The 143,779-nt window shown below is 41.7% G+C and overlaps 5 protein-coding genes and 1 long non-coding RNA gene across 20 annotated transcripts in view; 3 read left to right on the top strand and 3 right to left on the bottom strand.

The window, feature by feature from the left end:
- The window catches only part of FGA (fibrinogen alpha chain), a 7,436-nt gene extending 6,778 nt beyond the window's left edge, over window positions 1-658 (bottom strand). The window contains exon 1 of the mRNA XM_083457301.1: window positions 504-658. Within this exon, the coding sequence (XP_083313427.1) occupies window positions 504-554 (51 nt within the window). The 5' untranslated portion in view covers window positions 555-658. The remainder of the gene's footprint in view (window positions 1-503) is intronic.
- Window positions 659-4,606: 3,948 nt separating this feature from the next.
- On the bottom strand, window positions 4,607-12,492 carry FGG (fibrinogen gamma chain). Its single transcript, XM_083457465.1, has 10 exons — window positions 12,306-12,492; window positions 12,145-12,195; window positions 11,659-11,842; window positions 11,458-11,551; window positions 10,656-10,786; window positions 9,170-9,303; window positions 8,868-9,052; window positions 7,308-7,585; window positions 6,045-6,211; window positions 4,607-5,034 (listed from the first exon to the last, which is right to left on the bottom strand). The coding sequence occupies exons 1-10, from the start codon at window positions 12,366-12,368 to the stop codon at window positions 5,020-5,022; spliced, it is 1,302 nt and encodes a 433-aa protein (XP_083313591.1). The 5' UTR covers window positions 12,369-12,492; the 3' UTR covers window positions 4,607-5,019.
- Window positions 12,493-21,031: 8,539 nt separating this feature from the next.
- Window positions 21,032-69,397, top strand: LOC310685281 (uncharacterized protein). Its single transcript, XM_083457338.1, has 22 exons — window positions 21,032-21,397; window positions 23,396-23,496; window positions 23,579-23,648; window positions 24,039-24,169; window positions 26,847-26,932; window positions 28,570-28,669; window positions 30,223-30,266; window positions 32,010-32,087; window positions 33,985-34,181; window positions 40,465-40,529; window positions 41,636-41,742; window positions 43,657-43,768; window positions 45,440-45,539; window positions 48,198-48,237; window positions 48,792-48,843; window positions 51,343-51,454; window positions 52,630-52,713; window positions 54,358-54,481; window positions 60,447-60,537; window positions 61,419-62,332; window positions 62,563-63,913; window positions 69,124-69,397. Exons 1-20 carry the CDS (start codon window positions 21,229-21,231, stop codon window positions 61,491-61,493), a joined length of 1,938 nt encoding a protein of 645 aa, XP_083313464.1. The 5' UTR covers window positions 21,032-21,228; the 3' UTR covers window positions 61,494-62,332; window positions 62,563-63,913; window positions 69,124-69,397.
- A 1,616-nt stretch (window positions 69,398-71,013) lies between these two features.
- LRAT (lecithin retinol acyltransferase) lies at window positions 71,014-81,846 on the top strand. 3 transcript variants are annotated; one of them, XM_083457603.1, is made up of 4 exons: window positions 71,014-71,035; window positions 71,416-73,055; window positions 76,970-77,659; window positions 81,177-81,846. In XM_083457603.1, the coding sequence occupies exons 3-4, from the start codon at window positions 77,063-77,065 to the stop codon at window positions 81,327-81,329; spliced, it is 750 nt and encodes a 249-aa protein (XP_083313729.1). In that variant the 5' UTR covers window positions 71,014-71,035; window positions 71,416-73,055; window positions 76,970-77,062; the 3' UTR covers window positions 81,330-81,846. The 3 variants fall into 3 exon arrangements, with proteins under 3 accessions (XP_083313729.1, XP_083313728.1, XP_083313730.1); XM_083457602.1 differs by lacking the exons at window positions 71,014-71,035; window positions 71,416-73,055 and adding an exon at window positions 74,846-75,177; XM_083457604.1 differs by lacking the exons at window positions 71,014-71,035; window positions 71,416-73,055 and adding an exon at window positions 75,310-75,558.
- Window positions 81,847-85,885: 4,039 nt separating this feature from the next.
- LOC310685414 lies at window positions 85,886-90,121 on the bottom strand. 3 transcript variants are annotated; one of them, XR_014515214.1, is made up of 3 exons: window positions 89,989-90,121; window positions 86,641-86,789; window positions 85,886-86,012 (listed from the first exon to the last, which is right to left on the bottom strand). It is a non-coding gene; the product is annotated as an uncharacterized lncRNA (long non-coding RNA). The 3 variants fall into 3 exon arrangements; XR_014515215.1 differs by having other exon boundaries at window positions 89,877-90,005; XR_014515213.1 differs by lacking the exon at window positions 86,641-86,789.
- Window positions 87,789-105,375, top strand: RBM46 (RNA binding motif protein 46). Of its 11 annotated transcripts, none has more exons than XM_083457383.1 (6): window positions 87,789-88,115; window positions 92,852-93,023; window positions 93,529-93,996; window positions 94,614-95,396; window positions 100,049-100,108; window positions 104,417-105,375. In XM_083457383.1, the coding sequence occupies exons 1-5, from the start codon at window positions 88,074-88,076 to the stop codon at window positions 100,102-100,104; spliced, it is 1,521 nt and encodes a 506-aa protein (XP_083313509.1). In that variant the 5' UTR covers window positions 87,789-88,073; the 3' UTR covers window positions 100,105-100,108; window positions 104,417-105,375. The 11 variants fall into 11 exon arrangements, with proteins under 11 accessions (XP_083313509.1, XP_083313508.1, XP_083313512.1 ...); XM_083457384.1 differs by lacking the exon at window positions 87,789-88,115 and adding an exon at window positions 90,158-90,309; XM_083457382.1 differs by lacking the exon at window positions 100,049-100,108 and having other exon boundaries at window positions 87,800-88,115.
- Window positions 105,376-143,779: the final 38,404 nt, after the last annotated feature.

Genomic DNA, 143,779 nt, shown 5'->3' on the forward strand with positions numbered 1-143,779 from the left:
AAAAGGCTCGTATTATGAACACATGCCTATAAAGCACTCATTTGCCCCAGTCCAGCAAGGAAGATGCATGCACAGAGATAGGCTAACACATACAGATGACAATGCAGAGACATAGCTGGATGTGCATCCACATCAAAACCCTCATCAGGGTCCCACTGAGATGCAATCTCTGGAGCTGGTTGAGAAAGCATAGTCCCTTATCTGGGGCCACTTTTATATGCAACCAGTTATGCATTACCTTTTTTCTTGTATAGAAACATATAGAAACAAGTACAGATTGTATAGATGGAGATGCAGCCAGATGCCCCAAGAATTGCCCCTCCCGAATTCAAGCATTTGAAAGGAGAAACCCCCAGATTTCACTTCCATTTCACTGTTCATCTGGTAGTAAGAGGTTTATTTGGGCTGAAATATATTACTTCCTAAGCAAGCAGGTGACCAATAGAACAAAAAGCAACATAGCTGGTAAGCTAACAGGAGAATCAGATAAAATGAACTCATACCCAAGTGATGCTGAAGCACAGCAGGGCACAGAAGACTCTCAACTGCAACATCTTCAGAAAGCTGTGGATGTGACAGGAAGGGATGTGTTCCACTTAGGTAGTTTTGGGTTGGATTTAAACCTTGAATTTAAACTATCCATCTCCCCCCACAATTAATGATTAGTTTCCCTTTTGTTTGCAGAGTCACAGTGCAACATCTGAGTTTGCTGACCCAGGGGCCTGTTGCACAAATTCCTTGGTTTGTTTGCTAGAAGTCCGTTTGCACAATTCCAGCAAACACGGAACACAGACGTGGGTGGATAATCCAACCCTATTCCAGGAAAGGAGGACCTAAAGTTTGAAATGAATCATTGATAGATAGAACACATAGGGGAGAACACAGCGCTGACAAATGTCAACAATCTAGAGCTGGCATTTCTAACATTGATGGAGTGTCACTGCTTAGTACATTACAGGAAATACATGGTTACAATGGCCATTTTGTGCTGTACTATTATTGTTTGGATCCAGAAGAAAGAGCCAGCAATGGGGTAAATGAATCATTTCCAACACTAGGAATGAAGACATGGATGGATTTAAATAAAGGGCTACAACTTCCTTTAAACAATTGGCTCCTCCAGATTACCTGTTCATTGAGCATTCATCCTCATTTGCTTGTACAAATCTTACACACACAAAAATAGATTATATCTGGTCTTTACTGAGTGTTTGTTTTGATTTGTTTGTGGGGCAGTTATATGATAAGTATAATTTGTGCTGATTTCATCCTGATTTGCTTGTGAGGCTTTTATATGTCTTCCTTTATTCACCCCACACTTTTCTATGAATTTCCCCATCACTTTCCAAACTGCAAAAAGTCTGATTATTTTTTAAAGTTGCTTTTTTGTATTATGGTGACAGAAACTATAACTTGCTTTAATTGTGCAAAACTAAATTTAGAGAATGCACTTAAATTCCTCCCACAAAACAGTGGCTGATGAAACAGTTAATGGAATAACCTAATCTCCCACTTTCCAAAGAGGATGGGGTGGCGTACTTGCCTCTGAGGCTAGAATGAGGATTCCTCATTCTGCTATCTACCTCCATCAGGTGACCTCACCCTAGGTCAGAGCATTAGCTATCTTTATGGCTGGTGCTGAGGAGGTTGCTGTTTTATCATTAGTCCCAAACCATCAGATTTTAGGATCAGCGAATCTTCAGTTGCCCAAGGTTGGCTCCTCTCCCTGTTTCTTTCAAGTTGGGAAGCTTTGCGGAACTGTCTTGGGTAAACGTCCCTTCACCAGGATGATGCCTCAGAGTGCTCACCACTGGGAACATGCGCTGTCTTTACCTTCATTCCCCCACGCACGTTGTGCCTGCTGCAAGACAGAGCCAGCCTAACTTGTCATTTCTCAGCTTACCTATGACTCCCAAATGTGGATTGCAGGCCTTGCAGTAGATCCCCCCAAGGACAGATCATGTCCCTTCTAAGAGAGGTGTACCCCACCAATTACACAGTAAGAATTTGCATCAAACTGCTGCCCATTAGTTGTGACTAACATTTGCTCCATTATGCCCAATCTGTGTAGGACCGAGGCTGCATGCTTTTGATATGGGACACATTTTGAAAACGCTATCAGTAAATGAATGCTAGGCTCAGTCCAAAGATAAAGCATGATAATGGGAGAGTTGCAGAGTTACAAGACTATGGACAGATGGCTATTTGAAGGAGCCACACATTCAGCTATCATGGTGGTCATAACATCAGTGGGACTTCAGTCTTTCCTGATGATATTTTTGTCAATATGCTTGGTGCAAAAAAGAAAAAAGAAAAGGTTACTATGAATCAGGAAGATTATTTTTCAAGGGCTTTGGTATTTTTTGTACAAGATTCCAATTTCTAACTTTTTATTGATAGAAGTAACACGCTTCTGGAAAGTGGCTTGCTTTAAAAGAGTGGCTATGGTGTGTTTCTTTTATTTAATAAAACAATTTTACCATGCACTGCCAATCATTGCAGTCATTTCCACCTGAAAATTGCTGAGGGCCCTCTTATTGTAGCAATTGTAAATCTGTAGAATTCAAATTGTAATAGAATAAAATACAGAAGCAATAAACATATAATTAAATGTCATAATGAATATTAAGTGTGATGGATATGCCATCTCCCACGGTCAACCACAAATCCACTGAGACCCTACAGGTCTCTGGAATGAAACTGATGGTCATAGAGCAGTTTGGGAAACTCTGCTCTATTGGTTCAATCTTCTAGTTTCAAATTCTCATGTTAGGAAGGCAATGCATATTTAAATATACATAGTAGACAGGCTGTTCAAAATGTTTTAACAGGTTTTGCATGTCCTTGGAAGGTTTGACTGTGATCTTAGGAGCATGATAGAACAGACCAAAAATCCATGTAAAGTAGCATCCTATTTCCCACAATGGAGTCACCTGATTGCTCCGAAAAGCCTACAAGCAGAAAGAACATGATGGCAATAACCAGGTGTGCTGTAAAGAGTCAGTATCAAAGTAAAGGTTTATCAGTCAAATCCTGTCTTTTTGTTCATATATAAGTTCAATAAGGCAGCTTCCGGGATCTTGTAATGTGTTGGTGGGTAAAATCTTGCATTTTTCACCAACCACCGGTTCCCGAAATGATTATACTTTTCAGGCACATCCACCACGTTTGGCAGTAGTTGCCTCTGTCACCCCATCTACTCCAACAGAATTCTTATGAATATAAGAAAGTTTTATTGCAGTATTTTCAGCATCATTTCTTTAATACCGGCTGAAGTACATTTAGAACGGAATTTCTCCCAGATCTTAAACCAATATTCATCTTCAATTTCTACTTCCCAGTTCATTTCCTACATGTGTTTTAAACTTCCTGCTGTGCCCCGTATCCTGTAGCATTCACAGTTTGTGTGTTTGGGAGACACCTTTTTCCATGCTTTCTGTTTCTGCAATCATAGCTTCAAACCAGGTAGGCCCCCTAGTAGCCTGCTGTTTAATATGTAGTGATATTATGATAACAGGATCCAGTATTTTTGTATTTCACTTGTGTTTGCTACAAATTCTTCTGCAGGGGTTGGTCAAGAAAGTATATAAGAAAAGTCCTGCTGGGTCAGACGAAAGGCCTACCAGTTCTGTGTATCTGTCAGATCTAGGGAAGTTTTAAATATTTAATGCTGTATTGTTTTTAACACTTGATTGGGAGCTGCCCAGAGTGGCTGGGAAACTCAGCCAGATGGGTGGGGTATAAATAATAACTTCTTCTTGTTGTTGTTATACTAGTGGTTAATTTCAGCCACAAAGTGTTTGGTGCAAGTGCATTTTATTCCTAATTAAAACAGTGTGGTTCATAAAGCACTGTTCCTATTCCCTTAAAATAAACTGAAGTAATTTCTGGAATATGAATAAATAACAAGGGATGAATAATTTGTTTTAAATGTGAATGGATGGGGTATCATTTACTACAAAAACACCTTTACCTAACAATAAGGGATTCAATGAAACGAGTTTGCTTATGAAATTGCCAAATCTGGTAATTTGGTGCTTTTATTCGCAAAATCAATTTGCATCAGTGGTCCATCTCAAATAAAACATAGGTGACATTAAATAAAGGGCAGTCAACTATATGTAATAGATTGCGCTTTGTATGGTATTGTTAAACCACAGAGCCTAGGGCTTGCCGATCAGGTCGGCGGTTCAAATCCCCGTGACGGGGTGAGCTCCCGTTGCTCGGTCCCTGCTCCTGCCAACCTAGCAGTTTGAAAGCATGTTAAAGTGCAAGTAGATAAATAGGTACTGCTCCGGCGGGAAGGTAAACGACGTTTCCATGTGCTGCTCTGGTTCACCAGAAGTGGCTTAGTCATGCTGGCCACATGACCCGGAAGCTGTACGCTGGCTCCCTCGGCCAATAAAGCGAGATAAGTGCTGCAACCCCAGAGTTGGTCACAACTGGACCTAATGGTCAGGGGTCCCTTTACCTTTACCTTTAGGGTGCTGATGAATAAAGCTAGGAACGCATTTACAGATTTATAAACAATCTTTTGAAGATGATTCTGAACATTTGCTGAATTCCTTTCAATTATTGTGGCAGTTAAGAAGCAATTAATAGTACATTTTCATTTATTAATATTTATTCAAATATATACGGAGAAGAAATGTTGAACAATAACTACAAATAGTGGTTCTAATCTAGAACAGTTTTTGCCTATGTTGAAGGATATTTTCTTGCATGTGGATTTTGCTATACCATCGTTGGATACAGACACAATCTGGAGAACTTCAGGATTCATGCTTTTAAACTTGTGAGCTATTCAGTTTTCCACAACCTTGTGCAAAATTGTGCAACTGTGAATATGCAGCGGAAAATATGAGCAATGAATGTCTTTTATTGGAGGGCGGAAATGAACATTTAATGATTTGCTTCTCGTTCCAGAGGCTACATTTTGGATGCTTTGTGAACTTCAGAGTAGCATTTTTATAAAAGTTTGTGAATTTGACCAGTTAAATCTTTGTTAAAAATGTTCTTTTAAACATCTCCAACCTACAAGAAAGAAAGAAAAAGGAACAACTGTCATTTTCCTCCTGAGAAAAGACTGAATAACATACATCTATAAAGAGGATTTTGTGAACACAGAAACAAAAGAGCCCTGCAATTTCCAACCAAAGACATTACTAATTAAGAATCTTTGGAAGACCATAACGGACAACTATCTCCGCTCCAGTTTGGGATTCAAAGATACACTTATTTTGAACATGGAGGTTCTGTTTAGTTATCATGGCTAAATGATAGTTTCAACAGAATGGTCCACTAGGAAATTTGTCTAGTCCTATTTTAAAGCCATTCTCTGCTAGAGTTCCAACCCCACATCACATGGCATCAGGTAACATGTGTCCGTTATACACATGTATATGCCATTTTGATTTTAATGTGATAACACAGTATTCAGAATGAAATAGCTCTGAGAATATTTTCCATAAGATGCCAGTAAAATGCTCTTAACATTATTCAGGTGCAATGCTTCCATTAATTCAATTTTCAATTGAATTTGTTGTCTTCCTAAATGTCTCCTCGGCCTCCTAATCCAGCCTCTCCCCTTATGAACCTCTCCCCAAAGTGTCTCTCCCCATATAAACTTAGCTGGACCCTGCAATCATCATCTGAGGCCCTTCTTCATGTGCCTCCTCCACGAGATGTCTAGAGGGTGGCAACATGAGAATGGGCCTTTTCTGTGGTGGCTCCCCACTTTTGGAATGCTCTCCCCAGGGAGGCTCCTCTGGCACCTTCACTGCATATTACCTTTAGGTGCTGGGCCATTTTTCTCTATACACAGACCTTTGGCCTTTAACAATGTATGGCTTTTATAAGTGGGTGGGATGTTTGTAAAGTACAACCACACCACCCCCACTACCCCAATTTGAATGTATTTATGTTTTGTTTTGTTTGTTTGTTTGTTTGTTTGTTTGGTGTTTGGTTGAAAGTTACTTTCGGTTTCTTTGGCAAGGCAAAGCAACTAAATAATAATTATTAATAATAATAATAATAATAATAACCTCTTTTACTCCTCCTGCTTGCCCTCCTGTTACTACTGAAAGCCTGGAGAATGGAATGATCTTCATAGTTGTTTTCTTCATGGAATACCACCGACTTCGCCAGGTTGCCCAAATGATGCCATTGTCATAACCACTTGGCCCGGCATCTTTCTCTGTGTAAGAACCACCTAAAATACAAGCAGCAACGTAATATTATGTAAGTGGATGGTAAGATTATTTTTACAGAATGAGAAGATAAGCTGCACTTAACTTTACCCTTCTCTGTGCCCCCAGCAATTCTGCAGCAAGTTTCTAAACTTGTTTATTCAGAAGTCAGTTCCACTGAGTTGAATGGGACATTTCATAATAAGAACACTTAGTCAGTGCTTTTTTTCTGGAGGGACGCAGGGGTATGCATACCCCTAAACATTTTGTGAATCTAAGTTTAGCCTCATTGAGGAGCAGTATTTCAGTATGAGTAGGAAAATGAGAGTAGCCCTAAACATTTTTGTAGAAAAAAAGCACCGCTCTCAGTTATACACACAATAAATATGTGATATGTAAAATGTCAATTGACAAGTAAATGGTTCCTCTTCAGGCTTATTCAGAGTAAGTATCTGAAGTGAGATGAAGGGGGCATACTTTGTAATTACAATTCTTAATTGCTCATGTGTGATATGTAAGGAGTCAATTGACCAGCTAATGGCACCATTTCAGTATTAAAGTTTCCTATTTCAAGATATCTCAGAATCATAAACCACAGGAAAATGCATATACCTGGCCATCCAGATCCACAGCACAGCGGATACTTGATCCTGGAAAATCTGAAGCATCTGCAGACTTGCTGTAGCCAAAGGCTTTATATCATATTATATATTTATATCATATTATATAACTTTATATCAAAGTTGAATTGATTTCTCTCTCATTGAAATCAATGGGACAGAAAAGTGCTTAAAGGAGCAACCTATGCATGTTAACTCACAAGTAAGTTGCCCTATATTCAGTGAGCCTAGGATTCACTTTTGTTGGATCCTACCCTGAATGAATAGGACTGGAGGGAGAAGAGATCAGTCCTATCAAACACCCCTTGATTGTGTCCATTTTAACTTGGATTGGCTCAGAATAAGTGGAACTGTTTCCAGATTATGTGAGGAGGTGTCTATGTTTGCCCATCTCTTTCTGAAACCTGAGATCAGATGAGTCAGGCCCCTGTTACCTGTCAAAAGTTTGGAGGGGGAGGGGAGAGAGGACTTGGAGCATGCAGAAAGCTCATAGCGTTACCTTGATAATATTTGCCATTGAGGTGAGCAGCATGACATCTGTTCATCCACCACCCAGATTTGTCCTGTTCAGCACAGTTGCCATCAAATTTATCATTGTCGTTGTCAGCTGTGCTGAACTGCATTCCATTGTGGGATGTGAAGAATTTGTCACTTGGGTCATCTCCAAAATCAAAGCCTTCAAAGGCATCACCAGCCTCACCGCCAGAAAAGAAGGCATAAGTCAGGCGATACTTGTCTGCTTCAGTTCCCACTTTGAAGTGGGCGTAATCGGCATAGCTGTAGAAAGGAGAAAGTTAAACGTTCCAAATTTTACTAGCGTTAAGTGTCTTTTACTTTTGATTCCTCAGACATGTCCGTTAATCATATTACGTGGTGCAGGCATTGCAAGGGTACAAAATGGGGGCATGTGCGCAGAAACTGTCTAAAACAGCTGCCTGCCGAATACTTCATCCTGGTAGGTCTATAAACGTAGAGGACTTGATCGCACTCCTCTGTTCTGGGCACCATAGTAAAGCAGTTTTCTGCTATTACAGTTACTGCGGGAGTAAACTAGAGCTTGTTTGAGAGATGAGGTGCAAACCATCCCTGGGTCATAACATGGTACACTAACTTTACCTGCTTCTAAAATTAAAAATTTGCATTTTAAACAAATATAATTGTGCTTTTTGTGCTCTTCAGTGGAATATTGTCAGGTAAAATAACACTGGGGACAGCCCAGTGGTCTTTCATTAGTGCTGTGAACTATTGGCCAGAACACATATCAATGTCAGATTGGCTGCTGGGAAGGAGCCTGGATCACATCTTGCAGGAAGCAGTAGAACCCAGAGAAGCCAACAATAGCCTTAAGACTTGTATTGGCTGGTAGCAAATGGGCAGAAAGATGATGGCACAGCATAACAGGCTTGCCAGGTGCTGACAAAGCAAGAGCCCTCTTTGCAGACTTTGGCCCACAGACCTGGAGTGGGGGCACGGATGGGTGAAGAGGACAGCAGAATGATCTAGTTTATGCTTAAGAATTTGGCAGCTGTACAGTGCAAACTTTGGATAGCCAGAGTTCCAAAGTCTAAGAGCAATGACGTCCTGCGACAAAGAACCAGGTGGAACATAGTCCTTTCTGCTGCACTTACCAGGCCCCAACAAGTCACAAGACCCCAAGCCTTTGCTGTTACAGTTCCTCTACCCCAGCAATGCTCATACACAGATCCTGTATCTACCTCTTCGTCCTTCCCCTACAAAGCCCTCCTTCCCTGCTTCCATTGGCACCATTGTACCTCTCTCTAGACAACCGTTGCTTCACTTTCCCCTCCTGGCCTCTGGCCAGACCCCACTCATCCATCTTTTACTCCCTGGGAAGCCCCTTTGCGGGGAGGCCTCATGCGTGTTCCTGCTTTTCTTGCACTATTTCCTCTTAACCTTCTGAGCCAAATGCAGTGTTACCAGCAGGTACAAAGTTCTTATGGCAAGAAAATGTGAAGTTTGGGAAGGGGAAATCCCCATTGTTCCTCCTGGAAGGACCATGTGTTTGACCACCACTGAAGAAATCCTCCTGGAGGAATACCTTTTTTGGCCACTCCAGTCCTCCAGCTCTATTCGCAAGGCATATGGAATAGCAGACTGAGTGGTTATCAGGTGAATCTTCTCATTTCCAAGCCAGAATTCTGTCTGGTCATTTGGTGACAGGTGCCCAAAGCCTTCTTTGTACTGAATCCAGTTTTTATTAAAATCTTCACTCCCATCAAGCCTCTGATAAGGAATTGGAGAGGTAGGAAAGGGAAATGAATAGGATTAGTATTCATTTTATACGACTGATCCTCTCTTATATGTTATGCATGCCATGCATTCGCTATGCAGATCACATACCCTCTGGAAAACCGTCCACCCGTTTCCTAGTGTATCCATTTCACAATAGACCAGGAACTGCTCCTTGGCTTTGAGAGGTTTGATGAAGTAGAGACCGCTCTGCCTGGCACCTTTATTTGCAATGTCTTGACAATCTATAATGAAGAAACAGGATCAACATATGTTAGTGAAACTGCTGTCTATGGTATTCACATTTTAACTAAACAAGACTAAATACACCACATACCTCAATCGTTATAATTTGCATTCTTCTCCAGTGCTTTACCCAAAGAACTCAGGGCAATATACACAGTTTAATCACTCAAGAATCACATGAAGTAGCTTAGGCTGAACAGAGATTTGAACCCAAGTCTCCCTGGCCTAAGACTAACCCCACACCCCTCAAACCCCACGTTCTGCTCTACGTGGAAACTGTTCTGGAGTACATAATTTAAAGACTGTTAACAAAACGCTTTGGACACTGAGATGTACCTACATTATTCATCGCAAGTCTGCAGAAGTTAACGAGATACATTCCTATTTGTCTGCACCGAAATGTGGTTTTCTTGGAACTGTATTAACCTACAACTGAGCTATGGCCCTCCACCTCTTTACTTATATAGATAGAGATTTTGATAATTTTATAGGTCAAACAAAGCTTTTGAAACTTCAAAAAATACCACAAGTTGTCTCCACTCATTGGTCCAGCCGGGACTTCCACTAATGGGAAGGAGATGAGGCCTCTTGCAACTGCTCCAAATGCTATGTTGGGGTGAGGGGGGGGGGAATTTTGGAACAGTTTGGTAGGTGATGTGGGGAACTTCAGGTGAAAGGGAAGTTTTGCAAAAACTACCTTAAGCTGATGGAAGTCTGTGCTGCATTGGGATTCCATCAGTGGAAGGACACAAGTAGATATAATGCAGTAAACATGTCGACCTCAAGGCTCCACTTTTAAATATACTTATTTGTGAACATATGTCGCAGACATCAATGGAAACTGTGAATAATTGTGCTTAGACTTGAGGTGAGAACAGAATGACAGCCCATAGATGTTAGCCTGGACTTAAGCCCATCTGGATCTTTAGAACTAAGTCACTAGAAGTAAGTTGTTTGTTTCCATGCTTTAGTGATGAAACCATTTTATAGTGACAACTGTCAAATGAAGAGTTATTTCTATTGATCTCAATCCACAGTCTTTGTACCCACATCCAGTTCTTTCAGATTTAAAAAGATGCTTTCAAATGGCTGGGCTTCATGCTCAAGAATGAAATAAGACTATAAAATGGTCAATTAGCCAAATACAGTGCCTTTCCATAAAATGTTAGTACACAATAAACTGGCATTATCCTGTCACTGCGACTTCCCATTAATTTCTGTATATATTTGAATAGAGTGGACTTCATGATCAGAAACAGATTAAATTTCTTAAAAGAGCTGTTAGCCACCTCAATAAGATGGGAGTGATGGCACACAATTCATCAAACAGGTACTAGGCTCTCACTCTTACCTCTTCCAGTTAATTCTTGGATCTGGACAGTGTCTTTGCACGGCTGTTGGCATTGTGCCTCAAGCTGAGCAGTCTTCTGCTTCAAATGTTGAATATTGTTATTGTTCGAAATCAGCAAGTCTGTCAGTTGCCTAGCAATTGAAAAACCCAATACAGGACAGCTTTATTGGAACAATAGTGGAAGCTGAATTCATTTAGACTGTGGGGAGGTTGGGGGGGGGGCAGAGAATCATATCTTATCTCAAGTTACCTCACTCTCTGCATGTCCAGCAAACTGTCCACTGAAGGCATAGAGCTTGGTGCAGGTCCAGTGAGGGACCCCACTCTCCCCTCAATGCAGTCAGTCTACTAGGAGCAAGTGCTTGTTTTTCTGCACTAATATGACCTAAAAGAATAATTGTACTGCATGCCTCCATGTCTGCTGCCTTGAGCTCATTGGAGGAATAATAGATGGCTGTATCTGAGTTCCTTAGATGTGTAAGAAGCATCTGCTGTAGTCTGATTCAACGGGTTTATTCAGAGGTTAGCCCCAATGTATTAAGTGAGGCTTGCTTCCAAGAAACAGGTATAGGAGCTGCAGTTACACAGATAGCTTAATTCTCTTGGTTGGATTATAACTTTAAACAAGTAAATAGCTTGATTAGGTGATAAACCTTAACTAAGAAAACAACCTGTCTGTTTACACAGATTAAGTTATAAGAACACATACATTTTCTTCAACACATCAGCAGAACTTCATTGAGGAAGCGAAGCAGTGAGATTAAGTAAAGTCCTCAAAGCTGCAGTAACAGAAGATACATACTGTATTGTATTTTCATGGGCCACAACGATGTTTTCATATCTGATGATTTCGTCAATGATTTCTCTGGACTTTTGAGTATAACCTGGAATCACATCTGCAGAACAGGAACAAAAGCATGCAAAATGTTAGTGATGTGCTGCTATATGAACTGCGAAATAAAGGAATGTTTCCACTGTACTGTAGTGGCCTTTGCGTTCTCACTTGGCTGAGTTTGAGGGGATCCCATGTGCTCCCGACGAATCTGAGAGATCAGTTGGTCCGTTAAACCTGAAGAGTTAGAGATCTGTTCCAGGATTTGTTCAAGTATCCGGAGATCTCGATCCACTGTAGGCTGATATGTATTCAAGAAATCTGCAATGCCACATGTGGTGGGGCAAAAGCTACCCTAAAGGAAAAGAGAACCTTTAAATCACGCTGCAGAAGAAGAAATGTTTAACAGCCCGACTCTGTAATTTTTCATCCCCTACACATGCAGAACCTGATGAATATTAATCACCCCCTTGTAGGCTAGACAAGAGGAGAGTTTAAAACACAACGATAAATGAGCTTATTTTAAAATATCGCATGCAGTCTGTAACCAACGTTAAAAGCAGCCACACATTTTAACAACTGCTTCACAAAGGAATACACATACCAACATGCCAGTGGTAACCATATTAGTAAGAAGTGCAAGAGATATTGACTTACAAATCGGTCATCCAAGATGCAGCAGTTATCACGGGTCACAGGAACATCATACTATGTGAAATAATACATAAAATAAAATGAGACTTTCAGTGATTTTGCTACTATGGCAGCTATTTCAGCCGTTTCTTTAAGAGGTTGCTACCCTGCCCTGCTCCACTTACTGTGCTGCAAGTTGAAAAAAGGAAGGACAGGAGAGGCAGCCAAATGTTGAACCTTGGTTTCATTGTGCCTGTGGCTCTGTGACTTCCCAAGCACTGAAGAGGCAGTGCTTAATCAGTGCGGCTTTGCAAGTGTCAGGGACCTGATATTGCTCTCCGGACTGCACAGCAGCAGCTTAAGGGATCAGGTGGGACACAGTGGGTGGACACAGTATTGTAAATAGGCGGGGACAGAGTGGGGAGGGAGGGCAGCCTCTTCCTGACCTTGCGGGGGTGTTTCCGGGATCCGTTGCCTGTTCTTCCCATTTTTAGCACCAGTCCACTTAGCACACACATCCGCAAGTCCTCCTTTGCGGGGAACAACAGCAACAAATAGAAAAAAGGTTGTAGAAGATGGACAAGTTGCCCTATGGAGCAATCGCTTCCAGGAACCACTTGCACTAAGCCTGACCTGTCTCTCTGAAGGGTCTGATGATCAGAGATAGGAAAGATCGCAAGAAGAGTCTATGTCCGCCCCCACAAAGTTCAAACAGCTCCAAGTGAATGTGTTCTTTTGTAAAATGGCTTATGCTGTGCTCTTGGACCCCCGTGTGGCCTTTAAAAATTACAGTGGTACCTCGGGTTACAGACGCTTCAGGTTACAGAAGCTTCAGGTTATAGACTCCATTAACCCAGAAATAGTACCTCGGGTTAAGAACTTTGCTTCAGGATGAGTACAGAAATCGTGTGATGGCAGCGGGAGACCCCATTAGCTAAAGTGGTACCTCAGGTTAGGAACAGTTTCAGGTTAAGAATGAACCTCCAGAACGAATTAAGTTCTTAACCTGAGGTACCACTATATTGGTATAAACTTTAAAGGTTTGGGAAAATTTGGAAAGTATGAGTGTTGGGGATGTAGCAGCATGGAAAGTGTTTCTGTGCGGCCAAGGCTCAAAAAAAGAAATAGCTTGTGTGTGGTTCCCCTGAGCTGGAGCTCCTGTGCATGAACCCCTCTAGGTTATTTGCTGTGGGTGGAAAGCTCCCATTAACATCCATGTGATCTGATTCTCCCTCTCCCTACGCCACAGACCCGATATTACTTGGGCTCCCCTGCGCTGAATATTTGTTTCTTTAAAAGTCCACCACACAAGGCCAAACCACCTGATAAATGTCATCTGGGCCTGTGGAGGCTCCAGGCAGGGTTTGCAGAGTGCCACATTCTTTCTGAGTGGTATCCCTTCAAGAAGATCCCACACCTGGGAAGAATGAGCTACTCTACAAAGCTGGAGACATCTGAGGTGGGGAACCTGAGGCTTTGGGGCCTCTCTCTCTCTTTGCACCAAGGCTACACATCCTCATCTAGCAACATCCCTCACTTGCCCTGCTCTGTACCCTTCTCAAGTGCTTTTGCCTGTGCTTGGACTGAAAGAATGCATCTTGATGTACGTGGATGCAGAAACCTCTGGCATTTGCACGGTTAGCATGTAGCCTAGTGTACAAAGGGAAGAGTCCCATCTTTGCTTCACACACTTTTGCCCGTGGACCCGCCAGCCACTGCCATGCAGCGCCATAGAAAGTTGCCTATGAGGGAATGAAGTCCTTTGGCTGAAAAAAGCTCAAGTTAGTTATCCTGCAAAAAGATTTCTAAATTTTGTAAACAGCTTAGAAGGTTGTTTTCTTTTCTTTTCTTAACAATCAAGTAAGTAAGTAAGTAAGTAAGTAAGTAAATAAATACAGTGTTGTTGCTATGGGCAACAAACCTGTGAAATAACACTGATCCTTAAAATCTCTTGATAAAATTTTGGCACAAACCAAGATGCTCCTTACGCTTTTTCATAGAATTGTTGTGTTGATCCAAAAGAAACACGAGTGAGAAGAGAGGTAATTTGCTACATTTAATCAAGACCCTGGCAGCATTTACTTTGCCATTCTAAGTGCTTTTGGTTTTGCTAAGGTGTCCTTATAGAGACAAATCTTTAGAAAATGAATAGAAGAATGGGCAATTCATTTTTAGAGGCCAAAGTAAATCCCTTTGTGGACTGAATTGAGCAATTTTGAGCCTTTTGTGGTTTATTGACGGATTTCTCAAGCAGCTCCTGAATGATTAATGCAGATGGAGATGGAAGGCAGATTTCTTAAGCCTAGATACTCATGTACCTTTCTCAAACTGATAAGAAAGGTAAAAATGGTATTTGGTTAGTTTTTAGGTCAAACTTTATAAATCCCATTGGTTGTGTACATAGAGGTTTGAGCCGGTCTTTGTTAGCCTTTTCTTTCAAAGGGACATTGGAAAGTTATCCCGAACATTCCTGTTAAGATTAACTTTTGGGTTGTTGTTTTTTTAAAAAAAGTGAAATAGGAAGTCCATGGAATGGAAATATCTGTTTATAAGGCAGTTCAGAAACTTGGGCAATAAATAGGTTAGGACACAGCAAAAACGTACATAGCAACTTTATTAACATTTGTGCACCACAGTAATGATGGGATGGAAGTTGTATGTTGTGTTAATGTGAAGATCAAAGTTTAGAGCTCCTGCTTTAAAATGGAATCAGAATTTCCACAGGCAACCAACCACCCTCACCCCCATTATGTGCATCACTGTGAAATAAATAAATACATGATTTGAACCATGTATAGGCAGCCCTGTATAGGAGAGTTTTTTATGTTTGATGCTTTATAATTTGTTGGAAGCTGCTCAGAGTGGCTGGGGCAACCCAGTCAGATGGGCAACATATAAATGAATAATAATAACCAAGAAACAGTGCCAAAACAATGCAAAAAGAGCATGATGGAGCCGGGGGGAGGGGGGGAGAGCTTGCATGGCTGCTCGCAGTGTTTTGCCACCCTCACTTACTCACCCTCTTTGGCTTTCTTCCTGGCCAGCAGAGCCATTGTTTGGAGTGTGCTCTGCGTCTCGGCCCACCTGCCAGTTTCTTGCTTCCACATAACACAGAAAATATTCATTACCAATTTTATTTTGAAAATACTCATTTTGCTGCTACTGTATATGCTTCTCCTGGCAACACAGACAACAAAATATTGCTTGACTACACATACAGTAGTGCAACATTCAAACCAAATTCAGAGGAGGGAAAATTACATCCCTTTATAACAATCACATGAGTTTTATTCAACATGTCTGATGGAAGATTAAACTGCATCTTAGATTATAAAGGAGACAATTTGATAATAGCATTAGAAATACAATAGTATTTTTTTCTGCTGTTGTTTCTATGTCTTCCAGAGTTTGTAAGATGTGGTTGCATTCATAGAATCATAGAATTGTATAGTTGGTAGGGACCATGAGGGTCATCTAGTCTGACCCTCAATAATGCAGTTTTCTTTTGCCCAATGTGGGGCTTGAGCCTACAACCGTGACATTAAGAGTCTCACGCTCTACCTACTGAGCACTCATACAAAGAACAAGATTTGGAAGCATTTGTCAACATCAGATTTTAATATTCTTTGGTTAGTTCGTGCCCCCAGCTTCCGGAACACAACACTGACTGATGTACAGATATTTGAAGGACTTCGGCTCATTTATAAAAGGTTAGCTTTAAGTTCTTTATTCAAAGATTGCAGTGTATGCTTTACCTTGAGCAGAAGACAGTGAACTCAATTTGCTCAACAAAGGTCTAATGCGCTAATGTGCAAGGGGGAGATAATAATCAGCTCAAATATTTGCAGAATACTCTGCAAGTAGGTGAGGACAGAGTCTACAACAAACTCAGCTGTTTGTGAGTAATGCTGTTTGATGAAGTAGTCTCAGGAAAAGACTGACAAATCAAACAAATTTTCTGGATGGGATACAGCTTTATGTGTTTGCAGAACATCGTATACAATAAGCAATGTTACTGGCAACCGGAAATGTAACATTAATTGTGAAATGGCCAAAAGGTGCATCATCATTTGTCCTCAGTAAAATAAAATGCCCTTCATGAGTTCTTTAGCAAATGGGACACTGTGTCAGGTTGTTTCCCCAACCCCCAGACATAATTGAGGCTGAAATCTAGGGGTGCCAACCAGATTTCCTGCAACTGGTACACTGTATGTGAATTGAACCGTCTGAATTCTGCTCCCCTTCCCAAATCTATTGACAATACATGTCTAGCCTACCTCACAAAGCGGTTGTAAAAATAAAAAGAGAGGAGGGGAAGACAGCCTTTAGCTCCTGGGAGCAAAAGCAAGATACAGTTACAGGCAACAACCAATTTAAGCGTGTCCAATTGATGTGCGAGTGTGCACACATGGTGCTGAACTGGGAAGTGACCCCAAACCACCACTGAAAGTGGTGGGGTAGGAGTGATATGGGCCAGAATGCTTTAAGTGTGCTCTGTCAAGGCACGCATGGGTCCAGACTGTAACTTCTGCACAAAATGTGGATTGCCTGTACAGTGGTACCTCGGGTTACATACGCTTCAGGTTACAGATGCTTCAGGTTACAGACTCCGCTAACCCAGAAACAGTACCTCGGGTTAAGAAATTTGCTTCAGGATAAGAACAGAAATCGTGCTCCGGTGGCACGGCAGCAGCTGGAGGCCCCATTAGCTAAAGTGGTGCTTCAGGTTAAGAATAGTTTCAGATTAAGAACAGACCTCCGGAACGAATTAAGTACTTAACCCAAGGTAGCACTGTATACAAAAAAAAAGCAGCACACACTCTTAGCATCTGTAGTTTCACAACTCTCAGCAAAACACATACACATTTTGCCAACCTTGATAAGCAAAAGAAGTATCTTTGGATTAAGGTCTACATGAATTTCAACTTGCTGCAGCTGTGATTTTATGGTTGTATTTGTCGCTTCATTTTGCATTTTATATTTTAGTTTGATGGTTACTGTATACTGTATTAATAAAAAAAATATACAAGTGATGACACAAACTGATGAGTACTGGCTGTTGGGAGACATGATAAATGGACCCACCCTCTGCAATATCACAATTTTTTCCTTACTAGGAAGGCAACCTCATTTATTTCATGAGTTACATCCATGTAGAACATACCAAAGCTAGCCAGTTGTGTTTTACACTGTAAAGGCAATGCACTTGGGGAGTGTATGAATTTATGTGGTCATGGAAGAAAGTGCTTAAACAAACATATCCCAATACACAGGCAGACTTTCCTCCCTCCTCCAGCATTAGGCTAGCAGCACAGACGTGCTTCTCTCTTTTTTCCCTTCCTGCAACTGATTCCCATGTGGTCAGCATTCCTTCCTGATATGCTTAGCAAAAGTAATGAAGGGACCTTAGCAAAAACAGTTGTATCTGCAGCCTTAGAACATTGTCTCCACGTTTTGCTTTCCAAACCTCTTTATAGACGTCCAATTGACTTCACTTTTTAAAAAATGAAAATGAATCTGGGCTCCTTGCTGGCTTGCGGCCAGGAGATGTGGGTCCCACCAACCCTCACCCCTCCCCGGCTGGCGGCCCTGCTTGGTGTTTCTTTATTGTGCTCCTATCCTTGGCTGCGGCACTAAATATAGTTCCATCTCTGATTAGTTGTTGTATAACCTCACTTGTCTCAATACAGAAAGTGAAATCACTTCCCAAAGCTAATGAGTTTCATCCAGAGATAGATTTGCATCTGAACAATGCAACTCTGGCCCAAGACATTTTGGCATCTGAGGCAAACCACAAAATGGCATCCTCCTCCTCCCCACCTGGGAAGAAGGGGTGAATGAAGATCTACACTGAAAACAAGGTGGGGGATGAGATCAACCTTACCCAATGACACAACGATTAAAGATTACAGTGGTACTTCGGGTTACAGACACTCCAGGTTACAGACGCTTCAGGTTACAGACTCCACTAACCCAGAAATAGTACCTCGGGTTAAGAACTTTGCTTCAGGATGAGAACAGAAATCGTGCGGCGGCGGCGTAGTGGCAACAGGAGACCCCATTAGCTAAAGTGGTACCTCAGGTTAAGAACAGTTTCAGATTAAGAATGGACCTCCAGAACGAATTAAATTCTTAACCTGAGGTACCATTGTAGTTGCTTTTCTACTCCAAAAGTTGTTTCAAGTTTACACTAGTCCCATATGGGTCCATAAAGTCAAGAGGGATTAGAACAGGCTGCACAGACAACATTGCCAATTTCTTTTTAGTTAGATCAATAGGCCAGTAAATAGTTTTGAAACACCAATCCTTTTGTGAACATGTGCTAAGCAAAAATAGACTATTAGGTATCTATGTATTACTATAGACTGCCACCTGCTGTCTTTTTATGGTAGCATTAGAGTTCCTTAGGGTTTGTGTACTGATTGAAAGGGACGCGGGTGGCGCTGTGGGTAAAAGCCTCAGCACCTAGGGCTTGCTGATCGAAAGGTCGGCGGTTCGAATCCCCGCGGCGGGGTGCGCTCCTGTTGTTCGGTCCCAGCGCCTGCCAACCTAGCAGTTCGAAAGCACTCCCAGGTGCAAGTAGATAAATAGGGACCGCTTACCAGTGGGAAGGTAAACGGCGTTTCCGTGTGTGGCTCTGGCTCGCCAGAGCAGCGATGTCACGCTGGCCACGTGACCCGGAAGTGTCTCCGGACAGCGCTGGCCCCTGGCCTCTTGAGTGAGATGGGCGCACAACCCTAGAGTCTGTCAAGACTGGCCCGTACGGGCAGGGGTACCTTTACCTTTAACTTACTGATTGAAAAAGGAAAACAAAATGCAAAACTACAGTATGCATCAGAATAGCATTTTCACTGTGAAAAGCATGAGAAATCAAAATTAATGTTTTTTTATAACCAAAAGGCATGTTAAGATGGCTGCCGTGCAGTGCTATTTTTAGCTTATACTATGGCTATTCCATCTGAATGGACCAGAGCACGCCAGGCACACCTGTCTTCCACTGCCTCCTGCAGTTTGGTCAGACTCATGTTTGTAGCTTTGAGAACACTGTCCAACCATCTCGTCCTCTGTCGTTCCCTTCTCCTTGTGCCCTCAATCTTTCCCAACATCAGGGTCTTTTCCGGGGAGTCTTCTCTTCTCATGAGGTGGCTAAAGTATTGGAGCCTCAGCTTCACGATCTGTCCTTCCAGTGAACACTCAGGGCTGATTTCCTTCAGAATGGAGAGGTTTGATCTTCTTGCAGTCCACGGGACTCTCAAGAGTCTCCTCACCTGTATCATTATTGTCAAGATTTGGCCACTGTTGATGGTGGTGCAACACAGCCTCCTGGTGGTCAGGGTATAATCCTAAAGAATTTTTAAGTTAAGCATCTCACAATGGCAAAGTTTTCTGATGGTGCTTTCAGTTACGGTTGTTAAAATATTGCAAATGTGTGTGTATGTTTGAACTTGTTGGATTTTTGCCAGAAAAGGTTTAAAAATGCTTGACACACCAACATTTCATGTTGACCCAAAGTATGGTGTTTCTTCCCCAACTATTAATAAGCGTAGTTTTAAGCACTACAGTGGTACCTCGGGTTACATACACTTCAGGTTACATATGCTTCAGGTTACAGACTCCGCTAACCCAGAAATATTACCTCGGGTTAAGAATTTGCTTCAGGATGAGAACAGAAATCGTGCTCTGGCGGCGCGGCGGCAGCTGGAGGCCCCTTTAGCTAAAGAGAGGCTTCAGGTTAAGAACAGTTTCAGGTTAAGAACAGACCTCCAGAACGAATTAAGTTTTTAACCTGAGGTACCACTGTATTTAGTCAAGAGTCAAGTAAAATGTAGGAACAGGGAAGAAGTGTTCTTTGCACATGCTATGGATGGTAATGTTCAAGCCTACCTTCTAATTATGTTTTTAAATTTGTTTTTATTGAGCACAGAATTCTGACAGATCTTTTTGTCCGAGAATTGAAAAACGGGGGGCAGTGACCGGAACCCTAAATAAAAACTCCCAAAATATGTGTGTGCGTGTTATTGTTTTTCGCTTTTTCTCTCAGATGGAACTTTTGTTTCTTTTGACATACTGTACAGCAATTTTAATTTATTTTTATTATTTGTTATATTCTGCTCCATTAGCTAGTGAAACAACCATCCCAGGAAGCAGATGCTGGGGAAGCAGCAGGGTAGTTTAAGAGAACAGTGTATGGACCCCGCGGTTTGTGGTCCCTAAACTAGCCTGCTGCCTTCAGGTGCAAAGGAGGATCCTGTCTCCAGACCAGTGTGAATTCAATATTCTGCTGTTGGTCCATTCAGCTTCTGTATAGGAAACAGGTTGGGGCATCTAATCTTTTTTCTGGCAGCAAAATTTATGGGGAAAATGACAACCATGTAAGTCTAGTATTGGAAAGGGTTTTTCATCACTGGTACACCCTTTCCTTCTATATTTAATTTATTTAACTCAACCAGCAGCAAAGGTATGCATTTGGGGAGGGAAGTCAGTGAAGGAGCACATGTCTTGAATGTGGCTGGTCTTGGGTTCGAGTTTCAGAACATTCGTTAGGTGGAAGCTGTTGAGGTCCTTGACTGCTGTTGTGGACAATATCGGTCTAAATGACCTGGTATAAGGCAGCTTCTGATGTAAGCAGCAAACACTCCTGTAGTGAAGGCTTTGGCTCCTCTTGGCCCAATCCTGGTCAGGGTCAAAGGATCGCTGCTGCATTTTGCCTGAGAGCTCCTGCACCTTCATCAGCTGCCTGACGCCTTTGTTTCTTAAAGATTCCTGGATTTTTAACAACTCCAGGAGGTTAGCATTTCCAAAAAGGTGCAGCAGCTTCCACGGTCGGTAACTTTTTAAAAATAAGTATAGAGGGAATGGCGGCGGCCGGCTTCACCAGCCGGATTTCTGCCTGCCATCCACATGGAGGAGAACGGCGGAGGCCGCCTTGAAGAAACGGGAAATCTGCGGGAACGCGGAACGACACGGCGGCGGCTGCAGAGCCGAGGGCGCCAGAGTCCGGGCGAGGATCCCGGGCGCTGACTGGCGGCGCCCGGCGGCCCTCCTTCTCCGCGCCACTTCCTCGGCCGAGCCCGCCCAGGCCTCGCCTCTCGCCGAGGAAGAAGCACCATGAGCGGCGCCGCGCTGCTGCTGAGGTTCCCGGCGGCCGCCGCCGCCCCGCGCCTCTCGCGGTGGACCAGCAGCCGCCGCTGTTGGAGCAGCGAGCCGTGCGCCCCTCAGGCGAGCCCGGTGCGGATCGGCTGCGCCTCGGGCTTCTGGGGAGACACGGCGGCCTCAGGTATTACGCTGGGAGCCGCGGCCTTGCGCGCCTGCACCGGGCGGCAGCTCCTCCTGCTGGTTGCCCGCCGGGAAACCCCTCGGCCGTGGAGGCGGGAAAAAGAAAAACCCCCTCCGCGCTTTCCCCGGGTATCTGCTCCGCGCCACTCCGCCGAGTTCCCTTCTGAGCCGATCGCGCTGTTCGGCTGCACTCCTTTTGCCACGCTTATCTGGGAAGTGTGGGCACAGTTGAATGCAATGGCGCGAGATGCTTTGCATGCCTCGAATATGCCCAAACCGGCGTGCACAGATTCACGATCTCCATTATTAAGTTCCTCACTCGCTTCTCGCCCCCTTAGCCTGCGCTTCCTCGCAGACTCTCTCGCCCGGCCTGCTGTCCCTGATCATGCCATCTGAACGCACCTTTGCACCCACTTGCCCTTAAAGTGTTCAGTTGCTTGGGTTTAGGTTCCGCACAGGCTCACCTTGCAAAAGGAGCCTCGTTCCTTCTTGGCTTGATTCATTGGAAGTTTGGGGGTGAAATCGGGTCAAAAGATAAAACAGCAGATGGCGCTGAAGTTGCTGTAAACTTGCGTTGTTTGTTTACTCGCTGCAACCTCTCAGACTACATGCAAGGATGCAATGGAACCTCAGGACTAAGGAGCATCTGTTTTAGTGGTATTTACAGGTCAGCGTGCATAGGACTGCAGCTTTGGGAGTATCCAAAACTTCTGATCGCCTAGCAACTGTGTAATCACAGTTTGGCGTGATGAAAATTATGTAAAAGGAGTATATAGTTTGGTCTGTTAAATGCATGCTGTGAACATCACTCTGAGGCTGCAGTCCTAAACACTTGGGAGTAAATCCTATTAAAAAGATAAAATAAAAAGGACCCCTGGACGGTTAAGTCCAGTCAAAGGCGACTATGGGGTTGCGGCGCTCATCTTGCTTTCAGGCCGAGGAAGCCAGCGTTTGTCCACAGACAGCTTTCCGGGTCATGTGGCCAACATGACTAAACAGCTGCCGGTGCAACAGAACACCATGATGAATAAAAAGCGGTACTTATTTATCTACTTGCACTGGCGTGCTTTCGAACTGCTAGGTTGGCAGAAGCTGGGACCAAGCAACGGCAGCTCACCCTGTCTCAGGGATTCAAACTGCCGACCTTCTGATCGGCAGTCCCAAGGGGCTCAGTGGAACTTAACTTCTCAGTAACTGTGCGAAGGGTTTGGTTTTCAATGTGACTGGAGGGTGGGACTAGGGAGGAGCTATTCTGGATAAATGAGTCCAAAGTGAAAAGGCATAGTCCAATATAATAAATGTCGTGGGAACTGATTTGGAGAGCTGCAGCATATGTATCTATGAATGGTGTACTATTAAAATAATTTCCATATGGCATTCCTCAGTTTTGACAACCAACTTAATGGTCACCTTTTACTTACTGTAGACACTTTTTAGTTAGAACATTATTACTCTCAGTATTTGACACTTAAACTTCCTTTTAGTTGATCTTAGCTTTTTACCCATTTCACTTCGATATTTTTCCACAACAATTTTATACCTTTCTCTGTGACTGTATAGTGTGATCCTAAACTTTTTAGTGTAAAAAGGAGTTGTCACTTCTGGGCAGTTTGCATAGGTACTTGCCCTGTAAGACACTTTTATTACAGAGTAATCTCAGCTTAATTCCCTCAGATTTAATGTGAATAAAAATGCATAGGGCTGGGTTATAAACTAGTTTCAGTTCACCATTCCAATGTAAACATCCACTGAAATGTCCCTTTTGAGCCAAAATCTGTTGTTAGTGTAATATGCTATCATAGCCGTCCTTGGAATTAAAGGCCAAATTTTTCAGGTTAGTCATGAACTGTGGTCTTGGGATTTGACTTTAAGAATTATTATTAACCCATAGGTTTGTTTGCTGCAAAGCCCATATTCCTGAACTGTTTTGCATTAGATGTTTTTGTAATGTGAGTGTGTGTGTGTTCTTACTAAAGACAGTTTTATTTCTTTGTATTAGTTCCTCAACTACTGTATGGAGGGAAACTGGATTTCCTGGTTTTTGATTACCTTTCCGAAATTACAATGTCTCTACTAGCTACTGCCAAAGCTAGATCTCCAGTGAGTAATTCTTCTGAAGCAAAAATTAAAAAAATATTTCTTCTAATAAAAACATTCGCAATTTAATTTTCATTTCTTTTAGGATTTAGGATATACTCCTGATTTTGTATTAACTGCAATGGCTCCATATATAAAGGACATACACAGGAAAGGTATGATTTTGTATTTTATATTGCTGTAATAATTTTAAATTATTTGCGGGGGGGGGAGAAGACGGTACTTGACCCATGTGCTTGTTTTAAACCTTGGCTTGTAAAACCTTGATTGATTAGAACTGAGCCAAATTCTCCTCCAGTTTACAAAAACTCTACTTGCCTGCTCACCCTGGAGCAATTCCTTACTGACTCCCAAGTGACTGTTTAGAGGTCTGTTTTAGTCCAGTCAGAGGTATGGATTAGCGCAGCCAGCTGTAATTTGTAGCTAACTTTAAGTAACCATCTGAGTAGAAACAAACAACAGAGAAAGCAATTTACACGTGTGCGTACATACATGAGCAGTGTATATACATTGTTCATAATCCTAATTTTTTTTGCCTTGCTTAGGTGTTCGTGTTGTAAGCAATGCTGGTGGAATGAATCCTCTTGTCTGTGCTTCTGCACTCCAAGAAGTGGCCAAAAAAGCTGGCGTCGACTTGAAGATTGCTGCTATTACTGGTGATGATTTAATGGGAGAGGTATTTGGATATTTTATTTCCTTCAAAAAAATTAATAGGAAGGTTGGTACTTTTCATACAGTTTTAAAACCGCATATATGTTTGTCGTAGAAGCCTGAAGTCTGGTCAGGTCCTTAGTGTGTCCATTAAACAAATGTCACCAACGTTACACAAATGCAGTAGATAATCCATGGAGTTAGGAGACAGTGAGGTCTCCTTTGTCCTTATTCTTCCTCCCCACCTGTGAGGATTCGGGGAATCAGATCCCTCTTCGATGGCAGCAAAGAAGCAGATAAAAGAAGAGTTCTTATCAATTAGTTTATTCAATAATCACAGCAAGAGACAAAGGAATGCGGTCTCTCTCTAGAAATGGCATTGCTCCAAGTAAAGTCCCATCCCCTCCGTCTCTACTATTCTACTTCACCCCTACGTAGGCTAATCTGAGCTTTCTGCTGCTGAGCTTTCTGTTCTATTACCCTCAATGCCTGCCTAGTCTTAGGAGAGGGGAGGTCAGGAATGCTTTCAAAAAACACTTGAGTCTGTCAGCTGTCTCTCCCCTGGTGTTTCCTCTTCCTGCTGTTCCTCTTCCAGTATCTCCCAGCTTCTCCCCACTGCAGCCTCTGAACTATGCCCTTCTGCAAACCACTGTTCTAAATCTATGCTGTCCTCCTGTCCCCGGGGAGGTTCAAGAGAAGGGAGGGCGGTCCTCACCATTCCTTCTCAGTCCAGTCCCTGACGCCACCAGTGTTCAAAACTCCCATTGTGTTTCTAGGTGCGTTTTGTGACATTAGAATTTCATTAGCTCAAGCAGTTTCTGAGCTCTGGGCGCAATACTGCGCCTAAGATTTCGGATTAAAAGAGCAGAGTGGAAGGAAAGGAGGACCTTTTTCTGCCTCCCCTCTTCCAGCTATTCTCTGAAGACTGGAGAAGAGACCCTCTTAAGAATATTAGAGGGGTGGGCAGGGGAAGGACTAGACCATGGGGAAAATGAACATAGTATTTTAGTCAAAATAGATTTAAAAATAAATAACGGCAGCAGCAGGAGGCCCCATTAGCTAAAGAGGTGCTTCAGGTTAAGAACAGTTTCAGGTTAAGAACGTGCTTCAGGTTAAGAACAGTTTCAGGTTAAGAACGGACCTCCGGAACGAATTAAGTACTTAACCCGAGGTATGACTGTATTTCAACTGCATCAGACCAACATGGCTACCTACCTGAATCTATAATATTTTAGCTGCAGTTCATTCATTTTCAGCTTTGTATCTTGTTATAAAAAAGCACGCCTAGACATTCTGTTGTTGCACCCATAATCTAGGTTTAAGGAGCCATTTAGCTCCTAGTTTTCATATCTCAGTTTCTAACACTGCTCCCCACACCCCGTTTTCTGGCATCTCTGTTGAGATGAACAAAAGTTATTGGTAGCCTGTTGACTACTACCTCATTTCAGCAGTTATTATGATACAAATTTTGCATGGGCTATGCTAGCATGTAAGAATTTTACTATTTGATAAAGTGATGGCTGCTATTTATGAAAAAAAAATCATTGGGCTAATATTGGTAAACTGCATAACAATGTGAATATTCAAAAGAATAGCTCATATTCATTAAAATCATGGGAATCTTGCCAGTAGTTCTGTTTTGATAAACTCTGTACTCGTTTCACAACCCTAAGAAAACATAAACATAAATGTTTAATATTTGTTAATTATTTCCTATCACATATTTTTTGATAAGGATAAGAGAACCTTACACAATAATAAAATAATAATAATAATTTTTTTTATTTATATCCCACCCTCCCCAGCCGAAGCCGGGCTCAGGGCGGCTAACGACAATAAAATAATACAACATTCTAAAATCATTTCATTATAAAATTAATTCAAATCAAATTGATGGCAACTATTGGGCTAGAGTTTTGTGAAGATTGCCAAAGGAGGGAGTCAGGCTGTGCCCTGGTGGAACAGCTCTGTCTTGCAGGCCCTGCGGAAAGATGTCAAGTCCCGCAGGGCCCTAGTCTCTTGTGACAAAGCGTTCCACCAGATCGGAGCCACAGCCGAAAAAGCCCTGGCTCTAGTTGAGGCCAGCCTAACCTCTCTGTGGCCTGGGACCTTCAAGATGTTTTTGTTTGAAGACTGTAAGTTCCTCTGTGGGACATACCAGGAGAGGCGGTCCCGTAGGTACGAGGGTCCTAGGCCGTATAGGGCTTTAAAGGTCAATGATGTGATCTGTTAGCACTTACTTGAAAACAAGATCAAGTGAAAATAATGGGTGGCGTTCAGATGTCAGAATTCTAGTCTTCTAAATGTGCTTGAGTGCTTCCCCTCCCCCAGGCTCTGCAGTGCTGGTTTGTAGAGATTGTTCAAACCATTGTTTGTTAATTTGGTCACCATGGCAAATTATTGTTTGAGAAAATCAGGAAGTCTTTAATTAAGTTTTAAAAGAAAACGAGGAGAGGGGAAGCTCTTGACCCTGTTATTTGTTTCCAATTCCCCAAATCATTTGGCCACAATTTCTTGATTAAACGTTGAACACTCTTCTGAAAACAAACCTATTTAGTATCCCCTAACTTAATTTACCTCTTGCAATTGATAAATCTTGTCTAGGATTATAACAGAAACATTACTTATTTTTCCATCCTAGAAATTAGAATTGTAATGTAAATAATTTTCATATCACATACGTAAGTTTGGGTATTTTACAGTTAAACAGCATCAAAGAATCTGCCTTAAAAGAGGAGAATGGGAAGCCATTTCCAGAAAATGTTCACAGCATGAATGTATATCTTGGGTAAGATCTTTAAGAAATTCATCTTGTTAAAAAAAAAAAGTTATACGGGGAGCTGCTTTTTAAAGCACAACAATAGCAGTAGCAGGCTGGGGGCAGCATTGATCACCTACCTTCTGAACACCTGAGTATCACTGCTGGTTCCTGAGAAGGGGAGGGTTTGAGGCACGGTATGAGTACAGCAGCACAAGTGTTGGATTGGCTCTTCCACCATGCCTTGTTCTCCACACCTCGCCCCTCCCACCTCTAGTGTCAATTTGCAGGGACAGGAAGTGTGAGGCCTTAGCACAAGCATAGGCAAACTCGGCCCTCCAGATGTTTTGGGACTTCAACTCCCATCATCCCTGACCACTGGTCCTGTTAGCTAGGGGTGATGGGATTTGTAGTCCCAAAACATCTGAAGGGCCGAGTTTGCCTATGCCTGCCTTAGCTGAAGAGTTATGGCTTCTTTCTATAGTACAGTCATACCTTGGATCCCGAACGCCTTGCGAGTCAAACGTTTTGGCTCCTGAATGCTGCAAAACCGGAAGTGAGTGTTCTGGTTTGCGAACATTATTTGGAACCCGAACATCCAACATCGCTTACATGGCTTCCAATTGCCTGCAGGAGCTTCCTGCAGCCAATCGGAAACCACACCTTGATTTTCAAATGTTTTGGAAGTCGAAATAAAAAAATTATTTAAAGGGAGTGCTGAGCAGAGCCTATATGCATCCCAGGCTCTGCTCAGCGCTCCCTTTCACGAGCCATGTGGAGCGTATGTGCAGCGCTTGCAGGCTTTTCCCCAAGGAGGGCTTTTCCCCTCCTCAGGGAAAAGACTCCGAGAGCTGCACACACACTCCGCGCGGCTCTTTAAAGGGAGTGCGGCTATCCCTAGCTTTTGCGGGAGGTGGGGGAAGGGACAGAGCGCCCGCTCTGTCCCTTACCCCACCTCCTGCGAAAGCCATGAATAGCCGCGTGAAGCCTTCGCAGGGCAGGGGGATGAACGCTCCCCGTGCCCTGCGGAGGCTTTGCGCGGCTAAGCCAGAAGCTAGAACAGCTAGAGGGAGCACCACGCAGCACTCCCTCTAGCTGTTCTGGCTTCTGGGATAGCCCTGCAAAGCCTCCGCAGGGCAGCAGGATGAAGGCTCCCCGTGCCCTGCGTAGGCTTCCCATGGCTAAGCCAGAAGCTAGAACAGCAAGAAGGAGCGCTGCGCAGCGGTCCCTCTAGCTGTTCTGACTTCTGGGATAGCCACGCAGCCTGCATTTGCTCCATAAGACGCGTACACATTTCCCCTTACTTTTGAGGAGGGAAAAGGTGTGTCTTATAGAGCGAAAAATACGATATGTGCCTGATCTTGGGGTCTCCTGTGGGAATGAAGGGGATTCACCCCACCTGTATCTCATCCCTGGAATGCTTCATCACATGGCTTAATGTTAGCTACTAAAGATAGTGGAAACATTGCCTGTGACAGATCTATTCCTGGAGAGTTTTCTGCAGTAGAAATAGCCACCCCTTTTCTCTCACAAGCTCAGTTGAATTGTTCATTTAAGAACCATGTGCTGGATTTAATTTTAAATCTTTTAAGATCGAATGTTCAATTATTTTGAAAGGTGAATGAGTATATCTAGTGTTTTAATGATCAATACTTCTGTTTCTTCAGTGCAAGGCCAATAAGCAGAGCTCTTGACTTAGGAGCAGACATTGTGGTGACAGGAAGATGTGTTGACAGTAGCCTTGTATTGGGACCACTAATTCATTCCGTAAGTGTGAATCAATGCTTCCGAAACAGTTTCTTCCTCTAGGAGTCATCTGTATGAATATTGAACAGGTTTCCAGTTTTTGTTATTTTAATTACAGGCCCTTGAAGTAAAGTGCAAATGTATTTTCATTCGTTTTGTTTATTTCAGAAGCATCCAACTTGATGAAATATGCTTATTTAGAAAGTAGACAGTGATCAAGAGATCAAGAACTAACTTAGCTTTGCAACCCCCTCCCTGTCTTTTTCAAACACTTGTTATCATAAATGGATGAAATCTGTATATTTCTATCTAAAACCTAGGTTGGGGGTTCTAGTAGTTTGTTGTAGTTCTAAAAGAACTATGGAGACAAGCAAATCCTCATTAGCAAGCCACCTGGTTACTTTTTAGGAAAAAAGTGTCATCCATGTTAATAAACTTCCTCTGATAAATCTATCATTATTTAACGACCTTTCTCTCATTTGTAGTTTTTACAAAAAAAAAATATTTACAACATGAAAATGATTTTGCTTGCCACAAGGTGGCACAAAAGGTCAACTTTAAACATGTAAAAAAAATTTCATGGGTTAGCAATATTTATCTAAATGTCTGGTTAGGCTAAAACAAATGCCTGCAAGTATGTAGCTGAGCTGATGCACAGCATCTTTAACATAATCGGTGTATAAAAAGTCAGAGACGTCAGTTTTTGATTTTGTTTGTAAATCATGTCCTTTGCATCGAAAGCCATACCTCCAGAGGTTTTGCTATTTATGCTGCAGATCCTTACCTATACAAGTTTGATATTTACCAAATGAATTTTGAAAGCTGGCTACATTGTGTCCTGGTTTGCAGATATTGAGAATACTCCTCTTTATATTTGTAAAATGTTCTTCCATTGTTTATTGATGTCTATTTAATTTTCAGGGCACAATTCAGTTCACTGCAGGCTCTTTCCCTTGCCATGCATCCATGCAAGTTATCTGCCCCAAGAGGAAGGATAGAACGTATACCTAGGCATCACATAGTCCTCACCCAATGGCCTTCTCTTCCTGATAGCGTATTTGTTTGTGCATACAGGCAGTGGGGAAATCGGGGTCAACCTACCTCTAGGGTAGGTTGTGATTAACTGTTCTTTGCATTTTAATATTCAGTGCACCACTTAAATGTACTTCACTTAACACTTTAAATGGGACGCGGGTGGCGCTGTGGTCTAAACCACAGAACCTAGGGCTTGCAACTCAGAAGGTCAGCGGTTCGAATCCCCGCGACGGGGTGAGCTCCCATCATTCAGTCCCAGCTCCTGCCCACCTAGCAGTTTGAAAGCACGTCAAAGTGCAAGTAGATAAATAGGTACCGCTCTGGCGGGAAGGTAAATGGCGTTTCCATGCGCTGCTCTGGTTCACCAGAAGTGGCTTAGTCATGCTGGCCACATGACCCGGAAGCTGTCTGCGGAGAAACGCCGGCTCCCTCAGCCTATGGAGTGAGATGAGCGCGCAACCCCAGAGTTGTCCATGACTGGACTTAAGGGTTGGGGTCCCTTTACCTTTAACACTTTAAACCTTTTATTTCTTTTATAGTTTGGCTGGAAGAGAGATGAGTTTGGCCTTTTAGCATCTGGAAGGTAAATGATTTGACTTTAAAAAATGATAAATGCTGTTAAAATGTAATGCTGTATGAACATCAGTTATGTTCTGCATAATTCTAATGGGAACATTACTTTGAAAAACATGAGTGCAATGTTTGCTTTCACATTTAATTATATCATTTGATATAATTAAATATATTTGATATATTTAAATATATCAAATTATTTTGAGTTCCAACATAGAAGTGTCATAGTTTCAGGCAGCATATCTGGAATCAATGAAGTTGATGCAGGCTTCTGCATAGAAATCCCCTGCTAAATTGCAAATTATGTACAAACAAAGTGTGTTGCATTCATAGATTTTGGTGTTGGGTCTGCTGCATTTGTGGTTCTTGACAGTGGAGTAGGAACTCTGGATTATAGTGGATAGACTGTAACATTTGCGAGCTTCCACAGTGCTAAATTTATCTTTGGACTCTGTGTGTGTCAGACTAGATTTTGCTTTCCTCTTTCATTCTTTTCCTATTGAGGGAGAAAGGGAAGAGGGGGGGTTGAAGGACTGTCACCCATCCAAAATTGCAATTGATGCAATTAGGCCTATTAGTAATTAGCATCAACTACCGTATTTTTCGCTCTATAGGATGCACTTTTTCTCCTTCAAAAATGAAGGGGAAATGTGTGTGCGTCCTATGGAGTGAAGACGCCATAGCCCTGCGACCCTCTCCCGGCAGAAGCCTCTATAGCCGCGCGTCACCTCTCCAGCCGGGAGAGTGTGCGCGGGGCTAAAGAAGCCCCCCGCAACCCTCTCCCGGCTGGAGAGGTGACACGCGGCTATGGCAGAAGCCTCTTTAGCCGCGCGCCACCTCTTCAGCTGGGAGAGCGTGTGCGGGGCTAAAGAAGCCATAGCCCCGCGACCCTCTCCCAGCTGGAGAAGTGATGTGCGACTATGCCAGCAGCCTCTCCGCTGCCCCTTTCCACTGCTCCCTGACCTGCTCTTTGGGGCTGGTGGTGGGCTTCCCCCCGCCAGCCCCAAAGAGCAGGTCGAAAGGAACCTGAAGCCTGAAGAGCAAGAGGGGTCGATGTGCACTGACCCCTCTCGCTCTCCAGGCTTCCAAGGTAGCCGCCTGAACGCACCTTAAACGGCACCTTGTTTTAGAGCGGGAAAACAAGAGGGGGGAAATTCTCCCTCTCTCTGCGCAGCGCCTCCTGCCGCTTGGCTGAAGGGGCGCTGGGCAGAGAGGGGAAGATTTTTTTTCTTGTTCTCCCCCCTCTAAAACAAGGTGCGTCCTATGGTGCGAAAAATACGGTATGTCTTCAGAGCTATATGAATACTGATGTCACTAAGATTCACTGATTTCATTTGGACTTACTAGGAAAATGGCCTTAGGTCAATGTCTCTGAAGTTAATGAACCAGAATTATAAATTAGTTGCTGATATTCCATAGTCGATTTAAGCAGGAGGACTAATTACATAGTAGTAATGTGTTCTCTGACTATCAAACAGATGGAAGAGGCCAAAGAAGCACTCTGTTCCAAGATACGCTAAAGATTATAGAAACTGCCAGTGGATCCATTAAGTTTTGAAACTTTTATCTATTATGTGGGGTCCCTTAAGGTCAATTTGACCATTATAGATGCATCTAACCATGCGTCATATGAACAGGATATTTTTAGGTTAGCTTTCTTTGCCTTCTGAAAGATTAAAGTTGAATCTGAATGACTGTAAACTAAGGTTTCTGCCATTGAACTAAAATGTATATTACAACTGTCGGTTTTCAGTCTTGCAGGCCATCTGATTGAATGTGGTGCTCAATGTACAGGCGGAATATTTACTGATTGGCATAAGGTACCAGACTGGTATGTTGATTCTATTTTGATAGTTTGATTTGATTTATGTGGTGAAAATGAAACAGGGACACCTTATGGCGATTTATCGCTTTTCTTTATGCTTATTTTGTCAGTTTTCTCTCTCAAACTTTTTAAGACAATATGTATCAATATTAGGACAATGTGTATCAGTACTGTATATGTGGGCATTCTAAATTATTTTATCAAATTTATTTCATAAAATTTATATACAGCTTGTGTGTAAAAACAAAAACCCAAACCCTCAAAATATATGAATCCCATTTTAGAAATTGCTATGCCCCTTTGCTTTTCTCTGTGTTTTTGGAGGCCTAGCCAGGCCAGACTTAAACATTTGAATGGAATTTTACCTTAATTTCAGCCTTTTTAATTATACTGTGAATTCTTTGCCTCACTGTAACCTAGTTAGCTCCAACCTACCACAGATTCTTTAGAACCATTGAATACAGAGTGTTCTGTTCTCCACACTGTCATCCCCCTTTTTAGCTTGCCTTCTTTTTTCTTTTTTTCCATAGACATCTTTATTGGTTTTTCAGTTAGTTTATAGCCATCCTTTTCATACACGTCAATATTCACAATAAACAATTGGGCACAATGAACATTCCAAGATTTATGCATAAACTAAAGAGAAAATAAATATTATGTTACTTATCTACTTATTTTGTTCTTACTTTGTTTGCACTGGACTTCCTTCCACCTCTTACTTGGGTCCATGGAATTCTATGTTATATGCCTTTCCAATTGTATCTAATATTCTATTTACCATCATTCCCACTGTTTCTACTAGTTATCTTTACAAGAGTCATTCTAGCCCAGTTAAAATTTTTTAATCACCACAGTAATCTCCCAGTTTTTTAAAAATTTACTACAATTGTTGTTTAATTTTTGGTACTCTTGGTCTCTTAACTTCCCTGTCAGCTTGTCCATCTCTGTGTCGATTTCACTTGCCAGTCCCTCTTCATTGGAATTTGGTCTTCTTTCCAGTTTTGTGCAAACAATACTCTCGCTGCTGTGGTGGCGTACATGAACAACTTCTTCAGATCTTTGGGGATCTCATCCCCAATGATTCCTAAAAAGAAAGCTTCTGGCTTTTTGGGAAATGATAATTTAAACATCTTTTTTCACTCACTGTAAATTATATCCCAGAATTATCCCATTTTTTTTAAATCTCCACCATGCATGATATTTTGTTCTTACTGCTTTATTACACTTCCAACACAGATTTGAGTTATTTTTATACATCATCGCCAATTTTTTGGGTATTAAATACCAGTGGTAAAAAATCTGCATATAATTTTCTTTAAGAGTGTAGCATGCCGTGAATTTGAGGTGTTTCCCATGTTGAAAGTTGGATGTTATGACCTATATCCATAGCCCATTTTACCATGACTGACTTAACCTCCTCTTCCTTTACCATCCAATCTAGCAGAATTTTGTACATTTTTGAAAATGTTTTCTCGTCATTATAGATCACCTCCTTTTCAAATCTCGAAAATTCTGTTGCAAAGCTTTTCTTTTTATCTTGCCTAAAAACCTCATGCAATTGATAGTATTGTAGCCAGCCTGCCAATCTGCCTTTAATTTTCTCAAAGTTCTTAAAAAATTTGTTTAGCTTGCCTTCTGTTTATTTGTCCCCATCTCTAATTTTGGGGCACAAACATTTCATTCCCCAGTTATTTTTCCTTATTTGCCATAATGCAGCCGGTCATTTGACTCTTCAAGAGCTTTGAAAACTGTGTGTGTGTTCTATACCCTTTAAAGCTCTTGGTATATGTTTTGGAAGTAGATATATTTTTGTCCCCCCTAACCATTGCCATGTATTGCTTGTTATTTGGATTCTTATATATTTTCCAAATCAATAAAGTATTCAATGTTTTCAACCCTTTAGGCATAACATCGGTTTTCCCATAGTAGAATGTTCTTCTGATGGAAGTTTTATTGTATCCAAACCACCTAACACAGGAGGCCTCTTGTCTTTTGGCACGGTGGCAGAACAGTTGGTATATGAAATTGGTAATCCTAAGGAATATCTCCTGCCAGATGTCACATGTGACTTCTCTCAAGTTTCCCTTGCTGAAATCCCAGGTTAGTGTCTGCAGAGGGTGTGTACAGACATGCATAAACACAGGATTATGAACTGAAGAAACAGGTAGAGAGGATAAGGAATCATAGCAAGAACAGTGTGACCCAGGGGTAGTCAACCTTTTTATCCCTACTGCCCACTAATGCATCTTTCTTGATGGTAAAATTTCCTTACTGCCCACCAGTGCTTGATGCAAGGAGGATTCAGCTTGTGCTGTTGTACCCACTACCGCCCACCTAGAATCCTGAAACACCCACTAGTGGGTGGTGGGTACCAGGTTGACAACCCCTGGTTTGACCAAAGAGGGATCTCTAAAGGAACAGCACAGAACAAAGGTCAGAAAGTGCTGTGTTCCATGAAGCTGAGAACCAAGAAGTGCCAGGGGGAGCTGATCCCTATCAAAGACCAGAGTTAAACTTGTATGTGGCTACTTGCACATGGCTATGTGGAGAAATGTACCACCTTCTTAGGTTCTAAATTCCAGGCTCATGGAAATCTAAATTAATCTAATTTATGTACAGGGCTGGTAGCAGGGAAGTACATTTGCACTGGGCCATGGACCCTAGACTTAGTTTTCAATTTTAAGTGGGTCAATTGGCTATTTCTATACAAAGTTAGAAAGCAAACTGTGGAGGTACAGTACTGTACTGTAAGGCTTCAGCACTGGGCAAGCAGCACCTTTGCTAAGGAATTTAATCACTCTTGATATGTAACCAAAGGAAGGAATGCTGACCACTCCCACTCAGGAAAGGGGCATTCTCAGAGTGGTAGATAAAACAAGAAAACTCATTGTTGTTGTTAGCCTGTGCTGGACAGAGGATGTTACTGGGGTTTATTTGTTTAAGCACTTTCTTCCATGTCCGTATTATTTGTTTCCTCCAAGTGTGCTGCCTTTAAAGAATAAAACAAAATTGGCTGGCTTTGGTAGGTTTTACTCAAACTTAGTTCCTTAAAAATAAATGAGACCTCCTTCTTACTTAGAAAAATGATACTGTTGCAACCCCTGTGCCGGTTTTCCACGTCCCCCTTCCAGCAACTACTGGTCCGCTTCTCATAACTATGCTGCTATTTATTCATAATACAGCAACTATAAGCAAAAATATTAAATACCTTACAGCTGTAGCAAGTTAGAAGTCCTGTAGGCGGTATTTTTAGTGCAAGGATATTTGTTTTTCAAGGTTGACAAAATGTTTTGTGTGTATGTGTTGTGAAAGTGCACGTTTGTTGCTCATTGCTGTATATTTGTATTACATTTCCTCCCAGGAGCTCAAGGCTGTGTACGTTGTCTTCCCATATCCCCTTTTATCTGTACAACAGCCCTGTGGGGTAGGCTAGGCTGAAAGTTGGCAGTTCAGACACCAAAGCTACAAAACTTCACATACTTGGCGTATTTTTCGCTTGTTGTTTATTAGGGTCGGCAAACCTTTTGGGTAGTGGTGGTGATATTTTGCTATAAATATCAGGACTATAAAGTATTGCAGGTAAAGCAAGGGAATGACATTAACTTTTTGTATCTTCCTTTTCCACTCAAGATACTTATTGTTGTTGTTGTTGTTGTTGTTATAGGCCTACCCTATACCTGTAACAGTAATTCATTTAAAAACTAATTTAAATAATGAATGTTATATTGTTGTAACCTGCCTGTGACCTTACGGTGTAGAGTAGGTTAGAAATCGAATAAATAAGAATAGCAACAGCCTTGTGAGATAGGCTAGACTAAGTTAATATACATATCCAAGCAGCATTTCTTGCCCACAGATTGCTAGTGAAAGGTTGGTGAGATGTAGGTGCTGCAACTCACATACAGGAAATCCTGTTGGCATCCTTGGTTAAGAGGTCAAGGATTTGTGATTGTGGAGAATAGGAAAATAGATCATTAATTTTGTATCCTCATTCATTTTTGCTCTTTGTTTTAGACTACAGTAAGATCCATGCAGGTGGCACTGTGGTCTAAACCACTGAGCCTCTTGGGCTTGCCGATCAGAAGGTCGGCGGTTTGAATCCCTGCAACGGGGTGAGCTCCCATTGCTCGGTCTCAGTTCCTGCCAACCTAGCAGTTCGAAAGCACGTCAAAGTGCAAGTTCTGCTCCAGCAGGAAGGTAAATGGCGTTTCCGTGCGCTGCTCTGGTTTCGTCAGAAGCGGCTTAGTCATGCTGGCCACATGACCCAGAAAAACCGCGGACAAACGTCGGCTCCCTCGGCCAATAAAGCGAGATGAGCACCGCAACCCCAGAGTTGTTTGAGACTGGACTTAACTGTCAGGGGTCCTTTACCTTTAAGATCCATAAACTCAATAGGGCTTACTGCCAAACAAGTAAAAATGTATAGCGTCATGTCATTAGTGTTAAGGAATTTTTAATGAAATTATACAATGAAAATACAAATGCCATATTAATTCAGAAAGATTGTGCACACACATATATTTGATAAACAAAAAACCCCTAGAACAGATACATGAAGGTTCAGAAACATCGGAATCAAAAAAGCAATAGCTGTAAGCTTAAAGGAACCCTTTTAAAAAATAATTAAAAATACACCTAACCTTCAAATGAACTTTTAGTTTGTAAATGGCCCAACATGACACATTTGAACTCCAAATGAACTTTCACATGAACTTTCAGTTATTCTAGTAGAAATATAACAGATGGGAAATAGGCAGATTTCTCAAATATCTTTAGATATAATTGTTTTGACACGTACACCAGAAAAAGGACTCCAGGCCTATCTACTTTAATTGTTTACTTTACTAAATATTTTGTATGGCAGGATTAGATAAACTAGTTGGTTGAACTAGAGATGCTCTTTTTATTATTTCAGTGGGGAATATGAAGGGTTTTAAAAAAACATAATTGGTGTAAGAGCTCTGCTAATTTTGTGATTTGTATTTTTCTTATTATAAAAGTTCTAACAGAACTCATGAGCTATAATGAATCAAGCTGCAGGAAGTTATGTTTGTTTAGATTTAAAAACATTGAGGAGTAAAGCCATTTCAAAAGTAATAATAAATTGCATTGTCCTGGTACCATTTGGCTTACGATGTTCTTTTAGTGATGGGTTATTTATGAAGAAAAATATTTAATATTATTGCATAGATCTGTTCCTTCATGTACTAATCACATGCTCAGTGGATAAGAGTGTGTGTGGTCTGATAACGCCAAGGTTACAGGTTCAATCTCCGTACGGGACAGCTGCATATTCCTATATTGCAGGGGGTTGGACTGGGCAGCCTTTGGGGTCCCTTCCAACTCGACAATTCTATGATTCTATGAATTAGTTTGAAGTCCTGCACCACTGAAATCAACAGAGTAGTCTGCCATTTAGCTCTGCTGAAATGGAGGAGAAAACCATGACCTCCTCTGTGTACAAGTCAAGCCTATCGACTTTGGTGATTCTCCAGCTGAAGCCTCTTTTAAGAAAAGAGGGACTTGGCCTCAGTTAAGACAAAATGGTCTTGGCTCTAGTTATTTCAGAGCTAAAATATTCCAGTGCTTTCTGTGTGGAGCTGCCTTCACAAACAGCTTGGAAACTTCATCCGTAGGACTGAAAATTCAGAACTTAAGTCTGATAACTGGGACTCATTATTCCAGTTACTTTGGCTACCTGTGTGTTTCCAGGTTCAATTTAGCATGCTCATCTTTAATTTCCTAAATTGCTCAAGGCCTAGTTGCTTCGGGGGACTGTCTACTCCCATATCATCCTGCCCAGAGTTTAAAATCGTCCTGTGTGCCATCATCAATCGTTGATATACTTGCAAGCATCAAGGGCTGACATGTCTGACATGGAAACCCAGAGTCAGTTAGATACATGACTAGGTGGGCCAACCATTCAGTCAGATAAGATTTCTTTGATGAGCTGTTTTCAAAGACGTTTATACTCATTATTACTAAGGAGTGCATCATACATTCTAGACTGCTGTTGAACATAACACTAAGCCGTGGTTTGTTTTCAGCACAGGGTGTTCAAACTGTAAATCATTTCACAGACAGGCAAATAAACTATGGCTTGTTTCTCCAGAGCTTGTTTTGTTTTAGCAGTGGAATAATTTACAGAGTTATTGCCGTAACTATCATCTCTCTTTATCAGTTTAGACCTCCCTAGTTAGTACCTGGGATAGCTCAGTTAGCAGAGCATGAAAATCTTCATCTCGGGCTTGTGGGTTTGAGTCTCAAGTTGGGCAAAAAGATTCCTGAATTGCAGGGGGTTGGACTAGATGATCATTGGCATCAGTTCAAGTTCTACAATTATGTGATTTTGTGAAGGGGAACTGGAGCAAATAAAATGGGAGGATCATGTACTAGAACACCAGTGGTAATTCTTTTGAATCAGATTTTAGTGTAGCAATATCTACACCGTGGCATACATTTGTTCTTATCTTTTATTTAGGTTTTATATAATTTTATTCAGATTTGTTTAGATTTTCTTAATTTTGATCTGTGTTAAAAGAGAGGTGGTTTTTTTTTTAAAGGGGGGGGGGGACTGCTGTGATTTGTCCTGGAGGTTCAGAACTTTTCATTTTGTATTGTATATAGTTTTATTTAGGTCTGCATCTATTTATTTATGTTAATGCATGTGACTTTTATACAAATATGGAATTACGTTTGCTAAACGCTTGCATTGTGATGGTCTGATGGCTAGATATAAATAAACCAATCTGATATACTGTGATGGCGACAGTAGGGTTGAAATCAGTGGTGGGGGACCTGTTGTACCATTCCAGATGTTGCTGGACTCCCCGGTCACATCATCCCTGAGCCCATTGGCCCTGCTGGCTGTGACTGTTAGGAGCTGGAGTCTAACAACATCTGGAAGAGCACAGGTTTCCCACCGCTGGTTAAAATTACTCCTCAGCACCTGGAAACAGCTGTCCAGAAGAATTGCCCTGAGTGCACAATGTCAGCATGATCCTGGCTGATCCTGTTTGCAGGCTGAGCCATCTTTGGGTAGCTGTGATAATATAACGATTAATCATTTTGTAGGCAAAAAATGCCTGTCTTTTACTAGATAGTGAGTTAGTTTAAATTAATATAACGATTAATCATTTTGTAGGCAAAAAATGCCTGTCTTTTACTAGATAGTGAGTTAGTTTAAATTAAATGGCTGTAGCTGGCTTGCCTGCTCCTGCCTCCAAGCCCCTCAGAAAGGTATTGAAGGTTGGAAGATGCTGCTGAATTGGGTAGACTGTTGTCCAGGGCAAGCGGGGATCCCTGTTGATTGGGCACGGACATATTATTCAAACTGAAGCTCTACTAGTGCAAGGTACCTACACTCTCACAGCCTAATTCATTCAGCAGGGTTTGCTGCCTTGAAGTTGTATTCAACAGTACTGCTCAGCTGACAGTAGGGTCTCTGCCTGCAGGATGGAGAGGGAAGCCATTTCCAGCAATTCCCTTTCCCCTTTGCTACCTTTCCCTCTCCAAAGTCTGCTTCAGAGCATTTGGGGGGAACCATTAGAGCAGCTGGACCATAAAGAAGGCTGATCGCCGAAGAATTGATGCTTTTGAATTATGGTGCTGGAGGAGACTCTTGAGAGTCCCATGGACTGCAAGAAGATCAAACCTATCCATTCTGATGGAGATCAGCCCTGAGTGCTCACTGGAAGGACAGGTCCTGAAGCTGAGACTCCAATACTTTGGCCACCTGATGAGAAGAGAAGACTCCCTGGAAAAGACCCTGATGTTGGGAAAGATGGAGGGCACAAGGAGAAGGGGACGACAGAGGACGAGATGGTTGGACAGTGTTCTCGAAGCCACAAACATGAGTCTGACCAAACTGCGGGAGGCAGTGGAAGACAGGAGTGCCTGGCGTGCTCTGGTCCATGGGGTCACAAAGAGTCGGACACGACTAAATGACTAAACAACAATCAGAGCAGATTTAGAGGTGGCGCAGGGGACTGGAAAGCATGAGAATTTATTTCCTGTTCTGTTGCCAGAAATCTTTCTGCCACCTGGGTGACACCACTGAATGCAGCCTGAACACAACCGCTGTCCCCACCCCACCCCAGCAACAGATGTTCAGAGGAATTCCACTTCTGAACTGCACAGTTCCATTTATCTGTTGTGGCTAAAATCCACTGAAATACTTTTCTGCCACACACTGGTCTAATTTCATTTTGGAGCCATTGCTTTTACATGTATCCAGGGAAACATATATTGACAGTTCTGATTTTGTCTTCATTTAATAGTGTTGTTGTCAGTCCTATACACTTTGGAGTGCAGTAGCTCATAAATGCTTATTAATAATGGTTTGGTTATAAGTAATTCCAATCTTTTAAATATCCCTTTTCAGGCATTGAAGGTGGTGCAGTGAAAGTTCAGGGAGCAAAAGGATTGCCTCCACCAGCATTTTACAAGGTTCTAATTATTGTTTCAATAATGATAATGGTAGTATAAGCCTGAAGAAAAGATAGTATTGCCATGGTGTGAAACATGTGTTTTCCTATGCCTAATGAAAAGAATATAGACACTTTGCAAACATCATTGAACTGAAGTGATGAGTCTTTCAAGAAATTCTTGGCAAGTCTGTTTTGCATAGCATTTATTTATTTTCACTTTATGTATTTAGTTTTAGAAGGTTTTGCAGTCCTTTCTGTGGTAAACAGTCTGAAATTAAACCATCCAAACTGTTTGAACAGGCTGTGCAGAAAAAGGAGTCTGAAAGACAATGCAAACTGAAATTTTGTTTTAAAACTTTTGGATAATGCAGATGCAAATTTGTGTCGTGTTCTGTGCATTGAATCTGGGGATTTGAAGAGGGTGATTTGTCTGCTGGCATCTCACATAACCATTTCTAGGCTGAGGTTTGAATTTACTTTATCTTGCATTGGTTCAGTGGGGTTTTTTGTACTATACCACTGTCTCTTTCTGTATCTAACAGAAATTTGCACATTTAAATGTATACATATTAATACATTTTCTTGCTAGTCTTTTAACACAGATATACTATTTAGCAAGTATAAGGATGTATCTTCCAACTTCTGTCAGCATTTGAAAATCACAATCATCCTATCTTATCTTAATTTAGTTCTAAAATGAGACAGAACTTTAATCCACCCCTCTCTAATTATCTGAATATGATTAAATAAGAGTAAAGGATTCTTTTAAATAGATGGTTACACATTAGTCTGCATAGCTAATGAAACTGAAGAGTGGTCACAGACGAACAAAGCCACAGGCACTGTCAAAGGGTTTATTTGAATAACAATTGCCCTGAGTGTTTTGAGCGCAGATCTTAATTGCAAATATAATCAATCCAATCCAGTTTTCTAATGCCACTTGCTTCAGCTATCAGCTATGAGCGCTCTTCATTCAGTAAACCCTTTGCATAAAATATACAGCTTTGTTCTTTTGTGATACTCCTTGTTGCTGCAAGGATAGCTCTTCCATTCTAAACAAAATATGAGAATGAATAATGAGAATGAACCATTAATAATTTATTCACATCTTTTCTGTTTTTCCAGGTAAATGCTACGTACCTTGATGGATTCAGAGCTACAGCTTGCTGCCCAGTAGGAGGACCAAAGGCAATAGAAAAAGCAAGAAGAACTGCTGAAAGTATTTTGAAAAGGTTGGAATTTACTGTAGAACAGCTCCCCTAATTGTATAATCATCTCACGGTGCCCCATTGGTAAAAAGGAGCCATGTCATTTGGTCCACAACTTAAAATGTCACTATCTTAAATTAAGAGCAATGTAATATACACTTAATATTTCCAATAGCTTATTATCAGGCGTTCATTATGTATAAGAACCTAAGAAGAAGCTGCTGGATTAGGCCAATGGCCAATCCAGTCCAGCATCCTGTTCTAACAATGCCCACCCAGATGCCTGCAGGAAACCTTCAGGAAGGACCCAAGCATAAGATGGATCACCCCTCCTGCAGTTTCAAGCAGCTGACATTTAGAAGCATTACTGCCTGTGGCCATATTTGCAAATTAAGCCTGGAGTTGCCTATTTCAATATATGAATCCTGTCAAATGAGAAAGTGTGTTTCCAGAAGAGGGATGCAGGTGGTGCTGTGGTCTAAACCACTGAGCCTCTTAGCCAATCAGAAAGTCGGTGGTTCGAATCCCCGCAACAGGGTGGTTGCTTAGTCCCTGCTCCTGCCAACCTAGCAGTTCGAAAGCACACCTGTGCAAGTAGATAAACAGGTACCGCTCTGGCGGGAAGGTAAATGGCATTTCCCTTGAAAAAAAGATTGGCTGGGGCAAGAGATAATTTGATTTCCACACTCATTCTTATCCCCCACCCTTTTTTAAAACAACAACAACAACAATGGTTAAGAGTATACCAGGAATGAGTAGAATAGCTTGGGGGGGAATTCAAATACATTCTTTGAAAAATGTTTCAGACTTACTTCATTTATGAGGATTTAGGATTTTCTTGATTCTTTTACATTTTCTTATTATGAGAGCTATGATAATAAGAGGGCGGAAGGGTTTTTTTTGGGGGGGGGGAGAGGCTCCCATCTTTCACCAGTTTCTGAGCTTATAGCTATGCTAACACTTGCCCACTTGTCTCAATCTGGTGTTCTCTGTTTCTTTTACATTTCTTTTACATTTTCTTATTATGAGACAAGTGGGCAAGTGTTAGCATAGCTATAAGCTCAGAAACTGGTGAAAGATGGGAGCCTCTCCCCCCCCCCCAAAAAAAACTTCTGCCCTCTTATTATCATAGCTCTCATAATAAGAAAATGTAAAAGAAATGTAAAAGAAACAGAGAACTCCGTGTGAAGGTGGTAGACTTGCATCTTTAAACACTGTTGTGACCTGCTGGTATAAAGTGGGGACGAGGATACAATTTAAAGGGCACGTGAATAGGGTAGGTGGGTGGGCCAAAACATCCCAAGAGCTTTTCTCCCAGCTAGCTGATGCCAGAGCTCAGTTGAAGAGAAAAGCACCGGCTCCTGCCAACCTAGCAGTTCGAAAGCACGTCAAAGTGCAAGTAGATAAATAGGTACCACTCTGGCGGGAAGGTAAACGGTGTTTCCGTGCGCTGCTCTGGTTCGCCAGAAACAGCTTAGTCATGCTGGCCATGTGACCCAGGAGCTGTACGCCGGCTCCCTCGGCCAATAAAGCGAGATGAGCGCCGCAACCCCAGAGTCGGCCACGACTGGACCTAATGGTCAGGGGTCCTGTACCCTTTACCTTTAAGCCAGAGGTAAGCCACAAGTGGGCAGGAGTGGAGAAATATATGTATATGTCACCTGCATATAACACACTCACATCTGCATCCACATCACACACAAAGGCAGAAAACCCATTAGAAGACTTTGTCTGCTGTTGCCCCATGTAGAGTTTGAATCTCAGAATGGGGACCATAAGTAAATCCCTGCTAGATCATGCCAAAGGTATACCTAGTAAATCACACTGGCCAACCACATGTCCGGGGGGAGCCTGCAAACGGGACCTGAGTTCTACAAACAAACCTTGGGTGTTGCAAAAGTTTCTTTAGCAGCAGTGAATATATTTGACCTGTTTCAGGACACGCCTGATGTTTGATCAGCTGGGATATGAGGACTACAGCAAAATTAACCTACAGATTTTAGGTTCTGAGGAAACGTACGGACCTCACGCCAAAAGGAGTACAGACGATGTAAGTAAGAAGGTGGACTCACAAGCACTTTTCTTGATTGTGTAGCCAAGAGAAGTATTCCTTTCCCGTTGCAATTCCATTTACTCTTCATTTTCACCATCTTATCATTTACTTAGCCCTGAAGGAAAGGAGAATGAAATGGAGCGTATGACGTTATTTGCAGAGGATATTTTTGTTTTTGTGTTCTGGTTTCGGTGCCTAGGTGGGAAGATGAATAGAAACAGAGAACACCAGATTGAGAAGAAGATCGTTCCTCTCATGCATTTTACCAGTCTTATCACTTTCTTCCTGTTTATATTCTTCCACCGACTGGGAAGGAATGGAGGCTAAGAATTAAAATACATATTACATTTATTGCTTAGTGAGCAGCTATGTCTCTTCTTTTCTTTAAATTAATTGCAGCTGTGGGATTGGAGGGGGCATTATTGTAAGGGGGACATTGCCAATGCTTCCCCCCAAATATTGCTTCACTGTGTAGTTGTGATTTTTTTTGTAAAAGTTACCATTTGTGTTAAGGAGAAGTTCCTAGTTGCCATGAATATATATATATTATTAATTTGAAAATAACTGAGGTAGTTTTCATAAGTACCATTATTCAGCTATTGCTCAAAATGGCATTATTTAGAATGATCAGGCTGAAAATGGGAAGGAGCTGGGTTTTCTCTTTATAAAACTGAGGCTCTGTTACAGGACAAGGCAGGTCATTAATGCCCCTTTACAGTGATTTAGGAGGCATTCTGAAGCCAGGCCTTTGGTGGGCAAGGATGCTATAGTGCTACTGGGTTTAGTTACTGGATTTATTTGGTGGTATTATTACTGATAATTTACGGTTGCTATTTATATTTTATATATCTTGTTTGTAAACCCCCTCTTGTTGTGGTAGGAGCGGGATAAAAATGTTTAAAATAACTTATCTCAGTAGGATCCTTTTCCAAGTAAGTATGAAGCTTCATGCAACCTTTAAACTGTCAATACTTGTCCCTCTAGTCCAGGCTGTTTTCAGTATCTAAATCTGTACACATGGCTGGAATTACTCCAATTTATTTAATATTTAATGTAAAAAGTCATGTATGAAATATCTCTTTTTTTTTAGAAATACAACATTCTGTTCCTGCAAGAAAATATGTCTCTTGATATTGTGCTTTCTGTTGCAAAATATAATGTTCTCACGATCAAATTTGCTTCTGTACAGAACATATCATCCAGACTCTGAACTGTGCCATTTGAAAGTTAGCACACTGACCCTGTTACTGACAAGAGCAGCAGTTTTTTACTAGGGAAGTTTATACTAGGGAAATGTTCTAAACTTTGGATTATTCTTAGAAGGCTTGCTTGCAAGTTAAAATGTGTCAGTCACATTTTTAATGCTCAGCATTCTACAGTTATTTGCTATATATGCTATATATGTTTTGTCTGCTGAAAACTAAAGCTATTGTCTTAATTTCACGTGCACGTTTGGAAATTTTAATAAATTATGGAAATAAACAGAAACTTCAAAGTTAAATTTCAAACCGTTTGCAGTAGGAGTTGTGTCTTTTGATTTACGCTTCCGCTTCTAAATTCTGTGGGGGGGTTTTTACCATAGACTTGTTAGTCTTTCAATGTGTTAAAAGAGCTCTATATGTGTGGTTTATAATTGTTACCTTTCTCTTTTCTAATATCTGAAAACAGGGTCCACGGGAAGTAGTTATTTGGCTTGCCGTACTTCATAAGCAGAAAAAGGCAGTTGAAATCTTTTCCAGAGAGATTGCTCCAGCTGGAACAGGAATGGGTAAATTTTGAATCTTTGTTTTTCTGCTGTTGTGGTTTATAACCAAACTTGGTTATTAGACTGTATAAAATTGGTTGTCATTTGACCAAAACTGAGCACTTCTTTGCTTTTTAGTTAGTCTAGAGCAGGGGTGGGGAACCTTTTTGACTTCCCCAGACAGCCTTTAAGGCCAAATTTGGCGGGTGGGCAGGGCTGCCCACATCAGTCATGTGATGTCACAATGACATCATGTGCAAGGTACTCTGAATTCCTGAGCAAGGTCCTTCCTCAATACAGACCAGCTTTTAAGGTATTCATTTGCACTAAATTCCCTTTGTAGTTAAGTAATTGCATTGCTTGGGATGTTAGGAGTACATTAACCATGTGGTCCATGTGAATAAGCTGTTCATTTATTGCTTCTGCAGTGGCCTGGAGACAGAATAAATACACTGTTGATTTAAACCTCTGTTTACAGAAGCAGGGTCAGTGTATGGTCACAGTCTGTAACTGGCAGTAAATTTATGTTCTACCAAACAGAGCAAAGTAAAGTAGCACTTATCTATATGATATTAAATATTGCTAAGATAAGATACATGTAACCATCTTGACACTTGTTATTGATCAGATTTGCTTTCAGGAAGAATTTTTTTTACCTTTAAAATGTATTTCGTTTTACAGCGTATTTGCAAAAACAACAACAACATTGTGTAGTAAAAGCCCATTCCTCAGAACATTTCTGAATGTCAATAAAAACAGTCTTTAATTAATAGTGAAAGTCAAAAGCATTGTTGGATGACACCCCAATTTCTGAGTGGTTTGAAAATTCAGGGGTTACAGGTGCTTACCCAGGGTTTGTGTTTGCTTTTAGATATGAAGCACAGCAGAGACTGTGGTGTCTTTATGATATGTGGTTTATTTACACATATATACAACCTCTCCTCATGAATCCTCGCCCACTAGCTTGCTTACACTGAGGCAAAGTCATCTCTTGGCAACCAGCACCCACTGGCTGGCCCCAGAGCCACCATTCAATCGCCTGGGAGCTTGTAGCCAGGGCTGCTGCAACAAACAGCTGCGCAGGCCTCTGGAGGTGGAGATGTGAGAGGGCATCAGAGGATGGAGAGAAGGAAGGATGGAGGCCGGTGCCACCCATGGCACACCTGACCACTATTCCAGAGTGTCATGGCATGCTGGTTGAAAACCACTGAGCTAGACCATTTGATAGCATGGCATTGCCCCTGTTTCTTATGGCCATGATTCTTAAGTCCCTGCCGAGCATGAAACTGCATTGACTGTTCCGAACTAAGACAATAAAACCTGTCATATGCTCTGAAAACATGCCATTATGATCAGTGCAATTTCCAAACACTTCTCAAGGGCAGATCCATATGGAGTGTACAGCTGTAATCTAATCTGGGTGTGGCTAAGGCAGGGGTGGGGAAGTGGATCCAGATTCGAAACGTGTATTAAAGACACCCAAATTCCCGTACTGGCCCCTCATTCTTATTTTCTTATCGAGATAACTACAACAAAACTGATGTTTGGAGTTTTCAACAGCGTCAGCAAGGAACGTTCACATTTTTAATCTTCTGAAGCAGCTTCCTAACTACAAAACTAATGTGCTGACCCTTATTTCACATCTTAAGTGACCGGAGCTTGACACCACGATGACAGCTGCTTAATGCAGCTTGAGATTTTAAAGTGCCTGGGTATATGTAAATATTATGACTGATGACAAGTGTGTTGGAAGTTGCTTCTAGGTTTAACAGATTAACTTGGCCAGTCCTCATTTATGTTTGAATACATAATCCTGAAAGATATCTTATCTTTTTGGGTTGAGAGGAAATGGATATAGCAATTTTAATTGGCCTCTGTAAGCAAAGTTATTTGTATATGGTGTGCAATATTATAATGACTATAGGACACTTGATTTCAGATGCTTGTTGTTTTAGAGTTTGAAAAGTTCAAGTTGGTAATAAGTGCTGTGGCTGGACGCTAGAGAAGCGAAAATAATATTCTTTCTAAAATCTTGAACCTGATTTAGTTCCAGGTTCTAGTTCTTCCTAATGTTTGTGGATATTACGATAGAAAAAGAAGAAGGGCACTATAAAAGCTGAAAATGTATTCCACTTTCTAACTTGCGTTGGCATTACAGTTGAACTGCATTTTTTTAAAAAGCATTTTGCGTTATATTACATTAGACCCATATTAGTTCAGCACCCTGAGTTAATTTTATTTACATCCATCAGCTAAAGCTCTTGTAAAGGGGACAGCTGTATAGTTACTTAAAACAGGCATCCTAAATAATTTATCAGTGGAAAACTCACTCACTCAGATTCCTAGATTTGCTGCAAACTCCCACCATCTTCTTAGCTTCTGTTGCAGGTCTTCTAGCAGAAGGATAATCATTTTATTTCCTTCAGATTTTCCCGACCTCCCCCTATTGAAACTCCATTTATCCTACTGTTCCTTCCCTATAATTCTGCAGGGTCTAATTAGGAATTGGAGTGATGTTAAGTATTTCATGCTTAGGCAAAAGTCCTCATCATCCTAAAACTTTATTTCATTGTCTGAGGGGGTTTTGGAGAAAAACCAAATCTCAATAAAGAAAATGGTTCAACCCTGATTTTCTCTTAATCATCTTTAGAATCTTAACTTTAAAATATATTTCATTTTCAGCACCTGGTCTCACTGCAATAGTTGGAGGACGTCCAAAAGTGTAAGTTTTTAAGAGGGGGTTATAAGAATATATACTTTTATTTTTAACCGTTAGGGAATTCGTGCATTTCTTAACTGTCAGTTACTTAGCATATTGATTAGCTAACTTTATGTTTTATAGACAACCAAATTATATACTCCCTTAGCTGAGAATCCTAAAATATTCTAGTCAGTCTCAGGAATGTGCTGACTGCTGTGTTTTGGAGGGCTTTGCCTACAGTGAAAATATTTATTGGTCATTATATTTCTAGAAAATTTCCAGTCGTAACAAAGTGGCTCAGAAGCAGATTATCAGCGATACTGCACTTCATGGTTTTAAATTATCCTGTGTTGCCGATAATTAAAAGACAGGTCTTGCGCCCCAACTGCCATCAGCCCCAGCCATCCTGGCCAGTGGTCATGAAGGACCGCCCCTGAATTAAATAGATGTACTGAATGTCTAAAGACCATAGCTGATGTTGAGATGTATTCAGGAACCATTTAAAAACCTACTGAAAGGTGTTCTTTTGGCATCTGTACTTAATTTGCCTTATTTGTGTGTGGCTTCTTTTCCAGATCGCCTGTTCTGAAGCCATTTTTCTTTCTTTATCCAAAAAAGAATGTCAAGGTAGGAGCTGCTTTCGAAGTACCAGTCCCAAATACACTTTGTAGCTGCTGCAGAGAATCACAAAATTCATATTCATTTGAAGGGTGTGTGTTCTTACTTGTACATTCTTCTTAGTCATTAGATTCATGGTGGCTGATTTAGCTTGTTTGCGTTGGGAAGAGACATCCTACAATACGCACCATTGCACAAGGCGATACTGTTCTTAATATTGTCTGTGGAGTGTTGTAAGGCTCCAAATGTCCCCGCCCCATAAGTATAGGTATGGGTGTTGGTTTTTTAAAGTTAAATCTTTTTTAAAAAGAATCTTCCATTATTCTTTACCAGAAAGAAAAAGAAAACAATTCAGAGCTCTTTAGTGCTTTGCAAGCAGCATTTAGGCAGTCACACCTCTTGCAAAATCTGTTGACTTCAAGCAGAGAAAGACAGAGACATAGAAAAGAGAGAGAGCAGAAAGGAAGAGAGCACAGAAAAACAGTGTGACATGAAACTTTGTGAGGGCCTGGCTCTGACTTGAGATGGTTTGTTTACATTGTGGTTGGTCTCAGCGGCGGAGGAACCCTCTCTGGCCCCCAGGGCAGGACACCGAGGGGTGGGGAGAACCGCCCGGTGACACACACGTGACATCCGTATGGAGTGCGCGTGTGTGGCAGCCCATACGGTCGTCGTGCGAGAGGCAGCCCTCATGGATGGCGCATGAGAGTGGCAGCCTGTATGGTTGCTGTGCGAGCACACGCCCTCGGCCACTGTACAGCTGGGGGGAGGCAGGAGCCATCTTGTCACACACACCCCAGAGTGGCACCTGGGGCACAACACCCCCTCTGCCCCCCACTTCGTACACCCCTGGTTGGACTCAGCGAAGAGTAAAATCACCCCAATTTGCTTCATTATGGCTGCAGAACAGAGCAGCACACCCCTAAATCAAATAACCCGTGCGAGGCCAGAGTAGCAAAGCTTGAACAATCCTCCCCATTTGTCTACAATGTAATGAGAAATCACATTGCCATATACTCTCATCCATGCAACCAGTTGGGGCTAAATGTCTTCTGAGGACCTAAGAATGAGAAGCACAAGGCTTCTTCTGACTCTGAACTTTTGTCCCTCCCTCCTCTATCTCCAAATATCTCCTTCTATGTTTCTCTAGCCCGGTTGGGGAAGAACAGTAATGTCCTTATTAATAAAGTGTAGCAGTTCCAGCAGCTGTGGGAACCTCCAGCCCATTGGCCTAACCACTCGGCCCATGAGGCTGTTATTGGCCAAGCTATGCCACCTGCTCTGCACCTGATGCAGGTAAAGATGTATGGTAGCTAAGTCCTATTGTAGTAGCACTGACATTTTTCTGATCATTGGTGCTTCCATGCAAGCATTGACAATCAGCTGATTTGGGAGGCTAGCATAGCGCTGTGCAGAAACAGGTCACCTGAGGTCATTGCGACTGACAGGTGGGAGTCCCCACTCATGTGTCAAACTTGGCCCATGCAGGGTGGGAGAGACTGTAGCATTTCCTGTGCTTAAAGTTTGACCTGGATTTCAGTAGTTGCATAAATGCGTGCTGTTTTAAATATTGTTTTAAAGTCTGACCTAGAGTAAAACCTATTGCATAAGGTTCCCCCCCCCCCATCTCCAAAGACTTGCATTGATACAAAGATTCTATTATTTGGTTTGCAACAGAGCTTTGTTCTGTTCTTGTGAAGAATGAGGATCAGTGGAGCTTTTCCTTCAGCTTTTATGTAATTGTACTTAACTTCAAAACAGTGTTTGTGCAGTTTCGTATCTTTACAAGTTAGAAACCTTTTGATTTCAAAATATACAATTGTATGGGTAATATACAACTAATTTATACTTAGAGCAGGCCCAATAAAATTAATGGGTGTAAGTTAAGTCATGTCTGTTCATTTCAATTGGTGTACAGGGGGTATGGCTAACGTTGGGAGAAAACCTTGCTTTTTTTTTTTAAGTGAGGAGCAGCTGAAATTTTTTTCAATAAGTCTTCCTCTGTCCTCCAAGTCCCGCCAAATTAAATATCTGTTAAAAGTAAGAATGGTGCAAATTGTCCTGAGTTCCACTTAGTCTTCAATTTCTGCTGACCAATGCTGGATGTACATGAGGAAGGCTTGCTTGCTTCTCATTCCACTTTGTTTTGAATCTTTTGCAAAACTTGTACTTGCACCTAAATGGTTGTAGACCACCACAGAGGTTTTTAAAAATCAAAAGCTGGAGAAAGGCCATTGACATGACTGGCTGGCTGCGTCTATAGGTTGCAGTAGACACTTCTGATTTGTGAGATATCTGTAAGCAGGAGCTATTATAGTCCAGTCAGCTGATGCCTTGGTGTGATAGGTTGTGTCAACACAGATTTCATTGAAAGCACAAGCTAGATGTTGCATGGGAGCACTAACACAAACAGTTTTACCCATTTTACATCTAACATGTTGCCTACATGGCTTTTAGTCTTGTATATGTGGCAGCCTATTTAACAGTTTAAATAATATCCTCCCCCAGATTGACATATTTATCAATGGGCTACATGTTGAAACATATGAGGAGGATCTTTCGTTCACTTCAGATGCAGCAATTTCACATGATGAGCCCATGACTCAGGAAGAGTTAAAAGGTACTATTGTTTACCACTAAAATTGCTCCATACCTAGATTTTTATTTTTTTTATTTTTTTGCATATAGACATTTCTTTATACAGGATGTGCTTTTCAGTACAGTCTTCTTCTATTTGCACACAGTCATGTCCACTTGAAAATAAATCAAATGCTGTTGTAGTTTCTCAAATCTGGAGAAATCTTCTCTGTCAAATGTGCAAAGTATATTTCTTGTAGCAGATCCTAAACTTAGCAGATTATAAAATATAATAGGCCTTGGGCATAATCTTATAGCCTTATAGCCACATGCTGAAAATTGGTAGAATTACTGTTTTTAACAGAATAAACAATTATTTAAAGACATATTAGACCACATGCCATAATTTTGCTTTACGGTTTATTCGAAAGTTTTGGATTATTTAATTACTAAAACAGATTAAGGATATTGCACAGAGGACAGATTTGTGATAGTGTTGTAGCAATATCATAAATGGTTGGATCTGGGGGCTTGCTTTGGACATTTCTCAATCCTAGTAGTAATTTCAAAATTTACTGGTAAATGATGGAAATTAGAGTTCCAGACTAAGTCTGAGAAGACTGAGGTTCAGATTCCCACTCTGTTATAAACCACCTGGGAGGACATTGAGCCTGTTTTTCTCTCTCCCAGCCTATATCACAGGTTGGTTGTGAGGATAAAGTGGGTGGGTGAGCCAACTTGAGCTCATTTGGTTTATGTTGAAATATACTGTACACAAGTTGGCCTATTAAGGATTTATTATTATAATATTTATTATTGGAGTGTTTGTATATGCAGTGAATATTTTATTGTAATAAAGAATTCAATATTTTAAAAAATACATTTTCCCTTAACTATGTTTTCGGTTGCTAAGGGTTACGGATCGTTCGTACCTTAGCTTGATTTAAGAATATATACATGAAGTTTGAGTCAAGTCCAGGCTTCCTCAACCTCGGCCCTCCAGATGTTTTGAGACTACGATTCCCATTATCCCTGACCACTGGTCCTGCTAGCTAGGGATCTTGGGAGTTGTAGGCCAAAAACATCTGGAGGGCCGAGGTTGAGGAAGCCTGGTCAAGTCTGCAAGCAGCAATACACTAGAGAGTATAAACAAACAAAACAACAGCTTTCCTGTTGCAGGTGAGAAAGCAGTAATTTTATTTCATTCCATATGTATAGATCTACCAAGTGGTCCGCATGTATATCGTCTGGAAGAACTTGCCTATACCAGAAGTGGGGACAAAGGCAATTCTGCAAATATAGGTATTCTTCAATTCTTATGGTTACATGTGTGAGCTGTTTTTTAAATGAATAGAAGTTTCACACCACGTTGAGAATATGCTTAACCTTCATGCATTTTTGCAAGGATAACTGATGCTGAAGCGGTAGAACAAAATTTTAAACATTTCATGCATTCAAAATAATGCTTTGCCAGTGTTCCACCCCTTTGTCCCACTTTGTATATGTGCGTTTCAAACTTGAAGAGCTTATTAAAATCACTGTCAATACAACTAAGTTCCCATCTGTCGAAGAGAAACACAATCAATGAATTTTTGTTAAGCTTTGGGGATTTTACCTTTGTATATGTTGTTTATTTATCACAAGTCAGTGGAAAGAGATGCAGGAAGCAATATACAGTAACTTAAGACTGAGTTTATTTCATATAAAACTGGACCTCAAATATATTTAAATCTAGCTCTTCCCCCAATAAGCTATATGGATTTATCATCTACATCCTTTACTTGGAATTTTTTCTTACTTCCTACTTTGTTTGGCTGTCATGTTTATGTTTTTTTTTTTAATAGTTTGTGGTTTTTTTATCTTATCACATCTTTGTACTTCTATTGTAAGCTGTCATGGGACTGTTTTGGAAAAGGTGAGATATAAATATTTGAATTTATTTTAAAAATGTGTCACCAGATTCAAAAATTATACAGCAGAAAACAACTACGCCTTTACCTTACTTTTTATCATTATTATACCAGCAAGGACAGCTCATCAAACATGAAACAACAGCTGAGAGGAAGAAAGACCTCCCATAGAAAATGCATTTATTTTTAACCCTGCAAGGCTGTTGGTTTGAGAAAAATCTTGGAATGGAATGGGGTATTTTTTTTATGATAGTTTTGCTATAAAACAGTACATGGCTGGTGTTGTTTTCTGGCCCAATACACTCATTCCTTGGTTATTGAACACCTTGGTACTCGTACATTTTGGCTCCTGAATGATCAAAATCTGGAAGTGAGTGTTCCAGTTTTCGAATGTTCTTTTGGAAGCTGAATGTCTGATGTGGCTTCAGCTATTGTTTCTGGCACGCCTGCGTAATCGTGAGCCACTCAGAAGCTGCACCTTAGTTTCCGAACGTTTCGGAAGTTGAATGGACTTCCGGAACGCATTCTCTTCAAAAACGAAGGTATGACTGTACTGGATCTCATGGAGAAGGCAGGTCAAAGGTTACAGAACCATGAATAGCATCAAGTGAGCCACTTGCTCTGACAAAGATTGAGAACAGACCAAGCCTTTTAAAGCAAGTACACCTCTTGTAGATAACTTCAGGACCATAAAGGGCCAACCCTCTGGCCTAAATATGTGCACTTCCTGTTCCATAGCCTCCATCTTGGTGTCTCCCTGTGCTGCTTGACTAGCGAGGGAGGCATTGGATGGCTCTGGGGAAAGTTACCGTACTTTTGAGAGTTCCAGCTCTGGCCATTGAGATATGGGAGATTCTTTGGGAGTGGGGCTTATGTTCTGCAGGCTCAGTTGTCTCCTGCTGTCCAGCAGCACACTCAGAGCCCTGCACCTGGTCTATCTCCTTAACTGAAGAGACTGCAGCCTCTGACTCCTAGTCTTGCTGGAGGCTAGACTCTGAGGTCATAACAGTTGTGTTCTTCTTGTGTGCAACAACAGGTGTAGTAGCGCGACATCCACTGTACTATCCATACCTCAAGAAAGCACTAACTGCTCAGACTATAGAAGGGTATTTCCAACATCTTTTAGAGAAGGAACAGTCTGAAGAGAGCTCGGTCACAAGGTATGTGCTTTTTCAGATTAAAACATTCATGCAATGTGGCTTGAAGAAACTGTTTTGTCGTATTCTTAGATTACTAGAAAATATTCACATTTGAAATAGGCTTCAAATGTTATTCTATGCAAAAGTCCAGTGTAGAACATTGGGCACACATAAATGTTCCCACTGAAGGGTTGATTCAATGTCACAAGTAGAAAAGTGGATTTTGGGGCTCCACTGAGCTGCTTCATTTGAACAGGGAAAGTATGGAAGAGGTTGAGATATTAAGGCATGCCTGAAGTTGACTTAATAGCTTGGCTCACTCCAAAGCAGTGAAATAAAGTTTCCTGGTTCAGATGAAATGGAAACCTATAGTTAATGGAGAACTTCCTGGTTTGTTTACTCTGGTTGAGAAGAGGCTGTGGGAATGGCCAAAAGGTTTGTTTACATCTTGGCTTAATAAACCAAGATAGGATCAAGTGTATGTCTGACAACAGTTTGAGACAAAGAAGATTTGTGTCATTTAAAAGAAAACACCATCATAAAAAAAGGAAAGGAAAGGAAAGGAAAATGGAGGGCAGAGGAAAAAGTGTGAATTGGGCCACTCAAGCCTTTGACAGCTCATTGTAAGTATCCCAAAAGAGGGATAGGAATTGAAGTTGAGGAGATACCTCTCCCATCCCCTGCCTCCAGCTATATGGTACTCAGGTTTGGGGCCAACAGCCCTCTAATGCTATTTAGCAGAATGGGGAAAATCTTCTGCATGGGTATGGAAGGAAACAGACCAGAGAGGGGACTTGACAGCCATGAACAGGAGCACTGCAACATTGGTATATAATGTATCTGGAGGACAGTGACAAGAATGATAGGGAGGAGACACATGATCAAACCAGTGAGCAAGATCATTCATCTAAACCCTGGTCTTTCTCTTTACCTTTCCATCTTAATTAAATTATAAGATTTCTTGTCACAGCACCTAGCACACTATGACACCTAACAAATGTTTCATCATCATAGTAATAGGACTAGTCGTACTGGTAGTTCAGTCTTACAGTGTCTATTCTGTTAATACTACTGGCATAAATGATGCATCTGTCCCTTGCCTTGGGCTCATTTCTGTGTTGAACCAAATCCTGTACGTATGCAGAATGTGACTTCTTACTTGAGTTCAGAGAGGAATTGATAACAATCTCTGTTCCTTTGGCTCGTCATAAATCAGATAATTTATGATGTTAAATATAAAACCACCCAGCCTCTTACTAGGAATAGAAACAACAATAATTCACAGCAAGTAAATTGCCATAAGGTAACAGAAATTTTACCAAAGTTTTCCATTGTGATGCCTCAAGATCCTATAGGAATAAGTTATTATTTTCTGATATTTAAATTAGATGCTAAGGACCTGGATTAAACTAAATTGTGCTAATGGAAGACAAGTTGCAGTAGCACAATGGGACTTCCCCTTTCTCCCACTGTGCACCCCTGCACCCTCCCCAAAGGTGTTTAGGGGGTGGTCGAGAGAATCCCCAAAACAGCTGGCAGGATGAGAAGAGGGGGGGTCATTCTGTCTGGCAGACATATATGCTTGTACTGATGGAATAATTGCATTAGAATTCCACCCTAAATATTTTTGTTTCCAAACTCCCAAGTCATTGTCCTTCAAATTCTGTTTACAGTGGAAGCAAGGTGAGAAACAACTCTGGAATGTCCTCTGAACTTAACTTAAAGGTAAAGGACCCCTGACAGTTAAGTCCAGTCGAGAAAGACTCTGGGGTTGCGACGCTCATCTCGCTCTATAGGCTGAGAGAGCTGACGTTTGTCCTCAGTTTTTCCGGGTCATGTGGTCAGCATGACTAAGCCGCTTCTGGCGAAACCAGAGCAGTGCACGGAAATGCCGTTTACTTTCCCACCGGAGTGGTACCTATTTATCTACTTGCACTTTGACGTGCTTTCGAACTGCTAGGAAACTCAGGAAGGCTTTTAATTAAGGGCTTCCAGCTTGTGACATTTGCTGTGGGATTTCCAACAAATGATTTGATTGTTCTGTCACAATTTTTTTTCTTTTTGGAGGCAAACCGAAGAACAACACGCAGGTCAGGTGTCATCAACCTTAAAATCTTCATGATTATGCGGCCTTCTGCAAAGTTTAAGTTCATAACACTTGTGTTCTCTGAAGGCTGGAGAATAGTTATCTTATTCATTGAGCAATGCTATGGACCATGAGCTAGCCTTGCCATTTTTACATTGTGAACAGATATTTGCTTCGTGAAAACGTGTGCTCAGGCCACTATTGAAGTTTTTGGCTTAATCAAATTTCTTAGATTAATCAAATCATAGGCATTTAGTTTGCTGTGTATTTTTAAGGATGTGATAACAGAATAATGTGAACACAGGGTGAAAAGCGACCAGTGAGAAGAAAGAACACTTTTGTGTTGTCCTTGAGGAGGATTAGAAGGAATTATACTCACATGCTTTTAAGATCTGAAGGCTTCTTACTGGACTGGCAAAATTTGTTTGCCTATGGGAACAAAAGCAAACAAGCTTTCCATTGAAAAGAAAACGACACATAATTTTGAATTGCAATTTGAGGAAAACCATATTCTTGCATTTTAATAGCACTATTTCTCTTTTGTATACTATCTGACAAATGAGCACAATTGTTATGATGCCATTTCTGTAGAAATTACTACAAAATGTAACTTCCTGTTTCTGTGCCAGTGAGGACTTTACAATTGTTTAGTACTATTTCTGCAGAAATCATTACAAAATTTAACTTTCTGTTTTTGTGCCAGTGAGGACTTCAGACAGAAAGATTTAACACTGCAATCCTGTACTCACTTCCCTGGGAGTAAGCACAATGAACTCCAATGGTCCATACTTCTGAGCAGAGATTGCCTAGAATGGCCCAGTTAAAATAGAACTTAAATGAGTGTTAACTTGATAATACTCGTATATAGCTATCTAGTTATTTTATCTTTTGCATTAAAAATTATATATAGCTTATTTTTATTTAACACCCCCCAACAGATCTTGTTCCCCCATTTGGTATTTTTTTTAGTGGGGGAACACCAAAGCCACTCTGGATTCTCAAAGAACACAAATCCCTGTATGTTTCCAGCTCCAACAGAAGACTGCCATGCTGTTGCTCCCTTTCACAGACACATACCTTCCTCACATCACCTCCAACAATGGGTGGGGGGGAGCTGAGCCCTGATTCCCCAAAACCTCTCCCCTTCCATTCAGAGACACCTCCTTGGCAAAGGCAGGTGTGTATCAACCCCTCTGCCAGAGCCATCAAGGTAATGGGATCTAGCAGGATTGCTAAAGCATAGCTTTCTTCTTACCAGATGTCAGCCTCACAACCTGGAGATCCTTCAGGTGGCATCCAGACTAACCTCCCAGATTTACAGCAACACATTGTCATCTTCCCTGAACTCCAAAAAAACAGTACAATACACATCTTCTGCATGTATTTTGATGATTACCGAATTGTTTGTGGAAGCTCATTGCAGCCCCTCATACAGAGTCAGCGTCATTCCATCTGCCCCAGGCAGCTTAATCACACCCTGAGACTGTTAGTGAAGCTCTACCTCTCTTTTAAATCAGAACCAGTGAGGGAAGTGAAGGTCCTGTGTGAGTGCCTGTGGGTGGTTGGAGGATGGATGGCGGCTAATGGATTGAGGCTGAATCCTGATGGGACAGAAGTACTGTTCTTGGGGGACAGGGGGTGGGCTGGTGTGGAGGATTCCCTGGTCCTGAATGGAGTAATTGTGCCCCTGAAGGACCAGGTGCACAGCCTGGGAGTCATTTTGGACTCACAGCTGTCCATGGAGGCACAGGTCAATTCTGTGTCCAGGGCAGCTGTCTACCAGCTCCATCTAGTACGCAGGCTGAGACCCTATCTGCCCTTGAACTGTCTTGGCAGCGTGGTGCATGCTCTAGTTATCTCCCGCTTGGACTACTGCAATGCGCTCTATGTGGGGCTACCTTTGAAGGTGACTCGGAAACTGCAGTTAATCCAGAATGCAGCAGCTAGGCTGGTAACTGGGAGTGACCACTGAGAAAATATAACACCTGTCCTGAGAGATCTGCATTGGCTCCCAGTACATTTCCGAGCACAATTCAAAGTGTTGATGCTGACCCTAAATGGCCTCGGTCCTGTATACCTGAAGGAACATCTCCACCCCCATCGTTCTACCTGGACACTGAGGTCCAGCGCTGAGGGCCTTCTGGCAGTTCCCTCGCTGCGAGGTTGCAGGGAGCCAGGCAGAGGGCCTTCTTGGTAGTGGCGCCCGCCCTGTGGATTGCCCTCCCATCAGATGTCAAGGAAATAAACATCTATCTGACTTTTAAAAGACATCTGAAGGCAGCCCTATTTAGGGAAGTTTTTAATGTTTAATGCTGTATTATCTTTTGGGAGCCACCTAGAGTGGCTGAGGAAACCCAGCCAGATGAGCGGGGTATCAATAATAAATTATTATTATATAACTGGCACCAAGTCTGAAAGCACATTTAAATGAGAGGAGCCCCATTTCAGTCATGACTTGTATCCCATCTTAGTCAAGCTTGGGAGCAGCCTGCTAGCTAGAGTGGAACTGCTCTTTGGAGGGAAGACTTCTCTAAACTTTGCTTCATACATGGAGCTGATCCTCAGCATTGTTTTTAGGTGGTTCAGGGGGCTGTACCAAGCAAGATGGGGAAGGTAGAAAAGTTGCATTCTACAGGCAAAACTCCACTCACATTTCATCTTAACATATATTTGGAATTGATATTTTCACCCAGATTATAACAATTCATTATATATAGGGGGGGGGGGGACATGTAGAAAAGCAAAGTTTGCTCCATTAAAAAACTTACAGAATTGTATTGGTACCAACCAAGATGTCACAAAATAGTGACATGGGGAGAGGAGGAACAACAACAACAACAACAGTATGCTGGATGTTGGCCAGATAGGCCAAATAAGGCCATCAGGGCTCTCCCCAAGCCACCCCCCCCCCCAGCCCTGCTTTGTATGCTACTTGATTGGTTTTGCCTAGCCTTGAATTCTGGTAATGCTTCTTCCTTGCTTGATGGAGGATAGAGAGGTATTTGTAAAGAAACTAACCTACCATACAAGGTAACATTCACACTAGTTTCTTTGCTCGCTTTTGCCTCAGTTTCATGATGGAGATTACAGAGTGTCTCTGATCAGTCTCTGTTAGGAGCTACAGGTATTAAATAATAATATTTATTATTTATGCTGGGATAAAGAAACAATGCCAGAAACCCATTTTTAAAAATTATATCGTCCAGCAGTAGCCCAGATCTGCCCCATGCCTTCAGTGGCTTAACCCTGGGTTCCTGATTAGTCAGAGCTGGAATAAAGAAAAGCATGGCAATCTGTATGTTAGCAAATCTGGAGATCAGTTATAGCAAATTGTGTGGTAAACCTAGTGGTAGGACAGGATGTAACCTTCAAAATGCGAAGTTCCTCTTCAGGTGGTAGGAATGTAGCTTCTTATGGATGCTTCTGCCATGAATGGCTTGCTTCTATAGTCACTAAGGCAGCTAAAAAAGCACAGTCATGTTGGTCCATGAGAAGTCCATGAGAAGAAGGAAGAAACCTCCAGAATTGGGGTATGACTAGCAAACAATCATCACTTGCCAAAGAATTTCAGGAAGTTTGGATACTAAACATTATGTTAGCTTTTACATTGGAAATAAACTTTCTAGACTGTTGTATTGGAAATAAACTTTCCAGACTGTTGTAGTCTGCTAGTTTTATAAACATAGCAATAAAAGGAAATGGTCTGCCTTATGCACACACTTGTTAAAATAGGTCAGCTCCTTGAAGTCATCTTCATTAAATGTGCATCATTTCACTTACTCATGTGTTTAGTTTCTAAATCCAAGTTTTGTAATCCATGATCAGGCCCAGTGTGATTTCTTAAGAAGTGTGATTAAATTGTAAGCTGGTGAAGCAGACAGCTATATTTTATTTTTCCAGATATGAAATGCCAGGAATACATGGATTAAACTTCGTTCTGAAAAATGCCCTGGGTGGCGGTGGCACTGCATCTCTGAGAAGTGACCCACAAGTAGGTGTCTTATTCCAAAGGGGTTACTGAGTTGGTCAGTTGCAGCAAATCAAAAGGGTCTTTTGCCCCTTACAAGATTGATAGATGTATTGTGGCATAAACATTCCTGGATTAAAGCCCTCTTTATTGTAAATGGGATGGGGAGGCAGGGTTCATTAAATGTATAGCACAATATGTCTGTTACAGTGCAAACCTATATATGTCTACTAAGAAGTAAACCTTTTAATGTGGCTTACTACCAAGTTATATAGGATTGCAGCCTTAGGCTTTAAGGGGGCACAAGACACAGAACTCAAGCAATTTGCTTTCTCCCCCTTACATTCCTTTTAACAACCTGTGATAGATTAACCAACCATTACCTGCTGAGATGTTAATGTTCTGAAGTTAATTCTAGCTCTAAGATGGTATTCAACTAAGTTTTACTCACAGTAGAGCTGCTGAAATTAATGAGCTGTAATAAGCTAGGGCTGTTGATTTCAGTGGGTCTATTCTGAGGAATACTCACCGTAGTTGAATTCCACCCCTGGACTTCAGAGAGTTACCCTGTGACTTGTCATGTTCTACTCCATATCTGTGTTGGCCTCTGCAAACAGCTTCTGGGGCCAGCCTCATGCTCTCTTGTATCTTGGCTTTCCTTTCTCTAGAGACTCATATGGTGCAATTCTGCACATACATTCTCAGGCAGAAATCACACAGGTTTGGGGCCATGAGGTAATTGAATAGAAAGTGCCAAACTGAAATAGTTTGCAGCAGGAGGAAGGGAGTTGCTGTTCAAAAGGAGGAGAGTCATTAGGGAGACATATTTGGGGTCCCCCCCTTGTGTGAATAAGAAATTACCTTTGTTGCTGCATAAAGTGATATATATTTATTTGCTTTCACAGGGCAAGGCGTATGGGCAGATGCTGTTGGATTTCCAGATTAAAAATGTTCCAGATTTAAAATCTTTGATAGAATAACAAATCTTTGGCCTCATTCAGTTTTCAAACAACGTCAAACACATATCAACCCAAGAAGCACATGATTCATTCAAAAATCAAGAAACCACCAAAACGTTTTGGTGGCAATTATCAGTTAAAACGTTCAGCTAACGCCTATGCACAGATAAGGAAATGTTCTGAGTAATGCCAGATTTGTTGCTTTGAAAGTGACTGGTATTTCCTGTCTAGTGCATTGGATGAAGAGCCTATTTATTTCCTGTTAATATAATTAAGCAATAAATTTTGGAATATCTTTCTGAGAGATAACCACTGTTCCCCCCCCCAAAAAAATGCACATCCTTCACTGCTTTCTGGTACAGCAATAGCTCTAGCAGCACTGTAATATAGAGTTTGCTACCATTAAATCATTGCTATTTGTTTGCAGATAGATGCTACTTTATGGGATCCAGGAATTGTTATTGCCTCAGTCTGCAGGAGGTCTAATTATATTAGCAACTCAGAAACACATGATTTTTAATGCTTGCTCAGTCTTGTTTGCTTCTTTCGTCTTTCATAGTTACTGAAACTTAGCTTCTAGATTAGCACTGCTTTCATTGGAGGCTTCCAAATTCCTATTTGGATTTAAAAACAAAACTGTTGTGTCCTAGCCTTCCCCAACCTGGTTCCCTCCAGATGTTTTGAACTACGGCTCTCATCGGCCTTAGCCAGCATAGTTCCATGGTAAATGGATCAGGGAGAATGGGGTTTTTTATCCAAAACATCTGGAGGGAACCAGGTTGGAAAAGGCTTGGCTTCAAAATGTTGCATCAGTGGTTCAAAGTGTGTTCAGTGTGCAACCAGTTGGGTATGTATATTCAGTACAGTGGTACCTCAGGTTAAGTACTTAATTCGTTCCGGAGGTCCGTTCCCAACCTGAAACTGTTCTTAACCTGAAGCACCACGTTAGCTAATGGGACCTCCTGCTGCGCCGCCGGAGCCCGATTTCTGTTCTTATCCTGAAACAAAGTTCTTAACCCGAAACACTATTTCTGGGTTAGCAGAGTCTGTAACCTGAAGCGTATGTAACCTGAAGCATATGTAACCCGAGGTACCACTGTAAATGGTGTAGTATGTATTTTAAGTCAACATGCAGCAAGATAAATGATACGTTATACAACTAATGAAGAATCACTCTGGATTTCTCCAGATGCTGTTGAGCTATTCCATACTCTTGAATTGGTTTCCCAATTGGTCAGAAAGAGGCAATTGAAAGGAAGGTAATCAGACAAGACGAGCAATCTGAAGTTCCAGTGATTGCACATCCATTGGGAGTTAAAACTTCATGAGACAAGGTAGAAGCTGGAGTCTCCCCCTGAATGCACTTTAATGTAAGTTTTATTAACAATGGCAAAGATCCAAAGAACTGATTTAGATCAGCTTAAAGATGGGGGGCAAGCCGGGTGATATTTTGTATCCCACCCCCTTTGATAGAATCATAGTGTTGGAAGGGACCCCAAGAGTCATCTAGTCCAACCCCTTGCATTGCAGGAATCTCAAGTAAATCATAAATGAACACTGGCCATCCAACCTCCAAGGAAGGAGTCCACCACCTCTCATAGAAGTCTGCTCCACTGTCAAACAGCTCTTACTGTCACAGAGTTCTTCCTGATGTATAATTGGAATCTGCTTCTTGTAACTTGAAGCCATTAGTTTGGATCATAGTCTGCATCTTTCGTGTGACAGCCCTTTAGATACTTAAAACAGCACACCACCACACCATGTCACAAGCTGCTTTTGAAACTCCTTCCTTGCTTTGTCATGGCAAGGTTGGGTGGGTGGACAAAATTGAAGACCCATCAATACAAGCAAGCCCTTGGACTCCTTGGGCATGTTGATCTAGTAGCTTGGTACTTTGGATGTTGGCTAATGAACTTGAAGGTCACATTTGATGGCTGGTACAATGTGTTAAAAAGATACTACCTCCAGATAAGTCCACATGGGGACAGACCCTGAATACTGGGAAGTGGTTGCTTATCCTACTTGTGCAAACTGTGTTGCTGAACTGCATATCCCATTATGCCTAACTGTTGGCCATGCTGGCTGATGATGTCCAGGAATGTCTGGAAGGCCACAGGTTTCCCCTTCCTGCCTTAACCTTTATTTGGAGTTGACCAAATATTAGCTTAGAGTAGTCTGTGCTAACCTGGTGCAGTGTGGGTGTTTTGGACTACAACTCCCATCAGCAACAGGTTGGCATGGGCTGGTTAAGAGTCCAGGTGTCAGAAATCCCAATCCATTCATTCTGAAATACAGTGAAGAATGGTATACAAGGGCATGCTTCACTGAAAATGGCAGTACAATTTTTTATTTTGGAATTTTTAATTTTATTTTTAGAATTATTATTTGTAGCCTTTATGTCCTTGAAATATATATATATATATATATATATATATGCTTTCGTAGATTTTCACGGGTACAGGAATGCAGGTTTTGGTGTCTTCGGGTGTCTTCCCGTGTAAAAGTTGGGGTGTCTAGGCGACGTTTCGACGAGGTCTCACTCGTCATCTTCAGGCTGGTGCTTTCGGCTTCTTGTTACTGGAACAGAGCAGGATCTCAGTGTTTGAGTTCCTATAAATACTGTTGAGGAGGTGTGGTGTATAGCCTCCAATGTTCTGGGCAGAGAGGAGGTTCCCAGGCTAGTGTGCCTTTTCTTCTTTTGTTCCTTAATTACTTGAGGGATATCTTGAGTGATTTCTTGAGTGATTTCCTGAATCCCACTTAGGTGGGTCATTAGGTGTGGATTAGTTGCTAAAGCCTTCGTGTCTTGAACTCTTGAACTTTGTGAAGAGTTTTTCTGAGAAGATGGCTGTACTGCACTTGGTTGTGCTCTGGCTTGGCTTCGTGTATAGGGGCGAGCTGTGGTTTTGTGGCCTGTGCCAGCCAGATCTGTGTAGGGATTGCAGGGGGGTGCAGCATCCGGAGGTGCCACCCTGGTTTGGCTACTGGATGGTGTCTGTAATTTATCTGTGGAGAGGGTCTGGGTTTGGGTCTGGTGTGGTTGATTGGTGATGGCGTTCTGTGTGCCTCTGGATCTGGTGTCAGATTTTGTGGGGAGGGCTAATTTCCAGATGTCTGGCAAGCGGGATGTGTCGTCACGCTTGTTCATGTTGTGAGGGTGTTTCTCTATCTCGATGGCTTCCATGATTATTCTCTTGTGGTGATGTTCCATGTTAAAGAGCAATTTGGAATCTGCAAAATTAATTTCGTGTCCTGTTTCTTTCATGTGTTGGAAAAGAGAGGAAGTTTTTTCTTCTTTTTTGACGGCATTCTTGTGTTCTGCGATCCGTGCATTTATTCGTCTGTTTGTTTGTCCAATGTACGTGGCTGGGCAGACTTTGCAGGGTATTTCATAGACCCCTTGGTTTTCCAACTGAATTTTATCCTTGGGGTTTCTGAGGATATTGGCTATTTTTTGGTTGGTGCAAAAGGCTGTTTTGATATTGTGTTTATGGAGGATTTTGCTAATTTTATCTGTAGTGCCCTTGATATAAGGAAGGAGGGCTATGCCATTGTTTTCTTCTGTGTCTTGGTTTTTGGGGGGTGTTTCTTTTTGGATTAGCTTCGTAACCCTGTTTTGCTGGTATCCATTGGCAATTAACACATTTGAGAGATTCTGTAACTCAGTTGTCAAGTGGTCTTCGTCAGCCAGGCGTTTGGTTCTGGAGATGAGAGTCTTGGCTACGGAGTTTATTTGTGCAGGGTGGTGGTGTGATTGTGCATGTAAGTAGCGGTTGGTGTGTGTTTTTTTTTTTTTCCGGTAGATAGTGTGTCCTAGGGAGCCATCAGGTTTTTTGTAGATTAGGACGTCAAGGAAGGGAAGTTGGTTGTTGGCTTCTATTTCCATAGTGAATTGTATTTTGGGGTGTAGGCTGTTGAGATGTGTGAGGAAGCTATCCAGTTTTTCCTTCCCGTGTGGCCAAATTACAAAGGTGTCGTCAACATATCTGAGCCAAAGTTTGGGTTTGTGTTCTGACTTGTCTAAAGCATTGGTTTCAAAGTGTTCCATGTACAGGTTAGCGATGACCGGTGAGAGGGGTGATCCCATAGGTGCTCCTTCTATCTGTTTGTATCTTTGTCCATTGTGGATGAAGTACGTGTTGGTTAGGCAGTGGTTGGTCAGGTCCAAGATGTATTCGGGGGGATTGTATTTGTTTTGAATGGCTGTCAAGGCTTCATTAATGGGCACTTGTGTGAAGAGAGATACAACATCGAAGCTCACAAGTAGGTCATTGGGTTGTAGGTTTTGCTTCTTTATTGTTTCTATGAACTGGAAGGAGTTTGGAACGTGTGAAGAGATGGATTCTGCATAGGGCTGAAGTTGCTTGGCGAGAAATTTAGCGAGATTTTGTAGAGGTGAGCCTATGGAGCTGACTATTGGTCTGAGTGGTGTTCCTTCTTTGTGTATCTTGGGGAGGCCGTAGAGTTTGGGGCATCTGGATGATTTTTCTCTGGGGATGATTCTTAGCTGGATTTCTTCACTGATAGGAGAGGCTTTTATTTTGGATTTGGTGGTTTTTTCCAGATAGGTGGTGGGATCTGTTTTTATAGGTTGGTAGGTAGGGTCTTGGAGTAGATTTGATAGTTTTGCTTGGTAGTCCGATGTGTTCATCACAACAGTGGCATTACCTTTGTCTGCTGGGAGAATGATTATGTTGTTGTCTTTCCTCAGGTTGGTGAGTGCTTTCTGTTCTTCTTTGTGTAAATTGCTTCTGGGTGGTTTGCTGGAGAAGAGGATGTTGGTGACTTCAAGTCTGATTTTATTGGCTTCATCTGGATTGATTTTGGTTAGGCTAGCTTCGACTCCGCATATGATGTTTTCCGTGGGGATGCGTCTCGGGGCGACTGCAAAGTTGAAACCTTTGGAGAGTACTTTGGTTTCAGTTGAGGTGAGGATCCTGTCTGATATGTTATGTACTGTTTGTTTCATGGGTTGTTGTGGAGGGTGGCTGGGCTTCTGGCGTTTCTCTAGTTTGTGGAGTTTGTTGGTGTGTGTGACCTCACACAAGACAGACACACACACCAACAAACTCCACAAACTAGAGAAACGCCAGAAGCCCAGCCACCCTCCACAACAACCCATGAAACAAACAGTACATAACATATCAGACAGGATCCTCACCTCAACTGAAACCAAAGTACTCTCCAAAGGTTTCAACTTTGCAGTCGCCCCGAGACGCATCCCCACGGAAAACATCATATGCGGAGTCGAAGCTAGCCTAACCAAAATCAATCCAGATGAAGCCAATAAAATCAGACTTGAAGTCACCAACATCCTCTTCTCCAGCAAACCACCCAGAAGCAATTTACACAAAGAAGAACAGAAAGCACTCACCAACCTGAGGAAAGACAACAACATAATCATTCTCCCAGCAGACAAAGGTAATGCCACTGTTGTGATGAACACATCGGACTACCAAGCAAAACTATCAAATCTACTCCAAGACCCTACCTACCAACCTATAAAAACAGATCCCACCACCTATCTGGAAAAAACCACCAAATCCAAAATAAAAGCCTCTCCTATCAGTGAAGAAATCCAGCTAAGAATCATCCCCAGAGAAAAATCATCCAGATGCCCCAAACTCTACGGCCTCCCCAAGATACACAAAGAAGGAACACCACTCAGACCAATAGTCAGCTCCATAGGCTCACCTCTACAAAATCTCGCTAAATTTCTCGCCAAGCAACTTCAGCCCTATGCAGAATCCATCTCTTCACACGTTCCAAACTCCTTCCAGTTCATAGAAACAATAAAGAAGCAAAACCTACAACCCAATGACCTACTTGTGAGCTTCGATGTTGTATCTCTCTTCACACAAGTGCCCATTAATGAAGCCTTGACAGCCATTCAAAACAAATACAATCCCCCCGAATACATCTTGGACCTGACCAACCACTGCCTAACCAACACGTACTTCATCCACAATGGACAAAGATACAAACAGATAGAAGGAGCACCTATGGGATCACCCCTCTCACCGGTCATCGCTAACCTGTACATGGAACACTTTGAAACCAATGCTTTAGACAAGTCAGAACACAAACCCAAACTTTGGCTCAGATATGTTGACGACACCTTTGTAATTTGGCCACACGGGAAGGAAAAACTGGATAGCTTCCTCACACATCTCAACAGCCTACACCCCAAAATACAATTCACTATGGAAATAGAAGCCAACAACCAACTTCCCTTCCTTGACGTCCTAATCTACAAAAAACCTGATGGCTCCCTAGGACACACTATCTACCGGAAAAAAACACACACCAACCGCTACTTACATGCACAATCACACCACCACCCTGCACAAATAAACTCCGTAGCCAAGACTCTCATCTCCAGAACCAAACGCCTGGCTGACGAAGACCACTTGACAACTGAGTTACAGAATCTCTCAAATGTGTTAATTGCCAATGGATACCAGCAAAACAGGGTTACGAAGCTAATCCAAAAAGAAACACCCCCCAAAAACCAAGACACAGAAGAAAACAATGGCATAGCCCTCCTTCCTTATATCAAGGGCACTACAGATAAAATTAGCAAAATCCTCCATAAACACAATATCAAAACAGCCTTTTGCACCAACCAAAAAATAGCCAATATCCTCAGAAACCCCAAGGATAAAATTCAGTTGGAAAACCAAGGGGTCTATGAAATACCCTGCAAAGTCTGCCCAGCCACGTACATTGGACAAACAAACAGACGAATAAATGCACGGATCGCAGAACACAAGAATGCCGTCAAAAAAGAAGAAAAAACTTCCTCTCTTTTCCAACACATGAAAGAAACAGGACACGAAATTAATTTTGCAGATTCCAAATTGCTCTTTAACATGGAACATCACCACAAGAGAATAATCATGGAAGCCATCGAGATAGAGAAACACCCTCACAACATGAACAAGCGTGACGACACATCCCGCTTGCCAGACATCTGGAAATTAGCCCTCCCCACAAAATCTGACACCAGATCCAGAGGCACACAGAACGCCATCACCAATCAACCACACCAGACCCAAACCCAGACCCTCTCCACAGATAAATTACAGACACCATCCAGTAGCCAAACCAGGGTGGCACCTCCGGATGCTGCACCCCCCTGCAATCCCTACACAGATCTGGCTGGCACAGGCCACAAAACCACAGCTCGCCCCTATACACGAAGCCAAGCCAGAGCACAACCAAGTGCAGTACAGCCATCTTCTCAGAAAAACTCTTCACAAAGTTCAAGAGTTCAAGACACGAAGGCTTTAGCAACTAATCCACACCTAATGACCCACCTAAGTGGGATTCAGGAAATCACTCAAGAAATCACTCAAGATATCCCTCAAGTAATTAAGGAACAAAAGAAGAAAAGGCACACTAGCCTGGGAACCTCCTCTCTGCCCAGAACATTGGAGGCTATACACCACACCTCCTCAACAGTATTTATAGGAACTCAAACACTGAGATCCTGCTCTGTTCCAGTAACAAGAAGCCGAAAGCACCAGCCTGAAGATGACGAGTGAGACCTCGTCGAAACGTCGCCTAGACACCCCAACTTTTACACGGGAAGACACCCGAAGACACCAAAACCTGCATATATATATATATATATATATAAAAACACTAGTTTGGACTATGTTAACTTTTCCAGAATCTTGTAGGCACATATTAAATTCAAGACCTGTACACAGATTTTGCACATTCGTTCCTCCAGAACAGCATACAAGCCACTGTTTATCAAGATTACATTTGAATATGTTGATCGGACTTTGGACTTGACATTGAAGCTTCTGTACAGAACTAATAAAAGTAAGGAGTACACCCGGGTGTAGTCCCATCTTCATTACTGAAAAGTGGTACACATAATTTTAGTGTTAAATAAATGTTAAATGGAGTCAGCAGTTTTGTTGTGTCTCCCTTTCTACCTTTTTTCCTCATCTGTTGACTTTCTCTAGGCTCATCATAATATAATGATGTCCCAAGAAGCAGCAATCTAATGTATTTCAACTTCATCTCATTATATAGTCACAGTAAGGTAAAGGTAACGGGACCCCTGACCATTAGGTCCAATAGCGGACAACTCTGGGGTTGCGGCGCTCATCCCGCTTTATTGGCCGAGGGAGCCAGCGTACAGCTTCCGGGTCATGTGGCCAGCATGACTAAGCCGCTTCTGGCGAACCACAGCAGCACACAGAAACGCTGTTTACCTTCCCGCTGGAGCAGTACCTATTTATCTACTTGTACTTTGATGTGCTTTCGAACTGCTAGGTTTGCAGGAGCAGGGACCGAGCAATGGGAGCTCACTCAGTGGTGGGTATTCAAACCGCCGACTTGATCGGCAAGCGCTAGGCTCTGTGGTTTAACCCACAGCACCGCCCGCGTCCCTATCACAGAAAGGTAGTGCCTTGAATGATGAGGCAGACTTTTGTGATATTTTCTGTTGCAAAGAGACTCAGCTTGCTACATGATTTAAATTTTGTTTTCACTTCCTTATCTGGATAAAGGTTGATAGTTAAATCAGCAGGAGCAGGCAACTTTATTCAGTAGGCATTGATCCACCTGGCAAGTTGGATGCTTCTGAAAAAGGAAAAAACAACTGCTAGAGGTTGGTATGGAGAACCAGTAGGTGTGGCACAGCTTAACTTCACCGTGCCAGTTGTTTTCTCCTTGAAATCACATTCCACCCAGCTGCTTTCCCTCTTCAGGTAGAAGTATTAGCATATTTTTCCCCTGCAAAAGGAAAAGCCATGCTGGGTTTGGGGCACTTTTGAGTGGAAAAACAACTGTCTTAGAAGGAGTTATGTATCTCCTGCCTATTTACTGCCTCTCCACTCATAATTGCAGCCTCTATATGTTTCTTTTCATTTTTTAAAAAATAGAGGAAAGCTACACAAAACTATACATGATTAATAGTTTAACCCTAAGCCTTCCGCAAAACATCATATCTCATGTCCCCCACCACACGCACACCAAAAAGCAGATAAACAGTTAATACTGTACAATATTTCTGCTTGTGACCCATCTTAACAAGGACTGGACCTCTGGGGAATTCATTTTGTGCAGAGAATGGGAAGTGGCTAGCTGCATTCATTTAAAGTCCATTAGTCAAGTTAAGTATACATTTAAAAAGTCAGTCAGTCATCTGTAATATCCTTTTGTGCATGAACTGACTGCTCTGCCTCTGGTGTGCTGCCACCAAATGATTCCTCCCTTCCAGCAGCTCTCCTGTGAACAGGACTCCAGTTTGTAGGAAAGCTGTGTGGGGCTATCGGCAGCATGCATAAGGGTTCAAATACATTGGACCTGTATAGTGCGATCCTATATGTCTTTCCAGGAGTGGTTTCAGTTCAGTTTGATTTTCCAAGTGAGTTTAGGATTGCAGCTTTAGCGTAGTTAGTAAGGACAGTCAGTTCTCAATCAGTTCTCAAAAAAGTTACAGAGCGGTGATACAAAAGGTATGATTAGACAGGAAGTTGGCAGAAAATTTACAATTAGACAGGAAGTTGGCAGAAAATTTACACATGGTTAAGTGACCATGTGTAGGGACGCGGGTGACGCTGTGGGTAAAAGCCTCAGTGCCTAGGGCTTGCCGATCGAAAGGTCGGCAGTTCGAATCCCCGCGGCGGGGTGCGCTCCCGTTGCTTGGTCCCAGCACCTGCCAACCTAGCAGTTCGAAAGCACCCCCGGGTGCAAGTAGATAAATAGGGACCGCTTACTGGCGGGAAGGTAAACAGCGTTTCCGTCTGCTGCGCTGGCTCGCCAGATGCAGCTTTGTCACGCTGGCCACGTGACCCGGAAGTGTCGCCAGACAGCGCTGGCCCCCGGCCTCTAGAGTGAGATGAGCGCACAACCCTAGAGTCTGTCAAGACTGGCCCGTACGGGCAGGGGTACCTTTACCTTTACCTTTAAGTGAAAATAGTGCAGAAGAGGGAATTTCAGCAACCGTAGTTTGCAAGTCAAGTGCCGGTACGCTGCTCTCCTTTCCATCTGGACACCCTGAAGAGAATTCCAAAGTATTTTTAATAATCCCCCACTCCCTGAAAATAGAAAATTATTTTTGCAAATAAAACTATGGGGGAGGAAGAAAGGCATGTAACCAGCCTCATATAACCAGCATACTTTAGTCTAATTAATGCATGAAGGGGTTAAGACCATAGCATAAGCTGTCCTGCCAGGCTTAGCTCACCTTAGTAGGCTCTAGGTCAGTGTTTCCCAATTAGCTAAGTACTGCAGACCCCCTGTTTTTCATAAGCCAAGCCATGGATCCCCTACTTTTGAAAATGCTAATATTTCTGTGGTAGTTTTTGTTATGTGAATGGTGCTACCATACCATCCAACATGTCCCAGTGCAAAACTGGGATTCATGGCTTCTGGGCCGTGTTCCTGCACGAATTGCGTGACCCATGCAAGAGCACAGTACCCCAAAACGTGCATTTTTGGGTGCCACAATCTTAGGCGTTTTTTGGGTGCTGTGCTCTCGTGTCTATACTTCCTATAGCACATTTTAATGGAGAAAGTGTATTTAAAGTCTGATTCTGATGCACTTTTCCAGCAAAATTTTGCAATGGATGGTATTGAGACTGTGTGGATATAACTCATACAACCCTATGTTTACTCAAAAGTAAGACCACTTTAGTGTGTTCCCAGTTGCAGGTAAGTGCACATTGCATCCTTACAGTGCTATCCTAAACATGACTACTCTGCAGTAAATTGCAGTGAGGTCAATGGGGCTTACCATTAGGTGGGTGGATTGCAGCCTTTGTGAGTCACTGGTTGAGCTGTGATGTTAATCCCTAGAATGAGTATTGCAGATTTACATACTGTAGAACAGTAATGCAAATTTAGGCTGTATTTTAGTTCTGACAGATTTGTGTCCATATGACACTTTTCTTTTCAAAAATAATGTGTGGCAACATATTTGTTGCTACAGCTGAAATAGCTACACACACACACACACAATCTCCTATTTTGTTATACTGATTCTAGTTACTGAATATGGAGCAAAGTCATTCTTAATTGTTCAGTCTCAAAACGCCTTTGTTCATGGCATCCAAGGGTACCGTAGAAAATAGTTATTTAAAATTTACTCAACTTGTTTCAAAGGTATTTAGTTTTGTCTTTCCTTTAATAGGAAATTAGTTGTATGTGAATGATAGCCAACTAAGTAATTGGTTAGACCCATGGAAATCACTGAAATTAATTTATACCCCGTAATTTCAATGGGTCTACTCTGACTTACGTCTTTTGCCTTGTACAAAAGTTAGAGAAGGTCCTTGATAAAGGGTGATGTGTATAGTATGCCCTCTATAACATCCGTGAATGTTCTCCGCCTATTTCCACACACCCACACCCCATTTTGAAATATATATTTAAACTAATTACTGTTGCTTTCTGCATATGAAGCTCCTAACAGCACAAGGACAGTGAAGCGTTAATTTCAGAGAGTGGCTGAGTATACAGCTGAATTTTCTGGAGCTGCAGTCAGCATGGGATCAATGCATAGCTTTTCAAGAAAATGCAACACTCCCCCCCCCCACATCCCTGCTAATGAGCAGCCAGGTAAGGTGAAACTGTTGTTTCCCCAGCTTGTTAGTGGAAGTAGTAAGAAAAGGGGCGCTAGTTTTTTCATACATTCCTTTTGAGATTCACCCAAGCAATCAAGGCTTTTGGCCAGAAACCTAAATAGCATCTCTGGTTTCATGGGTCATTTCCTCTCTGGATTTATCTGTAATGTACCCCTTCATTTGGGGGGATTAAGATTAAATGGCACTGGAAAATAAAACAAAGGCTGCCTCTGTCTAAACAAGGAGTGAAACATCCTGGAAACATCCTTTTTGCACACTAAGAACCAACACTTAGCTCTCTCTCCACCTGACTTCCAGCTCAAGTTTCCACTGGCAATACTACAGTGAGTTGCATCTGAGTGGTGTGTGTGTGTGTGTGTGTGTGTGTGTGTGTGAGAGAGAGAGAGAGAGAGAGAGAGAGTAGCTATGCAGCCAAGACTAAAAGGCAACAAGTTCTCAAAATCATACATCTAAAAGAAAGAGAAGCAGAAGATTCACTTAAAATAAGTGTCATGTAAGGGTTCCTAGTTGTGGAACAGAGTGGAGATCTGGGCCATTTCCTTCTTAATTCCACATGGATCATCTGAAATAGATTTCTACAGTAGCCCTTCAGGGCATGAGGCTCACATTATAGCATTTGTTAAATTACAAAATCCACATTAGGGCAACATCCTTATTAGGTCGACCAACATGTTACAAAATAGTGCACAAGTTTGTGAATTCCCGAGATCTCTACATAAGGGTAGATGCTGCAGCCACAGATGGAGTCTGCATTTAGGCACAACTTTAAGATGGTATGTAGGAGGCAGGTGACATTCAGCTGAAAGGAGTCTGTTAGGTGCTTTGCAGTTTCCAGATTGCACCCAGGAAGAAAAACTGATACACGCCCCCCCCTCTTTTTGGTAAACAAAAAACAATCTTGCTCTTCAGCTGTTGCATTGGCAATCCTAAAATGCAACCTGGGAACATCTCGGAATGTATGTTGTGGTGGTGTGACCAAGGACAGGTAAGCCAAGCGCCTATCAAGGGGAGAAGTTCATAACAAGGACAGGAATGTAAGAACAGCCCTTCTGTTGCTTATCTCCACTATCAATGAAAACGAGCTGAAACAACTGCGCGGGAGAATTCTTATTTTGCAAGAACTGATGCTGAATATAGCATGCCGTCACTGCTTGGCTCTATTCCCCCACCGCACCCCCTTCCCCCATTGTTTTCCCTTCACAACTGATGCCCCCGGCATTCTCCGCCCCCGGAATTTGAATGGGTGGGGATGGAGGGAGAAGTCTTGCTCACTTTCTTTGTTAGTTTAATATGCTTCCTCAATTAAAAGATTAACAATAGCAGGCAAGCCTCTGCCACCGCTGTCAGATCTCTTGCAACATACAGTCCCGAGGAGAGGGCCAGGTGTGTAGCGCTCTTCCATCCAAGAAACGCATCCCAGGTGCTCTTGGGGGTGTTCCAAGCGTGTGTCCAATTCGGTCGGTAGAGCGTGAGACTCTTAATCTCAGGGTCGTGGGTTCGAGTCCCACGTTGGACAAAAGATTCCTGCATTGCAGGGGGTTGGGCTAGATGACCTTCATGGCCCCTTCTAACTCTACGATTCTGTGACACTGGCTGCGAGTTCCTTCCTGGTAACTCTGGTTAGAGAAGCCAGAGGTCCTGAGGTGCGCCTCCCTCCCTCCTCCCTCCCCGCCCCCGCCGATCCTGCCGCGCTACTAGGGAGGTCCTTAGGCAGGGCTGCCTGCCCGGGCGGGGAAGGAAACTCGTCGTGTCAGGGCCCATCGGGATCCGTTGCACAGTTTGGCAAAGGGGCTAAAAGAGAAACAGCTCCACGCCTCTCTCCTGTTCGGTCCCAGCGGTGCTTTGAGAGACAAGGGGAAAGGGGGAGCTCTCGCTTCTTCTAAGCGCAAGGCGAGAGAGATCCGCCCCCCTTTTCCCGGGGCCCCGCCCTCTCCCCCTTCCAGCGGCCGCTTTTCTGCCTCTCCGGATCCGGAGTGCCGGGGGGCGAAACACACACACAAAAGTGAGTCTGGCAGGGGCCGCTAGAAAGAGAATGGCGGGTTGCGCGGGGGAGTAGCCTCCCCCGCTCCGGCTGTCAAGCCCTTGTCGCCTTCCAGGTAAGATGAATGGCCCCCCATCAATCATGCTTCGCAGATTCCGCTGGGCTACCGAGCACAGTAGCCTTCGACAGGGGCCGGGGGGGGGGGGTAGGGGAGAAGCAGCTTGAGGGGCTTGGGGTGGGTGTTAAGTTGAGGCTTTTGTTTGCTGGGCTTGACCCCTCCGCATAATGGATTAGCAGAGAATCAATCTTAACCGCGAGGCACGGCTGGCTCCTTCGGCGCGTCTCTCTGACTTCCCCGGCTGGGGCTGCCCAGCTAGCCTGCCGCAGGCAGACAAAAGCCGCCGAAGAGTCTCGTGGCACCTCGAGGCTGGCGCAGTTGTCGTGCCAGATGTTTTCGTGGAACGAAGCCCACGTCATCAGTTATCCTCACTTGCAGGTACGCGCGCGCACACACAAACACACACACACACGGTGGGGGAGGGCAGTGTAAACAGTGGCGTCAAAGGGAAAGGAAATGCGGAAAGTTAAAACGGGGATATCCATACATGAATAGATGTGTGAAGTGCAAGATTAATACCCCCCCTTCCCCAAAGCCAGCCAACTGTTATTTTATTTTTTCGTTTGAGCAGAAATACTGGCCCATTCTGAAAAGGGAGAAATTACTTTTAAAGGATCGCTTGCTTTTCTCCCATCACTCTGCTTCTCCATCACTACAGTTTCTTTAGCACCTTCCTTCTGAGAACCCTGCAAGTACCTCCAGGGTGCATGAAAAGATTAGCTGGGGATGGGGTGGTGGAAAGGGTTTGCCCATGCTTTTGCTTTTTGTCATAACAGAAATGTATACCTTCCCCAATTCTGTACAGATCTTGTTGCCTCTCTAAAAGTTAAAATAAAATAAGGATACATTACAATTCTGGGGGAAACCAAACCACTTCCCAAACTTCTGCCAAGCAGAAACCACACTTGACAAAAGCCCTATATGCTGCATTGGAACTTGATGCTATATTACCTGGAAACTATGTGGAAAGGTATGCTTTGAACAGTCACATAGGAAATGCAAATAAATGAACTTCCATCATGGCATTTGGTCTCTCACCATCTTGCAAATTCAGATATATATTTTTAAATGTTAAGTACCAAGCTGAGTTCATGTATATGTCAAAAATGAATCACTTTCAGCAGTAAGCAGATCTCTGTATCTTTCAATCAGTACATGTATAAACTCGGATCCCATTTGCATGGCATACAACAAAAAACCTTTCACTTAGATGTACCTATCAACATTTTCCTAACACTGACTGCATGGCAAGGTTTGAAAACCCATTCCTATTGGTTGCAGTGGCCATTACTTGAAAATAAGACTGCAAACACATGTGCAAGGAAATAAAGCCCATTGAGCACAGTGGGGCTCACTTTCATGTAAGCATCTATACAATTAAAAGTATGCAATTCTAATATTGGAAATAATTTCAGGGTGCCATAAGTATGCAGCCTTGTAACCCAAACCCCTGCATATTTGGAAGAAAGTCTTACCAAGTTCAGTGACAACTTACTCCAAAATAAGTGTATGTTGCCGCTTTTGTGTCTCAGTCTCCCAGGATGGGCTCATTAGTCATAATCTATCACAATCTGAATCAAATGCCTAATGATTGCATTGGTACTTACATCATTCTAGGCTTTCAAGTTGTTCAGTCACTAAGTGCTTGCATTCTGATAAGTACATGGTCTAGACTAGGTGATTTTGTATGTGTGTCTGCCCATTCTATATACTGAATGCATAATTGGGACTCTTGTAAAATGTTTCTGAAAGAGTCACTTTCTGAGTAGAGGTCTATTTCACTCCACAGTAACCACCCACTTGCCTATCTGCCAATCCAAACTGATGCTGGTTGTGGGACAGCCCCTCTTGCCATGATAAAAAGGCAAGATGCTGAAGCTGAATGAATCAGGAGCAGCTGCAGCCGCAGAATAAGAATAAGATCAGCACCATGAAAAACCCCATGTATGAAATAGCATCCCTGCTACTGGAGAAGTTTCTGCTGCTTGCCAACTTCAAACTTCTCGGTGTGGGCTCCGGTGCAGAGGAAGAAGAGAAGAAGAAACGATGCTGTTATTATGATACCACCTATTTCAAGCCGGGGGATTTGCTGGAGGTGCCCCGAACACTCTTCATTCATTTTGGCATCTACCTGGGGGATAACCGGGTGGCTCACCTTATGCCAGATATCCTGCCTGCTCTCACCAACGACAAGAAACAGATCCAGAAGGTGGTGACTAACAAGAGACTCATCTTTGGTGTCATCACTAAAATGGCCAGGATCCGTGTGGACACAGTGGAAGACTTTGCCTATGGAGGCTCTATTCTGGTAAACCACATGGACAAACTCTTCAAGAACAACGTCCTTCGTGATGAAGAGGTGGTCTGCAGAGCAGAAAAGCTGGTGGGTGCCACTGAATACAGCTTGCTGTGGAACAACTGTGAACATTTTGTGACCTTCTGCAGATATGGCTCTCCAGTCAGCTTCCAGACTGAGAAGGTAAACTACCACTGTACAAATCTAGCCAAGCAACCTGGCTAAAGGATTCTGAGTCCTTGCTTTGAGAGCACAAAGGGACAATTGCACAGTGGCTCATCTGTATGGGACTCCCGTGTTGTGCATTTATAACCTATTTCTATAAGCATTTCTCACTTGCACTTTCCTTCCCCCAGAACATAAAGTAAGCTGCATGAGTTGAGGGTGTTTCATTTTTGGTTCAGTCTTGTGCCTTTAACTATTAGTAACCAACTGTGTTCCAAAATCTCTAACAATCCATAAAAAGCTATATAGTGCCTTTTATGTTAGTGGTAAGATTCAAGTCCAAGCTTTCCTTGCCTGTCCCAACAAGACTGCTATCCAAACACTTAATGTATCTCTGAGCCAGAATAAACAAATAAACAAAAACAAAACTGTCCAGCCATTCCATCGTCTGGGAACAGGGCAGTGTGAGCTGATGCTGCCAAGGAAGTATAGAGATCCTGCTGTAGCACCGGCTATCCAGTTTTCCTGTCTGAAAGCAAACCTGGGCAGAGAGCTATTCAATTCCCAAAAGATTTTAACTAGAGCCTTCTCTGTTGAAGAGAAATGCTCATCTTCCCATTGCTCCTAAGGAATGAAATTTATTATTATTATTATTATTATTATTATTCAGCTCAGGATTTGACTACACTTACAGTCCTTTTAAATTTTGTTTCTTGCAAGTCAAAAGTGGGCAAGTCATTGTTTCAACATTCCACCTGCCTCTCCTAGATCCAAGCCCAGACCTCTAGCAAGGGCCCATCAATCTAAATAGAATTTAGCCTTAGACTGCTGACAGAATGCTAGATTTGGTATTTTGAGTACTTTCTACCTAGTGACAATGGTGCTGGTTGCAGGAATTGCTATATAATGTATATATTTCCTCCCACTTTCCCTCCTAATGAAATGGTGGTTCCCTGAAAGGCTTACAGTTCAAGGCTGTTGCAGATTCTGGCTTTTTAATACTCATGCAGAAATGGATAGGGCTAAGGGGTGCCGCATGCAACACTGGCCTCTGTCCCTCTTTCCTTCCCTCCCTTCTCTTATGCCCTCTTGTGTCTCTGCCTCCCAAAGGCTTGCACAGCTGTTCGTTCCAGCAGCCCTGGCTACAAGCTCCCCAGGTGAATGGTGTCTCTGCGGCTGGCCAGGGGGTACTTCCCACGCCCCCATGGGGCAGTGTGATGAGGCACCTCTCTTTGGGGTGGGGGGGGCAGCTCAGAGACCAGGGGCAGCAGCTGCCCGGAGGACTCCGAATGAGAGAAGAGGGGAGAGGAGGTTGAGGGAACACTCCACAAAGGAGGGTGTTTGAAAAAGGGTGAGAGGCTGCCAGCTCTGCAGGCAAGGGGTGACCTAACTGGGCTCCTGAGCCCCAGTGGTGTGCCGCAGAAAGAATGTAGTTGGTCAAGCGAGCAGTGGACTCAAAAGGGTTGAAAACGTGTGGGCTAAGGTATGTCCTTTCCTTTTCCACTCTCATCTTTACTGTGTGAAAACTTCTGATTCATTGGATTGGCTGCTATCTAAAAGCAGAGCATGCAAAACAGCCATCTGAAGCACAGCACATCCTCTGCAGAACTTGAGTTCAGTCCCGTTTTGCTGAATGTATGTTTTAGTCAGCATTTATTTCATATTGTTCAGGGTGGCCCTATGTGAACCTTCCATCTCAAGCTTAACAGTCTTAAGGAAATAGGTCTCTCTTCATATGGGACAGCTGGGTACAGGGAGTGAAAATGAACACTGGTTTAGGTTGTACACTGTGTACTGTTCCAACAGGCAGGGGTTTGGCATTGCAAAAGTAAAAAAAAAAGTTCATCTTTCAATCAGAGGGTAAACACAGGATATTTTTGGTGTGGTTTAGCAAACATCTAAATGTGATGCCCTGAAATTCAAGGTTATGATTCTCCTTTGTAGCTGGGGATGGTGGTACTAAGAGCAGAGCTGATCTCTCCTCCACCATTCAAGAGAAATAAAGGTACATTGTGCAGAGACTAGGAGCAGTATTACCAGCAGCCCCAGGTTAGCTCAGAGGCGTGCTTTTACAAGCTGAACTTGATGAAGTCTGCTAAAGGAAGTACGTCAGATTTATTTAGGTACCAAGCAAATAATTTCTTGTAGTAGAGTCAGTGTTTCTGGTGGCTAATTAGAATGGAACACATATTACCTTCTCTGTGCCCAATGCAGGCAGGAACAGAGCAAGGGCTATTTTGCTTTAATTTCTCTCTCTCTCTCTCTCTCTCTCTTAAAAATATTGAATCTGTGTGAAATGCCAATGAAGTCATTTAGGTTTGCCAGGTTTCTGACAGACAAAACCAGATTTTAATTGGTGTTACTGTTCAGCACTGTTAATCTAACAGAGTTTTTGTACAGTGCTTTATTAGTCTAATAAATGGCTTGGCTGGAGAAAACTTGCAACTTTTAAACCCTTAAGGCTGCCTGGTTTGGTTTTTTAAAAAATAAAATTGGTATGTTTCCTTAAGAAGTAGGACAGCTAGTTCTGAAGCCTTCATTTGTTCATTTTAAATACACTTTAAAAACAACAGCCAACCCCAACTATTCACTTCTCTGCGCCTCACTTGGATGTCACTGGTGGATTGGCACATTCTGAAGACTATTCTTTCCCCCTTTCTGTTCATTTCACTCCTGCCATCTCATCCCAATTCAATACTCTAGTAAATAGTAAATGTGCAGGTATCACAGTTCTGCTGACGTTTTGTCCTGAAACCACAGGAATGATGGGGTAGTTGAGATGGGGGTAGCAGTCAAGGGATTATATACTTTCAGTCCATCAAAACCGACTTGCTAGAAAGCACTGAAATACCATCATGTAAAAGTTAGCAGAGAACTGAAACCAAATTCTAGCCAATGTCATCATGCAGTACATAACATAATTATCCAAATGGTTTTAGAAACACGCACAGCAACTGGAGAATTAGAAATTCAGATGGATGGGAAGTGGGTTCCTGACCACTGGGGTACCTACTCTTAACCTGTTGTGTCTCTCTGTGGTCTCAGGTAGAGCTGTTTCCCTGCCCTGCTGCCTTGAGATCTTGGAAGTTTTGAACCTGTGGCATTTTGCATGCAAATAGTGTGCTCTTCCACAAAGCTATGAGTCCTCCCAAATAAACAAGGGTGCTTCAATATCCTTCGTAATATCACTGAGGATGTTGGGGTGCATCTCTTAGATCATGCGGCATAGTTGCTTGTAACAGCAAAACATTTTGGACTAGCCCTGCTAAATTTCATTAAAACAAATTAAATACTACGTAACTCAGTTTGCTATATAACCTCCTTCCCTGGAAGGTGATTGACTCTCCTTTGTTCAACGAGGACTAGCTGGTCACTTTTTGGTGTGTTGTAGTAGCAATTCCCTGCATCAGCAGGAGGTTGAACTACATGAGCTTTAAGGTCATTGCTAAATCTATGATTCCATGCATGCGTTTATTTCTCAACTGGAAGCAGCCCTTAATTTGCATTCTAAAAATTTCTGCTCTGATTTTTGCAGTTCTGTGAAACGGTGAAGATGATTATTCGGGACCAGAGGAGTGTTCTTGCTTCAGCACTGCTGGGACTGGTTTCTATACTCTGCCTGGGTCTGGCACCTTCTACTACCCTCCCTACCATCATTATTCCATTCATGTTGTGGATGGCGGGTTAAAGGCATCCACAGAGCTTGTTAGAAGTTGTAAATAGAATGTACAATGTATTTATGAAAGCTCAAACACCTTTCTAACAATGTGTACAGAAGAAAAATGTGGCATCCAGTCGTGTAATGATTTAAATGCATCATTGGCCAGAATATGTAATAGCTTACTGTGTAAGCCACTAGATTTTGTGAAAATCTTTCTAGAAGGCAAATTTAGCAATGGGTTCATGGGATTTACTCCCAAGCAAGCATTCCTAAACTGCATTCCTAAGCTCAAAAGTGAATTCTAATGAAATTTATAGGTCTAACTCCCAAGTAAATGTGCATAGGTTTGGACAATAAGGGTAATATGGGAAGAGGTGTCTTTCAGAATATCAGTGAAACAGGGTATTAGAGTCCTTAGCTAGTTGAGAGGGGACAAATAGGGAATGAAAACAAGCTACTAGCATTCAGCATCTCTTCTAGTTGTACTTTGAAGTCTGTTGTTTCTAAACCAAATGCAGTGGGAATAAAATAAGTCCAGATGTGTGTTTTTATTGTTGCATATTTAACAACTTCTGACTGGTTCACCTCTGCTTTTTTACATTTCTAATTTTAGACTCAGCTTTACAGGGGCCACCTCTTTAGATAGTAATGTGTATTACTTCACTTACTTCAAAGCCAGCCCTGCTGCATATGGGGGACCTCCTGCTCATTCTGCTGAGAGGGGGCCCTGGACTTCTGTCCCAAAGTTCTGCCAGTGAGTTTTATAAAGTGGGAAGTTAATTCATCAAGAGGCTCCCCATTTAAATTACAAACTGCCTCCCACCCTCCTGCCTGGATTTAAGGGCTGTGAAAAAACTGCACCTTCCTAGAGCTGTCCCTGTTATTAAATGTTATAAATCATGCCAGAAGTTTCTGAAGTGTAAAGACTAAAACAGTTTGGCTGGTACAAGTGGCTAACAAGCAAGCAAAAAAAGAGAGAAAGGCTGTGTTTTGAGGGAAGATGAAAGGAGACTGCCTTGCTCTTTAATCTTTTCTTGACAATGAGACCAATCGGGTTGGAAATCATGAAGCTGCTTTATGACAGCTAATGCACTGGGAAGTGGGAAGCATGTGTCATCATTGTGTCCAGGGCCAGACCTGCCATTAGAAAGGGTGAAACAACCTGCGCCAGGCAGCAGATTTCAGGGTGCTGTAAAAAGTGTGGCAAATTGTCGGTTACTTAGACCACAGTGCTGAGTACACTTACGTAGGAGCTACCACAGAGCGATTAAGAACAAAAAAGATCGCTTGCGGGGTCAGAGCACCCCCTCCCCCCCAAGCAGGGCAGGAGGCACAAGAGGCCTCTGCCCTTGTTGATTCCTAGCAAGCTAGAGGCTGCTATTGATAGATGTCTGAGGAAACAAGAATACTGTACAATTGGGTGGCATATTTGTTAACATAACACTGGAGTGTGTGTGTATGTGTGCTGGAATTTCTACCCTGGCCCCTAACCTGTCTTAAGCCATTTCTGATTGTTTCATGTGGGCCAGAAGAAGCCTCAGAATTCAATATCTGGTATTTAAAACAGAAGTGCTCCTTAACATAGTCATGTTCCTTCTCACCAGTACCAAAACACACATCTTGACATCACAACCTTGCATCCCTTTATTGACGCATGGCTGATACCTATGCTTTCTGCAATGAAAGTCCTCCCTTGTGTTCAGTCTATGATGCATTAGAGTTTTTTAAATCTCTGATAAAACAATGGGATAACAACCCCCCCCTTTTAAAACTCAACTGGCTTGCATGCATATATATATATATATATATATATATATATATATATACACACACACACTCACACACACACACACACCGTATTTTTTGCCTTATAGGGTGCACCGGCCCATAGGGCGCACCTGGTTGTTTTTTTTTGGGGGGGGGGAATAAAGAAAAAAAAATCCTCCTCCCAGGTGCAGGGCTGGGGCAGGGGAAGCCCGAGCTTCCCCCAACCCCAGCCCCCAGAACAGGCTGCTATCCGCAAGCCTTGGGAGCCCGGCGGGAACTCCCGCGGGCTCCCAAGGCTTGCAGATAGCTTCCTGAAGCCTGCATTCGCCCCATAGGACACACACACATTTCCCCTTCATTTTTGGAGGGGAAAAAGTGCATCCTATAGGGCGAAAAATACGGTGTGTATGTTTGTGTGTGTGTGTGTGTGTGTGTGTGTATATATAAAAATCTGCTTTACACAGTTCCTATAATCTTCTCAGCAGGGGCTTGTAATTGCTCAAATAACTATAAATCACCCGGTTTGCAGATGTTGAAGGAAACAAAATAGCAGGTGGCCAACAATGCCTTTATAAAAGAGAGAAGATACATTGAAAAAATGGGTTCTGCTTATCTTCTCCCCACCTGTCTTAGACCTAACTTACTAACTGTGGTTAGTTGCTTGTGTAAATAGACACTCAGTGTTGAAGCCAATTATGACTATACCAGGGAAAGCCATCAAAATTAAATGTTTCCTGACCGTTGTTGAAATGGACTCAGACCACATGGGTGCATATTCATATCGGCTGCTAATGGCTCACAGAGTTACCCATTGTTTTCTGGTGGTGATGTCACTGCACTGTACCTTACGTTTAGGTTACTTCTACCTGGGCACCTGTTCCCAAGTAGGTAATATACAGTTTGCCAGGCCAATTCAAACTGCCCCAAAATAGCTGCAATATAGTCTGGACTCAGTAATGCAGGGGTAGGCAAACTGGTGACCTCCATGTTTTGGACTATCAACTCCCACGATCCCTGGCCACCATGCTGGCTGGGGCTGAAGAGAGTTGTAAAACAAAACATTTGGATGACACCACATTGACTATCTTTGCAGCAAGCTGCCTGAGCGTAAGATGAAGACAGTTTTAAAAAGTGAGATAGCTTGTAAATGGAAAACTAGTTGAAGAAGTCTAGGGCTGTGATTCATAGCTCCAATAGAACTATCTGGAGTAGAGCACCCAGCCAATGCATAATGACTGGTGTGATCCCAACTCTACTGCTAGCACACGTGAACCCAAACAATGTGAATGTGGGGCCCTTCCAACCATGCCATTTCCTCTTTTTGAGATGCAAATTTGAAAAACTTCCTGCTGTGGTCAGTTTCATTTGCATAGGAGCCTTTTTTTCCTTCTGCAAAGGGGGTGGGTAGGAGGGAATAAAACACTGACTCTGCATCCCTGATACCCACAAGCCATACAGCAACTCTGCTGATCTCTGGTAGTCCAGATCTTAGAGTGAGGAGCGGTTGGAGGCATAGTCTAAACAGGCAACTGCTGCAGTAAAACACCATGGCAATTGGTACTTCTTGCACGTGATCATCCCTTTCTCTTTAGCATTACAACACCAAACCAACTGGGGGAGAAGCTGCAACTTTGGATGAGCTGAAAGTCATAGCAATGGGAGGCACAGACATGCTCTCACAAGGAGACAAAGCTTGACCCTCTCCCAGTGAAACAAAACTTTCGATTCAGAAGGGTTTGTGAAATGAACAGAAGTTGCTGGCAGGAGCAGGGGGCAAGTGCAATGAGGACAGAAGCAGGGAGAAAGAAGGCAGTCCTCAGAATAAAGAGGAGCTTGGCCCTCCCTTCTCTTCCAGATTGTATAGTCCTGTCATCTTCTAGATAAGATAAATGGCCTCCATCAATCATCCCCTGCAGCCCTCACAGAAGCTGGCTATCTGCTTGACTCCTGAAACATACTGGCCTCCAACTGGGGGGTATTGCTGATCTGACAAGGTGCTCTTTTCTGAAAGCAGCCCCTAGGGGTTGATCATTTGCATAATGGTTTATTGTCTCCACAAAACTCAGCCATGCTTCCTACATTTTCCCAGATGATGGAATTGAGACCAGTTATTTGGGACAAGCAGGTAATTGTCAACCAAATGGAAATCAAAATGAATTTGTCAAGGAAACAAGGATAGTGCCACCAACCTTATAATTTACTCCCCTCCCCCCTCAGCATGTGGTAGAATCAATGCACGCCACTTCATACTCTCAATGAAAAGAAAGAGCTGTAGGAAACAAACATCCATTATTTGCAGACTTATTTTAAATCGGAAAGCACTCAGGGTAAGACATTTTGCTGCCCGAGGCGAGAACAAGATTGTCTCCCTTCCCATTTCATATACAGAAAGCAGCTGAAATGGCAGTTGAATCTTGCTTTAACACTGGTACAGTATCCTTCACTGCATCTGAAGACAGCAGGCTAGCTTAGGGTATATCTGACAGGACATATGACACTCCCTGCCCTCCTGCCTCACTCTACCTAATAGTAGGGCTGGTCCTGGTTATATCCACCATAGAACAATTATGGTACTTATCCATATATACTTTCTACGAATCTGAAGAGTTTTGTATTGGTGTTTTAATGGGGAAGCCCATGACTCTTCAGAAGGCTTCTGAATATTAACTGTCGGTACAACCCAAAAAATTAACTGTTGCTCAATCCTGGCTCAAATTCCAGCGCACCATAACCCACTGATAGCTTTCTTCTATGGCACAGCTTTTCAGTACAGTAGTTGGGCATGAGAAAAAATGGAGGACAGCATTAATGCCAGGTTCCTTTTAAAATTTATTTCTTGTGTATGAGACTGATTAGATCATATCTGCTTCTCTTTGGTGACGATTCACAGTTTACCTGGGCTGCACTGCCTGTGTCTTGGTCAGCATTCTGTGAGTTGTTCATCTACAATGGAACAACAGGAACAACTGGTACAATTCTGTAGTGATGTTCTCTGTCCCACTTGTTCAGTAGCAGAAGTTTCAAAGCTGCAAAGTACTGTTTGTACCACAGCAGCTGAAGCCAAGTCTGAGGTTTTGCATAGACAAGATTAATGGGGAAGGAGAAATAATTTATCTTGCTTTTTTCTGTGCATGAGAATCAAGATTCCAGTTCTTTTAATCATTTGCATTGACTTAAGGGATGTTTCCTGGAATGCAGGGATTGGGGACCCATGACTCTTCAGATGCTGTTGTATGACATTCCCTTATCATTGGCCGTGCTGGTTGAGGCTTATGGGAACAGAGATCCAACAACATCTGGAGATCCTCAGGCTCCCCATCCCTGCTGTAATGAGAAGCCCTGCCCAAAATTGTAATATTTAAGGCAAGTGATTATTCAAAGAACTGAGGCCACACATGCCACACTTCAGTCCTTGCTTAGCGGCATCCTCCTGTTGAACTGAACACTGATACAGCATCATTATTCCTTGGTATTACGGCTAACAAAATATATAGGCAATCTTCTTAAACTGTCTGAAGTTTCAGTCTGATGGCTGACAATGGTCTGCCATTATTAAGGTAAAATGATCTACCTGTGTCAAGTGACAGGTGCACATGGGAGATGTATTCATCGAAGTGAAGCTTGAATGCAAGACACAAAAGCACATATGATTCTGTCAGCCTCGTGTTCTTCTGCACTTTCTGCTGTGAACCTTATCCTCATTTTGCAGGCCATAATGCACTTTATAACAACAATAACAACAACAACAACAACTTATTACATCTACTTAAGTAGATGAGACTGCAAATTAGGGTGGCACTTCTACTGTATGTAGTAAGAGTGCTTGAGCTAATCAGTGAAATATTCCAATGATCTAATTAAAAACCATCCCATAAGAAAAGCAAATTCCAGTTGTATACATCCGTGCAAGATCCAGAATATTTTTTACAAAAACATGTCGAAGTAATAAAAATAAAAATCCAAACTAAAATGCAAGATATGGATTTAAACAGAAATAATTAGATTAACTGTATTTTTAAGAACCCCCCCCCCAAGAGAATTTTCAGAAATTGGGACTCAGCAATTTACTAGAACATAAACGTAGGACTTAGAGATGGATCACATGCCACCGTGAAAACAATGTGGGCAGAAAGTTAAACTGTAATTACAGTGTATGAAAACGGTATTTAAAATTCTGCAAATAACATTTAAGATATTGAGTTTTTAATATCGCTGTATTTATTATATATAATATGTGTGTAAATGTTGTTTTAAAAAGAGAGAATGTAAAGTACCCGATAAAGCTAAGTGGAAGCAACAAAAAACACACAATCACAACTTAGTTTTTCTGGATTAATACTTATTACTGATTGCATTGTACTGGTGGCAGTGAAGCCCTGCTGCCTACAGTAGTACCCTTTTAACCTTGAAAGAAACAGAAAAGAGTTTGAAACAAGGTGCTGAATGCAAGTGAGATTCGATGATGGGAGAGAGAGAGAAACAGTGGAACACGCAAGCTGAAGTTGGGGCGCTTATCTGGAAAAGCAGAGATAGGTGGTGTGTGTGTGCTATCAAAAGTGGTAGATTGCAAGGGCAGGTTAGCTTAGCAGAGCCAGACATACCCTTAGGCAAAATGCTATGACCACCTCAGGTGGTAGCAGTCAGCTGTTGCTCCTGAGTTACTGGGCATTGCCCTCTGTTGGAAGACAGAGCTGTTTATGCCACACAACCTGACCTGGGACCCTAACTTAGTCTGCTGCCCCAAGTGCGGTGGAGGGTGCTATTCCATTCCCTTCTTCCTCAGGCTGAAAAATATCCTGGGCAGGTCCTGAGGTCAGATCATTCTCACAGAAAGGAGACACAGCGAGAGAGAAGAGGTGCAATTGTGTGGTGTGTAAAGAGACAATGACCCAACTGCCATGGCAACGAGATCATAGTCCTGCTTTGCAATATCTAGCAAGACAGGAAGGAGCAGCCTGGTGATCACAATGGCGTCTCACAATACTGTGAGACTTGGAACTTCTCATGGGAATTCAGAAAGAGGTGGGCACTGGTAGAAGACAGGGGGTAGGCGGAACAAATAATTATAGTCTTGTCCCCATTCTCCTCCCTGCCGAGTTGTACATGGTCAACACTGAGAGCTAAAGATGAAGTGGATAGGTTGTGCTAACCTCTGAAGTGTTTGTAAGCAAGATGTCAGGCAGGTGGGGACTGTCTGAGAGCAGGATGAAGTAGATGGTGCAAAGCCCCATTCATTTTTATAGACCAGTCTCCACTGGGCAGCATGCATAAGGCTGGCTTTAGAACTGTATGTAAGGACCAGATGGCAACAAGCCAAGAAAGGTAGACACTGCAGGCTGCAAGCCCAGGGAAGAAGAGAAGGAAAACAAAGGTGATGATTGCCAGCACCTTTCTGCTGAAGCTCGGAAAATGGCCACACTCCTTCTACAGTCTGTGCAGAATAGGGGAGAGGGCAAGGTCAGCTGGTGTAAAGTGTGTGGAACACTCAATGGACAGCAGAGAAGGAGGAAGAAAGAGACAACTGACAGAAACCCATAAGGCAGGGGTGGGGGGATCCTTTTTCATCCTGAGGAACGCATACCCTTTTGAGCGCCTCATGGTAATATCAGGCCAGAGGCAAAAGTGGGCAGAGCAATGAATATACATTTCACTTTGGTACAGCAGGCTAATTTATTCACAAAAAAAGGCATTATCCCAGTTCAACATCACATTCCAGCCAGGCAAAAATGCTCAAGGAAGGGGGTGAGGTAAGACTGGTGAGGGCTTGGGCCTGGGGATAGAGTGTGTGGCCAGGGCAGAGTCCCAAAAGAGACCTGGAGGACTGCATTTGGCCCACAGGCCTGAAGTTCCACATCCCTGATGCATGAGGTGAGGTCAGAGACACAGCCAAAGGTAAGGCACTGAGGATTTTGAGCAGGGAACTCTGTCTCACTTGGTAGCTTCCATGCAGAGAAAACTGCTAATCTCTGCTGCACCACCACCACACAGGGCTAGATAAGGTACTGCAACTTTCAACACCAGCAAAATTTAGTGCTGTGAGCAGCTTTTGATAGCTGCTTTCTTTGGGCTTGGCTGCTCAAACTAATTTTCTGCTCAGAACAGGCTGAGCTGTTATGGAGTACCTGAGAGCTGTGCTGAACAGCTGGCCTGCCTCTTGGCTAACAACCATCCCATTCCAGCTCTGGTGATGTGAGTGTCCCACTGCCTCTGGAAAGAAGCTTGTGGGGATGGCTTTTTGTTTTGCTTTTTGCACCATATTTTACCAGCCAAAATGTTGGCTGCAGGCCTGCAACTGAGATTCATTTCAGTAGAATCACACTTAGGCATCATTAACTTCCCCGGGGCTGGAGCTATTAAAATTTATTGCAACTGTTTGATTGTTACCTGGAAGAAAATATATTCTTTAATATCTTTTCAGCTGTAACGTGGGGAATAATGCTAAGCTGTAAAATGCCTGTTTTTGAATTGCTTCATGGATCATAGGAATGCCTGGAGGCCAAACGGTAGCCTGGTGCCACATTGACTAGTTCAGTTAGTGAGGAGAGAGTTTAACCACCAGCCAAATCTGGGCTTAGCCAAGTGGTGTGGGAGCAAAAAAGTGGCAACATAAGCCAGAGTGAGGGAACATTTGGCCCTTGAGACTACATTTCCCATCATCCCTGGCCATTGGTCATACTGGCTGATGGGAGTCGGAGTCCTATATGTACTTTCCCTTGCTTATTTGTTTGTTTTGTATCACAAAAAACCCTAATTGCATACAGAGCACCAAAGGTTCCCTATTCCTCTATCAGCCACAGTTTGGCTTACCGTGTTGTGGGAACCAGGCCAGTGTGTGTAGCTATGTTAAATCTTTCCCGTTTCCTTTCAACCCTGCTCACACTTACTTGGGAGTAAGGCCCACCCCCCCCATGGAACCTACTTCCGAGTAAACGTGCCTTATTCAGCCTATGAGCTGGCAGCTCCCTTCCCATTGGCTGCTTCTGACCATCGACGAGAATTATTAGACGGGGGAGCCGCGTCCGTTGGGATTTACAACCGTCTCCCCTGCTGCGGGAAACCGCGCGCGACGCACCTCTTTAAAGAAAGCGACCCCTCCCACCTGTCCTCGTGCCGCTCGGCCGGGGTTCAAGGGCTCCCATTGGCAGGCGGCCGCCGTCAATCTTTGTGAGGCGTCACGCGAAAAAAGCAGCCGGCGCAAACTCAGACGGGCGAGTGCGGCAGATGCGCGTGTGCCACACGGGTGAGAAGGCGTGGCGCGGCTTCGTGTTCTCCCCCCTCTGTACAAGAGAAGGAAGCCTTATTTCCCCCCACCCACCTCCGTCCTAGGCGGTAGGAACCTGCCTGGGCGACAAGGTTGGCAGGTGGTAATGTGAGGGGGTTCAATTAATTCCTGCCCTGCCGCCGTCGGCGCTGAGCTCCTTTCCCTTTTGCCTCCTCACTCCCTGTCTCGGTTTCTCAAGGGAAGGGGAAGCGGTCGTTCGTGAGGGCTTGGGAAAAGGGCCCACAGAAGGGCGGGAAGGGCGAGGGCCAGTGGAGACGTTCACACGAGCTGGGCGAAGCGACGGGCTCAATTCGAACAGTTTCGAAAGCAGGCCGTAGAAACGGCCTTTCTCCATTTTCTCGCCTTTCCGGAAACAATCGAGGGAGCCCCGGGGTTTAAAGCAAACCACCCCGAGAAAGAGCCGAGGAGAAAATGGAAAGACGGGGTAGAAACGGGAACGGCAGGCGAGCCGGCCTTGCCGTCCTCCCTCCCACCCACGGATGCGGCCTGTAGGCCCTGCCTCTGATCCTTCACACTCCTGTTCTTGGTTAAGATTGGTCCCCCTGCCTATAAGGTATTGGGAAGCGGGGTAGGGGGAGCCGGCAGGTAGGCCGAAAGCCTGAGGTCCAAACTCCCCGGAAGTTTTGTCGCTCCAAGTTGGCAGACTTGCGTAGCCCAGAAGTCTCGATTTGGCCATATCACCGGCACGTGGGCCGCTTTAGGATCTTGCCCCAGAAATGCCTGGTTTTTGAGTTTCTGTTGGGGTTGATGCCAGCATTAGCTCCTGTTCGCGGGAGCATCAGGGACCTGGGTAGCGGTGGAGGCTCTACGAGAAACCACCACACCCAAATCTTGAAAATATTGTGTTCAAAAGAAAACAAACGCCGCCTCTACAGAAAAGTCACAAGGTGGTTTTGAGTTTCATATTAGAAGCCATGGGGTTAGCGCTCCTCGCCTATCAAGTAAATAATTAAATAAAAGTAACTGAGGACCTGACACCCCCCCCCCCAAATGCCCATGTTAGAAGCACTACTAAAATCGTGAATATGTGCACCAGGAGTCTAGAAATCTTTGATAGCACGTTCTTTGTTAAAATCCGGCAAATGGGGGGGGGGGATAGAAAAATTTCTAGTGCAGTATATTTCTCGTGGAAATGCACCACTTTCTGTGCCTGGCACAAGGGGCTCACCAGTATCTCTAGGAAGGATGGGGTTTGGATCTCTTGAGAGCATCAATAAAATGCACTGTTTCATAAAATGAATTGTTCAGTGCCGTAATTATTCCTTCAAACAGAGTAAGGAAAGTGCATGCTACTTGCCATGTTTTACAATATTTACAGGTATTTCAACAAAGACAATTTTCAAGTAAACATTTGAATCAGTTTGAATATATATATTTTAATCACGTGCATTCCCCCCTTCCTAATAAGAGACATTAATTGACTTGCTTTGGGGGAAAAGGTTTTTATATAGCATGCAGAATTGAGCGATATTATGTATAATAAATGTAAGTCAAACATGCTAAATTGGATCCTAGTTGAAAACTTGCATATTAAATCTATGTTTTAATATGGAACAGACTTTCTTTGGAGGTGGTGGACTCTCCTTCATTAGAGGTTTTTGGCACAGGTCAGATGGCCTTCTGTCATGGATGCTTTAGTAGAGATTCCTACATTGCAGGGGGTTGGGTACCTTCGGGGTACCTTCTAAGTCTACAATTTCAGAGAATCTAGGCTCAGCAATATGTATGCACTGGGAATCCTGGCTTATAAGAAAGAAAGAAAAAGGTTAGTTGCAAACAAGCCAACTTCAAAGCTGGTTAGTTTGAGCAGAGATCTTTTGAAATAAAAAGTAAGCTCAGCAAGTACTCCTTGCCACATGAGAAGGGAAGGGGACTACTGAACCCAACACTTTGTCTTACCAGAAAATGTGGTTATTTGCATTAACAACAGAAATTGATTGCTAATCAAATAGTTCTTAGCACCTATAAATGGTTAACTGTGTTTCAGTTCTATTTTGTTATTTTAGCTTCTTCCCATTACAGATAATAGCTTCTAGATGAAAGAGGGAGGATCACATTTGAAATAAACAAGAATTACTGAGTCCATTTAGCAGTTTATAAAAGCATTTTCAGAAGCTTGCAGTTCATTGCACATGCACATTTATCTAAAGTAATTCTGCTTATGCACTAATAAAGCTAAAACACTATAAACACTTTAAACATTTTGTTTCACTTTGCTAGTTTATATTATATTCATACAGTGTTTTGGGGTTCAGGAATAGACTGTATAATAAAACCATACAGCATGTACTAAAATCTACATTAAAAATTGATACATAACTTAAAACATGATTCTGGAAATTAGCAAGCATATATAGATATATCATGAATTTTCTTTGAAATATATCAGGCTACTTAAACATGTAACTGCTTTTCAATAAAGGTTTTTCAATAATAAGATCTTGACATGAAATAAGAAATTGTGCTTTCTGTTTAAGCAACACTATGAACATTCTATCAGTTTGCAGAAGACGTTACAGCAATGAATGAAGAACACACAGATGTAACGAATGGGTGCAGTAAAGTCAGAACTGGTACTCAGAATGAGGCTGCCTTATTGGCTCTTATGGAAAAGACTGGCTACAACATGGTTCAAGAAAATGGACAACGAAAATTTGGTGGACCTCCACCGGGTAAGAAAGCAAACCTGTGTGTTTTGAGAATGTTAAGCTTTGGAGTGGGAGTGAGGGAACAGATTTTGAATTAATACGTGTAATGTAGGTCAATTTAACATTGACTGAGAGCTCTGTAGTTAGTTTTTCAAAGAGCGCATATCCTTTTTGTGCTTAATGTTACAGGAAACTACTTTCTATAATTTGACCTATCTCAGCTTAAGATAAAGTAACTGGATTCAAGTTGATTTATTCCTGCTTGTTAGACTAAGCTATAATTCTGACCATATTTTGCAGTAAATTCAGTTGAAATCACTAACTAGCAGGAATGGGGTAGGGGAATAGAGCTATTAAACTATTTTCAAACTCCATTAATAAAACAGATATTTTACCCCATCTATTTATTGTATAGGAAGCAACAAATGATAAATTTCCTAATGTGTTAAGACATGTATGTTAAAGTTCTTATTGGCAATGTATCTTGTCTCACAGCATTTGTAATAATGTGCTGAACAATTTTTTTAAGGTTGGGAAGGTCCACCACCACCTCGAGGCTGTGAAGTTTTTGTAGGGAAAATTCCCCGTGATATGTATGAAGATGAACTAGTTCCTGTTTTTGAAAGAGCTGGGAAGATCTATGAATTTAGACTGATGATGGAATTTAGTGGTGAGAATCGTGGATATGCATTTGTAATGTATACAACCAAAGAAGAAGCTCAGCTTGCCATTAGGATCCTTAATAATTATGAGATCCGTCCTGGAAAATTTATTGGTGTTTGTGTAAGTTTGGATAACTGCAGACTATTTATTGGAGCTATCCCAAAGGAAAAGAAGAAAGAGGAAATCTTAGATGAAATGAAAAAAGTTACAGAAGGTGTAGTAGATGTTATTGTTTATCCAAGTGCAACTGACAAGACAAAGAATCGTGGTTTTGCATTCGTAGAATATGAATCCCACAGAGCTGCAGCTATGGCACGAAGAAAATTGATTCCTGGTAAATCTTTGTTTTTCATATAAAGTGTAAACACATTCTTTTCAAGCACTTCACTCCTAGAAATGGACTTCACTAAGAGCTAACCTTGATGAGATAGTGGCAGGTTCTTGTTCCCTAGCCATGTAGAAAGGAGGGAGTGGTGAATCTGATTAAGAACAAAATGGGCAGCACATAGGTGAAGAATGCTGAATTATCCCCCGGCTACAGTTTACCTTGAAGCCTGTGTTCAAGTCCTTTTCTCCCACACACTTGTTCTTAAAATTGGACCACCATTTCATAGAGCCAATTTGGGTTTTTATTATACTGATCTGCTGCCATCACAGCTAGTTCAGCCCTAACATACTGAAGTGAGAAATGAAGAAATGACAATGAGCCTTCTTACATAAAGCAATTTTATGTTTTTCCTGTGCAGCCGAGAGTTGATTTTTGGCTTTCTTCTGATTTGATTCCCTGCAAATCTGCCATGATGCCCCATCCCACATTGCTTATGACAGCCATAAACCATTTGGAAAGACTTTTGGGGGTTGTGGGGTGAAGGAAGAAGTAGATGAACATTCTTAGGTAACTATGGAAAATGTTAAAAATTGATGCATTTTCATTTCTTTTTTCTTTCATAGGAACATTCCAGTTGTGGGGCCATACTATTCAGGTTGATTGGGCAGACCCAGAAAAAGAGGTTGATGAAGAAACGATGCAGAGAGTCAAAGTATTATATGTTAGAAACTTGATGATCTCGACTACGGAAGAAACAATTAAGGCTGAATTTAACAAATTTAAACCAGGAGCTGTTGAGCGTGTAAAGAAACTTCGAGATTATGCTTTTGTTCATTTTTTCAACCGAGATGATGCAGTTGCTGCTATGTCAGTAATGAATGGGAAATGCATTGATGGAGCTAGCATTGAGGTAACACTGGCCAAGCCAGTAAACAAAGAGAGTACCTGGAGACAACATCTGAATGGACAAATTAGTCCCAGTTCTGAAAACCTCCTTGTCTTTGCAAACAAAGAAGATGGTCACCAAAAATCACTACCAAAGCCAGCCAGTCTCCCAATTCGACTTAATGGACAGCACAGTCCAAGTCCTCCTGAAATTGAAAGGTGTACTTACCCATTTTTTCCTGGAACAAAGCTTACTCCAATTAGCATGTACTCATTAAAATCTAGTCATTTTAGTTCTGCAGCAATGCAGTTAGATTATTACTGCAACAAAAATAACTGGGCTCCTCCAGAATATTACTTGTATTCAACTACAAGTCAAGATGGAAAGGTTCTACTAGTGTACAAGATTGTTATTCCTACTGTTGCAAATGGATCCCAAAGTTATTTTATGCCAGACAAACTCTGCACAACAGTCGAAGATGCAAAAGAATTAGCAGCACAGTTTGCACTGCTACACTTGGGTAAGTTCTTAAAACTTTTATTAGTGTTGTTGTGGTTCTTGGTGTTCATTATTTTAGCAGAATGAATAATTAATCTAAAGCAAGTAAGACTTCATAGTAGCCCCTGGTGATTAGTAAGCAAGCTCTATGGAAAAGCCTGAATTTTATACTCCAGAGATACTTTAGAATCTTTTACATACACCAAGGGTTATAGAGACTTTGTACTTTTTGCCTCAGAATGCACCTGTCAGATACTCAGTTTCATCTTTTTAACTGTCAAGCAGCAGCATGCTAGAGAGCAAGAATACATTTAATCTTCAGTGTAAATCTGATTTTCTTTGTTGTTTTGGACCATGTTCATCTGGGATCTTTGCCTTTAAGATTGAGGTTTCTTCTAGTTTTATTGAAAAGGCAGTGGCAGTTAATTTTCATTTCAATCACATACTTGCGTTGGGGGGGATTGCAGAAAAATAATGATACAGTGAAGTTGTTTGGGGATGGAGTTACGCAAATGTATTAACTTTTCTCTGGGGTTTGGGTGGCATTTACTGTCCTTAGAGATGTATTTGTCAAGCACCAGCATGTGGCCGTCAGAAGGTGATACAGCTTTTGCAGTTGAAAAAGTTTCCCACCTCTGGTTTTTTAAGCTATGAGTGGTAAAATATTTCCCCAAACCTCTTCACCTTTCCTAGGATCTTTTTACAAGCAAATAGTCACTGTTTGCAAAAGCTATCCACTTTCTTTGTGAAAAGGACTAATTTATAGTTGATAAGGCCTTAGAGGTTGTAAAATAAAGGATTTGTGAAAACTCAACCAGGAAAAGATAAAGCATGATTGAGGTCACATCCGCAGGAGAAAGTGCTATTCAGGTACATGATTAATGTTACAAATCAGAAGACATGTCGGATGGGTTATGAATTAAATTATTATTGCCCAGCACTGTGCGTATATGCAGTTGCGCATGAGTTGATTGCATGTAAGTGGGAGGATGCCTGTACAGCATTTATAATCTGAGGGAAGTCTCAGGCTCAAGTCAGCTGCCAGTTGGATTTTTTTCAGTTGATTATACTTAGTTCTACCTTACTTGTTTCTTAAGTACCGTACTTATTATTGCTCTGAGTTACCTTTCCCCCCAAACTCATTCATTTTATATTATTCTTGGATCCAATCTTGCATAGCAGTAGCTTCCTAATTGACTTGCCTGGTGTGACTTTTACATGACTGAAGTATTGTACTGTACAATATGGTCTGGTTGGTGAGGTTTGGTACTGCTGTCTCTGCCGACTTCTCGTAACCAGCAGTTTTAAGAAAGTGAATACCCTAATTCTTAGTGCTCAGACTACACATTCTGTTGGATGTTTTCTACTCCTGTATTACAGGGGTTACTATACTATAATCTTCAGAATCGCTATCAGGATTATATGCCTAATCTCTATTGCATTGTCTACTTCCTGCCAACTCAAAGTTCAGGTTAACTTTTATCAATATAAAAGCTGGTATTTGACAATTTTCAGCACAGTAGCTATAATAAACACTCACTACCTTTTCTCAATCTAAAATTGAAAACTTTACAGATGATCTGTTTCTTGAAAACATCCTATTTGATATGCCCCATTGATAATATTTTGCTGGTATGCAAAATCCAGAATTGTAGCTGAAGCCCTCAAGAGGAAATGGGTAAAGTAAGACTAAAGCCATAATAATACATAGTGTTTGTATAGTACTGCCAAGTATTCAAAGTGCTTCATGTGCATTATCTAGTTGTAATCTCTACAACCTTGCAAGGCAAGTCATTATTTTCCTCCATTTTTGGAGATATGTAGGGACTGAGAGAGGGGGAGAGGGTATTGGTTAAGGCTACCTAGTCAGCTCATGGTTGAGGTTAGATTTGAACTAAATTGTACTTCTATTTTCATCACTACTCTCTATTACTTTTCATATTCACATATAAGTCATAGTTATATGTGAGACTTGAATGATCTCCAGTAAGGATGGGTGAATCAGTCAATTATGGGTTCTTCCAAGTTTCTCATTTTCAGTTTTCACATTTCCACATCAGTTTGCAATTAAAATAACAATCCACATGAAAATTCATCAGAATTTAGTGTGTATTTTTCCTAATATATTCAGATTTGTATGCAGTGTTGCATAATATACACCAGGCACCCCCAAACTTAGCTGTTTTGGGACTACAATTCCCGTCATCCCTGGCCACTAGTCCTGTTTGCTATGGATGATAGTTGTAGTCCCAAAACAGCTGGAGGGCCAAGTTTGGGGATGCCTGATATACACATTTGGCAGAACAGTTTCCCCTAATATTATGCATTGTACATTGTTTCCACTAATATATGCATTTTTATGCATACTTTACTCCAGTACATGCATTTATTTACACATTACTTGGCTGGAAAACTGAATTGAAAAATTAGAAGAATTTTTGAGGTTGTTTTGGTTCTTGTATTGGTTTGGGAAGTATGAATCAAATGCAAACTGTATTGAAATCTGTGACTAAACTTGTGTCAGTTTACAGTAAACATTTCATTTTCCTATCTGTATTAACAATTTTCAAACATGGCAGTTCAAGAGAGGCTTAAAAGTACATTTGTTTAGTTAGAAGGCTGGCCACTTTTCAGACCAATAGTGTCACAAAGTGCTTTATAATAACTAAAATACTTCAGTAACAATAATTAAAATACAACAATAAGACAAACATAGAATAAAATAGGCGAAAGCCAGCATTGGAAACATGTCCCAACTATTCTAGCTCAATTGTCAACCTCACCCTGTTTTAAAACAATATTTCTTTAGAGCTTGTTTAAAAGAGATAAGAAATGGGGCTTTCCTGACTTCTACTGGAGTTGAGTTCCATAAATGGGGGACCACATCAGAAAAGTCCTGGTTCTTTGTGTCTAATCAGCCAAATAGATTTTACAGGCAGAAATCTTAGCATTTGAGTTGACTGGAATAAGTACAGGAGATAACATAAAGTAATATGAACTCATACTGTTCAGAGCTTTAAATGTTATCAACAATTTTGGCATGATTGACTTAATCTCTTGGTCCCAGGCAGAAGCGAGGCAGCCACACTTTGTACCAACTGTAGTTTCCAATATATCTTCAAAGGCTATTTGGAGTACATTGCAGTAGTCTAGTCTGGAAATCACTAATGTGTGAATGACTATGGCAGGGTCAAATTTCTGAAGATTGGGTGGTACGACAGCTACAAACTTATGTTGATAAAATGCACCCCTGTACTTTATCTCACTCCTAGTTCTTTGAGGCCGAGTCAAGAGAATAGAAACAGAACTACAAAGTATGCCAACAGAAGGAAGGCCACAAACAAAAGAATACATTGAATCCTTCCTTCTCTTGTGACAATGGCAGTGCCCTCCAAGAGGCAGAAATGCGTCTTACTGTTGCATTTGAGAGTTGCACTCAGGACTTGCATATCCTAAGTTTACAGGAATTATAATGATGGGATACTGTATATAGTCTTACATAAAAGTCTTCCTGTTACACAGTTTTAGAAATCATTTTGGGGGAGTAAATATATGAACACTTTGTCTTAAACATTTTGTTCATCATTTTAAAGATTTATCATCCAGATTTTTCCAATTTTTCAGAAAAAAAGCTTCTGAGGGGAAAAGGGGCCTTTAAAAAACATACTATGTTCCCTCCCTCCCCAGAGCCTTCACATTTCTGATTGTTTATTAGAGAAAGGAACCAGCCTGCCACTTCACACAACAGGATAACAACAACAAATCTAACATAGCTAGAGGTTGAGAGATTTTTCAAACAGTCTAAAGTTGTACTTACCATCCAGCTTTTGCAGTTAAGTACTTATAACATTAGATGAAAAATGTCCATGTTTGGAAACACAATTTAAAATGTTATTATCAGATGCTGAGAAGGGAGCTATCACAGAATTGTCATTTATTGGTAGACATGGAAACCAACTTTAAATTATCTGTATTAAAATGTAAGAAGATCATGGCTTATACTGCCTCAATGGACATGTGAAAGTTTATAGGAGAGAGAAATAGTAAACATTTTTCCTGTGCCAATATACCTGAAAATAAATACAAAGTAACAGATAGGTTTCCTTGTATAAAAGGGATTTTTTGTTTGTTTGGCAACTATGTCCTTTACTAAAACCAATGAGAGTCTGATCAAGTTCATAATCGGCAAGACCCCTGTATTTAGATCTTGTTATTTTAGTATATGCTATGCAAATTTAAACCCTGTGACTTCAATGTACTAAGGAAACCTCTAGATTGCTTTTAGTTAGAAATGAAGAGCTCAGTACTTCTGGAACTTATGCCTTGAGATCAGCACTGCAACAGCATACTATTCTTGCGTTCTTAGCTGGCATATTTGTGAAGGTGTATTTTGCAATGCCAACACAACATAACAGTATTGTACTGCATAATGAATTTTGTGGCGGTTTTTGATGAATGACTTGGTGCCCTAGTACAGGAGGATTGGGGGTTGTTAATCATAACTTCAGTGTGCGGAAGATCAATGCCCTAAAGTGAGCTGAGAACTAAAAAGTTACACGTACATAGCAAACTGAAAATGCATAGTCCAGTTAATTAAGTTCCAGAATTCCATACACTTTTGTTAGGGTTAACATCACCTTGAAGATTGTTACATTCTGTCTCCACTGCTTGCAGAAAGGGTACATAACCTCTCCAGTCTGGACCTGTGTAGGAAAATTTGGAGAAAGTAAGCAGGTAAGTAACTTGATTGAAGAAAAACAAAATGGGCCAAATTCATGTCTGGTTAAACGCTTAGAATTTTCCCCGGAATGAAATTGCCATTTGCAGAGAAATAACTTGTGCTTCGATTATTGCACTTTTATTCTGAATGTTGCATGTAACTTCAGTAATTAATCCCCAGTAGTAAAAAGTCACAAATTCTCCTCCATTGTAAAGAGTGATCAGGGTATATATTTAACTATTGGCAGAAATAATATGAAAATATGTAAATACAATATTTTTCCCTTTCATTTTTTTTAATGGCACAAGGAATTTCTGTGTGACAAAAATCATGCTTAAATGAGCCTTTCTCTGACCTCCTTAAGTTGCATATAAACTAATTGATGTTTTATTACTATTTTTTCTGTTCCCCTACACCATCCACTGATATTAAAATGTTTTCTACCATTCATAAAGTTTTATTTATTGTAACTCGTTTTGCTTCTTTTTTGTCTCACCCCCCAAATGCTGATTTTACTGTCACACTAAATTCTTTCCCTTTTCATTTCACATTTTTATCTAGATTATGGCAGAAGCTTATGCATATTCATGTTTAGCACCTAGTATATTGTTAGCATGCCTATAAATAACGTTGATGATGTAGTGCCTGTGTTTTGGTTCATTGAGCTTTAAAATATATGTTGAAAAATAAATGGCAAGGTTTATGAAGTCCAAGGAATGAAGTTGGTCTGAACCTGTGTACTCTACTTTAACTGGAGGGCTGCAAATTAAATCATTTCTAATCCCCCCATGCCTCCTCCCCCCCCCCAAATCCTGCCTAGTTCAGGAGAGTAGATATGCTAGTCTACTGTAGCAAAACAAGCCACGATATTTATGGCACTTTAAAAGACTTAAAACAAAGTTATTGTCCATGCAGGTTTTAAGAACTATAGTATAGCATTTACATTTTCCTAATAATACAGCTATGTACTTGTTTTTATTTTGAACCAATATGTAACTCCTCCAAGTCATCTAGAACAGTGGTTCACAACCTTTTTGGTACAGCAACCCACAAGTTCACATTTCCTTGCTGTGGTGATCTATAGCTTCATTGTCATGTGAATTTTGTATCTTAGGTCTTTGACAGCAATCAGCTTCGTGCATTTTAATGGCAAGTTTGCCTATTTTATAACCAACAACTTGAGGCACCCAAAGACAAATTTACTTAACACTCCAATTAATGTGCAGTTTGTTGAAATATTTATAGTATAGTACGGATTCCATTCGACTTCCAAGGTATGACGGTACTTACAAAGTGATTCTCAGTTTTGTTTATGGGAATGTCAGAACACCCACCATCTGGATTGCAGGATATTGATTCAAAAGCTACAAAAATTATTCTATAAACATATGGTTACATAAACAGTGTAGGGCCCCATCTGTACTATATGTTTAAAGCAGTATTATATCACTTGGCTTCCCCCACGTAATCCAGGAAACTGTTTGTTATGGGTGCTGAGAATTGTTAGAAATCCCTGTTCCCCTATAGAGCTACAATTCCCCAAGTGGATCAACAACCCAGGGATCTCTGGGCATTGTAGTTCTGTGCAGGGGAATGGGTTTTCCTAACAACTCACAGCACCCTTAACAAACAACAGTTCTTGGGGGGAACTGAACTTTGGGGGACGCCATGAGTGTGAAAGGACGTGGGTTGTGCTGTGGTCTAAACCAGTGAGCCTCTTGGGCTTGCCGATCAGAAGGTTGGTGGTTCGAATCCCCGCAATGGGGTCAGCGGCCGTTGCTCGGTCCCAGCTCCTGCCAACCCAGCAGTTTGAAACAACATCAAAGTGCAAGTAGATAAATAGGTACCACCCCGGCGGGAAGGTAAACAGTCTTTCTGTGCGCTTCTCTGGCTTCCAGATACAGCTTAGTCATGCTGGCCACATGACCTGTAAAAACTCTGCAGACAAATGCTGGCTCCCTCGGCCTGTAAAGCGAGATGAGCGCTGCAATCCCAGAGTCCTCTGCAACTGGACTTAACTGTCAGGGGTCCTTTACCTTTACCTTTTATGAGTGTGAAAGTGATGTAATACTGATTTAAATGTATAGTGTAGATGGGGCATTAGTTATAAAGAACTATAAATATTTTTTATTGTTTTATTCACGATAAAGTCCATTTTGGCAAGTAATAGTGGCAGTGTATGCGCACATTGTCGCCAACTGTCACCTGATCTGCCATCATCTGCCAGGGAGCAGTTCCCAAGCATTAAAATGTAAGACTTGAACGTTTCTCTTTGTCAACATAGCATTCCAATATGCCAATGAAGCAAAAAGTTGTAAGAGGTGTTCATTGTTTCAGTTAAGGATTAAAAGTAAAAAATTATTATTTGGGGTTTAATTATAAACTCCACTTGCACAGGCATTGCAAGATGCAACCTATAGGCTGGGAAACACTTTTAGAATATAATCTGTTGGCTAAAACCAAGAGTAGCTTCATCCTGTTCCTTTTACGGTGTTGAGAAAATAATGTGGCTTATTTCGACTTGTATTATCTCAGAAGGCATAACTGAGTGGGGAAATTAAGAATTTTTGTTGGTCAATCATAAAATAGAAATTTAATTTGTTACTAAACAGTATTGAATTTTAAGATGCACATGCTGGGAAATTATTTATAGGTGTGTTTTTAGCTGTTTTCCTTTGAAAGGCTTGTTGCAGTTCTGCAAGTTATTATTAATGTATTTGCGCAGCAGCAATAATACTTAAATTGTTAAGAGATGTAGGTGTATACCAAGATGCATGGTAGTTAAATATTGGCTAATGGATGTGATAAAAAGTACTGCCACTTTCTTTTTCTCTGAAACTGATTTATTTCTAACTTGTAGATTGAGTCTTAAAGGCAAAGATTTAAAACTTGCTAAGGTTGGACTCTTGGAAACCCATTATTTAAAACACTTCAGTGTGGCAGCATGATAACCCTGTTTCTGCAAAAGTAAAGATGCAACTGATATCTATAAATGAATTTTCTGTTGGGCAGGGGCTAATTAGACATAATATGCAACTATGTGAATAAAGCTGGACGCGGGTGGCGCTGTGGGTAAAAGCCTCAGCGCCTAGGGCTTGCCGATCGAAAGGTCGGCGGTTCGAATCCCCACGGCGGGGTGCGCTCCCGTCGTTCGGTCCCAGCGCCTGTCAACCTAGCAGTTCGAAAGCACCCTCGGGTGCAAGTAGATAAATAGGGACCGCATACTAGCGGGAAGGTAAACGGCGTTTCCGTGTGCTGTGCTGGCTCGCCAGATGCAGCTTGTCATGCTGGCCACGTGACCCGGAAGTGTCTCCGGACAGCGCTGGCCCCCGGCCTCTTGAGTGAGATGGGCGCACAACCCTAGAGTCTGTCAAGACTGGCCCGTACGGGCAGGGGTACCTTTACCTTTATGTGAATAAAGCACTGAAGGCTTTCTTACTAGTAAAATACTCTTTTGAAAGGAGGCATCTCTGTTCCAAATCTGATTCCAGGTATGTTTAATCTTCAGAATGAGTTTCTGATCATTCAGGAGGAAAGATGCTGATAATTGGGAGTGGAGAAGGGCAGAGGGAGGACTAAATCTTTTCCACTCCATGTCCTCACCCAATCCCAACAAACAGCTTAAAGATTTTATTCTAAAAGGCTTGCAGGGTTTCTTTATATGCATATGCATATAATGTTTAATTAGACCCTAAGTGCCCAGTATTTGTAGCTACTAGGAACAAAATTTCTGAGCCATCTCTTAGTGTAAGAAGATTTGCAGTTCAGTATCATCCATCTTCATTGCGTTTGACTTTTTTGAGGCTTGAAATGTATAGACAGTTGTTTAGCTGAAGGACAAAGCATGTAAGCTCCTGTCTCCATGTGACAGTCATGCAAAATGGCTTTTTCCTCTGCCATGCCACGGGTTATGCGCTGGACAAGTTGTAATGCTGTACCAAGCTACTAGATGGCACTACAAAGTCTTCATTGGGGACATCCAGGGAGGTAGCCAGAGTTCCACCTGATAGTTCATTTTGTACAAGCAAGACAAGTAATCTCTCTGTATGGCCCTGTCATACTTTGTTTTAGAGAGCTTTGGCTCAAAGTAGCCCATGTGTATAGGTAGTCTTCAGTGCTGTTGGTGAGCAGCAAGGTTTTGAGTGAGGAATTTGTAGGTTGCATGGAAATCTTTAGTAAAAGGTGAAAGATACCTGTTTACATAGTCTAGATTTGCAGAAAACAAAAACAGTGACCATTGTTTTATTTCTTAACTTTTGTTGCTTAATTAAACCTCTGTTGTGCATTCAAACTTAACTCAGATTGTTATTGTTTTTTTACAGACTACAATTTCCGTCGAAGTTCAGTAAATAACATTTCTCCAGTTAGCGCTACTCTCTCTTCTGGAACAACCAGCATGTTACCATATGCATCCAGACCATATTCTTATCCAAGCTACCCTTTGTCACCAACAATTCCACTTGCTAATAGCAACCATGTTGGACAGCGTCTGTATATTTCCAATCAGGCCTCATTCTTTTGAAAAAAAAAAAGAGAAAAAGCTGGATGAAAATGGAATACGTTTTATTTTATTTTATTTTAAATCTAGAGTGTAGTTTTAGTTTTAATCGGGTCCACGCAATTAGTTTTGGTGAGTTAACTTTATCCATTTTACCGATTGCTTATAAATTTACTGAATTTGTGTGAAGATAAAGTTTCAAACGTGTTTTTGTTTGGCAAGAGTGGGATTCTTTCAAACGTGACATAGTATTTCATGCCTTGTCTAATTGTAGGTAAGGGAATCCAAGTAATATTTTTTTTAAGTAATTACTTTGCTGAATGGTAGCATTAACATATTTTAAGTGCCTACAAATGTTGGTTATAATCTTGTTACCAAGGATCACACTTCTTTTCTTTTCTCTTGGAGATGGGAAACATTATTTAGTTAAAAAGCAAAGTATTATGTAAGAAGGAAATGATACATATGAGAGATTTATTTTTGTAGAAAAACAAAAACAAACTTAACTCCAAGTGAATGCCTCCAAATTTGACTTCACACAAATAACTTATATACTATTGTGGTCCTTGTAAATCACTTTGCATTTTAGTTGCATCATAAATATTTGTTTTATTAATGAAACAAATTATTTTGTGTTAATTTATCCAATGTTTACATTGTTAAGCATTATTTGTTAAAGGTACTGTTCTATTTGCATGTTGTCATGTTTTTAATGTTTATATCATGTGTTTAATTCCATACTTGAATGCAGACATTTTGACATTAAATTCTTGCTGTATAAAATACTAATGAGATTTGTCTTTAATACGTAAAGTAGTTGTCAGTAAATTTCAAATCAGCTTATTACCATGATTCTGCCCCCTGTGGTGTTGAACCAATAAGTTATCTGATTAAAATGCACATATTGCAAACCACCGTATGAAACTGCAAATAAGGTCCAATTTATAAGTTATTAGAGTGGGTTCTCTGTTGTCCATTCAGTTGCATGCTGTATCACTAACATATAGATACAGAAATGTGGATGGGATAAAGGGCATTGTTCTTTCACCTCCCATCTTGATTTCCAAATTTAGGCATTGCAAGGGTTAAGGCACCTCCTGTCTACCACTGCTCCTCTTCTCCCTATTACCCCCTGCTCTGAACCTGGTTTTCTTTAAAGAGCTTCTGCATATAAATATAAATGGCAACATATGTTGTGGAATATAATAGTTGTTTCTCAGTGAAGACAGCATACTTACTTTGAACTGTAGGTGGCAGCAGTGTGCTGCATGAATGGCTTCTAGAGTTTATTTACATCCTGCCTTTGGAATTGAAAATATCAATGCAGCTAGCAAAGGAAATAAAAAACAAATGGGTCTAACGAGCTATGGAAGTTTAGTTTACTCTCTCTTGGTTAACTCTTAGTTAGATAACTAATTCCAAAGATCCATTAGTTATCAAACACTACTTTTAAACTTAGTGTTGTGTTGAATAACTGAAACATTTGCTGCTACAAAAGAAGGAGTTAATCAAATTCTGAATGTGAAAAGAAATTGTCAGTTGCAGCATGAGGAAAGTTATATGGTTGCATTGTAGCAGTCTTGCCTGCTCCCCGTTAATATGGAGAGCATTAATTTGCCACAGTGCTATGTGTCTTCCAGACCTATCCCAAACTTTGAGGAAAAAGGCACCTAGGCAGATGTGCCACAAAGCTGAGAAAAGCTGCTGCTACCTGGTATATGTTTTAATATTAATTTGTATCCATTTTCAGATCATGGGCATAATCCAGGCAGAGCCCTCCCCCTGCCTCATTCCTAATTTCAAATGACCTAAAGTTAAGAAAGTTTAGTACATTGGATTATTTCCCCCCACTAAAGTCAGTGGAACTTGATAATGATTTATCTTGGTTGGCCAATGCTCCATAGCTCCAAACTGGAGAATTTTTTTAGTCTGTAACTTGAATTTGATATTTGTGAAGATGCATATTGTTTAGAAGTAGAATTTCTTTCCCACTAGAAGCAATCTGGTTTGTCAGTCAGCACAATGTATATCCAACGTATTTCTCTTCTGGGGAAAACCAAATGCATGTATTTTTTTTTCATCTGAAGAGAATGCAAAATAGTTTTCCAGTTTCAAGCTGGCATTGGTTACAAATCAAAAGCAGATGTTTTACTGGTGAGATGGACACATTCTCTTTGTTAATGCTTACCCACCAGTTCATTGCTACTTCGACTTCCCCAGACTGATATAAGTAAATGTGGATTGCATTTTGATAGCACTAACTTGACCGTGCTGAACTAGGTACTCTGTACTAAGGAAACCCAGGAAACAGTGCTTAAGTCTAATGCTAGAAAAGGATCTTATACCTGCGTCAACACAGAAGACATGGAGTAAGCTTCCTTCACCTAATGACATGAAGGTTTTTATCCACTGATATGTAGAGAGCCATGGGATAGTGCTAAGAGGAAAATGATACTGAAATCAAGAAAATAACCTGCAGTAAAGCCTTATAAATACAACTATAAAACTTACTGGAGCTTCTGGTTTGGAAAGAAACCTCATAATATTTCAGCAACATTACATTCGGAAAGAAAAAAACCTTACAGTATTTGAAAACACCAGGGTTGAGATTTAGTTTGATTTGTGTTAATTTAGCATTACTCATCACAGCCCACGTTGACAACTTCAGACTCTTTGTTTTGTAATGCAGTACTGAAAAAAATTTGAGAAGTTTGTTTCATGTTCATATCTGGAATTTTTCTATACTGTTACCAAAATGAAACATTCAAATCCCACTGGATGATATCTAGCTGCAGCTGCCTGTCAATTTTCACCGTGGCACAGTGGGATTTCCTTTGCCCCAATAGCCTGCTGCGCACACACTCCAAATCTGTTCTTGAGCTTTAGAGAGCCTTCAAGTAGATTTCAGGAGGATGGGGGCAGAGAGGAAGGGGAAGGCCCTTTGTGCAAGTTGAAGTCCATTTGCACAAGGTTGGATATTTACGTATTTGTTTGGACAGTTTACATACTGCTTAATTACAATTGTCTCTTAAGCGGTTTACAAGGAACACATTGAATATAAAAATGGGTTAAAACTGTAAGATCAGAATTCAGTCAAAATGCCTGCTGGAATAAAAAAATATTCAGTAGGAAACCTGTTCGACTTCAGCTGGAAAGGAGTTTCATAAAACAGCCTATAGGCCTACAGTGGTAACCATTTCCTCATTGCAAACAGACTTTCCAGACTGTAGGTTCAGCTTCTGTTGCTGCTGTAGCTTTTCTGACATGATAAAGTCTTTTCATAAGATGGTCCCCTCCACAAAATGCCTGAGATGTGGTTCAGCTTTCTTACAAGCTGGCTGACAATGATTACACCTCCTATCTGAAGAATATTCACATCATATATAAAGATGGATGAGTTCTGTCAACTGTCACTTCCAAATGACAACATTTGTCTTACTACTGTATGAGCTTCATAGTTGGCAAAGGCAGAAATTGTTATTTCACATTACAGATGGTAAACTTGTGTTCAGCTGTGGTTTAAAGCCTGACATGTCTGGGAAATTTGCAAAGGGATATTAGTCTGTTGCAACAAAAAACGGTCATGGCATTTTAAAGATTATTGGCTGTAATGAAAGCTGTTATTTCCCTTGTACAACAGACTTCCACTTGTGCAATGGATCTTCTCCTCTCCCCTGCAGCAGCTTGTCTCAAAATTTGTTCCAGAGGTTTGGAGGACCCTTTGTAGCAGATTTGGGAGATTGACAGAGAGAGGAAGGGGAAGGGGAACAGTGTTTGCAATGCCCCAACAAATTTATTATGGCATAGACTTACGGATTATGGTCCACTTCATCAGATACATGAAGTGTTATCCTGAGTTGCAGATACATATACGTATAGTTAACAGTGAGTTCAGAAGAAAAATAAATGAAGCAAAGTTCTGATAGTAATTGTATCATGGTAGTTCACAAAAAGCCAGTTGTTGATAACACAGACATCCCCAATGACGTGGTCTCCAGATATATTGGACCACAACTCCCATCACCCCTAGCCAGCATGGTTGTGGAAGGCTGTGATAGTGATAAAGCTGTAGAAGAAAGAAATTGAAGTAATGACTAAGGCTACAATCCTACTCATGTTTACTCAGAAGTAAATTCCATTGAATTCAGCAGGGGCGTATGCTCAGGGAAGCACTGTTAAAGATTGCAGCCAAAATTATATCCACATACTGTAAATGAAACTGGGTGCCCAAACATTTAACACTCACTGCTAAAGCTAACAATAGGTACATAACAGAATAATCTTAATAATTTTGATGATTCATCACTGATTTTTTTACATAATAGTATTTAATCTCTACTTAAAAGAACAAGGTAGCATTAAGACATTAGCTGTTCTTCATGTTACAAAGACTTGGGGATTTTGGACAGAATTTTAAAAGTAATGTATACAAAACTCCCCTTTCTTCAATAATTGTGCACAGTGCTGAACATTTTCCTAATTCCATATATATGGGGTTTTCATTATGTTTTATCTCTAATTCTTTTATCATTATCTGAATAGTGGATATCTTCACACAAGAGATAAGAATCACAGAAGAGATTAAGCAAATGTTGGTAAGGGAATCTCGGTAGAATATATAGTAGTTGCACCTACAATTACAGTCAAACATTCCAAATACTGTTAAAGAAAATTGGACTGTTGTAAAAATTACTTTTATGCATTGTGTCAAAATGATAGTTCTGACTTCCCACTCAGTAATTTAAAAAAGTGACTGTATATGTATTTCTCATTTCCCCAAAAAGCAAGTATTTAAGAGACTTCTCTCCTAGACAGATTTCTAGATCACATTTAAATAAATATTCTTTTGGTGCATTAACATTATATTAAATGGCATGGAATTATCTCCTAAAAATACAAAACATAATTGTGGCATGAGTGCATAAAACAATAATCTGGGCACAGTGTTCATGCACGGGTTACCGTGGGACTTCATCAGCACCTACACACTGCAAAACTGATCTTTTAGCAACAACTCTGCCCAGAACAGTGAACACGACCTCCCTAGTCAGACAAATCACTTACTAATAGACACACTACCTTATCTCAGCTTCAGTTTATTGGCCCTCATCCAGGTCATCATTGATCCCATACACTGATTCAGCACCACCACTGCCTTACTTGCCGTTCGTTCTTCACGCAGAGAATGATCTGGGGCATGGAGTGGAGGAGGAATGAGAAAATCTAAGCATTTATGATTTAAACAAAGGGGTAATGTAGAATTATTTGTCAACTTCCAATGGCATTCTGGATGAAAAGGATCTTTGATTTAGCAAAGGACTTACCTTAACCTATGTAATAATAGCAAACACATCTTCTGAGTGTGGATCCAAAATGACACCGTCTACACACACAAGGAATGTATCAGCCAGCTTGGAGTAACCAAGGTTTGCAGAATAACGTTGGGAAAGGAAAGTGGGAAACCAAGGTAAAATGGAATGGAGAATCCTGGAAAAGGCTAGAACTCTTAAAAAGCATTCCACACTGCAATATTTTGTTGCAGGTCCTTCTTTAGCTCTTATTTATCTACAGAATTTTGTCTCACAAAGTCAAAAAACAGAATTTGGTTTAATGGCCTGGAACCTCCTTGATAAACCCTTGAACTTTTATTGTCCACAATACAGCCACATGTCAAATCATTTGTAGGTTGCAATCACCATTAGTGAATGCCCAATTTAACAGTTGCATATGTAACATAGTTGTAGACAATTTGCCCAGCTGATAGAGGTGATTGGTATTTATTATGCATGCGGTGCAGCACAATTACTTGCATCCTTTATTTTCTGTGGATTTCAGACAGACGTGATATATATCTGAACAGCTGCTCTAACAACTACACAATACATATGCTCAGATATCATAAATCAGCAGAAAGTTATAGGCATGCTAAATCCTTTTCGTTTGATTAGCAAGTAGGTTAATTTAAATCCTGACAGGAGCAAAGAAAGAAGAGCAAGGCACTCCCTGATAACAGTCTGCTTCCTTAGAAAAACTTGTGCAGCCATTACCTTTGTGCTTTGTGTTGCAGATCGACTTGGCCAAGTGTCTGCACTGGCTGCTTTTCAGACAGAGGATGTTTCTAGCCCTGTCTGCTGATGCCTGGGATGAACCTGGAAATCTTCAAAACATGCTTTTCCACCAGGGGTGGGGTCCCTCTGGTGTGGGTGCTAAATGCAGCCTTCCAGGCCTGTCCGGCCAGGCCTGAAAGCTCTTCCCAGGATATGCTCTTCACTGCCCCTGCTTCACACCCTGAGGGGTTTGGCCTGGCAGCAATATGTCCTTGAACTTTGACCTCTTGGCAGTGTGGACAGAGGACAGAGAGAGCTTTGGGTGTGTGGAAGCTAGCCTACTGTGCATGCATTGCTTCACCTACTTTTGTCTCTGGCTCTGCTTACCACTGGCATGCGGCCATCATAAGTCTGTCCAGAAGGGAAGGTGGCCTTCAAGCTGAAAACAGTCTCTCACCCCTACTCTACCACTGAGCTTACAACCCTTCCCCAGTGGCTGGTCTACCTGTAGCACACTAAGCTGTCTTGGGCAGGTGTGGGAAGACAAGAAGATAGGCCTGCCCTGCAGCAGAGACTAGAACCAAGCTGACCTTTTGTTGTTGTTGTTTAGTCATTTAGTCATGTCCGATTCTTCGTGACCCCATGGACCAGAGCACGCCAGGCACTCCTGTCTTCCACTGCCTCCCACAGTTTGGTCAGACTCATGTATGTAGCTTCGAGAACACTATCCAACCATCTCGCCCTCTGTCGTCCCCTTCTTCTTGTGCCCTCCATCTTTCCCAACATCAGGGTCTTTTCCAGGGAGTCTTCTCTTCTCATGAGGTGGCCAAAGTATTGGAGCCTCAGCTTCACGATCTGTCCTTCCAGTGAGCACTCAGGGCTGATTTCCTTCAGAATGGATAGGTTTGATCTTCTTGCAGTCCATGGGACTCTCAAGAGTCTCCTCCAGCACCATAATTCAAAAGCTGACCTTTTAGTGTCTTCCAATTTTGATTATTTTGGAATCAAAACAGTTCTAGCATCATGGAATCCCTATGCTGAAACGGTGCTCAAGAGGCCCTGTAGTCCACATGATTTTCTTGCCCATCTTATTCCCATGTCATTTTAACACATGTCAAGCAAAGCAGCTGAAAGAGAAGTATGCAGAGACTAGAGAAAGAAACGAGAGTATTTTCCTATTTGCCATCCTATGGACTCCCCCCAGAAAACTCCCCCAACTAAATCTGCTGTTTTGGGTGTGTGCAGTGCAGCTGACTGAGTGCCGAACGGGACACAGCCGTGGGCAACCTGATGAAGTTCCAGTAACCATGATGCCTGTTCATAAAAACAAGCCTAGAATGAAGGACTAAGGTGATGCCAACAGGTCCCAGGAACAATCTTGTGAGATTTTGGGGGAGATTTGTGAGAGCCAGGCTGGATGGGTGGAGCCTTTGGTGAGAGCCTGGGGGCTGAGAGGTGTTAAGTGGGGAGGTCTGTCAGAAGGAGAAGGAATTTGATATCAGTATATATATTTTTAGCAAACTGCACTAATGGTTTTATTGTGTATTTTTGGAATCTGTGTGTTTCAGTTTTCTGTACACTGCTTAGAGATATTTGTATATATTAAGTGGTACAGAAACAGTCTAAATAAATAAAACAAATAAATATAGAGACCAGTCAAGAGAAAGCAAGAGAGTGGAAAACAAGAAAACTGTGTCCTTCAGAGAGCTGCTCCAATGCTGAAGCCCCCTTCCTCATAAGAAGAGAAAAGGGATGGACACAATTCTAGATGAGGCTCAGCTGGCGACTCTCATTATACTTCTAATTTCTTAAACTCCTCGGCCGTAAGTCTCTTGTTAACGATGACTAATGTCAGAATCAAACTGCCACTTCTCAAGAGAAAGAGCTTAGTCACTAGGGTGAAATGGACCAGGAAAAATAACCCATTAAATGGCAAGCTTATTAAGTACGGATACATGTTGGGAGGAAAGCAGAAGGTGGCTGAATCTGCCAGCGATACAAAGTCGGCTGGCTATTATGGAACTTGTAAATAAGTGTTTCTGTTTGGCTAATTGCTGTTTATCCACAGGAAGATTGAGAGAGCATAATTGCTTTGAAACATAAATCCCTCTGTAAACTATAATTACTATTAAATCGTTCCCAGCGTACAAAATACTTTACCCTTCCAAACTGATTTAGGCACCAATCCTGTACATTTACCTGGGACTAAGTCCTATTGAGCTTACTGGAGTGAACTTATTGGATTGCAACGCACATCTCATAACACTCCGATCTCAAGCAGAGAGGTATCGCCACAAAGGGCTTGATTTGAGCTGCAGTTATAATGAGGAAACTGCCTGTTATCAAGTCAGACCACGTATCTCAGGTTAGTCACAGGCTAGCTGCGACTCTTCAGGATTCTTTCAGACAGGTGTCTTATACAGCCTTACTAGAGGATTATGGGGGATACGGGTGCCCACAGGTGGGCAAAGGAGGGAAACTTCTCCCCCTCCCAAAAAATCATAATACCCAGATTCACTGCTTTCATTTTTAAATAAGTGTTAAATTGCCAGCATTTGCCTGAGTATGAGGCAAAATGTGCAGGCATCATTTGTTTGATGAACCTGTCCTCTGATGCTTATTATGCATATGTTTTTATTTGGAGTATTTACTATCCCAGCTCCTGGGGGGAAATTCTGCAAAAATGCTTCTGGGCAGGGATTGAAACTTGAAATGTGAAACATGTGCTCTGTCACTGACCAGCTCTTTACTTGGCAAACTGCCATTTTCTGCCCACAGATATGATCGTAGTGGTGATCATTTGAACTTATTAGTTGCTTGCTGTACAAAAAGCATCTCAAAGTGACTTATAATTTTTTTTTGAGCATAAAGCAAAATACAAAAAAAAATGCATAATAAGAAAAACATATAATAAAAATAATAACAGGGCCTAAAGCGCCCCCCCGAGCGGTGACCCCGGGGGAGTCCCTAGTTGATGTGCATCAGCAGGGCTCCCCCTGCTGGTGTTAACCCTTCCCGGTCTTCAAGCAAACAGGCTGAAGCCGGATAGTCGGATAGGACCAATACCGCTCTTTACCTGTAACCAATAAAGTTGTGGCCAATTTTAGCCCATTAACCTAAAATAATGGTGTCATGTGTCTTTATTTCTACTGGTGGGAGGCAGGAACTCACCACGCAATGATATTTTCCAGTCCTATCTGGAGATTGAACCCAGGATCACCTGCATGCAGCACAGATGCTTGAAAACTGAGTTATGGCCTTTCCCTAAACAACCTGTCAATCCAGTAAGTTGGATAATTCACAAAGGGTTTATTTATTTAGTAGCAAAGGTTGCATTTGTTGGGCTTCTCTACCTATCCTCCTCAAGACAGTATTTGAGCTGCTAGGACACCACACAAAACCAGTTTCACAAAAGCCAAAGTCCAAAGTGTTCCAAGAGGGCGCTTTCATTATGTCCTTAACATGAAAATATGATCTGAGCAAATCCCAAGGGCAGCAAACTTTCCTAGTGTTCCCATTTAGCTAGTAGCAGGAAACACAGTGGCTTGGATTCTGGTTTCTTTGGGCCTTCTGACTATGTAGTAGGCATTTGTGAGAGATTCATCAGCCAATCCAGGTAAATTCTCACTGTGGCAACAAAGGCCCTGATGTATGTGACGATTAATTGGCTCTTGCTATAGTTTTGAGAGCACATATTGATTATATATCAAGCCCTCAGGCTTGGCACAGACCTTCGTCTTATTAACTCATTGGGAAGGGATGACATTTTGTCAGTAAAAAACCTACAACCAGACACATTTTTGAGTTGACAAGTTTCTTTCACATCCATCAGATAGTTGAGATAAATTAGTTCAGAGGCTGTCTGATTTCCCTTAGAATTGATTGTACCTTGGTTGATATATCATTTGATTGAAGTTTTCTCATTCCAACGATGGCAGTTTTTCATGTGTCTTTTTACCTGCCTAGTGGTGCAGATGATGCTTCTGAGTTGCCTGATGAGCACTGAAGCCTTGTGTCAGAGACAGGGCTCCCCAGAGGGAAGATGAGGAGGAGGATGGGGATAGAGAGCCAGAGAATGTCAGAGCTCTCCAGAGAGCCAGAGAGCTAGAGGAGGAAGGAGTAGTTCTCTTTCCTTCTCAGCCATTTGTAGACAGACCCCCGCAACCCCCCTTCTCCTCTGCTGGAGAAGAGGAGATAAATTCTGAGGGAAGGGAGAGAGGGCTGGAGGGAGGCCAAGGCACTGATAAGAGGTCTCTAACAACAGCACAAGGGGGGAATGATTTGTCAGAGGAAGAGGTGGGAAGACAGCCAGAATATCCCCGTGCTCCTAGGTTAACGAGGGTCAAGGAAATACGTCAATCAAAGAAACGAAAGGGGGGCTTCTGGAAGACATCCTGTTGGCGGAGGAATCTGAGCTCAGATTAAGGTTACCAGGCGTCCCCATTTCCCAGGGACGGTCTCCGGATTTACAAATCAGTCCCCATACAAAATCCATTGAAGTTGAAAAGTGTCCCTGGATTCATTGAAAAAAATCTGGTAACCTTAGCTCAGATGCCTCAATGTCTTGAAAGGGGTCGATAGCCATTGGAGTGTAATTACTGTATATAATAAAACTGCTTGAAAACTGACAGAGTCTGCTTGCTGCCTGATTAAGCCGAAGAGCCAACTGGATCGTGACACCTTGTTTCTTTGAATGGAGGGTGGCCTTTTACAAATGCAGGCTGATATCATCAGTGCTAAAAAGTTATCAAGAATCCATTTTGAATAAAGGAAGGGGTTGCCAAACTGCACAGCCTAGGCCCAGTTAATATCATTAGACCATCAGGACTGACACAAGACAGTGTGCCATTGCCACCACTTCTGCCTCCTGCTAGCTCTGAGGAAGGGCAGAGTAAGGTATTGGGGATTAAGCAGCCCAGGAAAGTGCCTGCCTGTGGCGTTTGCCCTCCTAAGTGACATCATGCTGGGTCATAAGGAAAGGGTTAAATGAGTGTGAAGTGATTGGCAAGTGGGAACCCAAGGGGAGGAGTTAGAGTTAGTGTTGTTAAGGAGTCAGTCGGGTGTTAGAGAAGAGAGAGGGAGGATAAGTCTGTGGGTTGGGATAGTTTGATGTGAGAGAGTGAGAGAATCTGTTAAGAGGAGTCAGATAGACAGTTGGGATAATCAGTTACAAGTTATTAGGAAGATATAGGCCGGTAAAGAAACTAAGATTAAGAAACTGACAAGAAAAATTATCTGAAACCATAAACTTGCTAATGCTTATAAAATAAACTTGTTTATTTGGTTTAATGTTAGCCACTGTCTGGACTCCATGTGTACCTGAGAGAAACGGGTTGGTGGCAGCGGGGAAGCAATCACAGTGGTGGCACAGGGATCAGTAGATCGCCACACTGTCCCACAGTGACAGGCAATAAAGCAGAACAAGAGACACTCATTTCCCTCTCCCTGGCACGTATCTTGTGTATCACCCTGAGATCTTTTGATGAAGGGCAGTATATAAACAACAACAACAACAACAACAACAACAACAACAACAGCATCTCCTTCCCATAGCTAGACCTGTAGTCAGACTGAGATGGATCTAAATAATCAGCATCACCCAAGACTTTCTGGAGTTCTGATGCTACAGGCTACTTCAATACCTTGCCACCAAATGGCAAATTGGACAATTGCCACAGGATCTAAATTTGGCTTTTTAAGGGGTGGCTTCACTACCTCCATCTTAAGGCTGCCGGGGATTTCTCCTTCCCTCAAGGAGGCATTAACCACTGTTGAGGTGCAGATGCTCAGCCCTAATCTCTCTGATTTAATCAGCTAGGATGGGTAAGGATCAAGCCAACAGACGGTAGGCTTCATCACTCCAAGTGACTTGCTGCCATCTTCAGATAAGAGAAGCTGAAAAGTTTGCAATTCTTTAGGTTGTAAAAAGAAATCACCTGCTATTATGCCTTTTCAGCTTTCTTGGGCATTATATTGTATCAGTGGGTTTAGTGTCGGATGGCAACATTACAGTAAAATATCCAAATCATCAAAATAGACCCTTGAAACCTAGTAGCTGCATAAGAGAACCTTATTGAATCTAATTTCCATTTCCCTGGCTGAGATTTTCCTAGGATTGCAGTCACCACGGGAGTGTTCAAACATCAAGCACTCTTCATTCCTCGTGACATTTTAAAATAAGTAACTCCTTAACCACTCAGGTCCCTACATTCTAAGTGAGTTTTCGCTTAATGGAGTTCCTTTGCCAGTGTGCAGCACATTCTAATCAAGGGCATTGCAGTTTTAGTAAGATAAATCCTTTCCCTATTTCTGCAGTAGTCCTCAGAAAGGAAAATCTATTGTTTGAAAGGAAGGCACCAGTCTATTTGCTTTCTTCCTAAGGGTGCCTAAGATGTCTACTTCTTCCACTGTAGCGATGAACAGAAAGAGATAATGGAAGTAGTGTCCCATTAGGACAGGAGTGGTGAATCTCAGGTCTCTATTTCACCAATGGGGTTTTCCTCAGTCCACACCTCTTCCTATCCCTCTTCTGTGCTTTCTTCAAGTGTCCTTTGCCTGGCTCAAATGTACCCTTGAACTATGATGCCTCTTGCTTGCTAGGATGGCATCAACACAAAAATAATGATAAAACCTAGTCTTTGAAAGAAGCACACAATTGTTCTATGAGGATAATGCAGGCAACCCTTAGAGTCAACTAGCATGAAGCCATGCACTCAAAGAGGTGCATGGATATAACAACACAACTTATGAAAGGACAATTCTTTACAAAAAATGTTTGCTTAAAAAGTAATGCATACCTTGCATACTGCACTGATTTTAGTCCATTTCTTTGGTGGGAAATCATTGGAGCTCAAGTAGCAAAGTTAGGTTATGAAGCTATAAAACTGAGAAAGAGTTTGATGGATTTGAAAAGATAAAGTCTCTTCTGTAGTTTGTGGAGCAGGAAGCTTTTGTTCAGTGTCTGTCAGTTTCAATTTGATGCTGCTGCAGAGAAGTTATTCTGTGAGTGGCTAATCTGATTGAAATGTTATAGGGATATCAGAAAAAATTTGTTCCAGTGGCTTTGAGCACAGCATCACCTAGTAAACAAAGTGCAGATGTATGAAAATGGGCCCAAACCATAAATCTGTATGCCACTAGATTATTTTAAAATAAGAGAAATGAGTTCACATCCTGGGGTTTAATTTTTCCTAAAAATACCACAAAGTCTGCACTCCAGAGATTGCATGTTAGGCGCACTAGGTTTTTGGTATGTTTCTCCAGCCATCAGATCAATCATTTTATTGGTGGAGATGAAGTCATAATCTCCATAGATCAGCTGAAGTGGGGCCTGTGTCTGATGTGTGTGTATTTTTGTGAGTAGCTGTGTCTGATGTGTGCGTATTTTTATGTTGAGAACTATCTTGTGATCTTCAGATGGGCAGTATACAGATTTAATGAACAACAACAACAGTTGTAGGTTGCATCAAATGGTGGAAGGTGACTTGGGGCATCCAGTTTTCTCTGACCCCCCTGTTTTTGCTGTCTTCTTGTATATATATTCTAATCTTAAAAAGCAGAGACATCACCTTGCCGACGAAGGTCCGTATAGTTAAAGCTATGGTTTTCCCAGTAGTGATGTATGGAAGTGAGAGCTGGAGCATAAAGAAGGCTGATCGCCGAAGAATTGATGCTTTTGAATTATGGTGCTGGAGGAGACTCTTGAGAGTCCCATGGACTGCAAGAAGATCAAACCTCTCCATTCTTAAGGAAATCAGCCCTGAGTGCTCACTGGAAGGACAGATCCTGAAGCTGAGGCTACAATACTTTGGCCACCTCATGAGAAGAGAAGACTCCCTGGAAAAGACCCTGATGTTGGGAAAGATGGAGGGCACTAGGAGAAGGGGACAACAGAGGACGAGATGGTTGGACAGTGTTCTCGAAGCTACCAGCATGAGTTTGACCAAACTGTGGGAGGCAGTGGAAGACAGGAGTGCCTGGCGTGCTCTGGTCCATGGGGTCACGAAGAGTCAGACACGACTAAACAACTAAACAACAGCAACAACAAATCTATTCTGGAGGATCACCAATCCTCAGGTACATATTTTTGAGGGCTGAAGCAACGGGGAGGGCGCTTCAGCAAAAATAATGTATCTTGATGTGTGGATGCAAGCTTTTTCCACTAAAGCAAAGCCATTGGACATAACTCAGAGTTCATTAACTCTTTGGAAGCAACTGCAGAGTACAATTTGGAGAAGATTGAACTTGGAACAACCGTAAATTTCAGTTCAACCTTGTCCTGACAAGGCTGTTGGAAGTATGATATTTATCTCTCCCAGCTTCACGTCCATAGAACTGCAAGGGTGTTACGAGAAAGCCATTAATTTTATTCAAGCAATCAATTTCATTGATTGTATCACACTGTGTTCATTAAAAGGGTGTTCACTGTGTTCATATATATTATATAGGTGAGGAAATTTCTGTCATCAAAAGCAACATTGAGCTCTGATGTACTCTGTGCAAGCATGCTGTGCCCCACTCATTCTTACAGCTTGCTCTGTGTTTTCCTAGCATGCCTCCCGCTCATTGTCCGTGTGGAAAGATGCAAAGGACATTCTCAGACTGTTATGAACAGAATGGAGCAGCTCCAGATTCTTCTCATGCAGAAATCTCCTGTGCACATGGACTGGAGTACTTGCATTATATTGAGAACCATAGGTGACTGATTGTCAATTGCTTCATTCTTTCAAGTGTACAGTGGTACCTCAGGTTACATACGCTTCAGGGTACAGACTCCATTAACCCAGAAATATTACCTCGGGTTAAGAACTTTGCTTCAGGATGAGAACAGAAATCGTGCAGTGGTGGTGCAGTGGCAGCAGGAGGCCCCATTAGCTAAAGTGGTGCTTCAGGTTAAGAACAGTTTCAGGTTAAGAATGGACCTCCAGAATGAATTAAGTTCTTAACCTGAGGTACCACTGTATTTCCTTTTCTTTTGGAAGCTGCTTGTAGCTCCCTTTGGTTGCTATGCAGTTTGAGAGCCAGTGTGGTGTAGTGGTTAAGAGCGGTAGTCTCATAATCTGGGGAACCAGGTTTGCGTCTCCGCTCCTCCACATGCAGCTGCTGGGTGACCTTGGGCTAGTCACACTTCTTTGAAGTCTCTCAGCCCCACTCACCTCACAGAGTGTTTGTTGTGGGGGAGGAAGGGAAAGGGGAATGTTAGCCGCTTTGAGACTCCTTAAAGGGAGTGAAAGGCGGGATATCAAATCCAAACTCTTCTTCTTCTTCTTCTTCTTCTTCTTCTTCTTCGTACCTGCAGTAGATCATGTGTACATATAAGGCTAGTCATGATGGCTGGTATCAGAAGTAGTGTGCCAGTTGCTGGGGAACATGAGCAAAAGAGTACTATTGCATGATGTCCTGGTTTGGGGCTCTTGTAGGCATCTGGTTGGCCACTGTGGGAACAGAATGATGGACTAGTTAGGCCATATATTAGGCAGACCCAGACCATAGAAATGTAATTGGTAGAGGGCTCTTTGTGATGCCATCCCCCCCTCTCCTTTATCTATATTGCGCCTAATTTTATATGTGCCTATCAGCAATACAGCTCTGTGGTCTTAACCCATTCACTTGCTTACTAGCAAGAATATGCATTGTTAGATATGACTGCTATTCTCCCATACTTTTGACCTTCTGTGAAACTCAACAAACCTGATTCACCTGGAAATGAGTGCAGTGTGCAGCTGAATGGGACACACCAGTAGACAGCCTGAGGAAGTGTCATCTACCTTTGGTCTGCTCATAAAAAGCAAGTCTTGAGTGATGTTCACTTTTTCCAGGAACTTTTCTCATTGTGAGACTTTTGTGGGTGAGTTGAGGATTTGTTGGATCCTGGGGGAGAACCCGGAGGCTGAGAAGGAGCGTATGTTAGTAGGAAAACGAGTCAACGTTGATTTATATAAATTAATAAACTTGTATTAATGTAACATTCTTATATGTAACTGTATTTTTGTAATATTTTGTTTAGGTTGCTTGTTGCTGCTTCAGTTTTTTAGACAGGATATTTTTAATATATGGAATGGCATAGAAATCACTCAGTCAATATACGTTTTGAGACCAAAAGCTGATTGAGTCCACAGACATACTTGATGTAATAGTACATGATGTAATAGTAATAATAAGAATAAGAATAATAATTTTATTATTTATACCTTGCCCGTCTGGCTAGGTTTGCCCAGCCACTCTGGGCAGCTTACAGCATATAAAAAATTGTAAAAACATTAGACATAAAAAATTTCATGATACGAGGTTGCAAGGATGTTCCTCCACTTATTAAAGAGTATCTTCCCTTTCATGTCTGAAGTATAGCTCAGATCGTTGTTTTCCCCTAGTAGCATTTCTGTTTTACAGGATTATAAGCACAAATACTTTATTCTGGAAATACACTTTATTACAAAGAAATGAAATGCTTGAAACACCTATAGGAAGCACAGTTTTATAGCTCTTTGTAGCCAGTGTTCCTAATGCAGAAATCAGTGTCTTCCTTTGATGGTAAAAGTCTGAGGAACTTGGCTGCACTATAATATGTCATGTAAATGCATATGTAACTCTTTCCATCAGTCCTTTTTAGCTTTGTATCTGTCTTCAGGAAATATCAGGAGCAACTCAGAGCAATGGTCCATGTAGCCTGCAGTCCTCCATAATCCCTTCCTAATGCAGTTCATTTGTGAATTTTATTTGAAGGAAATGGTGGCAGGCTCTCCTATACAGTCAGTGTGGTTGATAAAGACAGTGGACCTGTTCCACATTTGAGCTTCACTGAGATGTTAATCCACTTTTACTTCATTTTCTAGTTTTGTGGAAATCTGAGGGATCAAGTGAACACACACACACACACACACAGAGAGAGAGAGAGAGAGAGAGCTATGCTTAGTTCAGGAGTATGTCAGGAATAGTTAGGAGCATTCCAGGCATGAAATGAGAGCAACTGTAAATTTGAAGCACACATATTTTAGGTTGCTGTGCAATACCTAGTGCTCCTCTGTTTTGCTGGGATCCAAACTCAAGTTTATTATCTCACTTCCAGCCCACCACTGCATCCAGACACTGGTCCGGGACCTGCATGGCTTCTCCTAATTCAGATGTTATCAAGAAACAGAGCTGAGTGTCATCAACATATTGATGGCACCTTGCACCAAATCTCCGAATGACTGCTCCCAGTGGCTTCATATAGCGCACTGGGGATAAAACTCTACACCACTCAACCAATAAACTCACGGAATCATAGAACTGTAGGGTTGAAAGGAAACCCAAGGGTCATCTAGTCCAAACCTCCCCCCCCCATGCAGGAATCACAGCTAAGAAATCCCTGACAGATGACCATCCAACCTCTGTTTAGAAACTTCCAATGAAGGAAAATCTACCACCTTTTGGGTGGGACTTATTTCTGAGTAAACATGCCTAGGATTGCACTGTTAGACAGTTAACTGCTGTCTGATTATGAAAGCTAAGTGCACAAGTATTCAATGTCAGTATATTACAAATATAAATGTACAGTATGTCCAAATGTTTGAAACAAAAAAAATCAGGCTATATTAACTAAAAAAAAACAGCGATGGAACTGACAGCATATCATTTTCCCTTTCATTGCGGTAGTCAGTATTTTGATCCCCAACAAAAATTTATACAAAAAAAGCTTTCATTCAGGTTTTTTTGGGGGAAGGTTTGAATCTTCTTCATGCTGTTCTAGGTCACATAATCACTTCATCAAAGGCTCAGTGAGATTGCAGTAATGATGGGCACCTATGTACTCAAGTTTCTGGAATTAGCGCAGATGTGACAGATCTGCATAAGGGCAACTAAAATGATTGGCATGCGTATCATGTAGAGACATACTTGTTAAGGGCACATTTTTGCTAGAATGATAGATGTATATGATTGTCATAACTGAGTTGTCATTGCTGACCTTCTTTTCATTTTACATTCATTTTATGTAAATTAAAACGATACAGTTGAAATTGGTGCATATTTTTTTTTACTGTCCTAAATATAATGATGTGAAAGATAAAATCAAAAATGCAGGTGAAATACAAGCAGAAAATAAAAAGTAAAGAAGAATCTAATTTCATTAATACCAGGAGGGAAAGATGGCTGGATTATTTCTAAAGGTTTTAAAAATGCCGACAGTGATATGATAAGGTGTTTATCCCAACCCAGCAAGGAATATATATAATCAGAAGCAGGATTACATGTCTGGAATCCTTTACTGGGTTGGAAATAATGCACCCAGATGCAAAAGGTTCTGTATTATCCCTGTTGGTGCTGGAGATAGTGGATAGGTATCTGTGTTCCCATCCGTACTACAGTACATATGCAAATGTGCATCTCTATCTGCTGTTTTAAGTTGCTAGTTCTGTGTGTGCTGCATAATTATTGAGTACAACTGTCTCTGTATTGCAGCCATAGAATACAAAATTATTTAGCGGTAAGGGTTTATCAGATTGTTTTTGTTCTTCTTTTATTATGCAGTGTGTGTGTTCTCATTTTGTATTTTTGTGTTGTGAAGCACCTTGTGACCTTTGGATGAATGGTAGTATACAAATTTAATAGACAGCAGCAGCAGCAACAACAACAACACTATTTATCTCCCTTTGTGGTAGTATATTACAGTATATATACTATGGGGACCTGGGAGTCAACACTTTAAGGTTTTCAGATGCAACTGGATCATCTAGATAATATTGCTACAGGACTTACATTGGGTTGGATTTTCCTCTCAGGATTCTTTCCAAACCTCTGATTTTGTAGTTGTGAAACTGGGGTCTGAAGAAGAGTATGAGGACTGCTAAAATGATTAAACTCGTTTCTTTTGTTAATGGAACTGGCCTGGTCTGTTAAGTATCCCCTTTGTTATGTGGCTATATTGCCACAGAAGCTAAATAAATTTCTGGAAGATGAGAGCCCATAAGGCAAAAGAGGACATTTCTTTCTTCCCCCTCCCTTTACTGGGTCAGCGTGTAGGTGTCATTCAGGTTTGTGGTAGGACAGAAACAGAGCAAAATTGCCTCTGGAAAGCATTTTGAAGGTTCTGTCTCCCTAGAAATCCGATGAAGAAGTAGCAGCGAGCCTTGAGATACCAGTTGCACTAAACCTGTATCACCACCGCTGCTCAACCTGTATACAGTGGTACCTCGGGTTACAGATGCTTCAGGTTACAGACTCCGCTGACCTAGAAATAGTACCTCAGGTTAAGAACTTTGCTTCAGGATGAGAACAGAAATCGTGCGGTAACGGTGCGGTGGCAGTGGGAGGCCCCATTAGCTAAAGTGGTGCCTCAGTTTAAGAACAGTTTCAGGTTAAGAACAGACCTCCAGAACAAATTAAGTTCTTAACCCGAGGTACCACTGTATTTGTAAATAAACTGTGTATCTCAACATGCTATTCTCCAGCGACCTCATTCCAAAAGAAGCAGAACCTGAGAATATATTGTATCCTTGGAATACAATACAATTCTCCCCACCCAGAGAATCAGAACAATCAAAATCTTCAAGGTGTAGCCATTTTCCTATTAGCCTCTTCCTGCTACTCCTTACTTTCCCAATATAATGTAGGGTGCTCTTCCTACTCCATGCCATGCACCCCATTTTTGCCTTCTAGTTTCATAAGTAAGTCTCCATGGCTTCTCTTTTGCTGCCTCCTCAACTAGTAAGCCATTGCAGTTATTTTATCCATAGTTAGGAAAGGAGATGCTAGAGGAAGGAGCTCTTGTCCATTCAAGTACGTGGAGAATTATTTGGGTACCCACAAAACAGATGACCTTTTTGGAAGAGGTGGAATATTTTCAAGGAGCATCTTTATAAGCAACAAAGAGAAAGTAAATGATCAGCATGAAGCAAACTACAAGAATTTAACAGGAAAGGGGAGAAACAACTTTATTAACAAATGGCACATAAATGCAGTTATGCTATATACAGATGGTGTGTATCTATCAACTTATTTTCAGTGTCTTTAAGGAATCATTACTAAACACTTGTTCGATATGGTATATCACCATGACAGACTTCTAGGCATACTTGCCTGGAAAATTACTAAACGATAGTTCAGACTGGGGAAAAACTACAATGTACTGATAACTCAAATAATGTTTTCATCCTAAAGGCTTTGAGTAAAAGGGGCCTCTTTAGCTTGTAATCTTACTTGGGAGTCGGTCTTACTGAACTCAGTGGGATTTACTTGCAAGTAAACCTACATAAGATTGCGCTGCAAATGAACAAGGTTCATATGTGTCCCCCACCAATCAGTTGCAAAAGCTTTTAGTGATATGATCAGTAAGCTAATATGAAATCTAAGTGTAAGAACTAAAGAGTTATGTGGCTTAGAAGAAAAATGCTTCTAAAGGCAAGCTATTATATAGTTCCCTATAACAGTAATTTTCCATTTCAAGGCAAAATATTTTTGTGCAGTTTGGTTTCAAAGCTAAATGAGACCAGCCACAAAACAGAACTGCTAGGGAGAATCTGAGGGATGTTGATGTCCAGGACATTTTAAAATTACCTGCTGAAGGGGGCAAAGTTTTTCTCAAGTAGGGGAAGTGACTGAGGACTGCACATATGTAGGTATGCTGGTGTGTCAGTCTTGTATTCATGCAAGAAGGGGAGATCTGTGGCAGCGAAGAAGAGCTCAGGAGGCCAAAGTTGTGACAAGCATACATACTTCATTCTTCTCGGGCTGCCATACATCCAGAATTTCCCAGACATGTCTGGGACTCGTTTTTCGGAAATAGTGTCTGGATGAAAATTTTGAAAATCACAAAAAAATGTCTGGGAAAACCTGGGTGTACAGCAAGCCATGTCAGAAGTGTTGAATTTTTTGGGGCAAAATTCCTAAAAAAGAAGCCCCCAATCTTCCTTTCTGAGGGAGATTTTGCAAGAAAGCTCAACAACTTTGCCCCCCAAAAGCTTGACAACTTTTGTGTTCTCCTCTCACACAGGGTGCAAATGTCTCGTATTTTCACAGAAAATTACTAAGTTATGGTCAACTTTAAGTTTATACTGCACAGCCCACAGAACTTCAAGAAGTTATAGACTATTTTCATCTGAGAGGCTTTGAAGAACAAGGAGTGTTTTCATGAATCCAGTTTTTTCATAAACAGTAACTGTTCAATTCTGTACTACTCAGAAATAAGGCCCACTGAGTTCAAGGAGGCTTACTCCCAGACATGTGTTACAGGACTGCAGCCACAGTTAGACAGTCGCTCTATTTTATACAGAGTTAGCCCATAGGAAATTTAGGTACGACAGCTAATGATACCTGAGGCTTAGAAGGAAAAATAACAAGGTGATACGTGTTACAGTTAATTGTCAAGCTGATACTCTAAGCTTCAGGGCCAGGGTGGTGTAGTGGCTAGAAAGTTGGACTAGGACCTGGGAAACCAGGGTTAAAATCCCCACTTAGCCATGAACTTTACTGGGTGACTTTGGGCTAGTCACTGCTTCTCAACCTAACCTACCTCATGGAATTGTTTTGAAGGTAGATTGGGGAGGAGGAATCTTTGAATACTACTGAGCTCCTTGAAGGAAAGGTGGGATATAAATGCAGTTTTTATTAATAGTAGTACAGGAAAAAAAAGCCAAGAATACATGCATTTTGACATCAAGGAGTTCAAATTATACTTGGCTGGCTAGAGTTCATTTCCCCAAGACAATTAGAAAGGCCAGAATGCATCTTGACCACAAGATCATAAGAGCTTAAAGATGTGGCATGTAACTAGCTTGGAGAGCAAGCAATATACTTCTTGACTGTTAAGTGAAATATTGTGTTTGCTGACATTATCACCATGAAATGTGGAGACATGATTAGGCCAATAAAAACAAGGTATAGCATTTAGAGGTAACAGAAAACGGATGGTTATGTGCTTGAGAAATACAAGCTTCACAAAAGATAAAATTTAATTTCTTTAGGAAGGCATGGGCAGAATTTTTATTTGTTTCCATCCCCAAGCAGTTCCTGGTCGTTAATGCTAACAGGGCTGAGCTTGCAGAAACATGGAACATGGAGACTGTCCAGGTTGTTAGAGCCAGACAGGAGAAAGTGGTAATAATTCATGAAGGCACATCTTATTTATGAGGCAAAATTACATGGGAGGGAAGTATAATATGCAAAGTGATAATCTTTACTATATCAAAGTGTAAAAAAAGGGGGGGGATGTGATGGCGAAATAATGTGGTAGGAAACCATGTTTTATCAATTCTCATTGTGAAATTGAGAGGGGCACATTCATTGTTTGCAAATGGGACCTGTAAAAAATGCCGGAGTTCTCCTGTTCCAAACTTTATTCAGCCTGGAACAAGAGCCTTGTCATGCTGTTTGGCACTCACGGGTGACACGCATTTCCCATGATGCTATATGGAGCTACAGGGCTCAGGTTTGGGATTAGCTTCCAGTCCTGAATCTGTGGCTCTTCAGATTCTGTTGGACTCCAATGCCCATCAGCCCCAACCAGTGTGGCCAATGCTCAGGGATGATGGTAGTTGTATTCCAGCAATATCTGGAAGGCCAGGCCTGTTTAGACCCCCTTTTCTCTCCTCAGGGGTTGGAGCTACCAAGGCTGAATGAAGTTTGTTGGGGACCCTGGTGCAGTTGCCCAAACGGGGCTCCCCTTTCCCAGGAAAGGAGTGTGTGGAATAAAGTACCACAAAATAAATCTTGAGATATCTTAAAAGCTTACACATTTATTATGACAGAGCCACAAAAACAACAACTATGAGCAATGGGAAGTTTCACAACTCTCAGCAACACACACACACACACACAAACACACACACATTTTGCCAACCAGTATAAAAAGAAAGCAGGGACCTCTGGTGCCAGAAGTACTTTTTACCAGCTCTGGCTAATATGCCAGCAGTGACCTTTCCTGGACCATGACAGCCTGACGACAGAAGTCCATGTGTGAACTCAAAGGCTTGATTACTGTAATTCTCTTTATGTGGGGCTACGCTTGTATCTATGGTTTTCCCAGTAGTGATGTATGGAAGTGAGAGCTGGACCATAAAGAAGGCTGATCGCCGAAGAATTGATGCTTTTGAATTATGGTGCTGGAGGAGACTCTTGAGAGTCCCATGGACTGCAAGAAGATCAAACCTCTCCAATCTTAAGGAGATCAGCCCTGAGTGCTCACTGGAAGGACAGATCATGAAGCTGAGGCTCCAATACTTTGGCCACCTCATGAGAAGAGAAGACTCCCTGGAAAAGACCCTGATGTTGGGAAAGATGGAGGGCACAAGGAGAAGGGGCGACAGAGGACGAGATGGTTGGAGAGTGTTCTCAAAGCTGCCAGCATGAGTCTGACCAAACTGCGGGAGGCAGTGGAAGACAGAAGTGCCTGGCGTGCTCTGGTCCATGGGGTCACGAAGAGTCGGACACGACTAAACGACTAAACAACAACCCTTGTATCTGGTCCAGAAGCTTCACCTAGAGCAGAAAGATTATCTCAAGTCTTGCAAGGATGTCCCATTTGATTTTGCTGTTGTAGTGCTTACTTTAATTTACTCCTCTGCTGTATCAGTGTAAGAATTGTAGCTCGTCCGATGAATGAGCAAATTGCCAGAAACAGCTGAATAAAGTGAACTAGATATGTCAGATATATTTTTCATTGTAGGGCTGATTTATTTTTATATTATACTTCTAAATGTTTTGCATTTACTCCAGCAACCCTTATGAAATGATCAGCACCACGCATTAGAAACGTTCTATCAAGCAAGCAAAAATATTTAATTAGAAAACTTGCAGTTTTACACTGTGCAGTAATTAGAGATGCACAGTTTGCGCTGCTGTTCCAGCTTTTTACCCTCCTCCTCCCACCCAGAGCCTGAATATTTAAATATTTACAATCAGCAAGATTGATTGTACGTGCAATTACAGGTCTCTCTCTTGGCCTGGAATGAAACATCAAAGTGCTTAGCCTGAGGAACACAAACTTTGTAAATCTGGATGCAAACTGACCTACTCTGCACCTCCAAGACTAATGTACAGATCAGAATTTAGGTCATCCATTGGCATTCCAAAACTGGATGGAACTGACTTACGGATGAAAGTAAAGCAGACTAAAAATGGACTGCTTTGCCCAGACATAGACAGTGGCAATTCTTTATGCTCTCATAGCACCTCATTATGCCACACTGTTCAAACAAAAATGTAGACATTTCATATAAAACCTGGCATTCTGTCTCCTAATACAACACTGAATTGACCTGACAGGAAACTTTTTAAATAGTAGATGTGAAATGTACAACATGCAAACTTATTTTTTCTCCTGTGGGTTTATTCCCAACCATTTCTGGGTCCACATGCATATGAGCAAAGGCAAAGTATGAACGCTCACAGATACAATCGCCATTCTCAATGAAAATAGACTGAACTTGGTAGCTGCTCCCAGACCCTGAAACTCCTTTCCTAGAGAAGCTAGACTGGCTTCCTCCTTGCTGCCTTCTACTGGTAAGTAAAGACTTTCTTGTTCCAACAGGCTTTTGGGGATTGAGTGCTTTTAACCAAAGGGCTGGTGCCGTGGTGCTTTTAATGTACTTATTGGTATGTTCTAAGCAGAGTTTATATAAAGTTTTAATCCTATCAGTGTTTAATTGTTTGTAATGATTATTTTTTCTATGTTTTAGCGGTTCTTGTTTTTCGCTGTTAGATGCTTTGAGTCCCATCAGGGGAATAGATGGGGTATAGTTAAATATATCATCATCATCATAATTATCTGTCCATCACCCTAGTTACAGAAAGATTGCTGCTTGAAATAATACTCTGGGCGGCTTACAGCATATCTAAAAACATAATAAAAACATCAAGTGTTAAAAGCCTCCTAATACAGGGCTGCTTTCAGATGCCTTCTAAAAGTTGTGTAGTTCTTTATCTCATTGGCTTCTGAAGGGAGGGCTCTCCATAAGAAGGGCACCACTACCAAGAAGGCCCTCTACCTGGTTCTCTGTAACTTCGCTTCTCGCAGTGAGGGAACCACCAGAAGGCCCTTGGTGCTGGACCTCTGTGTCCGGGTTGAATGATGGGGGTGGGGACGCTCCTTCAGCTATACTGGGCCAAGGCAATTTAGGGCTTTAAAGGTCGGCACCAACACTTTGAATTGTGCTTGGAAATGTGTTGTAGACTCTGGAAAGTTTCTTTCTTAAATGTTTGCACCAGCATCACAGTTACACCTGTGGTTGTCTTCAGGTATAACTGTTGATGTACCTTAAGCACAATGTGCCGGCACAGCAAGTCATATCAGCAACTTTGATTTATGATGTCCTTTCCTAAATGAGCATGATAAATTTGGGTTCTCTTGAATATTTGGCTTCATCTATTCTATAGCATCTTTACTTAGAATATTATTTATCTTCTGTTGTGATGAGTGTTCTGCTGGCTCTATAAGAACTCTGGAGAACTAGGGTCAACATGCTGAAGATGCATATTTTATGGAAATGACTATACTGATCTTAAAGCATCTCTCTGAATAAGTACACACAGTTGACTACTGCAGCAAAGTAAGCCATCATTTTATTAGAGGTCATCTGAATTCTCACAGGTAATTTTATTTGGATGCAGCTTTCTTCCTGGATAGATCCTTAATGACTGGACTGAAGAATACACTTAACAAGTTCTGCATGACACCAGCTGTCATAGAAATGTTGCCTTTTATTGAGCAGGCACTCAACAAACTCTTAAGCATTTACACCATTCGGTATGCAGGCAATGATTGCTCCATCGATTTTCTCTGAGCTCCGCAACATGGGTGGTCATGGCCACCTGATGAACAACCACTGAAGTCTGGTTCTAAAATGCTGCCGAGCTGCAATATTCAAGTGTCATTTGAGGCAAATCTATTGCCTCCAGTGCTATTTGAGAATAAATTGCCTGACTATTACAGCTTAAATACACACCTTTTATGGCAATCTTGTAAATACCATTGAGGACACAGTTACTACAGCCTTTTATTGCCGTCCCTCTGCCTGCCACCACATTTCCAAAGCTGGTGCCAGGAATGAGCATTGCTGGGCATCTGCTGAGGACAACACTCCAACACGGGTCACATTGCTAACCTCCATGGTCCATGGCTTCTATTAGACCTTCTTGTTGCTGCCATTGCCTATCACAACCCTTCTTTGGGACCAGAGAGTCAGAATGGGTGGAGCCCTAGAAGCAGCTAGTCTACTGGAAACTTATCTGCAAGAAGAGCCAGTACCCCGTGGTCCAGGGACATTACATTTCCCTCCTCTTGACTCAGAGACCTCCATCTCAGTTTAGCTGGAGTCTGCCCTGTTCTGTTGGGACCAAACACCTGCGGCAGAAAGCTTGGCTTTTTAAAATGAAGAGCCTTTTCTCCATGAAGGTGGCTGCTGAAGCAACATCAGAACTTTGCTCTCATGCAGGACACAACTGGGAGGGCGAGGTGACTCTGGAAGGCCTTGCCTTGGCTGTGATCTGTGCTTGCATCAGAACACTGCCTTCCCTTTCTGATCAAGCAATGACAAGGGCAAGGAGTAGCAATCTCCATTTGTGTTGCTCTTTCATCTGGGGAGTGTGGCACATCTGGCACAGTGAAAGAGGGCAAATGGTGATGGTGGTAACATGGTGGGTCCACTCAGGGAGAGGGGCTCCTGAGACTACCTTGTAAAGGTAAAGAGACCCCTGATCATTAGGTCCAGTCATGACCGACTCTGAGGTTGCGGCGCTCATCTCGCTTTATTGGCCGAGGGAGCCGGAGTACAGCTTCTGGGTCATGTGGCCAGCATGACTAAGTTGCTACTGGCGAACCAGAGCAGCGCATGGAAACGCCGTTTACCTTCCCGCCGGAGCAGTACCTATTTATCTACTTGCACATTGAGGTGCTTTCGAACTACTAGGTTGGCAGGAGCAGGGACCGAGCAACGGGAGCTCACCCCGTTTCAGGGATTCGAACCGCTGACCTTCTGATCAGCAAGCCCTAGGCTCTGTGGTTTAACCCACAGTGCCACCCGCATCCCTGAGACTACATTGAGGCACCCCTAAATCTGAGCTCTTCTCCTCTGAGTACAAAGCAACTGTCATAGCCTCCTGTCATCTGGAGAAAGCCAGGGGAATAGACTGGTCCACTATGGCTGCTTTCATTCACACAGTTTGCATGGGTTGTGTTTTTTTTAACACTTTCCCTCTGCACTGAGGGAACAGACAAAAAGAGCCATCATACTTGGCCACGATTGGTACAAACAAGGATGAGGGAGGATGGAGAAACACTTTGGGCAGTTTCATTGACTTCAGCTAACAAGGGAACAGCGACAAGCCATTTCTGCCACAGTAAGTAGGGTTTTAGTTGTGAATGGCTGGCAGCTGGACAATTGAATGACATGCTCATCAAGCTCTGATGGAGCTTGCTGTGCTCAGGAAGCCTGACCATCAAAGCCTTTCCTCTTCCTGTTGTGTTTATATAGCTTCAGTGGGTCAAAAATGTGTTCCACCTGTGCCTGAAGCGCGATGCTTTATCATCCCTCCTAACTACACCGTTCTACATCAATCCCAGCTGAAAAGAGAGAACAAAAATTCCTTCCCCCCACCAATATAATGGACTCTGCTGTGATTGGTAACCTAGGCAAGTAAGAACCTGCAATATATGACTAATTGAATGTGTCAGGTTCTCATTCTCTTTGAACTGCTACCCGACCCCTGAGTGGAATTACAGCCACTTAAATTGCAATGCAATGGCTCCTTTTGATTTCGTGCTTTTGAAGGGCTTGAGAGCAAGCAGCCGAGAGGAGAGCTACGTGATCTGAACAAGTATGACTCTGTGTACGTTCTTGCTCTCCTCCTTGGGAATGGATTATCTGTTGTGTCCTGAACCTAATCTTTTTTTTTTTTTTTTTTAAAAAAGCTTATAATAGATATGAAGGCAGAAAGTTCACACCTGAATTGCCAGCAATTAATTTCATTTCTCAGCTGGACAAGGACTGTGTCTCTCTGAACATTTAGCAAGGAAGGAGGCAGAACATGTCAAGTTAAATGCTTGCAGACTTGAAACCATAGCCTGGCTACATAATTTACTTTATTTAACAAATAAAATTTACTTTTCAAAGTACATTTTCCCACGGTGGCTGACAATATCTGGAAAAAGCAGCTAAAATATGTACAACAGTACAATAATATGCTATACAATAATAATAGGTTGGAGATAATAACATGAAATGTCCATTTCAGCAGGCCACTCAAGAGAGAGGCGTGCTTGAATTCTCTCTATTTTATTCATCTTAATATGTTTTTATATTGCTGCTGTACTGGTTCTATTTGGGTTTTATATATACATATATATATGGTTGTCTTTTTAGAATGTACACAGCATAGAGACTTTGAAATTTTAAGTAGTATAGAAATGCTTTAAAAATTTAAAAAATATGAAAAACAGACCATTAAGAAGACCAAAACCTATCTGTTTCCTGAGTTACATGTATTTTATCTTTCCTGCCTTTTAGCCTGCTGCTCTTGGGCTTCATATAAGCCTTATATTGGCCTTCAGCCAAAAGGGGGAAAAGTACCAATAGCCACTGATGGACTGCTATCATTGGGGTGAGGTGGGAGTACAGCCTTTTCCCTTGCGTTAGTTAATGTTTCCTCTGTGATGCATACGTAAATAAAAGCTTTTATATATATATATATAAAGATTTATTTATGTACCCAAATTTCTATATCGCGTATTAAAACTGCAGACTTCTAAGACAAACTAAACTGGAGACTTTTGAATGGCAAGTGCATCATTTCACTAGCCTGGGACGCTGCTGTTAACTGTAAGGCAGGAATCTGAAATTCAGCAAGGCAACTGAGTAAAATGTGAAAAGGCTCCTAACTCCTCCTAGAGCAAATTCCCAACCTTACATAAGCAGTGTAAACAGCCTCAACTTAATAATGTTCAAGTCAGTGTCTCCCTTCCTGACCATAACAGAGAACTTTAATTTTGGTTTTTCATAATGAGAGATAGGTTATTAAACTTCTGTAGACCATCTATGCAAATCTTAACACATTTCTTTTTCTTCCATATAAAAGATCTATAAAATTATTACTTGGTAAAATATTCAGGGCACAGCCTAGCTAAAGTAAGCACTCGGAAGCCCTGTTTATTTCAGTTGGAGAGGTGTGAGCATGAAACCTTAGAACAGGCATAGGCAAACTCGGCCCTCCAGATGTTTTGGGACCACAACTCCCATCATCCCTAGCTAACAGGACCAGTGGTCAGGGATGAAGGGAGTTGTAGTCCCAAGACATCTGGAGGGCCGAGTTTGCCTATGCCTGCCTTAGAATGCCAAAATGATTAGCTCAGTAGTATTTGGAGAAAGGTTTTATGAGCTGCATGAATGCAGTGTGCATTTAAACTTGCATCCACCAAGTCTTTCCCCACCCTCTCTTTTCTGATTACTAGAATGTAAGCCTGCAAGCAAGAGCTGTTAATCTTCATCACCATCAACACTATCAAGGCAAAAATGAAATTATTATTGAATTATTCTAGGCTCACTATGGCACTCTGCCATGTCTTCTGAGAGGCATCCAGAGACTTGTACAGCTTCATAAAGATACATAATGTTATTAAAAGGAAGTTATCTCCAATCCCAGCAAAACTGCTCCTGAAAGCTGTGTGATCCTGTTTGTGATGCAGCACAAGAAGATGCTGGAGGAATGAGAAATTTTGGAATCCCTAGGTGTGTATGTGGAATTACTTGGGCCCAGTTAGGGGACTCTTTAGATCAGATTCTGCAGGACTAGTGGTGACTTCTAGATGTTTTAGGGCGGCAGAAACAGCCATAGGCAGCTGCTTCAGATGGCACCACACAATTCACATTTTAATGAATATTTTATGTATTCATCTCTTAAAAATATCATCCTCCCCACAGAACTTGGAGTAAATAAAGACTCCAGCAGCATGATACATTGCATATTTATTCAAAAGTTAGCCCCCTGAAACTTAATAACTCTTACTCCCAAGTAAATGGATATAGTCCCTCATTATATTGTGGGTTTTTCTTTTTAAGCTGTTTGATCAAAAATTTGTGCAACATGCTGTGTTTAATTGCAATCTTAAAATCCTGCTGGAAAATTAACAGTGGAAGCAAGAACATTCAGAAATAAAGCTTTAGAATGTGCTGGCCAGCATTTATGTCAATAGTCAGCTACTGCACTGTCTCTGCATTTATTCTTCTAAGATGTGTATCCTGCTTGGCAGCCCTAATATGCCAGGACCAAAGAGCTTGATGTTATCACTATTCTATTCATTTTGCATGAACACCCCTCTGCCGCTGCCCTTCTGTCCCAATGGTACAGACAGCAGTCTCAATCTTACTTCTGTGCATCGTTCTTCTTAGACCTCCCCAAATCCTTTCAACAGCTGCTATGATAAAACAGCCATATTACCTTTCTGACAAATACTCAGCTCTGTCACACAGGTACATAAATCCTGCAGTCACTCATGTAAAAGAGATTGATGGGGAAACACAAGGTAATATTTGTCATTCTACAGAATTCACTGACATTGCATAGAATCCTGTCCCTCCGTGATGGAATTGGATGCCAGGATGGCGGCTGCGTCAGAGCTGGTTCCTTTGGCCTCTTTCTCATGTTGACGTGCTTGCTGAGTTCATGCTTACTGAAGCTGGAATTATATGTTACATTTTTTATGAATGTATGCTCCTATGCTTCTAAAGCCATAATGTGAGCACCCAGCAAATGTGCTTTCCTTCACTTCTCTGAAGAAGAATTGGTCTTGCCTTTGCTATTGTGTTTACATGCTATGGCAAATGATGTTTGATGCTGTATTTAGGTTTTTAATATATGCCTATAAACAGTTTTCAAGGGATTCTGGAAACAGTGGCCCTCTCGATGTTGTTGAACTCTTAACACTCAGCAGTCTTGCTCAGTATTTCCAGTGCCCAGGAATGATGGGAGGTGTTGTTCTATGAACATTCTGGAAAGCCACAGTTCCACCATGCCTGGAGTACACCTAAATATGCAAGCTGTGGATGTGTGACAGATGCATATTTTTAACCCTGTCAGGGCTGGGCTATAGGCAGCTGTCTGATATACCTCAAAAGTAGAGTTGAGGAAGAAATTCGTTTCATTTTGCATTTAGAGATGAATCTATCAGATTTGCACTTTATTGAAGAAATATGAGGAAATGTACGATAAGAAAAGCTATGTAATATGATTAGGACTGTGATATGGTCTTTTGAAACACTGATATTGGAAACTGCTACATATAATTACTAAGAAATTCGGATGGAAGAGATTCGAGGAAGTCAAATACTATGTTTATGAAGATGGATGGTACTTAATTTTAATTAATTAAGTGGTAATATGTTGTATGTATCTTCTTTCTTTTTTTCCCTTTTCTTTTTTGTATGTCTTTATTATTGTTAATCTTTTCTTTCTTTACTATGTTTATCTACTGAAAATAATAAATATTATTTGGAAAAAAAGAAAAGAAAAGAAATACGAGAACCAAAACACAGCCACCCTTTCATGTGAAATTTGTGGTGCATTTCTCCAGCCAATCCCCAAATGAAACAGAATAAATAATGAAGCAAAAAATGAAGAGTATTTCCATTTTGTCCCGTGAAACGCACCTTTGGTTTAACTCCAAAATCCTGCTAAATCAGGTCTAGTTACACAAGGTGAATAGTCATAGAATGACTAGCAGCTGTTTCTAGTACAGTGAGACCCAGGTGAGCATTGCAATGCACATCCAAATCTGCACCAGCAGTGGCTCGTGTGGAAGACTTTTTGCAATGCAACTCTTGTTTAATGGATTGAGATGAAAGAATTTTAGGTTTTCAATCCCAACTGGAGATAAAAGCAAGTTTCAAAATACCAAATTCCACAGAGGCCTGAAATTCCAGGGGTGGTGATAGTTTTACTATATCCAGGTAGGCTCAAAAGTCTTGGAACCAACAGGGTTAATTTGTTAGACTGCAAATTTCTACCAAAAATCTTCGCAAATAATTGTGTCTGTATCTTTTTCTTTCATGCCTTTGAGTTGAGGATGAAATTCGTGAGACATAATTGTGGAGTAGCCAAGTGTATCAACGACTTTAAGCACTAGAGTGGTATATCCAGTAATTCATCCTGACTGTGGCTGATGAGCTGCCTCTTACGTCCATTATATTATTCTTGGTTCATAATGAAGCTGGTATGAAAATATTATTTTCAGTTTGTGTTAGACAATAAAATATAGTTGCAGAACACAGCGAGTTGCTTCAGCGGAATAATTTTAAGAAAAACTTCATTAAAATGGTTGAATCATAGCACTTACTCCAGTTAAGATGTTTATGCAGTTCAAAAACGAAAGGTACATTCTTTCTTAAAATGTATTATTATGTGCAAAGCATACATTACCGCTGGGTGGTATTCAGCTAAGCTTAACTTAGAGCAGAACCACAGAAATTAAAGAACATGACTCAGTTAGGTCCATTAATTTTACTAGGTTTACTTCGAGTAAAACTTAGCTGACTACCACCCACTCACATTAGTTCAGTGTTCTGTTTTATTCATGAGCACTGATGTGGACAACTTCTATTAAAAATTCCACCGCCCCCGAGGCAGAAATAGCATCTCAAAAGACAACAATGTTGGCGTAAGGGGTTTTATTTATTTATTTATTTATTTATTTATTTATTTATTTTCAATCCCTCATCACGCTAACTTCTAACACACTAATATTTAGATTTTGCAAAAATAAGTAAAATGAGAAAATGAAAAATAAAAAATATAAAACAAAGCCTAATACTTAGATATTCTACCATGGTACAGCTCCAACTGTCCCTTGCAATGGTTCTCAAATTCCCCTCATGGACCACTTGCAAGTTAGTGGGGGGCCTTGGTTGTCCACTTAAAGATTTTTCTTTTTGCTTGTAGCAATTGCAAGGTGCTGTGCTAGATGCTTGTATGATTTTAAATTGTATTTTGCAGACATGCCACAGACCACCTGAATGAAGCTTGTTGACCACAGTTGGGGAAACCCTGGTCTAGAAAACTGGAAATAGAGATCATATTAGCTAGAAACAGAAAGCTGATATCCCTGCAGGTAGCCTGTTTCATTTCTATCAGAATGGTCTCAAGAGAGGCTTGAAATTAAATCTCTTTGTTTCTCCCTGTCCTACACAGTGGGAAAGTCTAAAACTCCAGAATAAGTGCTGAGGGAGGAATCCTCTCGCCATGTTTGAGCACTCTTGTACTCCCCTCAGACAAAAATTTTTTGTTGTTCCTCATTGAAAACAAATCTGTGAATGGATACTTTGGGGTGTTGGGGCATAAACCTTAATGGTAAAAAATGTTCAATCAAATATCTGGCATGTCTGTGTTCAGTATCAATGAATATGAATCTGTAATATGATTTCTGTGATATTTTGGTTTTGTGTAAACTGATGTCCAAAGAAGTTGAGATATTTTCCCTCACATTTTCCCTCACAAGATTATTCTAAAAGAAAACCATTGTGTGTGACATGATCAGGGCCAACACAAGGGGGTGGGAGATTTTACACTTTGGCCCCACCTCAGTTCCTATTGAACTCACTCTGAGTAGACATGTATGGGGTTACACTATGCATCTGCATGCTAGGAAAAGCAAGATGTTGCCATTGAGTATAAATTATCTGCTCTCCAAAGCCGCATAGGAGGTGTGCCAGGAAAAAGAAAACACCCACATTTACCAGCTGTCAAAGCCACAGATATTCAGAAATTATAGATGTTTCTATCCTGCAGATCATGCATAAGGGAGGACTTCATGGGTACTTTGAGATGTTCAGGCTTCAACGTTTTCACACACACAAAGCCCCTGAAAAATACTGCTGGTTTTGCTGTATGTTGTCTATTGGGGCTAGAGGGATAAAAGGATGTATTATCTTTGTTCAGGTGATGACAGGGCTGGCTCAAAAAAAGGGCATGCAAAGGATATGGTTGCATTGGCAGTTGAAACTTACTTCAATCCTGCCAAGAGAACATTTTCCTCCACCTAGGAGCAGGAAGTTAGCTTTTTGGGGAATGCAGAGCAGGCTAGCACAGAGGGTTTAGAAGAAATAGAAGTGGCACCTACAGCCTGAGGCAACAACCTCCTGTGCCTAAATTTGGGGTTGCCCTGATTCCTGAGTGATGATTTCCAATCTCATGTTGGGATATTCCAACATGGAGTTGATCTTCCATTTTCAACTCCACTTTTTTGGGGTGGGTGGGTAGGGAATGAATGGCATTTCTGGAGGGGAAGTTGATACCAATATGCTAGGCTCCCTGGGGTTTAATAGCAGCAAAGACTATACCCTCATGTCTTTCCCTCTCATTTGACTATGTGATTTGCTGCAAGTGACATAACTTGGTCTTTGGAGATGACACAAAGTTAATGCTAAAGTTTCTAAACTATTGCATTATCTTTCTAAGATGTGTGAAAACTCCTGCTGTGTCTTCCTTATGTTTTTAGATGTTTCCTTTTATGGCCACCTCTTCATCTGTTGCGAGGACCCTTGGCTCTGTCCTGGGATTGTCATGCTTCACTTGAATCCCTCAAAAGTACACCTAGCAGCTGCTCTTGCTCCCCACCCCAGGCTCTGAGAACCTTATGAAATGGAAAAGACTGCCAAAAGAATGCTTTTACTGTGGATCCATTTAGTTTCAAATCAAAGACTTTCTGCCTGGTTGGAGACACTGAAAAGCAGAATTGTTGGATGGCTTTTGGAAGGAACTGCTTAAGACAGTGGTAAATCCAAGTATAAGGTCTCCGGAGGCTTCCCAAGGAACAGGAGCCCCAGGGGAAAAATAGTAAACTTCAGAAGAGTTATTCTTCATTTTATAGCTACTACAGAAATGTCACTTTTTACACACACACACGTTTTTCCAGGAGTGTATGGGGTATTAAGGATAGAGGCATATCATGGGGGGGGGGGGGGTAGAGGGGCCACGGCCCTGGGCACATGATTTTGAGAGGGTGCAATGAGGCAGCCATGGTGGTGGTAGCATTGCTGTGCCTCTCCTCCACTGGGCTCTGGTGCATGAGAGAGCTGCAAAGGCAAGTTCCTCAGTGATAGCTCAGCACCGCTGGGATGTCCAAGTGATCAGGGGGGATGGGAGACGGGGGGATGGCAATTATGTAACACTTGCCCCGCCCTGGGCGCCAGGAATCTGCGCTACGTAACTGATTAGAGAGACACACTCTCTCAAGACAAATGGATGCCAACAACAATAATAGTTTTTCCAACCTGGAACTCCCCCACCCCAGCATAACAAGGAAATATTTTCATTCCTTTTACTTTTTGTATAGCAGTTCTCATCATTTAATAGTGTAATTTAAAATAAGGCATTTAAAGAGGAAAAAAACCCCCCATATTTGGAAACTTTTGAAAGGTGTGGGTGTTTCAGAGAACATTCTGAATAATGACTTTCAGGCGTGTTTTGCAAATGAATTAGAGTTTGCTTTTAAATTGGTTGATCTTTTATAGCTTGCGCTACTGCAAAGGAAGTGGGATTGTAGATAACTATTGTTGGTCTCGCTACTATTTTCCAGTCTTGTTTTCTTATTGTTGGGGACTTTTGTGTGGAGGTGGGAAATGGCCTCATGCGTTCTGCTCATTAAATTCCACCAGCACGAGCCTAGGCAATTTTGCATGTTGATGTAAAGAATAACAAAGACATGACGGAATCAATCATAGATCTCAACAAAAATATACTTGCCTAATGAAATTCTGCAGAAAGCCTACAAAGCAAGCCTTTGTCAACCTTCCAGAAGACATAGAGAGCATCATTATGTCAAAGAAAATGTTTGTGCGTGGGGGGAATCTACTATGTTTAACATTAAGCAGTAAGCTTGGTCTTGCTTCTTAGCAACAGGAATGCAGGAAGCTACTGAATCTGACCATTAGTCCCTCTGGCTCAGTACTGTCCACACTGCCTGGGAGAAGATGCTCAAGGGTTTCAGACAGGAGGCATCCCCATCCCTACCTGATGATGCTGAGGACTGAACCTAGGACCTTCTGCATGCAAGTTCTTCTGCTAAGCTATAGACCTTCCTCAGTGGATATGTATTAGAAATGCAGTCTAGCATTACTTAAATATAAAACCCCAAATAATTATTCAAATACAGTTGTACCTCAGAAGTCAAACAGAATCCGTTCTGGAAGTCCGTTTGACTTCCAAAACAATAAGAAATGAAGGCACGGCTTCTGATTGGCGGAAGCCGCGTTGGATGTTTGGGTTCCAAAGAGCGTTCACAAACTGGAACACTCAGCGTTCAGGAGCCAAAACGTTCAACTCACAAGGTGTTTGGGATCCAAGGTACGACTGTATATAATAAAAGATACTATGTAGTGGGAGGAAAGTTTACACAGTTTTGCAGTTTCTTCTAGAAACCACATTGGCTGATTTGTCAGTGTGTGAGATTTCTAGTACTTTTAAGAGTTATTCTGAGTTTGTGGAGATTAAAGCGCTTTCCCAGCAGCTGGTGAGCTTTCTTCCTGTGGTCAAAAAGTTAATCAAATTTCACACCCTTTGTTAGCTTCTTCCATTTATAAAATATAACAACGTTCTTAATGCATCACATTTTAATCTGGCCCCTGCTATTTTGTTAATTATTTGAGCTGAATAACGTGTGGGCTGGTTCATAGCATATGATATTGATCTGCATGAATCCTACCATATTTTCAACATACAAATATAATAGTATAATGTACTTTGCTATTCATTGGGCTGCCATGTATCATCAAAACAAAATCTTAAACTGAGCCACTTTCAGTTATGTGCCAATATAAAAACTGTTATTTATCCCTTTGTTTGTTTTTGGCTGCACTCTGACTATACTCTATGAAAGTTCCAGCAAAGTTGTCCCATTAGAACAAGGACTTCCACTTGAGCAACAAAATATCCCCCATGTATCTTCTCTTTGTTTGCCTGTGCACCAACCTCCAAAAATCTGCTCTGAAGGGTTGGGAGGAAAACCAGAACAGATTTGGGGGCATATGGAAGTCCTTGTGCTAATGGGGCAATTTTGTTGGACACAAGCCAGTGCCTCTCAAATAGAAAACCCTAGAAGACTCTAGTACGTTTTAAAAGGATACTAAAGTTTGATAAATACCACAATATGCTCATCTTGCTAAAAGTGGCCAAGTTCCTGTACCCCTAATTCCTGTGTAAGTCCCAAACTATGGACTTGGACATTTGGATTCCGTCTAGACATGCTCAACTTTGCCATCCCTTCTGAGCCCATCAGACTTAACAGACTTCTGTTGCTGTTATGTTAGGTCACTGCTCCTAATGTGCCATATATTCTGCACACAGAATGGTCTGATCTCCTTTGCAACCCATCTAAGTCAAAGGCCACAATCACATCTTGGGGCTGTGAATTCCATATATTGATTATAAATGAGATGGGGAGGTTGCCAGGAAAGTTTCTTTTGAGAGTGAGTTCAGCAAGGTAGGTGCAACAACAAATAAGGCCCTGCTTGTTGCCTGAAGGATAAGATAAAGGGTGAAAATGGACAGGCATTCTGTGTTGTGATGGAAGTGATCTGAACATAAACCATAGCTCAGTGGTAGAGAATGGGCTTTGCATGCAGAAAGTTCTAGGTTCAGTTCCCGGTATCTGCGTAGGCTTGATAAAGACCTTTAGCTGAAACCCTGGAAAACCTTGTGGAGTACGGCTTTCATCATACCTGATCATTGCTGCCTGGGGCTGATGAGAGTCTAGTCCAAGACATCAAAAGGCACCAGGTTGGGGAAGGCTGGTATAAACAGCACTGAGTTAGATGGAGCAGTGATCTGACTTGGTATAAGACCCCACCTGTTGACACCTTATTTACCCTGAAAACAGGTGGCTCAGAATGTAGCAAATATTTATTCCAACTACTTTTCTCACACCCCAGAAGGCCTGTCCACCTTCATGCTAAGTCTAGGTCTTCCTCTTTAATTAACACAGTAAATATAGAACAAGCACTCGGGGCAGAATTTGGTGACATAAACCAAGTCACTATGTTCTGCCTGGTGGCAGAATGACCTGCAGAATTGATAGAAATTCTTTCTGGTAGCTGATCTCAGGTTCCTGTAGGAAAGGAAACAGCACTGACAGCAGGAGACACAGTGTGCTCAAGGGAGAAAATGCTCCAAACACGAAAGTTACGGGGTTTTAGAAGGCATACAGAGGATTGTCGTAACAGCACCTGGAGAGCTATAAAACACACTTTCACTGTTTATCTCTTTCATGGCATTAAGAAGAAAAAGGAGGGCATGAACTGAATAAGTTAGAGACACAGAAGACTCCTTTGATTCTAAAGTTGATTTTTCTGAGGAAGGAGTTAAGGGTTTTTTATTTTCAAATAACAAAATTTGATAGGATATCTTCTGTGAAATCAAAAGAATTGTAATAGGTTAAACTGCTCAACCAGTCAGATGCTCAGATTTGTGGGCATAACAACCACCCTCACCCCCACCCTTTGACTAATATTTGATGATGTTGGAAAGAGAAAGTCAAATGGCATGACAGAAGCTCTAAGGCAGGCCTGGAGGTGGGGGCAAATGCAGCTCTTTTGGCTTTTCTAACTGGCCCTTGAGACTCTTCCCAGGCCACACCCCTCTTCAGCCCCTTGAGTGTTTTTGTCTAGGTGGAATGTGTCCTTGAATTCCAATAATGCCTCTTTGTTGCCCGGAAGAGCATGATAGTGTGTGTGTGTGTGTGTGTGTGTGTGTGTGTGTGTAGAAAGTAGCCTACTGTACAAAAGTACATGCCACCACTGTCATGTGGCCCTCAGAAGCTTGCCCAGATGGGAATGAACCCTTGGTCTGACAAAGGTTCCTCATCCCTGTCTTAAGGCAGAGCCAGCTAAAGGGATGTCCTTCAGATATTACTGACTCCAGCTGCCATAAGCCAGCATAGCCATTTGTTGGGGATGATGGGAGTTGTAGTCCATCACGTCCAGATAGCACTATATTCCCTAACTTTGCTTTAAGGCTTCGTCCTTCTGGATGAAAGTGCCCTGCTACCAAGCATTCTTATGTCTGTGTACATATACATAAATCCCAGGCAAAATTTGAATTCTTCAGTTCCTTGAGAATCCAGTAATATAAAGCATAAATCCTGAGATGAAACACCTCTTTATTTCAGGTATGAATTATGACACATGGGG

The sequence above is a fragment of the Podarcis tiliguerta genome (assembly GCF_965153285.1).
Source record: "Podarcis tiliguerta genome assembly, chromosome: 9".
NCBI classification, from domain to species: Eukaryota; Metazoa; Chordata; class Lepidosauria; order Squamata; family Lacertidae; genus Podarcis; species Podarcis tiliguerta.

Excerpts from the sequence above, each read along its gene's own strand:
- FGG (XM_083457465.1), bottom strand. The coding sequence starts at position 12,368 with ATGAAACCAAGGTTCAACATTTGGCTGCCTCTCCTGTCCTTCCTTTTT. Across the intron at positions 11,552-11,658 it reads ATCCCCTCAAACTCAGCCAA|ATGTGATTCCAGGTTATACT; the intron begins GTGAGAACGCAA and ends CCTGTTCTGCAG. Across the intron at positions 10,787-11,457 it reads GCCCATGAAAATACAATACA|GCAACTGACAGACTTGCTGA; the intron begins GTATGTATCTTC and ends TTCAATTGCTAG.
- LOC310685281 (XM_083457338.1), top strand. The coding sequence starts at position 21,229 with ATGAGCGGCGCCGCGCTGCTGCTGAGGTTCCCGGCGGCCGCCGCCGCC. Across the intron at positions 43,769-45,439 it reads CCAAAAGGAGTACAGACGAT|GGTCCACGGGAAGTAGTTAT; the intron begins GTAAGTAAGAAG and ends ATCTGAAAACAG. Across the intron at positions 52,714-54,357 it reads AGGCAATTCTGCAAATATAG|GTGTAGTAGCGCGACATCCA; the intron begins GTATTCTTCAAT and ends GTGCAACAACAG.
- LRAT (XM_083457603.1), top strand. The coding sequence starts at position 77,063 with ATGAATCAGGAGCAGCTGCAGCCGCAGAATAAGAATAAGATCAGCACC. Across the intron at positions 77,660-81,176 it reads TCAGCTTCCAGACTGAGAAG|TTCTGTGAAACGGTGAAGAT; the intron begins GTAAACTACCAC and ends TGATTTTTGCAG.
- RBM46 (XM_083457382.1), top strand. The coding sequence starts at position 88,074 with ATGGGAATTCAGAAAGAGGTGGGCACTGGTAGAAGACAGGGG. Across the intron at positions 88,116-92,851 it reads GCACTGGTAGAAGACAGGGG|TTTGCAGAAGACGTTACAGC; the intron begins GTAGGCGGAACA and ends ACATTCTATCAG. Across the intron at positions 93,024-93,528 it reads ATTTGGTGGACCTCCACCGG|GTTGGGAAGGTCCACCACCA; the intron begins GTAAGAAAGCAA and ends AATTTTTTTAAG.